Here is a 144,179-nt window from a genome sequence, read left to right as displayed (position 1 = left end):
ACTGACCAAGGTCATTGGACGTACCCAATTTGAGGATCCCTAGGTGCTGTGCTATCCTTTTTTTTTTTGGATAAAATGAAGACAACCAATATAACACATTGAGATGATCAGTCTTTCATTTGGACTGTGAAATGTTAAGATCCAAAGGCTGTGAAAAATGGATATTACAAGGATGATTGTTCCTCTAGCTTGAATGCTGGAGGAACAATTGTTGAGATGGAGAGATACACTTGAGATTTTACAAACCTCTTTGTAACATTTTAGACATCAATACAATTGAGGTGGCAACTATAGTAAGCTAGATGTAGAGTTTGTTGGCCAAGAAAGAGAGAGTAGTCAATGACTATGCTTTGAGCCATGCTCAAATGCAATGTGTGCTTTATCTGCAGGGGTGATTTTCTCTTTTAGCAATGGGGCTCATGTCATGTCTCTTTGTTCTTGATACTTCTGTTGCTTTTTCTGTGATGGCTCTTTGTGGGGTTGGTGGTCTTGTGGTAACTTGGACATTGAACGCTTTCGTACAAAGATTTGTATCATCCTACATCCACTTGACAACCCATGAGAGTACATGCAAGTCACATGCTTCAATCATAATGAGCAGGTTCAGCTCAAAAAGACATCACTTATCCGAATCCCATAGTGTTGACTTCAATGCGTATCACTTGCGCTTGATTATCATTGCTTGTGTGTGTGTGTGCTGACTTTGCCTTTTTTTTGTATTATCTATACACAGTCACAAAACACATTGTTTATTAATATACGCGTTTTTAAATCTATGTCACTTCGTAAGGATAAAAACCAATTGTAGAATTTAGGATTGTACTAGAGTGTGACATATCCATCTAGTACTTATGATAGCCTACTCAATAACAATAGATATTTTACAACATCGAGTAGCATGGTACCTTGTCCAAGTCTACTGGCAACATGTAGCTCCTCCTTAGTGAGAATTTTAACAATTAGAGAGTTCTTTTGGCTAGTTTCGGCTAAGTCCATACCCCGAAAGGCAATCAGTACTCGAAAAGAAGTTGGCGCCACATAGGTCGGGTCTCTTTGAGACCGCCATTTGGCCAATCTCTCCTCTAAGACTGTCATAATATTGCCTCCAAGTTTGGCCATTATAGCTCAATTTTCAAATCAAAATTTTTCAAATTGACTTGGACCCTCTTATTATTGCTTTAGTTGCTCTATCTCTAAGAGATTTGGTTAGTAAAGCGCTTCGTTGAATGTCACAGTTAAGCGTAGTTTGTTGGCCTCCTTGTCAAAGATGAGTTGCATGCATTCATGTAAGAGCTTATCATAGTGCTCATTAAGAAATTCTTGCTCTTCCCAGGATAGCGGATATGGCAAGTATTCCTCAAGCTATTCCCTAGGGAATGTGTCCATGTCTGCAAGGACATAAGCACATGCGAATAATTTGAGTTTAGTCTCCAACTCAGTTAAGCACTCTGTGACACTTCTATGTTCTATGAAGGCTTGCTCGATTGCTATCTCATGCAAGGTTCTGGGAGTTTCCCTAGGCTTTAGCTGTCAAGATTGTGAGAGAGAAGGAAGGAGTCTCACTTGTAGCTTTCTTGCTTGCACAATGGGGGAATACACACACAGGTGGAGGCTGAAAACAGTTTTCCTCTTCTTAGTTGTGTAAGCCAAAAGAACTCAAGTACATAGAAATAGAAGAACCCTATATATGGGTCTCAAACCAAACTCAACTAACTAAGGTGGCATACTAACTGAGCCACAAACTAGAGTAGATAAGGATAGCTGTCATGTAGCTATTATTCATGGGCGGTGTACCAACTGCATCTGCAACTGACAAGTCGGTGACATAAATGCACAACGGTCACCCTAGCATATCACGAGTGGAGCTCGATATCTCAACACTCCCCCTCGAGCTCAATCCCAATTCCTGCACACCAAGCAGGTCTCTGAACTTGCGCACCTTCTCTGTGCCCAATGCCTTCGTAAATATGTCAGCTACCTGATCCTCTATGCTGACATAAACTAGATCAATAAGACCTAGTAAAACCCTCTTCCGCACATAGTGATAATGCACCTCAATGTGCTTTGTTCTAGCATGATAGACTGGGTTATTTGCCAAGTGTATATTAGTCATAATGTCACAATAAATGACAACTGGCCCATCTGTAGGCTGATGCATATCATAAAGTAGCTTATGCAACCAAGCTACCTCACATGCAGCCATTGTTGCACCCCTGTACTCAGTCTCTATGCTCGACAAGGCAACTGTAGGTTGTTTCTTGCTGCTCCAAGTGATTGCAGCACTCCCAAAAGAGAACACATATCCACTGGTAGATCGTCTATCAGAAATACTACCAGCCCAATCAACATCAGTGTATCCATGCAACTGTATTTGAACCCCAGTCTCATAAAGTAGTTCATACTACAATGTGGACTTCACATACCTGAGTATACGTCTAGCCGCATCCAAATGCGGTTTCCTTGGAGCCTGCATAAACTGACTTACCAATCCAACAGCATAGCTCAAATTTGGCCTGGTAATAGTCATATAAATCAAGCTCCCTACTATGCATCTGTACATAGTAGGGTCTTCCAGAAGCTCACATGCATCTGCACTCAGCTTCACATTCTGCTCCAAAGGAACTGAAATAGGCTTACAACCTGTCATTCCATATTTGGACAACATGTCCAATCCATACTGCCTCTACAAGAGCTGTATCCCACTTGGTGATCTAATCACCTCAATGCCCAAGAAATAACGCAGCTCTCCCAAATCCTTCATCTCAAACTTCTGCTTCAATAGCATTTTCACATGAAGGATATCTTCATCACTGTCACCTGTCATAATCAAATCATCAACATAAATGACAAGTAGCATAATACTTTTCTCTATTTTTCTCACATAAAGTGAGAAATCTGCCTTGGAAATCTGAAAGCCAATAGTGACAAGATACTGTCCTATCTTGTCAGACCATACTCTAGGTGCTTGCTTCAAGCCATACAAGGCTTTCTTCAACATGCAAACAAACTCACGATGAACAGCATGCACATAACCTGGTGGCTGGTCCATATAGACCTCTTCTTGCAAATCACCATGCAAGAAGGCATTCTCTACATCCATCTGATGTAAAGACCATCCCTTTGATGTAGCCATAGCAATGACTGCTCTTACAGTTGCCATCCTTGCAACCGAACTGAATGTTTCTTCATAGTCAATACCATATGTTTGTGCATATCTCTTGACTACTAATCTTGCCTTGTATCTGTTCACAGAACCATCTGCATTGTGCTTCACCTTATAAACCCACTTACAGCCAATTGCATTCTTACCTTTAGGCAAAGGTACCAACTCCCATGTAGCATTTGCTTCCAAGGCATCCATTTCTTCATCCATGGCTTTCTCCCATTTTTCTTTTCCCATGGCTTGCTCAAAAGAAGTGGGTTCTGGTTCCTGTATCACTTTGACCATATATGCATAGTGAATGGTTGTAAATCCATCATATTTCAGCCTATCCACAGGATACCTAGCTCTTGTAGACCTACGCAAAATAGGTTCACTCCCAGGTGCTCTCAAAACATCCCTGGTCTTCCTTACTCCAGGTGTAACAATAGAAGGAATACCCAACTCATCATCAATGCTCTGTTCTGAGCCACTGGATTCACCATCCACATAAGAGTGACCTGCATTCACATCAAACATGGGCTGATCAACCTTCTCTTTTCCTTTTCGTGATACCTGCATACCACTATCTGCATTGCTTTGAGAAGATTCTCCTGATCTCAATCTGCTTGTCCATGGCAAAGAATGTGAACCACTGCTAGAGGACGCTCCAGGTCCACTAATATTTTCTGACTGCTGCTGTGAATTCTATGCAGCATTACCATTTTGTGCATCTACATCATCAATCACATTTACTAGTTTATACCAGCTACTCATCTCATCAAAAAGAACATCTCTACTCACTGTAAACTTACGAGTAAAAGGGTTATAGCATCTATACCCTTTTTGTTGCAGAGAGTAACCAATAAAGATGCACTTCTCAGCTTTTGGATCCAACTTGGATCTCAACTCATCTGGCACATATACATGGGCAATGCAACCAAAAATTTTCAAATGAGAAATATCTGGTTTCCTACCAGTATACCTCTCCTCTAGAGTCATCCCATGTATTGCTACAGTGGGAGTCCTATTCATTATATAGACTGCTGTAGCAACTCCTTCAGCCCAATAAAAATCTGGTAGGTCTTTTTCATTGAGCATGGCACGAGATACCTCTCCAATATGCCTGTTTTTCCTTTCTGCAATTCTATTTTGTTGTGGGGTATGACTGCATGAATATTGCTGCTTTATGCCATGCTCCTGCAGGAACCTTGCAAACTCATTTGAGAGGTACTCTCCCCCTCCATCTGACCTTAGGAATTTTATTTGCAAGCATGTTTCTTTTTCAACCATAGCTTTAAGAGTTTTGAAATGCCCAAACACTTAACTTTTCTTTTTCATAAAATACACCCAAACTTTTCTGCTATAGTCATCAATAAAACTGACAAAATAATGACAGCCTCCAAGAGATACAGCTTTAGTAGTCCACACATCAGAGTGGATTAATTCCAATGACTTCTTACTCTCTTGAACATGTCTAGGAAATGGTTTCCTTGCCTATTTTCCAAACTGACAGGCTTCACATACCTTATGCATTTCTGCAACCTTGAATTTTGGCAATCTTGCAACAATATTTTGGGCCTGCATTGATTTAAGTCGCTGTTCATTAACATGACCAATGCGTTTATGCCAAATATCAATATCTGCAACTACACCGGTCCCATGTGCAAACATTGCTGCACTCAATTCAAACATGTCTGCATCCAACGTAAACATTCTGCCCTTCTTCTTTTCTTTTGCTATCAAGTGACCTTTATTTTTCATATCCTCAACAAAGCATCCATGAGGATTAAATCTGACCTGCAAGCCCTGCTCAACCATTTGACCAACAGAAACCAAATTCTTGGTGATATTTGGGACATGAAATACATCGGATAGGTATTTATTTTTCCCATCCTGCATAGACAAAGGAATTTTTCCAATCTGCACAATAGGATGTGTAGTATCATCACCAGTCTCCACAAATCCTGGTTTTTTCATTTTCCTTGCATCCTCCATCCATTCTGCATGACATGTCATGTGGTTTGATGCACCTGAGTCAACATACCATACATTGTTGCTTTCTTCTGCACTTGTCACAGAATTGTTCATGTGCTGCACCATAAACAAATGCTCATTTCTGTCATCACCCTGTCTACTAGAAGATGCATAATTTCCTTGTTGCAATTTTCCATTCATGATATCATTCTGCTTTTTATAGCAGTCTTTAGCCATATGACCCATTTTACCACAATAGTAGCATTCAACATTGCTGTTTGCATTTTGGCCTCTTTGCCATCCACCACGACCTCTTTGGCTCCCCCTGCCTCTAGAGTTACCACGTCCTCCTCCATAGGACTGGTTTTCTTGAGTTTGCTGCATATTCTGATTTCTACCACGGCCTCCAAATCGGCCTCCTCTACCTCTGCCTCTGCCTCTTCCAGCATTTGAGTAGAAGACAGCTTCTTTTGAAGTTCCTCCTGAAGAAGATGCACCACCATTTCTCTGCTCCTTAGAAATTAGAAGAGCAATCAACTCCTCAAAATCAGGAAATCTTTCACGGATAGAAATGGATGTTCGGAACTGTGTATAATCCTTTTCTAGACCATTCAAGGTCACAGAAACTAAATCGTCATCTTCCACTGGCGACCCAATGGAAGCAAGTGCATCTGCAATCTTCTTCACCTTCATGTGGTAGTCATTGATGCTCATACTTTCTCTTTTCACATTATGCAACTCTTGCTTGAGTTGCATTTTCCTAGCTTGCGTAATTGTGCTATACATTTTTGACAAGGTATCCCATGCCTCCTTTGGCGTACTTGCATCCTGAATATGCACAATCATAGAGTCTGAAATGCTGATAGACAGCCAGTACATAACTTTCCTGGCTCTCTCATGCCATGCTTTAAATGCATGTATTTGCTGTTGATTGGGAACATCAGGAAGAACTGGTTCTTCTTCATTTCCTGCAACAAATTTCCAATATCATTTTCCCATAAGGAAATTCGTCATTCTAAACTTCCATGCTTGTAAGTTGTTCTTGTCAAGCTTTTTAGTGACAATATGTGAAAGAGAATCAGACGCCATTATAGAACACTGCAAAAAATTATGTCACTGCAAAGAACACAGCTTCAGCCTCACAAGGGCAAATCTGCAAAACTGGCGAAAGTGGTATTTGACCACACAGTCACTTCCTAGTGACGATTTTGCATATACAGGAACCAAGGATGATTCTGTAACTCCCAATGTCTCTGCATAGGAGCATACGATGCAATATCTGTGGTAACTTTTCACCGACCTGTAGAACAGTGGTCACACAGCATAAAACAGGGCTTTTTCCTGAGTGTGTGCAGAAAACTTCCGCCTCCAAAACAGGCCCCGAAATGGCCTCAAATCAAAAAAACAGGGTCGCCAAGGGCTAAAGCCCTTACCCGCAGCATATACTGCCCTCTTACTTCACCGCGAAGGGCGTCTCAACCTGAGACAATGCACTCTTGCAATTTTCGACTATGCTACCTGTAGAGATCTACTCCCAAAACAGAAAATGAAAGCAACACTGCTCCTCTTACCAGAACACCGCGAGCTTGGCTTGCTTTCTTGAGCTCCTTACCACGAACAAGGCTCTAATACCATGTTAAGATTGTGGGAGAGAAGGAAGGAGTCTCACTTGTAGCTTTGTTGCTTGCACAATGGGGGAATACACACACAGGTGGAGGCTGAAAACAGTTTTCCTCTTCTTAGTTGTGTAAGCCAAAAGAACTCAAGTACATAGAAATAGAAGAACCCTATATATGGGTCTCAAACCAAACTCAACTAACTAAGGTGGCATACTAACTAAGCCACGAACTAGAGTAGATAAGGATAGCTGCCATGTAGCTATTATTCATGGGCGGTGTACCAACTGCATCAACTGACAAGTCGATGACATAAATGCACAACGGTCACCCTGGCATATCACGAGTGGAGCTCGATATCTCAACATTAGCATACCTAGGGGCTCATGCCTGGATGAGCAAGATTGGTCAATGCTAGGATTGCTTATATCCTTGAGGTTTTCATGTTTCTCTTGAGGCTTTGCTACTCTTGTGTCATGGTTCACCTCAGATGTGAATGGTATAGTTTTGTCAACATGTTGTGATGGTGTTGTATCCACTCTAGATTGGTCAATATAAGTTTTGTTGTCAGTGGATTGAGTGTTGCAAGCAACTATTGATGGTAATGGATGCTTTGACTTATCAGAACACACGGATGTGTCTGAGGTTTCACTGCTCTTAGAAGAGATGATAGTGGGTTTATTTGTGGGTGGACTCGATGCTTTATTCATCAGCTCTTCGGCACTCTTGATCTTAATCTTCTTAGCGTCTATAGCCACTTGCAACTGCCATTGTTTTCTCCTCTTTTTCTTGGGCAATTGAGGTGTATCCTTTAAATACTTACGACCCTAAACTAGGTCAGCCGCCGTCGATGTGCTTAGTTGGGCCTCATCATTCTCTTTCTCTATTGTATCCTCATGGGAAATAGTTGTAGCCTGTTGAACAGCCTTGCTAGATTGTGAGGCTACAATTGCCTCTCTTTGTGGAGAGTCTAGCTCTTTAGCCAATTCTCTTTTGTTTAGCCCCTCATCCATTTGCACTGGCAATTACTCCTGGTTAGGTGTTTGCTCTAGACTCTTGTCCTTACCCATTGGAACATGCCTCCATTGCTTCTTATCAGTGTCGGTGTTGTGTTTAGAGTTGTTTTTCTCTTGCTCAGGAGGTTTGGGTGACTCTAGTGTAGAACCAAGAGATAGTTTAGGATTCTTGTCATGTAAGCTTGGACGAAACCAACTAAAGAAGTCAGGGTTGTATTGATGGGAAGCATAGAGATCTAGGATTGCAAGATCTTGAGTGAGGCAGAAGACATATGCGCTAACATCAAGTACCATGTTCTCTACTCCTAGCCTGTGCATGTAGATCTTCTTCTAGAAGTAGTTTATCGTACAAGGGATGTTTTTTACAGTGGCATAAAGCTGGACCTCATGGACCATTGCCAACACTTTTAATGAGGTCAGGGCAACATACGTGGGATTATGTGTTCATGTCAAAAGGGCTTTCCTTTGCTCAACAAGTATCATTAGTCGGTGGCCAATTTTGGCTCTGCTAAACTCTAGTTGGAGTACCATTTCTACACAAAGTTGCCTTGTCCTTTCCCTTTTCATTTGATTGCTTTGAGCTTTTCCTTGTTTGTCTCACATTGAGCAGTATAGAGTGAGGGTATCAAGTGCAATTCCCTAGATGTGGCTTTTGGGACATCCTTTATGACTTCTTCAGCAACAGCTACATCCACATGGATACATGCACGTGTGATGTCTATCAACTTTTGATCGAGCTTCATTATGCACTTCATCTTTGGTTTATTGGTCAGATGTGCCATCTCCTTGGCCAAATCTTCGAGATATTTCTCCTCAAGCCTAGGCTTTAAGTGCTTTAGAAGTGTTGGAGGTGTCAAGGATGTTGGTTATGACACCTCTTCCGCATGTGAATTGCTAAGGACACGTTCTGCCAAGGGGCATTGTCACGACCAAAGGCTGTGACTGCTATGATTCCAAATTGGAAGTAGTAGCAGCTATTTTAGTGGACTGTCTACATTGCCCTTTGAGCATTCACTTGTGAAGATCGAGCATCAGTTGAGCTAGCCATGGTGGATTGCACAGGAATATCCCTAGGTTGAGAATTAGGGGCATTGTCATGTCCCACATCTTGGACATTTGGAAGCTCAGATGGAGATAGAGATTGGAATTGAGAAGCTGTATTTGACAACTGTTATTGTGCTTCCTATGTTCATTTAGGGAAAGAGGGTGTAGGATATTTGGGACTCCTAGGTAGACTTGGCACTGGCTAGAAGATTTTCTTATGGTTGTTAGATGATTCTACCATTTGCTTTGTTGAGAAATCAACCTTATCCTAAGCAACATTGCAACTGTGGTGCTTATTATCCTCTTGGAAAGTCAAAGGCTCCTTGGAAACTAGTCGTCTTTGTGCACACTCGACGATTACATCTGATATCTGCTTGTTAAGCACGCTAGGCTAAGAATCTACCTTTCGAATAGTCTTATTTGGTTTCTTGATTTCAATTGTGAGGGGATCAATCACTCCAATATTGTTGACTTGAGACTTGGATTTTCTTTTAGATTTCCTCCTGTGCTTCTTTGGTTTTGATATGATCCAACCTTCCACTGATAAAGGTGGTTTAGCAAGGGATTTTGGTACCCAAATCAGTCGGTTACATGCGTAATATCCTTGAGCATGTAGCAATGCTTTGGATATCTATCGCAATGTTGTGCTGGCTCTCCATCGATACCTTTGTCTATAAGGCTTGGGCTTCTTTTATGGTCTTTTATTATATTTGTAAGTCCAAAGTCTATCCTTAGCATTGTCTCCTGACCTTCTTGTTTCAAGCATGGCCTCGCTCACTAGTTCTCTCTATTCAACATGCACTTGTATCAACTCTTTCAACAAGTCCTTGCTCTCGTTACTAGGCTTTCCTGGTATGTTAGAATGTTCCTTGTCTTTCCCTCAAGGTTTGATGAGGTCACCCTTACTAAAGGTTGTGATTATCCTCACACCCAATAGTGTTAAGTGTATCCTCTGTGTGCTACATAATCAGCCTCACGCTTCGTCGCCCTTTTGAAGGGTCGTCCTAGGAGGGTTTCCTTTTCACAATTAGTACTTTTTAGAGGAACATGGAATAGGATAGGCAAGCTTTCAGTTTCAATATTTACAAGGATTTTGCACTTCCCTATAAGTGCTTGTGGATGTCCACCGTAAGGATTAAGAGTTGCATGAGTTGGTGTGAGCTTTGGTTGGCCTAGTAGGGTCTATGCTTCATAGGTCAAGATATTAAAATTAGCTCCTTCATTGATAAGAGCATCGACATAGTGCTCTCCTTTTGCGGTGAGTTTGATCCTAAGATAAGCAGGCAATACTATATATTCATCTTTTGGGTCTTGGCTTATAAATTTAAGCCTTCTAATACATACCTTTGAGTCCCCAACTGCACAACCATATGTGGATTCTCCACTGATGTCTTGGGATGTCTATGCAGTGCCATTCAAGGTTCATCTATCATCAGGACTGTCATGTCTAGTCATCCTCGTAGTTGTAGCTTGATGTTGTTGCATTCTGGTTTGACTAGATGTAGTTCGAATGCAACCTATACATGCTTTTATGGTGTGGCCTTTTTGCCTTTTTTGGCTAGATTGGCCCATTGAGATTCTAGGGTCTCTGTTTATCCGGGTATGGGCTTTTGGTTGTCGTTTTGCAAGTGAGAATCTATGCTTGTGCAGAGCCATTACTACGGTAGGATCTAATTTGGAGGACTTGTCATGGCTTGTATTTTCTCTCTAGCCTACTTGGGGGAGGGCGGAGGGGGTAGAGCCCCTTGTGCGAGGGTCCGGGGGAGCATTCCCTCCCGACCTGCAGGGCCGTTATGCTAAAAACCATGCGCGATTTGAAGGACCGTTCGTATCCAAGTTTTGAACTACTTGCTCTAAATCTCACCTCGATGATAGATCTATGATGTGCTTGGTCTCTGGGTCAATTGTTTCAGGGCTTAGATGTGTCAAATCTGTATTCTATTCACCTATTTGATTTTGACAGTTTTCTATCTAATTCTCACAGGTCTGATTGTCAGGAATCCGATTATCAGAATCGAACGTCTGATTCTAGGTTGGTTCGATCGGCCAATCAGATGGTCTGAGTCGAGTGGTCCGATTCAAGTGGTCTAATTATGGGTTGGTTTGATTTTCATGTGTATGATTCTGGGAGTCCGCGTCCGATTCTAAGAATCAGATGTCCGATTTGACAGGTGCCCGATTTTGGAGTGTCCGATTCTAGATGGTCTGATTTTCGTACATCCAATTATGGAATGTCTAATTTTCGTGCATCCTAGTCTGATTTTCAAAATTGAACAAGGTATGTCCGAACACACAGGATGGGTTGGTCTGAGTCCAAAAATCAGACCTCCAATTCTAGGAATCAGACTATCCGTGTCCGATTCTGGGAATCCGACTTTGGTAACACTATCCGATTCTTGCGGACGAGTTTCTAATAATGACAAAATTTACTTGATTCTAATGATTTTGGTCATGAGGGATCACCCAAGCTTCAAGAATGTAAGAATAGACCCTAATGAAAGATTGTGTATACCTAGAATAGCAAATAAACTCCAAAGTACAAATCGGCAAGTAAATCAAACCTCTTGCTTTGTTATGACAGCAAAAACCCTAATGCCTATTTTTCTTTTTTTTTCTTTGTTTTTTCCTATCCTAATGCATCCAAATCACAAAGCAAACACCTACACTACTCCAACTTACCTTTCCAAATCCAAAAAACCAAAAATCTACTTACTAAGGAGATTGAATACCTCTTCAAACTCCTTTGCTTCCTACCTATTTACCTCAAGCATCGGTTCGGAAAAAACCCTACTTCAATGCTCGATTCGGAGCATGCAAGCACTCAAGGCTTGAATCCATTGATCCCGGCAATAGAAACAACTCATCAACTGCCAAGACCCATGGACCGCTTAATGTTCAAGCATTCCAAGCCGAGCACTAATGGCTACCTCTCACCTAGCCGACGCACTATCCATCTCTACGAGTGTAGTGAGCTTACCTCCATGCCCAATCGAGTTGCCTCCTCTCCCAAGCACTCCAGTAGCTCCACGATCCAAGTGCAAGCTTCAAGCAAGATCCATCCTCAAGCTCCACGCTCCAAGCTCCATTTCCACCATGAGCAAAACAAGAGAAGAGAAGAGAAGGGAAGAAGAGAGGAGAAGATGGAGACCTTCTCCACCGTGGTCCCTCACCCTCACACACTCACTCCCTCACACTCTCACACTCCCTCTCTCAAGCACAAGCTCAAGCAAGCAAGAACAAGAAGAAAAAGAAGAAGAAGAAGAAGAGGATAGCTACTTTTGGCCACACATAAGAATGAACACAATATTAGTGAGTTTGGGAATCTCCCAATTCCCATTTTTGGAATACTAAAAAGGTGGCTCCCAGATAACATATCCATAAGGTTCTCAAAAGCATATGATGTGACCTATCATTGGAAAGCGCTTAAAAAATGAAATATATTGAGCTATAGACTGCTCGATTTGGAGTTATAGTGTTCAAGGTTATGATAAATCCAAAGATTTAACCACGTATCCCAAACTTATGAAAAATTTCCATATTCCCTAATATGGTGTTAATGAGCTTCTCATTCACTTTTCAACTTTATATACAAAACCCTAAATCCCTTTTGGGCAGTCATCCCCTTATCCCCTTTTTTACATGGTCGGCTAGGCCCTTTTTCCCATTGTCCTCCTCCTATCTTTCTAGCTACCTTCCTACCGCCCATCTACCTTTACAATTTACATGAATGAGAGCCCAACACTCTTAAAATAAATCATAGTGCACCTTGCACTCTTTTACAAAAGAATTGACTTGCGTTTTTTCTTATGCGCCTTTCTGCTTGATTTAGGTTTTTTCTGCAATTCTTGTGTTTCCATATTTTTCTTGGTGCACCTTCATTTTCCATTTCACTTTTTCCTTGGCCTTGTCTTCTTCTTTAGATTTTTCAACTTTTCCACCTTGTTCATATGAGGGTTAACACAAGGGCACATCATGTAGCTAGAATTGATATGCATTTGATGTTGCATCCTTTGAGAAGAACTCTAAATAAAATAAGTATCATAGTAACATAATGTCACCATAGTGGACCATTTACTAGTAACTAAATGCAAGCCCATTTGTTTGAGAAAAACGACATGCTTCCCCTTGAAATAATGAGCCAACAATATCAATATAGTTCTAGGACTAATCCTACACCTACCAAAGAAAGAAAATAGAAATAACTTAACAAAAGATTGGCACAAAAATATGAAGTGTATATTAACAAGACAATAATGGAGGTACAAACACAAGAATCTACAAAGCATGTGTGTTTGCACATCAAAAAGCTTTTTTTATCCTAGCAATCATTAGTTTATGGAACTTTTACAACACCACTAATAATGACTTGTGGTACTAGGATTGGTCCTCTCATTGAATGGAATCAAAAATCATAAAATGAAAGCAATAGCCCCTTGATAGGCACTGATTACAAAGAAATCTCATGAAACACAAACAATGCATACTTGAGCTTTGACTTCATGATGGTGTGCTTGTTTTGGAGAGGTTTCGACATGGCATTGGCACGATAGAACTTGGGAGGCTTTTGTAAGATATGCTCAATGCCCCACCCTCGTAAGGTACTACCAATGATTCATGGTGCTCAAAGTTGCAAGGCCCCCATTGTGAGGAGAAGCCATGTGTGACTAGGGACATTGGGTGGGTCTTGACTTGTATATCAGATGAAGTCTATGTGATCGGATGGCAAAAAGGTGATCTTTGTGGATCTAGCCTTTGGATTAGATAGAGTACTTATGTTGATAGCAACTTGAGGCACAATACATCGAGTTGCGAGATGTGAGAGTTATCAAGGGCTCCTATTTTGGGATTTGAAGATCGTGGAAGTGACCCCCCTAGTCGGGGGGCCTCAGGGGGACCAACGGTCTCCTGCCTTGACAGGGATCCAAGGGGGCAACACCCCAACCCAACGATATTCCTAGAATATTCATTGGCCAACTAAGAAAGGTTCATAATATGGTCAGATATGCTAACTAGACTACCTTCCTATTCTATAGAAGGAAGACCCCTCAAAAGCCATCGTTAATCCATCTTTCACCCTGTCAGAGTTCTTCAAACTACCCTAAGCTCTTTACTTATCATTTGTCTAGATTGCCATTGAAGCTTCATAGTGGAAGTGCACATGTGGACAAAGCCATTATTTGTTTGTTTATTTGAAATTAAAGCAATCTCTACTCTTATTATATTTGCTATGTGTTCTCTACTTCTTACTTAGATTTTGTCCACTGTGCAGTGTAGTTTCTATATGGTATAAGAGCCCAATGGGCTTTGAGAAAATAGTATGTGAGAGGCAAGGGCTTCAACAGCGAAGAGGAGAAATATCATCTATTACATCAAGTAGTGGTGCTAGCACATCAAGTGGTGGTGCTACTATACCGACAATTCAAACACTGAGGATTTGTCCACCAACCTTCAACGAAGGCAAGTTAGATTATGATGGTACAAACTATACTTTGTGGAAGTTTTCCTTAATTCTTATGAGATTCTAGAGACGGTGCTAGAGACTGACCCAAAACCACAACCCACCCCCAACCCATCAAATTTGAGTGTTATGATTCCTCCAAATATAAATCTTCTACACACTTGGAAACAAAGGAATACAAATGCATTTTGTGTCTTAGTTACAAGCTATTTTGACAATGTTTTGACCTTGATTTAGCATAAAACCAAGGCATCAAAGGCTTGGAATGTATTGATAATTTAGTATGAAATGCGAAATCAAATAAGGATTCAAAACTTGGAGAATCAACTAGCAATAGAGAATTTTGTTGAAGGAGACATAATTGAAGCATTCATTACTCAAATCAAGAATCTACACAGCCAGATGGTTGGCATTGGGATATAAAAGAATAGTGAGAGGAGCTAGCTGGGAGGTGTCTTTGGATTTATTCACCAAAGTTTTATAGATTAGTAACTACCCTAAACTCTCAGGTGAGACCCCAAGATTTGACATTTGAGAAATTTTGTGCACTACTAATGGAGGAGGAGTTGAGGCTTAAAGCCCGAGAAGGTAGCAGTATTGGAGATGCTGCATTTTCCACCAATGCGAAAGGCAAAGGTGATTCCACTACCAATGGTGACAAAAAGAAGAAGGGTGGTAAGAAAAATTTTCAAGGAGATTGCTTCTATTGCAAGAAGAAATGACATGCAATTGTAGATTGTCATGTCAAGAAGGCAGATGAAAAGACTAGCACTGTGAAGAATAAAGGGAAGGAGACAACCAATACGGTTGAGGGGCAGAGTTGGAGTTATTCATGGTGACCATTGAGGAAGTGTGTTTCTCCGTACAAAAATATCTTAAACTAACTCATGGGTATTGGATAGGGGCGCCCCTCATCACATAACCAACAAGAAAGGTCTATATGGTTGTCACCTACTTGAGTAATCAAAATGAAGGAACCACGTGAAGCTTGTATGATGGGCAAGCAACAGAGAAAGGCATTTTCACAAGAAAGCAAGAATAGAGTGAAGGCTCCTCTAGAGTTGGTGCATGCTAACTTATGTGGTAAAATACCTACAAAATCCTTGGGAGGATTTTCTTATTTTATGTTTTCGATGACTAGAATAGGAAGTTATAGGTGTACTTACTTTGTGAAAAGGTGGCTCAAGCTTTTGGTAAGTTTAAACAATGGCTAAAAGTTGTTGAGAATGAAACATGGCAAAGTGTGAAGAAGTTTAGAACAGATGGTGGTGGTGAGTTCAACTCAAAGGATTTTGAAGACTTTTGCAAGAGCGAAGGGATTAAGCATTAATTAACGATGCCTCATACACCTCAGCAGAATGGTGTTGTTGAACATCAAAATTGTACCATTCCAGAAATGGCAAGGTACATGCTTAAGGACAAGGGATTGTCTAACCAATTTTGGGAAAAAACTTTAATATTGTAATCTATATTCTCAATCGGAGTTAAAACATATTAAGGGCAAAACTCCTCATGAGACCTATTCCAGTAGGAAACCATATGCCTCACATATTAGAACTCTTGGATGTGACTAATATACACATGTTCCAAAGGATAAGAGAAATAAGTTAAATCATCCCAAAAGCACAAAATGTATCTTCTTGGGTTATAGTGATGAGAAAAAGGCTTACAAATTGTATCACCAAGAGGAAAATCTGAAGATCATATAGCAAGATGTGATGTGGCATTCAAGATGCAGCCACATACAGTGGTGGATGAGGAGAATATGTTGGGAGACAAAGAGAAGAGTTGGAGCAACAGAGAGGAGTCGTATGCTCACACTCATTTTTTTCTTATTCCATAGCCCATATAACTAAAGTGAATATAACAATCTAAGGTTTGTAAGACCATTCACACACAACCATCTCTCTAATAAAATGGAAAGGATATATGCAACATGTTCATCAGTCTTCACATGCATAAGGTCTACTTTCCCTGCAAGAACCATCTCTCTAATAAAATGGTAGTGTACCTCGATGTGTTTAGTCCTAGCATGGTATACTTGATTCATTGCCATGAGTACACTACTGAGATTGTCACATAACAAGGTCACTGGAGCATCCACCTGTATTTCCAAATCAACCATAAGCTTGAATAGCCATGCAATCTCACAAGCTACCAATGTATCACCCCTATACTCTACCTCAGTAGTACTAGACAATGCAACTGTTGGTTGCTTCTTGCTGCTCCAGCTGATCATTCCACTTCCAAAGCCAAAATCATAACCACTCGTAGATCTATGATCATATGAGCATCTTTCCCAATCTGCATTTGTGTATCCAACTAGTGTCAAGGGCTTATCTTTCACATAGAACAGCCCATAATCTACAGTGGACTTAACATATCTCATAATCCACCTAACAACATCCAAATGTGGCTTTCTGGGCTTCTATATGAACTGACTTATAAGCCCAATAGCATAACTCAAGTCCTCGGCCTAGTGATAGTCAAGTAGATCAGACTACCTACCATCTCCCTGTACATAGTCACATCATCAATTTCAGCTCCAGTGCTAATGTCCAACTTGACATTCTGATTAAGAGGTGTACCCAATGGTTTACATTCAGCCATGCCATATTTCTTCAGCATTTCCATGGCATAGTGTTTTTGCATCATCCATAAACCATTTTCAGCTTTGATCATCTCAATACCCAAGAAATACTTTAGTTCACCTAAGTCTTTCATGTCAAATGCAGATTTCAGCATCTACATAACATGTATCCCCAAGTCATCATCACCTGTGATTATCAAGTCATCAACATAGATGACCAGCACTACCAGGATTTTGTCTATCTTTTTCGTAAACAGAATATGATCAACCCTACCAACAGTAAATCCCAAACTCTGCAAGTAATTACTAATCCTTGCATGCCAAGCTCTTGGAGCCTGCTTCAACCCATGCAATGCTTTTTCTGGTTTGCATACATATTACTGAAAATCAGGGTGTATATAACCTTCAGGCTAATCCATATAAACATTCTCTTACAAGTCACCATTGAGGAAAGCATTTTTCACGTCCATCTGCTACAATTTCTAGCCTTTAGCAGCAACCAATGCAATCATTTTTCTTACGGTTGCCATCTTGGCAACCATACAGGGTTGAATGTTTCCTCATAGTCTAACCCATATTGCTAAGCATATCCTTTAGCAACCATCCTGACTTTGTACCTCTTTGCACTACCATCCGACTGGCATTTAATCTTGTAGACCCATTTGAAGCCAATGGTCTTCTTTCCTTCTTGTAGTGGCACAAGATCCCAAGTACTATTTTTATCCAAAGCATCTATTTCCTCATCCATGGTTGTGCACCAATTATTATCCATCACTGCTTCAGCAAATGTAGTAGGCTCTTTGACCTTTTTCACCTTTGTCATATAAGAAAAATGCTTCACAGAAAAACCACTATAAGTCCGCCTATCCAGAGGGTACCTGACTCTCTGCAAGCATCTAAGCTATGGTGCACTACTCGATTCCCTTTCTCATGAGGCGGAATGTACCTGTTTTGCCTAGTGCCAAGCGTATACACTGTCGGAATACCAAGTTCACTCTCTAGACTGTAGCTAAGTCATAGCCTGAAGTCATCATGCCAGGTGTCATCATGCCAGATGCATCATCCAAAGCTTTTTCTTTCCCTTTGTTGTCCATCACATCATATCTCCTCCTCACTAAAATATTGGTGTCAACGGACGGTGAGCTAGAGCTCCGTAATCTCCCTATCCATGGAGATATAGTCGTACCACTAGGGCCTGTCAATGTAGTACTTTGCTGTTGCGAATCAACTATAGAAACATGTGTAGAAGGCATATCCGATGGCAATGCAGTTGATGATGCATATCAAGAGGCCATCTCATCAAAGATGACATCTCTGCTCACTAATGTATCCCAAGTAGAGGGATCATAGCATTTTTATGCCTTTTTCTCCTATGAATAGCCAATAAAGACATACTTATGTGCTTTCGGATCTAACGTCTTCCTCTTGTCATCAAGGATATGCACATAAGCAAGATAGCCAAATACCTTCATGTGATTGATATCAGGCTTGTAGCCATACAATTTCTCAAATGGTATCATCTCATGAATACCTACAGTGGGAGTCATGTTCAAGATATACATGGCTCTCATAATGGCCTCAACCCAATAATAGAGCGACATACTCTTATCATTCATCATTGCCTGAGCAGCTTCCATCAATACCCTATTCTTCTGTTCAGCAACCCCATTCTACTAAGGAGTGTAGTTGCATGTAAGCTGCCTACGTATGCCATTTTTAGCCAACAGACTCATTTGACACATACTCCCCACCACTGCCAGATCTCAAGCAAGAGATGTAACAATCAAATTCCTTTTCAACCTGCTTTTTAAATTTCTAAAAAACAGCAAACACCTTGTCCTTTGTTTTCAAGTTATAAACTCAAGTATAGCAATTGTAATCATCAATAAATGTCACGTAGTACCTAGAGCCTCCCATGGATGCATTATGGGTTGGTGGTTCCCCACACATCAAAGTGAACTAACTACAATGGTTGCGTACTATATCTTACATGCCTAACAAATGGCAACCTTGACTGTTTACCAAATTGATAAGCATTGCAGACATGACCACAATCCAAATATGACCATACAGGCACAAATCAGTGCATAACCACCAACAAGTACAAGTGTCAAAACTCATGTTCACAGATTTCAATCAACAAATACTCAACAAAGAAAAGTTTATCCAACTCCAAAATTTCTTCAAATCAGTTCATACATTTGCTTTAGTGTGTCAGGGGGGTCAATACATGACTATACATACATCCATAGACACTCTATCTTCAAAGAAGCAATATCATGGACTGCATTCCCTGCTTGTAACCAGCCAAGACACTTTAAATGCATTTGTTCCAACTTCAATCTTCGGCATTCAGTAGCCTCCAAAACTCTTCTTAATCCACCAGACATTCAGAAGACATATGCCAAGTTATACAAATGTCAAAAGCTTTCTAATGTCATGTATTGCTTCAGTAAAAGACAATGCTTGTTGTCCACTATAAATGACAGTTTTTGACCTATGAAAATTTTCCAAATCTGAGTATTTTAGCAAAAAAATCCAGCTCCAAGGCACAAAATCAAATCCATATGTCCTCCTTACATATTTCTATGCTCCAATGATGCTTCTGGGTATATTAGAGAGCTCCAAGCTCATGTCAATGATACATACATGCTGTATGTTGCCTATGTACAGTAGACACTCTTCAATTTCAAACTTGCAACCAGTTGTTCTAGTTCATATATCATCTTGAGACCAAGCATTTGCATGTCAGGACCTTTAAGTACCTTCCAAAGTGTGTATGAAAGCTGTAGATTACTTGAACAGTGATTGATTTATTGATTTGCAGCCACCCATGGGGAACTATTTGGGCAGCAGGCACAATCAGATGATGCAGCCTAGAGGTGTATTCAGCAAATCTCCAACCCAATGATGATCAATGCTCTCTCTACTATGGCCAATGAAGCCTCCAAATGCTCCATACATGACCTTGGCACACTCCAATAGCAAAGAGAAATGCAAATGACCTGATACTTACTTAGTATGAACAATGGCAGCCTACTCCTCTTCACAAAGATCCTATCTTTTCACTCTTCAGGTCTTCTTCACTTGTTGAGCTGCAAAGAGCCCATCCAAGATGGCTCTGATACCATGTTGAGAGACAGAGAGAAGAGTTGGAGCAATAGAGAGGAGCCGTATGCTCACACTCAATTTTTTCTTATTCCATAACCCATATAACTAATGTGAATACAACAGTGTAAGGTCTATAAGACCATTCACACACACAACCTACAGTCACTGACTTATTTAATATCCCACACTTGCTGATACAGCAGCTGGACACAGTTAAGACTCTGTGAGTCACACACATGAGCTCGAAGTCTCAACAGAATATAAGTTCTTCCACTTTATCATCAAGTGAAGAAGTAGTCCACTATGAACCTATCACAAGAGTTGTCCAAGGAGGAAGCATCATCTTCGTATGATGAGGAAAAAGTTCACCAATCTCTACAACTATGCCATCGAAAAAGGCATTACCGTGATGGGTAAAGCAACTCTATGATCACAACAATCCTATGCCTACCACAAATGAGGAAAAGGCAGATGGACCAAGGAGGTCACTGAGAATAGAGGAGCAAAGAAAGCTTTCTGCTCATATAGTCAATATGGCCTTCATGGTTGTGATTATGAGAAAAGTAAAGGAGCCAACAGACTTGGAAGAAACACTTCCCGATCCAGCATGGAGAGTAGTTATGCAAGTTGAATATGATAGCATCATGAAGAATGACACTTGGGAGCTAGTGGATCGGCTAGAAAAGATGAAGATTATTGGTAGCAAGTGGGTTTGGAAGGTAAAGTACAAGGCTGGTAGTGCAGCTTAGAAAAGTACAAAGCCAGATTAGTTGCAAAAGGACTTTTACTGGTTGAAGGATTTGATTTTCAAGAATCATTTGCTCTAACTACTAAAATGACCACCATTCGCATAGTACTTTTAGCAAGCTGCTAATAAGAAGTAGTTACTTTACCAAATGGATATCAAACCAGCATTCTTGAATGGTGACCTCAAGAAGGAGGTGTATATTGCTTAGCCATCAGGGTTTGAGGCCCCCCATTCTAAGAACAAAGTTTATAAGCTAATCTAGGTTTGAATTTCAAATGATGTGCCTCAGATACTAACTTGTATGTTTACAGGGATAGTGAAAATTTTGTCATTATTGTCCTATATGTGGATGGCCTTCTTATTATAAGTGACTATGAAGACATGATCCATTATACTCAAAAGGGTTTGAGCTTTGAGTTTGAAATGATAGACTTGGGCTTGTCGCACTATTGTTTGGGGATTCAAGTCTAGCAACAAAGTGCCCTAGCAAAATCTTTATTTCTAAAAAGAATTATGCATGGGAGATCTTAAAAGCATTTGGCATGACTGAGTGTAAGGAGATAGCAACACCTATGGAGATCAATATGAAGGTATCCATTCAAGATATGTTAGCACTAGTAGATATTGGGAGCTATAGGAGGTTAGTTGGTAGCCTCATCTACTTGTGTAACACTAGGCCAGATATCAGTTTTATTGTTGGTGTTTTGAGTAGCTTCTCAAACAAACCATGAGAAAGTCATTGGAAAGCTAGGATGCAGGTGCTACCTGAAGGGAACACTTGACTATGGTATCACATACAATTCCAGAAGTGCTCTTATGGGAAACTATGACTCAAATTGTGCAGGTGATAGTGATTCCAAGAAATTTGTTTCTAGATATTATTTCTCCTTCAGTTCAAGAATTTTCTCTTGGAACAATAAGAAGCAACCAACTATGGTATTGTCTTCTACCAAAGCAGAGTACAAGGCTACTTGTTTTTTGTTGCATGTGAAGTAGTATAGTTAAGGAGGATCCTATGGCCTATGGGAGTATAGGATGAAAATCCAATAGTGCTAAGATGTGACAATCAAAGTTGCATCACCATTGCCAAAAATCTAGTTTTTCATACACGCATCAAACACATTGAGATCCAGTATCACTATGTGCATGACTTGATTAAGGATGGGATAGTAGAGTTGGTCTATTGTCCAACAAAGGAGAATGCAGCAGATATCTTTGCCAAAGCTATTATGGAGGATCTTCTTTGAATTTATCTTCAGAGATTTGGCATTGGATCATCGAGAATGTAGTTCACCTATGGGTGGGCATTGATAGGGGGATGTTAGATATGCTCAATGCCCCACCCTCGTAAGGTACCACCAATGATCCATGGTACTCAAAGTTGTAAGGCTCCCATTATGAGGAGACGCCATATATGAGCATAGATATCGGGTGGGTCCTGACTTATATGTTGTTAGATAAGGTCTATGTGATCCGATCACAAAAAGGTGATCTTGAGTTATCAATGACCCTATTTTTGGGGTCTGGGGACTACGAAAGCAATCCCCAACTGGGGGGTCTCAAGGGGGCCAACGGCCCCCCTGATGAGGGTCTAGGGGTAGTTCCCATGGCCTGACGATAAAGGAAATATTCCCTAACTAACTAGGGAAGGTTCATAATATGGGTAGATCAGCTAACTAGACTACCTTCCTAGGCTATAAAAGGAAGACCCCCTCTAAATCCATTGTTAATCCATATTTTACCCAGTCAAAGTTCTTCCAACTACCCTAAGCTCTTTGCCTATCATTTGTCTAGATCACCATCTAAGATTCACAGTGGAAGCACATGGGTGGATAGAGCCATCTTTGTATCAATTTGTTTAAAATTAAAGCACTCTCTATTCTTCTTATATTTACTATATGTTCCTTGCTCGAATTCTATCCATTGTGCCGTATAATTTCTACAACTTCTCAGTGGAGGGAGTGTGATGGATGTTCTTATCATGGTGAGGGAAAGATCTGTCATTCTTATCTTTGATGGCCTAGAGGCCATGCTTGTGGTACATTTGGAGAGGAAGTATCGCCCGATGAGCCCCACATGAGTTGTTTATTGTGGAAGGCTTTGGGACCATGGATCTCTTCACCATCATTGGCGATGGTGAAGAGGTCCATCTTGTTGGTGATGGTGAAGATGTCCATCATTGTCTAGCAATGGTGGAGGCGTCCATCGCAGGAAGCCCTACTGGGAGCCATGGACATGGAACATGGATAGAATCTCTCTCTCTCTCTCTCTCTCTCTCTCTCTCTCTCTCTCTCTCTCTCTCTCTCTCTCTCTCTCTCTCTCTCTAGATTGATTCGCAGCAAGGCCTCAGTCCCACATGACATTGTGCGAGCAGAGCTTGCCACACTGCCCATGCTAGTCGAGGCATTATTTCAGACAGTCTGCTTCCTACACAGATTTCAGGATATGGACAGAGATCGCATTGCATACAAAGCATAAATGGCATCTCAGGAGATGTCTCGAGCGGGGGATACCACATCATGGTATGCACAGACTAGAGCTTGGTTTGACAGACATGGGCTGGACATTGATAGACTCCCACCTCTTCTATATGATACTCAGGCTCCCACTTACACCCTCTCTCTCTCTGAGAGGAACAGAGTCATCAAACAGGAGATATGGCATATTTATATACATAGGACATGGGTCAGCCCTGCACATCCACTGCCATCGAAGATGGCACATTATTATACACAGTTCTTGATCATATCAGAGCAGGGATTTATAGAGATTCCGAGATATATGCATATCTATATGCCACATCGATTGAGAGTTCTTATTGGACAGCTCAAGGTATCATCACATCAGCTTATGATTGAGAGTGGCAGAGCCAGTGGCATCCCATGGGAGGAGAGGATATGGCCCCTTTGCAGATCAGAGGTGGAGAGTGAGGAGCATTTTGTTCTCAGATGCCCGGCATACTCAGAGTTGAGATCTAGATACACATTGAGCAGCTCACTTCAGGGATGTATGACTGATATGGATCAGAGATCCTTTGGCCGTTTTCTGGGAGAGGCATGGCACATCAGAGAGCAGAGCACACAGTGGGTCCCAGTCAGAGAGGGGCCCACCCAGACAACTATTACACTATTCTTTCAGACAAACAGAGTGAGAGCTACTGTACTAGCCTCTAGCCAGACCTCCGGGCTCACACTACAGCAGACTGAGGACCAGCGTACCCGACGCCGCACGAGGATCCGTGGGTTTCGGACCCCACAGCCACACCGACAGGAGATCCGAAGGATTCTTGATCTACATCGACAGCAGACTGAGATCCAACGACACTCGACACATTGGATCTCAGATCTCCAGTTTGCTCTTTCTCCACCGCCGATGTACCACATCCTGTATCCAGGAGGGATCACCTGCTATTAGCGACTTCGACGACTGCTACTACATCCCAGGATAGTATATCTCCCTGCATCTGTAACATATACACATCGCACCACTTTATCACAGCCGACAGTTGTTCCCCTATCACAGCCGACATTTGTTCCCCCTTTGTAGCCATTATCTGGAGTACCAGAGCTACATATGCACATACACATACACGACACTTATCACACTCACAGCACCGTATTTTCAGTTTCCAGTTTTTAGCTTTTCATTCAACACTTTTATTTTGGATAGCTGGACCTCATCAATTGTATCACAGTTTGTCTCATAGGCTAGTTTTGGTCTTTAGAAGACGTTAATATAACTCTCTCTCTCTCTCTCTCTCTCTCTCTCTCTCTCTCTCTCTCTCTCTCTCTCTCTCTCTCTCTCTCTCTCTCTCTCTCTCTCTCTCTCTCTCTCTCTCTCTCTCTCTCTCTCTCTCTCTCTCTCTCTCTCTCTCTCTCTCTCTCTCTCTCTCTCTCTCTCTCTCTCTCTCTCTCTCTCTCTCTCTCCTACATCGAAGTTAGGGGCTCTCATCGCCCGCATGTTATGCTTTTGGGAGAACCACGTTGCATAGATCGTTCTTTCACCGTAGCTAACCCCTTTCCTACTATGGGCAAGGAGCATCATTGTATATCTGGAAAGGTCCCATGGGTCATAATTTGGCATTCCGTGGATGATAATAATCTCTCTCTCTCTCTCTCTCTCTCTCTCTCTCTCTCTCTCTCTCTCTCTCTCTCTCTCTCTCTCTCTCTCTCTCTCTCTCTCTCTCTCTCTCTCTCTCTCTCTCTCTCTCTCTCTCTCTCTCTCTCTCTCTCTCTCTCTCTCTCTCTCTCTCTCTCTCTCTCTCTCTCTCTCTCTCTGGCATGCAAAAGTGTGAAAAGGTGTGCAAAGTGGCACACTAGGGAGTGAGAAAGAGAGACTCTGGATAATAGAATTATGTCATTAAAATGTCACATATTCATTGTCGCCATCATATTGGAGTCAATTTTGTTGAACTCCTTAACCAAGTTATCATTTACCTATTCCTGCAAATAAGTTGATGAGTTCTATTAGACACTAGCAAGGAATGCCAAGACCATGCAAATGCAAATGAAATATATAAATATGGCCTTAAACTATGAACAAAAGAAGAGAGGGTTCCAGTGAAAAGGTCATGCAACAAAAGTAACAAAGTAATCATAACCTTAGTGTCCATTGAATTGCTCCACAACATTATGTTATCTTGTCTCTTCCCCTCTCCTTAGTCTTGAATTTTGTGAGCCTCTTAGAGGTCTAAGATTCTCTCTAGTGTTCATCTAGTTTTAACTTAGAAGGTCATTGATGCCTTTTACCAATTTGATAGGTTTTTCTTGTAACTTGGATTAACTCAATTGAAAAGTGATCAACCAATTTATCATAAGGTACCCATAAGAACAAGACTTGGTTCAATTAAGTGCATTGATAAGCTCTCAACTTATCAAGATAGAGGATTTCTTACTTGCTAATTTAGCTTTTAACAAAGATCTTTTAATATGAGCGAAGGACTTTAGAGACCTTCATGATGGATTTCACTTATCCTAGGATTTTGGTTAAGATCCTTTTTTAAGAATCCTCTCTAGGCCTTAGTGTTTCTAAAGGAAGATCTAATAGATGCCATGAGAGCGAGGAGTAGCACCTGTATCCCGAGTTGACCGTGGGCTCACTGCATCCATGTCTCCGCAGCATCCCCTAGAACCACTCCCTACGTCCTGCCCAAGTTTGGAGCATCAACCTCGTCTACTGGAAACTGAAGCATCAGAGCACACCGAAGTAGATCTAACAGAACGACCTGATGGTGTCTGAGACAACTCCTGGTCTACCATATTTCTAAATCGAGCCATCTGATCTGGAGATATACACGTGAAGATCTCTTATAGCTCCTCGTTGCTCATCCCTTGACTCATTGTGCTGATCTAAATATCCACAAAGGTCACATGCACAGACAACAATTGATGTTAGCATAATCAATATAAATCAAGAAAAGCATGGTAATATAAATCTTTTAAAAATGATCTTACTTAAAATGCATATCTTATGTACCCTTATAAGCGATTCGTCAATGAATTGAGTAGGTGGATGCTCCAAGTATGAAGTACCCTATGGTCCCATGTCAATCTCATAACACAACTTTGCATACACTAGAAGGTTGATAGACATGTCACCACAAAAGGATGAGTCCACCTTGTTCTCAAAGAATTCCTGGACTCTTGTATTTCCATCATTGTTACCCTATTATGGCTCCTCTACATGCTCCAAGCTTTCAATGGCCTCCACCCCTTGCAATATCGACCCCTCTATTTTCATATTGTCCTCATCTACACTTAGAACATCGCTTTGATCATATACTCTCGCACTTCAAGGAGCTGAAGGTATAACATATCACCATCGAGGTTGTCTGGGGTTTGGATAGAAAATTATATGTTCAAAATCATGTATAAGAGAGATTTAACTTTTGTGACATGTAGCATGTCGTAATAAAATTAAAAAAAACATGAGTTCATGCACCTGTTCACAATGGGCCGGCAACACAAACGTGTTGCACAAATCCATCCATCTTTTTTCAAAATCTATTTTGAGAAATCCAGATGGACCTCGTTGAACTATTTCTCCAACTCCTTCAAGTACCACTTTGAACCACTGTGTGTCGAATAGGATCATGGAGAAGCTACATTAATCCACCGTAATAATACTTTGCAAGCTCCCAAAATACTCAATCTCATCTATAATCGTGTTTGGATCCGTTGCTCGTCGTTGGCTCTCTTGCTCGATCTTTGCCATGATACCACAATCTGTTGTGGAGTCCGTTTTGTCGATACGCTCCATGTGGAAATGTCGTCCGCGCGACCATGCAGCACTATATATTTTGTAATGTACATTGAAACAATCAATTAGTTATCGCCACCCACCCAATAAATTAATGTATGTAAAGTCTCCACCCACCCACAACCCTAAGAGAGGGAACAATAGTAGGTACAGTCATAGGGTTAGCCACAGAAGCGGGTGGCTTAGTGGATACCTTAACTACTTTGCCCATAATAGTGGATAGGCTAGAGACATGCAATCTTTCTCTTCTTCTATGTTTTTTCACAAGTAACATAATATTAGTGAGTTTGGGAATCTCCCAATTTCCATTTTTTGAATACTAAAAAGGTGTCTACAACTTGGCCTCTTTGACTCTCCCTTCCTCAAAATTATCCTTCTCTATTTTGTTGTGCATCATAACTTTGATTACCACCATCATCTTGGTCTCTACCACGACCTCTACCTCTGCTAGTACAGTAAAGCACATGTTCAAGCTTATTCTTGCTTTGAAAAGAAGACAAATCCAAGCCAATGTTCTTCTCCTCAAGTATTAGCATAGAAATCAAGTCTGCAAAATTGGGAATATCATCCCTCATATACATAGATGACCTAAAGCTCATGTATTCATCTCCAAGTTCATCTAAGCATGCACACCCAACATCATCATCATCAACTACCACACTAACAAATCTAAAAGTTTCTGCAATAGTCTTGAACATCAACAGACAGGTTCCCTCTTTTCACTTGGTTTAGCTTTGACTTGAGCTATAGTTTTTTGGCCTTTGTGTTTACTTCAAATAGTCTTGTCCTCCATACAATAGTGGGAGTATCAAATTCCTACAAATAGTCCATCATGCTATTTGTAGCACTAACAAACAACAAATATATCCCTTTACTTTGTATATGCTCCCAATCTTTTCTAGCCTTTACATGTTGTGCAATAGCATTTTGTGCAACGGGTGCTGCTACCATATCTCTTTCAATATAATTCTAAACATATTTACCTTATAAGAAATTTATTATCTTGGACTTGCATGTAGGATAATTGTTCTTATCAAGCTTCTTGCTAATAAAATGGTTGAAGTTATTATGCATTTTAACAAAACAAACAACCTTGCAAAAAACTACAAATTGTAAGCAAGCTGATACCAAGTATATCACAACTAAACACATAGCCTTTTATATTGACTGCACACAATAATAACCACAATTTGGAATCTGTATGCATATGCCTTTTGTGTCTGCAACCTAGCAAACGCCTGAAACCTTACAGATTTGAAATCTATAACTTGTGCACCGGTAAATGGTTGATACAGTAGAAATTGTAGTATATCCAAAAACTACTATTGGACCACTTAGAGGCCCATAATAGAGGCCAAAATGACCTCACCAAGTTTCAATGCTCACCAAATTTCACTGCAAGAGTGTCCAAAAGTATGAAATTATTACCATTAACAATAGCTAGTATAATTTTTCCAACTTCTTTAATAGGATAAGAAGAGTCATTGATGCATGTCATATTACTACCCTTCAGGATGGTTTCAAGAGAGGTGAACAAATATTGCATAGAGAGATAATATGCTTTGTGACACCATTTAAAGTACCATACATCTAAATCCACAACAAGTATGCAAGAATCATGTAAAGAACAGGCATAACTACATAAGGCACTAGATGTATATTCTGCATTCTACACAATGTTTGTAGTTTTTGACTTGGAAGGAAGGACAGACATCTATAACAACCATACTAGCCTCTTTATTCTTAGCCTCTTTTCCAACCAATTTAGGACAATCCTTTATGACACAATCTTTTGCGTTACAATAGTACAAAACATCTTACACTGGCTTTTCTTCTCATCCTTATCAACCTTCCTTGTCGAAGCAACATTTGCATATTTCTACTTACTAGTAGAAAATGAATTTTTTCCTTTGCCTCTCTAACTGGCTACAAAAGCTTGGCATGTAATATACATAATTGACATGTTTTACCTGGATTTTTCTTATTGTAGCAAAATAGAAATCGACTCATCAAATGACAAATTTGGATTGCCTTTTACCATCAAACGAATAGTACTTGTTGCAAAACTTTGATAAGAATAAGGCAGACCATTGAGAATAGTTGACACAAGTGAGCCCTTTGACAAAATCTTATTTGCAGTTGTTATGGCCTCTCAAAACACCATAACAACCCACAACACACTTATCTACCTAAAATAACCCGAATACTGTAGGAAACTTCTTAAACAAGTTTACAGTCTTTTAAGCATATATTATTCAAAAAAGACACTCAAATATGAAACACATATCATATTCAACAACACGGAACTGCTATCCATAGAAATATCACACAGCTTATTATTATCATGACCATCCCTGATTGAATAACTTAAAAGAAAACAGCTTTATTACTCAGGAAACAAATATAGACCAATAAGATCAAACATCAACCACCACATTAGGGCGTTGTCCTGAATCATATTTCATCCATAGTCACATAACTTCTCATCAAATACAAATGCCTGACAGTTTTGACCTATACCTGACTTTCAGGTGAAACATCATGACATATAAAGTTGCTTTACACATGTTGATTCAAAAAGCCTACATGTAGAAAAGTATGAAGGGACGAAATAGAACTAAATAGACAATGGAAATTGAGCCCTAATAGCAATAAATCAACTACTCCTTAAGATCTTTTACCTTTGTCAAAAAGTTATCCATGTAGTCACCTTCACCTATATGTTCACTCTCTAACTTCTTACCCAAATTAGCTTGACAAATATGCAAGGGTATGTCAAGCATCCTTAGCTATCTTACATGAGCAAATATATGGGATCATGGTACGTTTAATAGATAATGCAATCATAGCATAAGCATCAACAGAGGGAAAAAAGTACATCGACAGTACTTAGTATGTTCACACATATCACTACCAAAATAAGGCAATAATGCCACAACCTATACCTAATAGACCATGAGAGCAAGTATCTATGGACTTTATAATTGACTTATCTCTTGTGTTCTCTTGCAATGATATGATATGGACTATAGTAGATAAATTAGTAAACAAGCATACTTTGTTCTTTGTAAAGTACATTAACCACACGTCCAACTAGAAAAGTATTTATTAAGACCATTTTGCTCCATCATGGATTTCTTAAAGTCATCCTTTTAGACCCCAATGGTAGGTTTTGAAATCACTTTTGTGTTGCATTTCAAAAGTCATCTCTTACTTTAACTTACGAGTATGTAGTCCGACCACAATCACATTAAGATTTGGGTCAAACACAGATTTGCGTCTTGAGGTAATGTTTGGAAAATCCATGGCTTCTTATTATCATAGTGGATATGTAAATTCATTGTATGAGGCAACACATATCGATCGCCTTTTGGCTTTTTCCTCATTGATTTAATGTGAATTCAATACATGATGCTCAACTAGTATGCGATTGATTAATATGCTCTTTACTTTGTTTTTAATCAATTGATCACAGTTACTTTGTAATCCCTAGATAATGATATGATATTTAGCTTATGGCAATAAAAAGTAGATGGTTTTATTTTTTGTATTTTTAATTATTATTCTATTTATTGAATAATAAAAATATATTATGCATATGTACACATAGCATTTGCCACATCGTGCCATACAAATGAGTTTAAAATTAATAAGTTATCTTTCTAGTGAGCATATTATTAATGTACTAAGTAATGCAAATGCAATGATTTTCACATTTACAAGAAGAGCATCTATGGTGTGAGAGTTTAGTTTGGATGATATTGCCAAATTTACTTGTGTGCTTATGCATAGGATTGTTTTTTCTTATTGTAACGATGATATTATGACTTGACAGTAAAAGTTTTTTTTTTGTAAGGTTAGATTTATTATTTACACTTTAGTAAAAATTAGATTCACCTCAAGAATTAGTATGCAAAAGCAGGTCATTCAAGAAAAGAAAGCAAAAAGCCCAAAGCCATGTTCTTCGTGATTTTTTAGTGCACAAAGTTTAAAAAAATACAAATCATCAAATATATGCATAGGAAAGGTACTCCAATCTCCCCATTCTCTTGTCATGCACTCGTGTCCACTTCTTTCTTGCTCTCTCGTGAATTCTTCAATTTGTATTTGATTTTTGGTAAATATAGTGAAGGCAGATAGCATATAGCAAACAAGATAAGAAACAACATCATAGAATATGCCCCCTAAAGGGTAACAACACAGTCCCCCAAATTGAGCACACCTTTTCTACACATTGATTGGTTGGAAAAGCTAGAGGGAAAATAGTGAAACAAAAGAGAGATCATTCTTGCTCTTTTTTTCTCATCATCTCCTTATTATTCAAGGTGAACCTCTACTCCTTTCATCTTTTGGTGAGCTCTCTTTATTGTGTTGAAGTTGTTCCTCCATATTTTGAGTCATGATCTACCTTGGAGATCAAAGGGGGTGAAGCTGCTGCATGACAATGGTTTACCCTTGCATTCAAATATTATACTCTCACCACTTCATAAGCAAATCTTATAACTCGCTGCCCTGAATTATGCTTTCCCTCACTCTTTTTCACAATTTACCATATTCTTCTTGATAGATGCAAGCTTAGTAAGTGGATTTCAGCCAATGGCCATGTATTGTTTCCTTCGAACGTGAAGCCACATCCAAAGATCTATCTTTTAAAAACTCTGGAGATGGCCTGAACTATCATTACTCGTACGGACTGATGATGTTTGAGGTGGGCGAAATACTAGCATGTGTCACGATCAACTCAGCAAACAAATAATCAGAGGGATTGATCTCCGCACAACACGAGAAAGTTTTCTACATTGATCATGAGATCAGACTTTTTCATATCATACTGATGCACAGCCTAACTACTACACTTGTCTTGCATGGGCCATGTACAGCTTTAAGACCATCAAACTGTTACCATCATACAATCTGCTGACTTCCCAAACCATATTCACATAGCATCAACAGTTCCACCAATTCTTGACATCGGCTGTACAAATTAATACTGATCTTTGAAAGAAATGTTCCTTCTCCAACAGGACCTGTTGATTCAATAAATCTTTTGTAATACAACCTTGCTTTTGTTGCAGTCAGCTGCACGTCTTCCCCAATTTTCTTATGCATGGCTTCAGATTCTCCCCCATGCCACGTTCTAGCAAAAACCCACCATGTATGTTCTGCGGACAACCTTTCAGCAGCTGTTCTGTATTGTCTCCAACTGCAACCCTAAAAACAACTTCAGAAGTTAATCCATACTTTGTACTCGCCAGCAGCTTTTAGCCAACTTGAAAAACACCAGCTTCAATTAAAACGTAGTTAACTAGCCAATAATTGATATGAAACATGCAGCAAGTTACAACGCAATGTGCGGAACAATACATCTACCATCAGTGTCAGCAATCTACTGGCCCTCTCTACACACTCCAGATGTCTCTCTGCAGTTGAGTACTTGATAGGAGAAAAGTCGATGCAAGGACAGCGTCCATAACGGTCAGATATTCCCATAGGTGAAGACAAGTCATCATAAGCAGGCAGATTTGCTGCAGCCTTTACTTATCCACATGACCATTCAAGGGCATCATCCAAGCCACAGCAGAAGACATCAAGAATGCACGTTGTGAACCAGTTACATGTCATTTACCTAGAACCATTATGCTGTATACAGATTACAAATTTCACTTACAAGAACTTCGGGACAAATTAGAGTTACATGTGTTGAGCGAGTAAAATTACAGCCCGGGCCCCATAATCACAAATAAGTTATGGCCGAATTTAACTCCACAAAAACCCCAAAAGAATTGCTTTTAAGAAAGATACCGCATTTGGTGGTAGGACAAATGCCCAAAATCTCCTATTTAAAAACATGTTGTGGGCAATGCTTCTCATCCCGCATTCCTCATGGGGCCAACTCTCCATCATCACCATCTTCTCTTTCCACCAGCTGCTGTCCTTCCACCTGGTTGCTATATGCCATCTCATGGGCTACACATTGATGCCCTTTGGTCCATCATCCAAGCTCCCTAGGCATTTAAACTCTCATCAAAAATAGTTGTTGCCCTAGTGTCCTAGACACTAAGTAACACCAGGGTTAGGGTTTTCTATGATGGTTAAGCCGTTTAGGGTTTCATTTTAGTGTAAGAAACTGTGTCATTAGCGCATCACACAATTACTTCACCCCTGGGCCAACAGTGGTATCATCGCGAGGTTACCTCCATCGCCATACACCACCAGCCATTGTCATTGGGCTCTTCCCAATCTGTCAGCTGCTCTATGAGCCAGTGCTGCCCCATCAGCTTCATTTGTCTTCATTGGAAATTATACACAGTGTGCCGCCACTTCCACCTGCTGCCTGCGCTCCATCCTTGGCTGCATGACCAGCCACTTACCCATAGAGTTCCAAGATCAATGCCTGCTCCTGGTCCACATGGCAGCAATTCAACCCATCCTGGGAACTGCCCAGCAACAGCTCAGAGCTGCACTGCTCAGCCAACGTCTCTCGACCCTGGCCTTCAATGGGTGCAGTTTACCTGTTCATGGTCAGGCTGCACCTGTCGTCATCCGGAGCACACCTGCCCTGGCCATGTTGCTGCTTCATCACGCCAATCAGCTGAACCTAGTTGCTGCCTAGCCAAGCATCAAGCAGCCGACCAACGGATGCTCCTAACCTGCTGCACGTGCCCATCACCAACCAATCACTGCCTTGATTTGACACATTGAACCTGCCATCCTGTCTCCATTTGGCTAACAAATCAAATTTCGCTTTTTAAAAATGGATAATTTGCATTTATTTGTATCCTTGACTTCACTCCAGCAAACAGGGCCCTATTCACACATCTACCCCTTTCCAAGTACAATTTGGGGCAAATTTGGGGATTTTCTTCAAAATCGCACGCTCTCTTGACATTGCGGGCATTGGTGATGTTAGGCTGCAGTATCCTTCTAGCAGCAGTTTTGTTATGCAGGATGTACATCATGTACCTGCTTTGACACGCAGTCTCATGTCAATTGGACAGCTTAATGACGTAGGTTATCATGTATCTTTTGGAGACTCTGCATGGAAGATCACTCATGGCAGACTTGTGATTGCAAGAGGTGCCAAGGCTGGCAACCTCTATCCCTTGATTGTATCCGCTTCTTCCCTTGATCATGTTTTGTCTGTGGGTTCTATCCCACATGTATCTCTTTGGCATGCCCGTTTGGGCCATATGTCTTTGAAGGGAATGAAAATGCTTACCGCCCCTTGATTATGCATATTTTGATTCATGTGAGCATTGTCTTTATGGCAGGCATACTAGGTCTACGTATAAGAAGTCTGGTAGGCCACGCATGAGTGAGCCCTTGGCATTGGTACATTCGGATGTCTGTGGGCCCATGCCTTGTCAGCCTATGGGTGGTACAAAGTATTTTGTTACGTTCATAGATGATTTTTCACGGAAAGTTTAGACTTATCCCATTAAGCTGAAATCCGATGTCTTGGCTGTGTTTTAGAGATGGCTTGCATTGGTTGAGAACCAGTCTGGATATCGGCTAAAATACCTAAGGACAGATCATGGGGGTGAGTATGTCTCACGTGCTTTTGAGCAGTTATGTGATGAGAGGGGTATTAAGCGTCAGTTGACCGCCCCCTACACCCCCCCCCCAGAATGGTTTGGCTGAGCGGATGAATAGAACCATCCAGGAGCGTGTACGCAGTATGCTTAGCCATGCAAGCCTACCACAGAGCTTTTGGGCTGAGGCAGTTAGTACAGCTGTGCATATCATAAACAGATCACCTTCTAGTGGTTTGGATTTCCAGGTTGCCAAGGAGGTATCGACTAAAAAACCTCCCTCTTATGCCCATCTCCGTGTCTTTGGATGTGAGGCACTTTGCCATGTGCCCGCGGACAAGAGAAGTAAGCTGAATCCTAAGAGTGTCAAATGCATTTTCCTTGGTTATGGGGATACACGTGAGATGGGTTACCGTCTCTGGGATCCGCAGGCGCGGAAAGTCATCCGCAGTCATGATGTAGTCTTCCATGAAGACAAGATGCATAGGCAGCCTGAGATAGTTATTGAGATCCGCAGGGTCATATTTCAGGAGGAGCCGAAAGCTCCCACACATCCAGTTGGACAGTCTACAGCTGCAGCAGATGCTCATGATCACAGTGTTAGACAGGCAGCTGGGCAGGCAGCAGAGCCTACCGTGAGACGGTCTACTAGAGACAGTCGTCCACCTAATAGATTTCAGCCCTCGATGCATTATGTCTTGGTTACAGATGCAGGAGAGCCTTTCACTTATGATGAGGCTATGCGCAGGGGTGACACTCACTCTTGGGACAGGGCTATGCAGTCTGAGATATGACTCCTTGCATAAGAATAAGACTTGGGATTTGGTTTTCTTGCCTGAGGGCAAGAAGGCTTTGCCATGCAAGTGGGTGTACAAGCTAAAAAGTACCCCTGGATACCCCAAGCTGGCATACAAGGCTAGACTGGTAGCAAAGGGTTTTAAGCAGGAGCATGGTGTGGACTTTGATGAGGTCTTTTCTCCTATGGTTAAGATGACCACCCTACACTTAGCCTTGGCTTTGGTTGCTCAACTTGACTTGGATTTATACCAGATGGATATCAAGATGGCTTTCTTACATGGGGACTTGCATGATGAGATTTATATGGAGCAGCCTAACGGCTTTGCACAACCTGACAGGAAGCACCTAGTGTGCAAATTGAAGAAAAGTCTTTATGGCTTGAAGCAAGCACCTAGGGAGTGGTATCATAAGTTTAATGCCTTTATACAGTCACAGGGCTACAAGAGGAGTACTATGGATCCGTGTCTTTACACGAAGAAAGCGCGTAATGGTTCTCTATTGATTTTGGTACTCTATGTGGATGATATGTTGATAGCAGGGAAAGCTCATGATGAGCTAGATGCTCTTAAGGCTCAGCTCAAGAAGAGCTTTGAGATGAAAGATCTGGGACAAGCCACTCACATACTTGGTATGCGCATTAGACACGATAGGCATCAGGAACTTCTCTACTTGTCACAGAGGAAGTACATCCATAAAGTCCTTGAGCACTTCCGCATGTAGGACGTAAAGTCTATTGGCTGTCCATTGCCTTCTTATGTGAAGGTATCACAGGCTGATTGTCCACAGACAGATGAGCAGAGGGCCGAGATAGCCAAGATTCCCTATGCATCCGTAGTGGGCAGTCTTATATATGCCATGATAGCCACTCGTCCAAATATTGCCTTTGCAGTTAGTGTTGTGGCACGCTATGTGGCTACACCTGGCAAGAAGCATTGGGATGCCGTGAAGGGTATCATGAGATACCTGAAGGGCACTACAAATATGTGCATATGCTATCGCAGCTAGGATACAAGAGTCGTGGGGTACACAGACTCTGATTATGCAAGACATGCAGATAGTAGGAAGTCCACTTCCGGCTATGTATTCACCTATGCTGGAGGTGCTGTTTCTTGGATGTCCAGGGTGCAGAAATGCACGACTCTTTCTACTACAGAGGCCGAGTATATTGCAGCCACTGAGACTTGCAAGGAGGCCATTTGGTTGGGTCGTTTGGTTGCTGACCTTGGTATTGATGCTATCCCTACACTGCATTCGGATTCTACGAGTGCTATTCAGTTAGCCAAGAATCCAGTCTTCCATACGAAGACGAAACACATTGAGGTGAGGTATCACTTCATACGTGGGGTCGTTGAGGACAAGTCTGTTGACCTTGTCAAGATCTCAACTGACCAGAATCCTGCAAATCTGCTCACGAAAAGCCTCTCTACAAAGCGCTTTGCCTTCCTCAGGAGGTTGATAGGCGTGGGATGAGATGACGTATTTCCTTATCCTGGTGTACATGTTGTACTGTCTTTTTTCATTTTCTTTTCACTCCTCACTAGGGCACGTTCGCCTTTAAGTGGAAGATTGTTGGGGGTAAAGGCGCCTCCGCCTAGCCGCCCGTGTATTACTACACTGACAATCACTGCCACTGTACACTACAGGTGGCAGATGCCCGTCACCGTCACTTTATTCTTTTAGTGACAGTTTGAATAAAGGAAGATCCGGTCACACATTGTGACTATTGGAGTTCCCATTTCTTGTCTCTCTCTTTCTTGCTCTTGCTCTCCCGCCATAGCTCTCGAGTGCAAGCTTCGATCCTTCTCACCTTTTACATTAACCAATTTTATACTTCTCAATATTTTGGGTCTACTTCCTCTTTTCAACAAGATTTAGGCGATTCTCATGAAGAAGGGAACGTGCAATCAAGATATCAATTCATTAGTCCTAAAGAATATAGACTTCTATTCATGAACTCAAATAAAGGAGAAGAGCACAAAAGATTAATTCAACCACATGTAAGTTTTTCCTCTTCTTTTCCTTCAATTTCTTTATCTCAAGGTCATTTTGAAGTAGTTTAATCATCTCTTTCATCATTTCAATTCAATGCATTTAATGGACAAAAGGAACCAAAAACATTTCCAACAACTGCATCCACAAATCCATTTAATCTCCCATCCATCCCTCCCATCATTGCACCTTCCTTTATGCATCCATCAAGTGCATCTCCCATGTCTTTATACACCACACTAGGGGTTTCTTCACCCTTAGGCACAACCTTTAGGACCTCATATTTTCCTTAGCAGAGCGGTATACCCATGCTAGAGACTCATCCTCCCATCCACACACATTTGGGATTATCATGGCCTAGGAATGCCACCAAGCCATTACCGAGCGTGGATCAGTTGGTATCACAGTTTGCCTCCATGGCATTACCTAATGGACCTTCTAGTCATTTTATTGTGCCCCAACTGACCTCCACCTCCACGGGCACCTATTCCACGGGCACCTATTCCAGTGCGTCCACCTCAATTGATGCCCATTAAATACTTTTCAACCTATTTCTGTCTACCCACCTCCCCCTCATCTAGTTTTACCACCTCTTCCTTATCCACATTATTCTTCTTTCTCTATCTATTCAACACCTCATGGTTCTTCCTTGTCAACCAAGCATGTCTTCGCAACAAGACTTGTTTTAGCCAATATAACTACACTAGTGGGTCTAATTTGATGAGACATATTATTGACTCACAAAACCTATGAGATATTGTGCAAGGTTGGAACCCCAAACTGATCCCGCACTTATTCCATATGAGATTGTCCACTTATGGAAGGCTAAGAATGCCTCCACTATTATCAAGCTAATGCAAGGCTTATTGCTAGAGTTTCATTCTCAACTTCAGCCTTTTGACTTAGGGTCAGAGCATTGGGTATACTTAGCTGACCATTGTGTAACTCAAGATAGGACCCATCGCATAAATCTTGACCATGAGCTCCAAAACTTTAACATCACTTACCAAGATGACTTGAAAGTCAAGTTGACTGAGTATCACTGACTTCTCGTCGAGTTCTCAACCATGAGGGTTCTTGAGTCCACTAATAATCAGGTCACATTGTTTCTTAACAAGCTGCCGTAGAAATACTTCCATTTCAATCAGTTTCATAGTATGACCTCAGAGAGGAGACTCTCATTGCTTCTTCTCAGAAGCAGCAACAAGGGAAGGGCAAGCAAAATCAATAATCCAATCAAAATCAGAAGAAAAATCAAAATCAAAACCAAGCTAGTGAGACCCAAGGAGACTCCCAATCCTCTTCTAAACCTGGGTGGCAAAATGTACCTAAGAATAATAGATATTGTTAACATTGTCAAAAGGCTAGTCACTTTGACCATGAGTGTCTCTCAAAGGCAAGAGGCACAACATCAAAAGCTAAAACTCAAACCCTACCCCTCAATCGGACAACCTTCAGTAGGAAACACAGGGTGGTAGCAACCCCCAGCAAGGGCGGTGGAGAGGCCAAAGCCACGCTGCCACCAGTCAACCATTACAATCTACGTCATTCTCAACGCCAAAGAGCATGTTTGACTGGTCTGCAAAGGCCCACATAGTCTCTAAAGTGAGCGATGCGCAATGGCGATGCAATGTCCAGTGATGAAAATGTCAGGTAGAGCAAAACGTGAGCAAGCATAGAGAGTCGGAGTCAGAGAGAGAGATGCACAATGTTCTTGGGTACAATCTTCGTGTGTGTACCTCTTTAGGTTTTAGATAGATATATATGAAAGTACAAATGTGCTAAGGGTGTGTTCACACCCATGCACATATATAAAGGGACGATAGTCCTTTATTACCAACAACCTCCCACCTAAAGGCAATATGCCTTAGGAGGAGAAAAGAATCAGCTAAGTCTAGATATGTACAAAGCTGAAATATATATATCTATCCAACTCCCATCATCTATCTGCAATGAGCAAACTGCTTTGCTGGAAGACCCTTAGTGCGAAGATCTACAAGATTATCATCTGTATGCACTTTGACAAGCTCAATGCTCTTGCTATCAATTAGATCTCTAATGAAATGATTCTTCAACTGTATGTGCTTCGTCTTTGCATGAAAGACGAGATTCCATGCTAGCATGATAGCACTCTGACTATCACAATGGAGAACATATAACTCTATAATGCCAAGCTCTCCCACCAGACGTAAAAGCCATAAAGACTCCTTGCATGCCTCAATGGCAGCCACATACTCTGCCTCTGTAGTAGACAATGCAACACACTTTTGTAGCCTGGAGATCCAAGAGACTACTCCTGTGAAGGTAAGCACACCCAAAAGTGGACTTTCTGCAATCCGCATGGCTAGAATAGTCTACATCCGTAAAGCCAACGACAGATGCCTTCTGCTTTCCAAAGCAAATGCACAAATCCTGTGTGCCTTTGAGATATCTCATAATACCTTTCACTGCTTCCCAATGCTTTTTAACAGGGTTTGCCATGTATCTACTAATTACTCCCACTGCAAAGGCAATGTCAGGACGTGTAGCAACCATAGCATACATAAAAGTGCCAACAGCTGAAGCATATGGTATCTTGGCCATTTCAGCCTTCTCATCATCAGATGTAGGGCTGTCCTTTGCACTAAATTTCACATATGGAGGCAATGGAACCCCAAAATTTTTCCCCCCCTTCCATATTGAAACGCTGCAAAACCTTGGAGATATACTCCTGCTAAGATAGATAGAGTAATCCTTTTGACCTATCTCTGAGTATTCGCATGCCAAGAATGTGATTTGCATCACCAAGATCCTTTATGTCAAAGCTGCCATGAAGAATTTGCTTCAGTGAGTCCAAAGCATGAGTATCCCTGTCAGCATTCAACATGTCATCAACATACAGAACCAAGATAATCAAGTTGCCATCTACTACCTTCTTGGTATACAAGTAGTGATCCACTTGACTTCTATGAAAACCTTGAGACTACATAAATGTATCAAACTTATGATACCATTCTCTTGGCGCTTGTTTCAGCTTATACAAACTCCTTTTGAGTTTACATACAATCTTCTCTTTCCCTTTTACCACAAACCCTTCAGACTGCTACATATATATGTCTTCATACATATCACCGTGTAAGAATGCAGTCTTTATATCCATCTGTATGAGCTCCATATCTTCAGCTGCAACCAAGCCCAAAATGGTTCTCAATGTAGTCATCTTGACTACAGGAGAGAAAATCTCATCAAAGTCAACTCCATGTTCTTGCTTGTACCCCTTCGCAACCAATCTTGCTTTGTACTTTGGCAAGGAACTAGAAGTGACCTTCATCTTGTAAACCCATTTGCATGGAAGGGTTTTCTACCCTTTAGGCAGCTGCACCAAGTCCCAAGTGCCATTTTTCTCAAGAGATTCCATCTCTAACAACATGGCTTTATACCATTTCTTGCTGTCATGTCTGTCCATCGCTTCCTTGAAGCAATACGGTTCACCACAGTCTGTCAACATGACATAATCAGCCACATTGTTTGCACCAGGGTCGAATCTATCAGGTTGTCTAGTAGCCCTAGACGATCTCTTAACCCAATGATCATTGTTTGCTAGCTGTTGAGCCTGCGAATTTCCATTTTCACCTTGTTGTCCTGGCATTTCAGCCTGCAAATCGGTATTAACAGCTTGTTGTCTTGGCTGTTCCTGCACATCCAGTGGCTCATCATTATCAGCAATGACTGACTGATCATTTCAAGCATTATTTTCTACATTTGCACGTTCATTTACAGCAGGTATTTGCTGCTATACAGCGGGCACATTTTATTGTCCAAAAGGTATTTCTTCTTGGAATACAACCCTATGAACCTCCTCAGTCTTTTCTGGTTGTTTATGCATGCGATCTTTCCAAAAGATAACATCATTGCTGGGTACTATTTTCCTTTTCTCGGGATCCCATAATCTATACCCCATTTCACCCTCATCACCATATCCTAGGAAAATGCATTTACAAGACTTTGGCTCAAGTTTGCTGTGTTCTTCTTTACGAATGTGCACAAAAGCCTCGCAGCCAAACACTTTCAGGTGAGCATATGAAGGTGGCTTGCCCGACCACACTTCCTGAGGGATTCCCTCCCTAAAGACATGTTCAGTGATTGATTAATCAAGTGAACAACTATCATAACAGCCTCTGCCCAAAAACCATGGGATAATGCAGCATGAGACAGCATACTACAGATTTTATCCTGTATGGTCCAATTCATACGCTCTGCAACTCCATTTTGGGGTGGATTATGAGGGGCAGTGAGCTCCCTCTTTATCCCTTTGCTGTCACAAAATGCCTGAAAGGCTTTGGACACATATTCCCCACCATTGTCAAAGTGAAGACACTTGAGTGTCTTATCAGTTTGATTTTCAACCAATGCTAAGAATTTTTTAAACTTGTCAAGCACTTCTTCCTTGCTACGAATAGGGTAAACCCAAACCTTCCGTATAGCAGCATCGACAAACGTGACAAAGTATTTATTTCCCCCTAAAGATAACCCTGGCATCTGACATACATTAGCATGTAATAACTCTAGAGAAGATTTCAACGAAAGAGACTTCTTATGAAACGTCTGTGCATATATACCATAAACACAATGATCACAATGCTCAAAATCAGCATAACAATGACAAGGCAAGTAACCCAAACGAGAAAGCACTTTCATTTAGTTTGACTCATGTGTCCCAACTGGCCATGCCACAAAGAAACACTTGGCTGCTCGGTCACAACAACAACATGGTCACGCACACTAGATACATGGAGAGGATACAAGGTACCACTTTTACAACCTCTCGCAATCACTCTAGATCCCTTACAGATCTTTCATTTCCCATCACCAAAGGTGATATGAAATCCATCGTCATCTAGCTGTCCTATGCTAATCAAGCTCTTCTTGAGCTGAGGCACATGCCGTACATGCTGAAGTGTGAAGACAGAACCATGCTGAAACTGCAACTACTCACTCCCAATACCTGCAACGTCACATGCATAGTTGTCCCCAAGATGGACAACACCATGTCGACCCCTGTATAGTCAAAAAACCACTCACGATGAGGGGTGACATGAAAGGAAGCCCCTGAATCTAGAATCCAAGTATGCATGTCATCATACGTATCTGCAAGTAAAGCATGTGTACTAAAGTGTGAGGAGACAAAGAGTACGTCATTCCCACTGTCACTATCATAAGTGACTACATTCACCTCTTCAATTTTGACACTGCTCTTCTTAGGTTGACTCTCTTTCTTGCTATCATCTATCTTCTTGCTCTTTCCTTTCTCTTTCTTCCATTTGTAGCAGTCACGTTTAAAGTGACCCTTCCAACCACAATGATGGCATTCAACATCCTTACCACGTGATTTACTGCGACCCTTGCTATCAAATTTTCCTTTCTACTGTGATCTATTCCTAGTATGCAAAGTACTAGAAGAATTACTGGATACATTGTTCTGCCAATTCATTTCTTCCATGAGTAGAGCACTCTCTATATCAGCATACAAAAGTATCTCATCAGAATTGCTCATAACAGTCCTGAATGTATCCCAACTCTATGGCAAATTGCAAAGCAAGAACGTAGCCTTAAATTCTTCATCAATCGTGACCTTCAAGGCAACTAGCTGGCTGAAAATAGAGTTAAACTCACTCAAGTGAGTAGACATTGATGTACCCTCTTTCATACACAAATCCATAAGCTTTTTCAGCCAATAAACTTTGCTTGCAGCACTCTTCTAGGCGTACAGTTTTTCCAGTGGAGTCCAAATAGCATAGGTAGAATCCAAACCTTCAATGTTAAACAGCAAGGCATCAAAAATCGATAGCTCGATGGTTGAGCGTGGAAGCTCATTTAACTCATCCCAGTCTTCCCATTCCATATCTACGGGCTTTGCCCGTTCGGGCTTAATCAGCCTTGCCTGCTTCTTCTGCAACAGGATATTATAGCACTGTTTTTGCAAGACTGCAAAGTTATGTGCTCCTTCACGCTCTTAATGTGCATGAGATGACTGTTGTCACTACTGCCAGCCATGATATTCAGCCCAAATGTGACCAAAAATTTCAGCAAATGCAGGCCCAAACTATCACACAAGTGACTAAGGTACAAACAAGTACCAACCAGCAATAAATAACCACATAAAAGCAGAAATTTCAGATCTGCAAATAAATTTTAAGAAGTTTTTTTAATTATGGATGATCATTTTAGATGCATGTGGATGTATCTTCTTAAGCATAAGTCCTACACATTTACATATTTTTCTGCTTGGGTATTGCTTATTCATAATCAAACTAGTCATCATGTAGGATGCATGAGGAGTGATAGTAGTGTTGAGTTTACCTCCCACAAGTTTTCCGAGTTTCTACATAACATGGCATCTCTTGCTAGCTTACCTCTATCAACTCCCCCTCTTAGAATGGAGTCGTAGAGCATAGGAACTGGGCTATCATAACATCCCTTATTCTCCTCACAAGGCACAAATTACTCAATAGGACAAAAACTTATTGAAAACCCTTACTTAAAGTTAAATCTATTCAAACCAATCAAAAGCCCTCCACCTACCCACCAAAAAAACTACTATGATTCTATCTGCCTTTGCAAGTCCTAGTAGGCCATTGGGCAATTGACAAACACCCTTTGTCTAATGCCTTGGCCTCTCTAAGATGATCACTTGGTCTACCTTGCTAAGATAATCATGGTCTCTATAGTCTTGGAAGGTCACTAGGCAATCAACGTGCATCCTTTGCCCAATGCCTTGGCTACTTTGGGATGGAACACCTTGGGGAAAATAAAATAAAATTTGGGCATGGGCTAGTACATGTAAACGCGAGGAAGAACATGAGAATGACAATTCTTTGAACTAACCAACTCAATCAATTTTCACTGTGCAAATTAGGAGAGAGAAAGAAAGAAAGAAAGAAAGAAAGAAAGTTATATTAACGTCTACAACAGGCCAAGTTGGCCTATGAGACCAAAATGTTGCATACAAATGTCTGGGAGATTTCAAAAGTCCCAGTGAAGCTAACATTTATGCTATGTTGAACTAAATTGAGTAGGTACAAAATGATATCTGGACTAGATACAATCTAGAGGTACTCCCAGTGCGGTGTGGAACTGCTCTTGGGGTGTTCATCCTAAGATGTCCCGCATGGGTCGGTCTAGCATGGAGAGGCTAAAGCGGCGGGGCGGGGCCCTCTGATGGCGGCGTAGTATCCCTTGTATCTTCGACCAGTGTCTTCTGCGGGAACGGGGGCCGGCAGGGCGTGGTCGCCGGGCTTTACCTCTCGTCGTGGCTATTTCTAAGGTGGTCCCCGAGGGCCGGGAGGCCGGTTGGGCTAGTGGGGCCTCGGTGGTGGGGAGGGTAGCTGGTATTTGGTAGAAGTCGTTGAGTGTGCGTTGGTTGGTGGCTCCTTGTCTTTGCTCGGTGGTTTGTAGGAGGTGGTCTCTGTGGCGTCGTATTTCCAGTAGAAAGAGCCCCATGCATCTCTCATCTTTGAATTCCATCACCTTGGAGAGTGGTCCGAATCCTTCGCTGAATAGACAGTGGAAGCGTCCCCGGATTTCGTAGTACACTGGGCATCTACAAATATAGTGTTACTCTGTCTCTGGCTCGAGATGGCAGAGCTGACAGATTCGCTCTTCTGGGGGGAGGGGGTTGGCCCCGTATCTGCCCGTTTCGACCCGTAGTTGGTGTGAGGACGTGTGGATCTGTCCGATGGCACTTTTGACCCCGTGAGACAAGTGTGTGTCCATGTAGCTTGGGCGGGTGATGAAGCCGTCTGGGGAGATATGCAGGAAGTGTTCTCAGTAGAAAGCCTTCTTGGTTCCTAGTTCCGATGTGGGGGTCACCCATGTCCTGGTGGTGTCTGTCTGGATGATATCCATTCTGGTGATGCGATTTACCTCCTCTCGGCTGAGCTCCAGGTGTGGGCAGTCTAGGCTGTATTGTAGTGGGGGGAGATGGTCCATGTGCAAGCCATGGAGCCATAGCCAGGTCTCTGTTCGGGCGTACCAGCACTCAGTGTCCCCTTGTGTTGCTAGCTGTTTGGATGACTTCAAAGCGAGTCTAGGGTACCGGTGCTAAGGCAGGTCCCATATTCGGCGCAAGGTCACGGTCTAGAAGAGGGCCTCAGCCACGAGGGGCAGTGCCCCCAGCTCTGCGCGGATGATCTCGTGTGGTACGGAGGGCTTGCTTCGGATCATCCGTGAGATCATAAGTACTAGGGGTCTCTCCATCTCGTCCCATCCCTCATAGGTGGCCTCCTCCTCAGGCAGTGGTGGCTGATCCTGTGGGGCCCTCCGCGTGTGGTAGAGATTGGATCCCCATATGGGAGCCCCGTACAGGAGGGTTGGTGTGACCAAGGTGTCAAAAAGCCAGAGTTTTGTCCGGGGTTCCTGGAACTGTATGCGGGCACATTGGTTCTCCATTGACCCAAGGGCTACATAGCCTCGGGTTAGTCTATCTTCCGCGGCTTTTCTCAAGGTAAATCTCGATCCAGAGAATGTAATCCCCAGATAGACGTATCTTTGGACCACGTCCACGGTTTCTCCACCGTATGTGAAGGGGGGTACCGACCGACGGAGCCATTGGGTTGACGTGTTGAACACCATGACCTTGGTTTTCCCCAGGTTCACAGTTAGGTCTTTGTCTTGGCAAAAGGCCTGTAGTGCGTCCAGTTGGCACTGCAGCCCTTTGGGTGTGCTGGCGATGAGGACTATGTCGTCCGCATATAGTAAGGTAGGTATCAGTGTCCCTCCCAGGCTCAATTCCACCTCGCCCAATTTATCTATGTACTCTGAGATCTCATCAATGTAGAGGCCAAATAGAGTGGGTGAGAGTGGGCATCCCTGCTTGACTCCGATGGTGCTGGTGATCTCCTTTGACAGCCCTCGCGGTGCCCGAACTCGGCCCGTTACCGATTCGTATAGTGCCAATATCCCCCATCGTATTTCGGTTGGTACCTCCAGTTCCTATAGTCTCTGTGTGAGCCTCGCTCGTGGGACTATGTCAAAGGCCTTGTGGAAGTCCACGAAGCAGCAGTACACCCGTCTTCCATGCGCTCTACCCTCCTCTATGATGGCTCTCAGTGTGAGGATATGGTCAAGGGTGCAGAACCCCCTCCTAAACCCTGCTTGTCCTGCTGCTCAGTGTTGGTGTTGCTCTGCCCACTTGCTCAGCTCGTGTTCCAGTATGGATCCATAGAGCTTGGCTAGTATATGGCCAACCATGACTGTTCAGTAGTTCGTGGGAACCATGGGGTCTCCGGCCTTCAGGATAGGTATTATGGTGTTGGCTGACCAACTGGCTGGAAAGCCTTCGCATAGGGCTCTGTTGAACATGTGTGCTAGGAGAGGTGCCAGTATGTCTCTAGCATGGGTCAAATGCTCTGCTACCAAGCCTTCGTGGTCTTGGACACGGCCATTTTGGAGTCTGTCAATGGCGTCCCGAACCCGCCCCGTGTTGAAGAATGTGGATGATCCGGGTCTGCTCCCTGGGGGCCGAGGTAGCTGGGGTTGCTTGGGTACTTGGTATAGTGAGGTTGCATATGCATGCCAAGTGTCCGCGGAGGTGATGGGCATCTAGGCTCGGGGTTCCTGAAACGCCTTCCATGCCTCTTTGCTGTCCTGTCCTAAGAATAGCTGGTAGAATTCGTGTTCCACTTTGGAGAGGTAGGCTCGTTTCTTCCGTCGCACTAGGCGACGGAAGATCAAGCGTGCCTATTTATGCATGTGTACTCCCCGTGCTTCGTCCTGTTGAAGACGGAGCCGGGTTTCCCTGCACTCTGCGTCGTACCAGCTATTCTGTGGGACATTCTTGTTCGGAGGGGTGGGGTGGGGGGAGGGGGATGTGTGGAGGAAGTATTCGGCAGCTGAGGTGTGTAGTGTGCCCGCCAACTGTGCTGTGACCTCCTCCAGGGGTGCGTGGGGGTTCATTTCTTGCAGCCTCCAATAGAGATGGTCGGAGTATGCGCTCACAGTTAGCCTGGTAAAGTGGTACCTGGGGAATCTTGGGGGGTTGCTTGCTGGGTGGGTTAGGTCATACCTGCAGGTTATGTCAAATTGTAGGTATGCATGGTCGGCACTGCAAGTGGGCGAGGTGATATTTTAAGGGACTGGACGTCGGGGATAAGTGATAGAGGGCCGAGGATATAGTCCCCTGTGCTTGCTCCCAGTTTCTGTGTGGGTGCTCCATGTGCCCCCCGTCCGCTGCAATTGGCCGCGTACCAGTGTGGGAAGCATGTGAGGGCATCCGACCCGGGCCATCTGTCGAGGCCGTTGAGGATGGCCAGTCCGTGTGCCCCCCCAACGCCAGTAGGTATTCGCCATATTCGGTGCACTCAGCTGTGTCCTGTGACGCCCGGTTGAGTCCTATCTCCTCCGGTGCAATCTCTTTGTACATGTGGTCTTTGCTCTCAAAGAAGGGGGTCTGCCTTTGTGTTGTGCGTGCGTTGAAGTCTCCAGCCAACATGACATCCCCCAGGCTGGAGTAGTGCATGATATCTTAGTACAGTGGTAGGTATGGTGACTCGCCCTTCTGTGGTGCGTATGGGAGTGTGCTGGTGGGAAATAGCACACCGCCATGTATGTCTCAGGGGCGATCTGTGTGTATCCGGATCCACATGAATCGGGCTTCCTCATCTTTCCGCATGACCTACACCATGGGCTGTAGCTCCTCCTTGTACAACACAGCCACCCCTCCGGACCCTCGGGTCCCTCCTTTTGTTCGGGCTCTAGAGCGGTATGCCATCTCCCATCTATATCCCCTCACTCCTGGTAAGTAGGTGCCTGGGCTTTAGTGGGTTTCTGTGTAAAGGACGATGTCCTTGCCGGTGAAGGTCTCCTGGAATAATCCTGCATCTGTCTTCATAGCTCCGTTGCAGTTCCACACTGCAAAACTCAGGTGGGTCTCATAGGCCGCGCCCCGTCATTGGCGCTTATCTGTGATGATGACCCAACCATCTCTGTATACTGCCCATTTTCCCACTTTGCAAGCCTCCAGGATCTGTGGCATGCATTCTTTACGGTGTGCCACCTGTGCGGGTGTAAGATCATCCTCCAAGTAGACTTTTTCCCCTTTTAGAGCTGTCCTTTTAGAGAGGAAGGCTCGTCTGGATTCTAAGTTGGCAAATTTGAGGATAAGAGGCCTTCCCTTGGTGAGGTCTTTCCCTACACGCCATGCATTCTCCACTATTTGAGGGTCCTCTACTCCCAGCTTTCCACATATCTGTTGGGCATTTGCCAGGGGGCTATCCCCTTCCTTCCATCCGACCACCCTGATGTGGAGCGCTCTAAGCTTTCTCTTTTTCTCCTCCTCCAGTGCTGCATTCACAAACTCCTCCTTTGTTGGCGATTTCTTGGCTACCTCAATCCATTTGGAGTTCTCAGCCACTTCGGCTTGTGCTTGTTTCACTATATTTACCCACGTGTTGAGCTCCTTTGTTACTTGTGTCTTCAGCTCGTTGATCTCGGATTGCACCTTGGTGGGCGTTGTTTTGGTGATTTCTCCTTCCTCCTTCTTGAGTAGGTCCAGCTGGTTTCTATATTCATCGAGATCATGCCTCAGTTCTTCGATCACCCTGTTTCTCTCCTGGAGGGACGTTTCAATGTCCACCTTCCAGGAGGTGAAGTGTGATGTGATCTCGGCGTAGATTTCGTTCTTCCATTCTTGCACTTTCATGCTTATTTCCTCGCTGATTTGGTGTGCAGTTTCCGCGCACATTGCTGCCATGATTTCCTTGATGTTGCTGATGTCTTGGTCATGCGCCTTGCATACATCTCGGAGGGCCTCCATGCCTTTCCTTGTGTGGTAGTCTGTCACCTTGTCAATGCGGCTCCAAATCGCTGAGTATTTCTCATTCTTCTCCCCCCTCGTGCGGCTGCTTGGTGACGGGGATGTCTTGTTCGAGCCCATCCCTTCCTTACGGTTCCAGGGCTTGCTCAGGGGGTGTGGGCATCCGGCCTCATTGTGGTTGTGGATGCGTGATGGGCGGTGGTGGAAAAGTCGGGTATGGGCAGGGCTAGTGGCGGTGGCAGTGTCCGAGTCGGACGAGAGGGCGTCCGATTTTCAATGGACTCGGACGGGATTGTGGCGGGGGGGGGGGGGGGGGGGGGGGGGGGGGGTACTCGGACAAGAGACGTGGGGGGAGCTTCGGATGAGATTGGGGGGGGGGGCAGGGGCGGCGGGAAACTCGGACGAGGGCGGGCGCTAATCTCGGAAGAGAGAGAGAGAGAGAGAAAGAGAGAGAGAATTGACATTATGTTGAGAGAGGAACCGGCCCCTCCCCCTTTACAAGAATTTGTTGAGACAAATCACAAACACTAAGTACCTAAATGTCAGAGTGCAGCGATGTGGAAGCATAGGACAAAGACTGTGAGAGAGTGAACACAGAGAGAAGAGAGAGAGAGAGAGAGAGAAAAGGAGACAGTGTAAACACAGAAAATCTACGGTGTAGTATGCTGTATAAGAGTGCAGAAATACACAAGGGGGCAGAGGAAATATCTGTGTATCTCTCCGACTTGATGACCTCGATCTCCATCAGCCCAAGCACAATCTGTCTCATCCAACAGATCTTCAAGATCAAAATCTGAAATCATTGAAGAATGAATAATCAAGTGTGCCACAAGAACCGGCTACAAATAGCCAAGAAATAATAAATAACAGCATTAGGTCGCCTGCTGACAGCAGAAAACTGGCCGACTATGCAATCCGACTGGACTACTGACGTGGCACTGATGACGTGGCACCTCCTCTGCCGTACTGTGCTGACGTGGCACTGACTGTCCAGGAAATGACTGGCTAACACCCCCTCTCAGATCCTGGACGGGTGAAAAGACTGAGGGATCTAGAATGCTACCAAAGAAGAGCCCGGGGAAGAGCCTTCGTAAACAAATCTACGAGATTATCCTCCGTCTTGCAATACTCCACATCAATGGTCCCATCCAGAAGTTTCTCCCGAAATGAAGTGATATTGGATCTCAATGTGCTTCATCCCCGCATGGAATACGGGATTCTGTACCAAGGCAATGTAACTCTCATTGTCGCACCGCAAAAAAGTAGGACGAGTCTGGGGGCAGCCAAGCTCTTCCAACAATCTCCAAAGCCACACAACCTCACATGTGGTGGAAGACGCAGCCCGATACTCCGCCTCAATAGAAGAAAGAGCTACCGTGGGCTACTTCTTGCTACTCCAAGAGATAACACATGTACCCAAGATAAAATAGTAGCCCGTAGTAGACCGTCCGTGATCCACATTGCTAGCCCAATCCGAGTCACTCCAACCTGCAAGAACCAGATCGGAAACATCTGTACCTGCGGATAAGAAATCCCTAAGGCAGAGGTTCCCCTCAAATACCAAAGAATCCTCAGGGCAGCCTGCCAATGCACCTGTTTGGGTTCCGTCATGAACCCTGCCAAAAGACCCACAGCAAAACAAAGATCAACACGAGTGTTGAGAAGCCAAATGAAGGATCCAATCAACTGACGATAGCGTGAAGCATCCATCACGAGAGAATCTGAGTGTGAAGTGGACTTCCAATTCGGATCCATAGGAGTGATAATGGGCCGACAAGGCTCCATCTCAAAAGTCACCAAGATCTCTTGAATGTACCTCTGCTGAGAGATGAAAATCCCCCTCTGAGACTGATAAATCTCGTGACCCAAGAAGAAATGAAGAAGCCCCAAATCCGTCATCTCGAATGCCTGATGTAAAGCTGTCTTGGTCTCTCGGACCTTCTGGCATGATCCCCTGTCAAAATCAAATCATCAACATACAACACAAACAACACACAACAAACCTCGAAAGTGTGCACATAAAGCTGCGGATCAGCCTTGGAGCGCCAATATCCCAACTTCGACTGAAGAAACGAGTCAATCTTCTCATTCCATGCACATGGAGCCTGCTTGAGGCCATGCAAGGCCTTCTTCAACCTGTAAACTTTCCCATCCGAGAATCCAAAGCCAATAGGCTGCTTAACATAGATCTCCTCCTGAAGTCACCATTCAGAAAGGCCGACTTCACATCCAACTGATAAACAGTCCATCTTCTATGGCCAGCCAAAGCAAGAACAGCTCGAATAGTCGCCATACGAGCAGTGGGGGCAAAAATATCATGGAAATCAATGCCTGAGCACTCAGCAAAACCTTTAGCAACAAGGCGAGCCTTGTACTTGTCCAAAGAGCCATCGCTAAGGTACTTGGTCTTGAAGACCCACTTGACACCAATCACCTTCTTGTGAAAGGGACGAGGCATAAGAGACCAAGTGCCATTCCTCTCAATAGCCTCCAACTCGGCTTCCATGGCCTTCCGCCAATGATCAGATTGCAAAGCCTCCTTCACTAAAGTGAGCTCTTGATCTTGCATAACTCAGGTCAGCAAACAATAGTTGGAGCAAACAAGCTCCGAAGAATGTGTCTGGTTCCTTCGTGACCTTCCGGTCCATCCTACAGTTCCCACTCCTCAGAGACCCTCTCGATCCCTGAATCTGAATCTCGGAGGGTATCACAGGCCCAACGAGGAGGACGAACCTCTCTTCGGTGCTCTCCATTTGCTGAAGACTCACGAACATCCACCGGCGGAAGCTCCTCGGGTGTGGCCGGTGGAAGAGAAGACTCTGAATCTGAAGAAGAATCTCCATCGAGAGGCTCTGGCTCCAAAGAAACTGTCTCGGGAGCCCAAATCTCCCCTCGATCTCCAAGGACGGGGTGCTCCTCAACCCCCTCTGTGGCCAGTACTTCCACGAACCACACATCTCGGCTCGTGTAGACATCCCGCTTAACAGGATCAAACAAACGATAACCTTGGGATTGGGAGCTATAGCCAACAAAAACCTGTCGTCGGGAAGCCGCCTCGAACTTATCACGCTGCGTCTTCAGAATGTGCACATAAGCGTCACACCCAAAGATCCTGAAATAAGAGACATCAGGCTTAGTCTCGAAGTAAGCCTCAAAAGGTGTCATCCTGTCAACAGCCGAAGTGGGAGATCGATTAAGGATGTGAATTGCGGTAGCCACTACCTCGGCCCACAGAAACTGAGGTATCTGTCGGTGCTCCATCATGGTGCGTGCCATCTCGATCACACTTCGGTTCTTCCGCTCCAAAACGCCATTCTCTTGGGGAGTGTTGATGTTAGCAAACTCATGGTGAATGCCCCTATCTGCATAAAAACAAGCAAACTCATTAGACATAAATTCACCTCCCTTGTCTGAACACAAGGTCTTCAGTGGCCGGCCAGAACGGTTCTCCAAAAAAAGAAGCCAATCCTTAAAATGAGAGAAAGCCTCCGACTTCAAAGTCAAGAATAGGCCCAAGTCATCCTGCTATAGTCATCTATGATCAACATGAAGTACAAGCTCCCCTTCAGGGACTCGATCCTCATCGGGCCACAAAGATCCGTAGATACAAGCTCCATGGGTGAAGTAGACCGCCTAGAAACTTTGTTGGGAATCGCATCCCGATGTGGTTTCCCACGAATGCAGGAGACACATGGCTAATGGCTCACCACTATGTCCAGCAAGCCTCGGACAAAGGACCCTCGCGACACCTTCCAAAGGTACTCGTAATTCAGGTGGCCAAATTGAGCATACCATAGCTCAAACTGTGTCTGTGAAGTAAGAAGAAGAGAAGTAAGAGCTGCAGAAGACTTCAATTTGTAGACTCCATTCTCCTCATACCGTGTAGAGAGAACCTTCCTCGATCCACAATCAAGGACTCGAACAGTATCACTGTCAAACTCCACCAAGAGACCAAGAGCACAAATCTTATGAACCAAAAGTAAATGATACCCCAATCCTGGCACATGCAACACCTCAGAGGTATGGGTACCACCACGTCCATCTAGAATAAGCTACATCTCACCCCGCACAGCAATAGACATAGAAGAGCTGTCTCCAATGAGAATCTTCACACGCGAAGGTCGCAAATGGACAACACCAACAGAAGGAGTCATGTGCCGTGAGGCACCACTGTCCACAATCCACTCTCGAGCCTTGGGAGCTGTTATCGCAGCATCAAAAGTTGTCGGTGTAGAGTCCTCAATGACTGCTAAGTGTAGAAAAGCAGTTGATGAGGGTGCAGCCACCGCTCCAGAGTCCTTCGTATCCTTCTTGGTATCCTTCTTGTCTTTGTCGAGGCAATCGTTCTTTCAATGACCGGTCTTTCCACAAATATGGCAAGTTGATTCCTTCTCCTTGTCCTTCTTGGATTTGTTGTCCTCCTTTTTCTTTTGGTCCTTCCCTTTTTTCTGAGAGGCTTGACCAACCAATGCCTCCAATTTGGAAGCATTCTGTCCCTTCAATTGTTCCTCCTGGTACGAGACCATAGGAACCAACTCTTCCCACCAAAGAGTCAACTCCTGCCCTGAAGCAATAAGAGCGGAATAAAAAGTACCGAATCGTGGCGGCAACTGGGATAGTTGAAGGAATCGATTAGGCACGGAGATAGAGGTAGACAAACCTTACGCTCAGTGAGAGAGACACAGAGTGCGAGTAAGCATAGTAGAGAGTGAACACGTTTTTCGGTACAATGACGAGTGTACCACTTTAGGTTTTAGATAGATATATGTATGAAAGTACAATGTGCTAAGGGTGTGTTCACACCCATGCACATATAAAAGGCACGATGGCCCTTTATTCCCAACAACCTCCCACCTAAAGGCAATGTGCCTTAAGAGGAGAAAAGAATCAGCTAAGTCTAAGTATATACAAAGCTGAAATAAATATATCTATCCAACTCCCATTATCTATCGGCAATGAGCAAACTGCTCTGCTAGAAGACCCTTTGTGAGAAGGTCTGCAAGGTTACCATTTGTATGCACTTTGACAAGCTCAATGCTCTTGCTGTCAAGTACATCTCTAATGAAGTGATACTTCACCTGTATGTGCTTTGTCTTTGCATGAAAGACAGGATTCCGGGCTAGCATGATAGCACTCTGACTATCACAATGGAGAACATATAACTCTGTGATACCAAGCTCTCCTACCAGACATGAAAGCCATAAAGCCTCCTTGCATGCCTCAGTGGCAGCTACATACTCTGCCTCTGTAGTAGACAATGCAACACACTTTTATAGTCTGGAGATCCAAGAAACCACTCCTCCTATGAAAGTAAACACATACCCAGAAGTGGACTTCCTGCAGTCCGCATGACCAGCATAGTCTGCATCCGTAAAGCCAACAACACATGCCTTTTGCTTTCCAAAGCAGATCACAACTCCTTTGTGCCTTTGAGGTATCTCATAATACCTTTCACTGCATCCCAATACTTCTTGCCAAGGGTTGCCGTGTATCTGCTCACCACTCCCACTGCAAAAGTAATGTCAAGATATGTAGCAACCATAGCATACATCAAATTGCCAACAGCTGAAGCATATGGTAACTTGGCCATTTCAGCCTTCTCATCATCAGATATAGGGTTGTCCTCTGCACTGAGTTTCACATATAAAGGCAATGGAGCCCCAATTTTTTTCCCCCCCTCCATATTGAAACGTTGCAAAACTTTGGAGATATACTCCTACTGAGATAGATAGAGTACACCTTGAGATCTATCTCTGAGTATTCGCATGCCAAGAATGTGATTTGCATCACCCAGATCCTTCATGTCAAAGCTGCCATGAAGACTTTGCTTCAATGAAACCAAGACATGAGTATCCCTGCAAGCAATGAGCATGTCATCAACATACAAAACCAAAATAATCAGACTGCCATCTACTGCCTTCTTGGTGTACAAGCAGTGATCCACTTGACTTCTATGAAAGCCTTGGGACTACATGAATGTATCAAACTTATGATACCATTCTCTTGGTGCTTGTTTCAGCCCATACAAAGTCCTTTTGAGTTTACATACCATTTGTTCTTTCCCTTGTTCAACAAACCCTTCAGGCTGCTGCATATATATGTCTTCATGCAGATCACCATGTAAAAATGCAGTCTTTACATCCATTTGTATGAGCTCCATATCCTCAACTACAACCAAGCCCAATATGGTTCTCAATGTAGTCATCTTGACTACAGGAGAGAAAATCTCATCAAAATCAATTCCATGCTCCTACTTGTATCCCTTTGCAACCAATCTTGCTTCGTACTTTGGTGAGGAACCAGAAGTGACCTTCATTTTGTAAACCCATTTGCATGGAAGGGTTTTCTGCCCTTTAGGCAACTGCACCAAGTCCCAAGTGCCATTTTTTTCAAGAGATTCCATCTCTGACAGCATGGCTTTATACCATTTCTTGCTGTCTTGTCTGTCCATTGCTTCCTTGAAGCAAGATGGTTCACCACAATCTGTCAACATGACATACTCAGCCACATTAATTGCACCAGGAACAAATCTGTCAGGTTGTCTAGTAGCCCTAGACGATCTCCTAACCCAATGGTCATTGTTTGCTCACTATTCCTGCAAAATTTCCATTTTCAGCATGTTGTCCTGGCATTTCAGCCTGCAAATCAGCATTAACAGCTTGTTGTCCTGGCTATTCCTGTATATGTAATGCCTCATTTTCATGCGCAATAGCTGGCTGATCATTTCCTGCATTTACAAGTTCATTTACAGCAGGTATTTGCTGCTGTACAGCGGGCACATTTTGCTGTCCAAAAGGTATTTCTTCCCGGAATACAACCCTACGAACCTCCTCAGTCTTTTCGGGTTGTTAGTGCATGCGATCTTCCCAGAAGATAACGTCATTGCTGCGTACTATTTTCCTTTTCTCGGGATCCCACAATTTATATCCCATTTCACCCTCGTTACCATATCCTAGGAAAATGCATTTACAGGACTTTGGCTCAAGTTTGCTGCGTTTTTCTTTGTGAATGTGCACAAAAGCCTCGCAGCCAAACACTTTTAGATGAGCATATGAAGGTGGCTTGCCCAACCACGCTTCTTGGGGAACTCCCCCCTCCAAAGACCTGTTTGGTAACCGATTAATCAAGTGAACGGCTGTTATAACAGCCTCTACACAAAACCCATAGGATAATGCAGCATGAGACAGCATCGTACGAACCTTATCCTGTATGGTCCGATTCATACACTCTACAACTCCATTTTAGGGTGGATTATGATGGGCAATGAGCTCCCTCTTTATCCCTTTGCTGTCACAAAATGCCTGAAAGGCTTTGGACACATATTTCCCACCATTGTCAGAGCGAAGACACTTAAGTGTCTTATCTGTCTGATTTTCAGCCAATGCCAAGATTTTTTTAAACTTGTCAAGCACTTCATCCTTGCTACGAATAGGGTAAACCCATACTTTCTGTGTAGCATCATCGACAAAGGTGACAAAATATTTCTTTTCCCCTAAAGATAATCCTAGCATTTAACATACATCTGAATGTACTAACTCTAGAGGAGAAGATTTCAAAGAAAGAGACTTTTTGTGAGAAGTCTATGCATGTTTGCCATAAATACAATGATCGCAATACTCAAAATCAACATAACGAAAACAAGGCAAGTAACCCAAACGAGAAAGCACTTTCATTCTTGTTTGACTCGTGTGTCCCAACCGACCATGCCACAAAGAAACACTTGGCTGCTCGGTCACAGCAACAACATGGTCACACACACTAGATACATGAAGTGGATACAACGTATCGCTTTTGCAACCTCTAGCAATAACCCTAGATCCCTTACAGATATTCCATTTTCCATCACCAAAGGTGGTATGAAAACCATCAGCATCTAGGTGCCCTGTGCTGATCACGCTCTTCTTGAGCTGAGATACATACCGTGCGTGCTGAAGTGTAAAGATAGAGCCATGCTGAAACTGTAACTGCACACTGCCAATACCTGCAATCTCACATGCATAGTTGTCCCCAAGATGGACAACACCATGTCGACCCCCCTGTATATGCGGAAAACCACTCACGATGAGGAGTGACATGAAAGGAAGCACCTGAATCAAGAATCCAGGTATGCATGTCATCATCTGTATCTACAAGTAAAGCATGTGCACCAAAATGTGAAGAGACAAAGAGTATATCACTCCCACTTTCACTGTCATGAGTGACTACATTCACCTCTTCAATTTTTACACTACTCTTCTTAGGCTGACTGTCCTTTTTCTCTTCCTTGCAATCATCTGTCTTCTTGCCTTTTCCTTTCTCCTTCTTCCATTTGTAGCAGTCACGTTTAAAGTGACCCTTCTTGCCACAATAATGGCATTCAACATCTTTGCCATTAGCGTACAAAAGGATCACATTAGAATTGCTCATAGCAATCCTGAATGTATCCCAACTCTCTGGTAGAGTGCAAAGCAAGAAAGTAGCCTTACATTCCTCATCAATCATGAACTTCAAGGCAACCAATTGGCTGAAAATGGAGTTAAACTCACTCAAGTGAGTAGACATTGCTGTACCTTCTTTCATACGCAAATCCATAAGCTTTTTCAGCCAATACACTTTACTTGCAGCACTCTTCTGTGCATACCAGTCTAGTCCATATAGCATATGCAAAATCCAAACCTTCAATGTTGAAGAGCAAGGCATCAGAAATCGATAGCTCTATGGTTGAGCGTGCAAGCTCATTCAACTCATCCCAATCGTCTTGATCCATGTCCGTAGGGTTTGCCCCTTTAGTTTTGATCGGCTTTGCTTGCTTCTTTTGTAACAGGATATTGTGGCACTGTTTTTGCCACACTGCAAAATTATGCATCAAATTACTGCTGTCATTGCTGCCAGCCATGGTTTTCAGCTCAAAAGTGACCAAAAAACCAGTAAATGCAAGCCCATATTGTCACCCAAGTGACCAAGGTACAAACAAGTACCAATCAGCAATAAATGACCACGCAGAAGTACAGATTACAGATCTGTAATTCAGTTTTCAGAAGTACCAAACCAAGTGCTACAGCATTATCCAACTGATTACAGCTATTCCAAAGGGGATGTGCATCACATTACATGAGAAATCCCAAAATTTCAGCTGCAATTTCTGTTGTACGTGTACCCAAGGGCATAAAATTTGACACAAACGGTCAAAAGCCCCAAAATTTTGTGCTCAAAAGCGTCAAATGCATATCTGCATTTCCTCTGTCATGCATAGGACTGTCCAATTTTGCCAAAATAAAGCAATTTCAGCAAAACCCCCAAATTTCACCAAGTGTTGATGTCCAAATTGTGCGGAATTCAACTTGCATGTACATAAAATGACCAAATGCTGCACAAATTTTGCCCAAATTGCAAGGGGTCCAATGTGCCTCAATGTCGAGAAAATTGGGTTTTTTTCAGCCCGATTTGTCCATGTACATGAAAAGCCCCAAATGTCAGGGACAAAATGTCACAAATTCCTGCAATTTCTGAGATAAATTTGCTTGTTCTGCATCAAATTTCCCAAATCAGGAAAAAGCCCAAATTTCTGGGCTAAATGTTGAGAAATTTCACTCAGATGAGTAAAATTTCAACAATTTTGGCGAAATAACCAATTCAAATGCGCACAATGTCTACAATTCCGGCGCAGATGCCTCAATTTTTCACGAACAATGCTCAGTCTGGCAAAGCCCCAACTTTCGAGGCCAAAATTGCACAAATTTGATGTTTTCTGCTTGCACGCACGAACCCCAGTTAGGGAAGGAGTTTGAGAAAAAGATTTTTTTGTTTTTTGAAAAAAAATGTTTCAAATGACGGGTCTATTGACCCGTCAGGCCTCCTTGTCGTGCACTCATCAAACCTGTCCTTGCCCGCTGGCGTGGCGCGCCCCGTCAGGCCCGTCGTTGCCCGCTACTGGTTCCGTCACGCGTTGTATACTACCCACTACCCATCACGTCACGCTGCGATACTGCAGACCTACTCGACCGGTTGTCGCCTGTCACTCTACGCTAGGGCCACACGGCTATAGTTCCCACCGCTCCACGCTGGAGGCCAAGTGCACACTCTCCACGGCCTATCCGTTTTCTGCAGCTCACGACTGCCTCAGCCTGACTGACGATCATGCTCAGCACACTCAACACCTTATGCTCTGATACCAGTTTGAAGGAATCGATTAGGCACGGAGATAGAGGTAGACAAACCTTACGCTCAGTGAGAAAGACAGAGAGTGCGAGTAAGTAGAGTAAAGAGTGAACACGTTTTTCGGTACAATGACGAGTGTACCACTTTAGGTTTTAGATAGATATATGTATGAAAGTACAATGTGCTAAGGGTGTGTTCACACCCGTGCACATATAAAAGGCACGATGGCCCTTTATTCCCAACAATAGTAAAGTGATCGCCATGTCTTCAGAGAAAATAGGCTTCCTCGCATTTTGAATCTGCATCTGAAGCTACCAAAGCTTGTTGATGTGTTTGTTGAGATATCGAGCTCCACTCGTGATATGCCAGGGTGACCGTTGTGCATTTATGTCACCGACGTGTCAGTTGTTGCAGATGCGGTTGGTACACTGCCCATGAATAATAGCTACATGACAGCTATCCTTATCTACTCTAGTTCGTGGCTCAGTTAGTATGCCACCTTAGTTAGTTGAGTTTGGTTTGAGACCCATATATAGGGTTCTTCTATTTCTTTGTATGAGAGTTCTTTTGGCTTACACAACTAAGAAGAGAAAAACTGTTTTCAACCTCCACCTCTATGTGTATTCCCCCATTGTGCAAGCAAGAAAGCTACAAGTGAGACTCTTTCCTTCTCCCCCACAATCTTGACATGGTATCAGAGCCTTGTTCATGGTAAGGAGCTCAAGAAAGCAAGCCAAGCTCGCGGTGTTCTGGTAAGAGGAGCAGCGTTACTTTCATTTTTTCTGTTTTAGGAGCAGATCTCTACAGGTAGCACAGCCGGAAATTGCAAGAGTGCATTGTCTCAAGTTGAGACCTTGTTTTTTTTATTTGAGGCCATTTCGGGGCCTGTTTTGGAGGCGGAAGTTTTCTGCACGCACTCAGGAAAAGACCCTATTTTATGCTGTGCGACCACTGTTCTACAGGTCGGTGAAAAGTTACTGTAAAAATTGCATCCTATGCCTGTGCGCAGAGACATTGGGAGTTACAGAATCATCCTTGTTGCCTGTTGATGCAAAATCGTCACTAGGAAGTGACTGTGTGGTCAAATACCACTTTCGTCAGTTTTGCAGATTTGCCCTTGTGAGACTGAAGCTGTGTTCTTTGCAGTGACAGAATTTTTTTGCAGTGTTCTGTAATGGCGTCTGATTCTCTTTCACATATTATCACTGAAAAGCTTGACAAGAACAACTTCCAAGCATGGAAGTTTATAATGACGAATTTCCTTATGGGAAATGGATATTGGGAATTTGTTGCAAGAAATGAAGAAGAACCAGTTCTTCCTGATGTTCCCAATCAACAGCAAATGCAGGCATTTAAAGCATGGCATGAGAGAGCCAAGAAAGTTATGTACTGGCTGTCTATCAATATTTCAGACTCTATGATTGTGCATATTCAAGATGCAAATACGCCAAAGGAGGCATGGGATACTTTGTCAAAAATGTATAGCACAAATACGCAAGCCAAGAAAATACAACTCAAGCAAGAGTTGCATAATGTGCAAAGAGAAAGTATGAGCATCAATGACTACCACATGAAGGTAAAGAATATTGTAGATGCACTTGCTTCCATTAGGTCGCCAGTGGAAAATGATGATTTAGTTTCTGTGACCTTGAATGGTCTAGGAAAGGATTATGCACAGTTCCGAACATCCATTTCCGTCTGTGAAAGATTTCCTGATTTTGAGGAGTTGATTGCTCTTCTCATTTCTGAGGAGCAAAAAAATGGTGGTACATCTTCTTCAGGAGGAACTTCAAAAGAAACTGTCTTCTACTCAAATGCAGGAAGAGGTAGAGGCAGAGGTAGAGGAGGCCGATCTGGAGGCCGTGGTAGAAACCAGAATATGCAACAAACTCAAGAAAACGACTCCTATGGAGGAGGACGTGGTAACTCTAGGGGCAGGGGGAGCCAAAAAGGTCGTGGTGGATGGCAAAGAGGCCAAAATGCAAACAGCAATGTTGAATGCTACTACTGTGGCAAAATGGGTCATATGGCTAAGGACTGCTATAAAAAGCAGAATGACATCATGAATGGAAAATTGCAACAAGGAAATTATGCATCTTCTAGTAGACAAGGTGATTATAGAAATGAGCATTTGTTTATGGTACAGCACATGAACAATTCTGTGACAAGTGCAGAAAAAAGCAATGATGTATGGTATGTTACTCAGGTGCATCAAACCACATGACAGGTCATGCAGAATGGATGAAAGATGCAAGGAAAATGAAAAAACCAAGATTTGTGAAGACTGGTGATAATACTACACATCATATTGTGCAGATTGAAAAAATTCCTTTGTCTATGCAGGATGGGAAGAAGAAATACATGTCCGATGTATTTCATGTCCCGAATATCACCAAGAATCTGGTCTCTGTTGATCAAATGGTTGAGCAGGGCTTGCAGGTCAGATTTAATCCTCATGGATGCTTTGTTGAGGATATGAAAAATAAAGGTCGCTTGATAGCAAAAGGAAAAAAGAAGGACTGAATGTTTACGTTGGATGCAGACATGTCTGAATTGAGTGCAGCAATGTTTGCACATGGGACCGGTGTAGTTGCAGATATTGATATCTGGCATAAACCCATTGGTCATGTTAATGTACAGCGACTTAAATCAATGCAGGCCCAAAATATTGTTGCAGGATTGCCTAAATTTAAGGTTGCAGAAATGCATAAGGTATGTGAAGCCTACCAATTTGAAAAACAGGCAAGGAAACCATTTCCCACACATGTTCAAGAGAGTAAGAAGCCATTGGAATTAATCCACTCTGATGTGTGGACTACTAAAGCTGCATCTCTTGGAGGCTGTCATTATTTTGTCACTTTTATTGATGACTATAGCAGAAAAGTTTGGGTGTATTTTATGAAAAAGAAAAATGAAGTTTTTGGGCATTTTAAAACTCTTAAAGCTATGGTTAAAAAAGAAACAGGCCTGCAAATAAAATGCCTAAGGTCAGATAGAGGGGGAGAGTGCCTCTCAAATGAGTTTACAAGGTTCCTGCAAGAGCATGGCATAAAGCAGCAATATTCATGCAATCATACCCCACAACAAAATGGAATTGCAGAAAGGAAAAACAAGCATATTGGAGAGGTATCTCGTGCCATGCTCAATGAAAAAGACTTGCCAGATTTTTACTGGGCTGAAGCAATTGCTACAGCAGTCTACATAATGAACAGAACTCCCACTGCAGCAATACATGGGATGACTCCAGAGGAGAGGTATACTGGTAAGAAACCAGATATTTCTTATTTGAAGATTTTTTGTTGCATTGCCTATGTTCATGTGCCAAATGAGTTGAGATCCAAGTTGGATCCAAAAGCTGAGAAGTGCATCTTTGTTGGTTACTCTCTACAGCAGAAAGGGTATAGATGCTATAACCCTTCTACTCGTAAGTTTACAATGAGCAGAGATGTTTTTTATGAGATGAGTAGCTGGTATAAATCAGTAAATGTGATTGATAATGTAGATGCACAAAATGGTAATGCTGAACAGAATTCACAGCAGCAGTCACAAGATATTAGTGGGCCTGGAGCGTCCTCTAACAATGGTTCACATTCTTCGCCATTGACAGGTAGATTGAGATTAGGAGAATCTTCTCAAAGCAATGCAGATAGTGGTATTCAAGTATCACGAAAAGCAAAAGAGAAGGTAGATCAGCCCATGTTTGATGTGAATGCAAGTCACTCTTATGTGGATGGTGAATCCAGTGGCTCAGAACAGAGCATTGATGATGAGTTGGGTATTCCTTCTATTGTTACACCTGGAGTAAGGAAGACCAGGGATGTTTTGAGAGCACCTGGGAGTGAACCTACTTTGCGCAGGTCTACTAGAGCTAGGTATCCTGTGGATAGGCTGAAATATGATGGATTTACAGCCATTCACTATGCATATATGCTCAAAGTGATACAAGAACCAGAACCCACTTCTTTTGAGCAAGCCATGGGAAAAGAAAAATGGGAGAAAGCCATGGATGAAGAAATGGATACCTTAGAAGCAAATGCTACATGGAAATTGGTACCTTTGCCTAAAGATAAGAATGCAATTGGTTGTAAGTGGGTTTATAAGGTGAAGCACAATGCAGATGGTTCTGTGAACAGATACAAGGCAAGATTAGTAGTCAAGGGGTATGCACAAACATATGGCACTGACTATGAAGAAACATTCAGTCCGGTTGCAAGGATGGCAACCGTAAGAGCAGTCATTGCTATGGCTACATCAAAGGAATGGCTTTTACATCAGATGGATGTAAAGAATGCCTTCTTGCATGGTGATTTGCAAGAAGAGGTCTATATGGAGCAGCCACCAGGTTATGTGCATGCTGTTCATCCTGAGTTTATTTGCAGGTTGAAGAAAGCATTGTATGGCTTGAAGCAAGCACCTAGAGCATGGTCTGACAAGATAGGACAATATCTTGTCACTATTGGCTTTCAGATTTCCAGGGCAGACTTCTCACTTTATGTGAGAAAAACAGAGAAAGGTATTATGCTACTTGTCATTTATGTTGATGATTTGATTATAACAGGTAACAGTGATGAAGATATCATTCATGTGAAAATGCTATTGAAGCAGAAGTTTGAGATGAAGGATTTGAGAGAGCTGCGTTATTTCTTGGGCATTGAGGTGATTAGATCACCAAGTGGGATACAGCTCTTACAGAGGCAGTATGGATTGGACATGCTGTCCAAATATGAGATGACAGGCTGTAAGCCTATTTCAGTTCCTTTGGAGCAGAAAGTGAAACTGAGCGCAGATGTAGGTGAGCTTCTGGAAGACCCTACTATATACAGACGCATAGTAGGAAGCTTGATTTATATGACTATTACCAAGCCAGATTTAAGCTATGCTGTTGGACTAGTAAGTCAGTTTATGCAGGCTCCAAGGAAACCGCATTTGGATGCGGCTAGACGCATACTCAGGTATGTGAAGTCCACATTGCAGTATGGACTACTTTATGAGACTGGGATTCAGATACAGTTGCATGGATACACTGATGCTGATTGGGCTGGTAGTATTTCTGATAGACGATCTACCAGTGGATATGTGTTCTCTTTTGGGAGTGCTGCAGTCACTTGGAGCAGCAAGAAACAGTCTACAGTTGCCTTGTCGAGCACAGAGGCTGAGTACAGGGGCACAGCAATGGCTGCATGTGAGATAGCTTGGTTGCATAAGCTACTTTATGATATGCATCAGCCTACAGATGGGCCAGTTGTCATTTATTGTGACAACATGAGTAATATACACTTGGCAAATAACCCAATCTATCATGCTAGAACAAAGCACATTGAGGTGCATTATCACTATGTGTGGAAGAGGGTTTTACTAGGTCTTATTGATCTAGTTTATATCAACACAGAGGATCAGGTAGCTGACATATTCACGAAGGCATTGGGGGCAGAAAAGCTGCGCAAGTTCAAAGACCTGCTTGGTGTGCAGGAATTGGGATTGAGCTTGAGGGGAAGTGTTGAGATATCGAGCTCCACTCGTGATATGCCAGGATGACCGTTGTACATTTATGTCACCGACGTGTCAGTTGTTGCAGATGTAGTTGGTACACCGCCCATGAATAATAGCTACATGACAACTATCCTTGTCTACTCTAGTTCGTGGCTCAGTTAGTATGCCACCTTAGTTAGTTGAGTTTGGTTTGAGACCCATATATAGGGTTCTTCTATTTCTTTGTATGAGAGTTCTTTTGGCTTACACAACTAAGAAGAGGAAAACTGTTTTCAGCCTCCACCTCTGTGTGTATTCTCCCATTGTGCAAGTAAGAAAGCTACAAGTGAGACTCCTTCCTTCTCTCCCATAATCTTGACAGTGTTCCTGAAGCGAAGAAGACTTATTCACGGACAAAGTCCGCATCTACACCTCCAAAGAAACCCTCTTCATCAGGGTCATCCAGTTGTACATCTGATCGAGCTCCAGCCATATCTTACGAGCCACCGTCAAGTGCTCGATGTAAGCTATCACGGCTGTGGTGCAAGACAGAAACAGAAAAGATTGAATCCTGGCATTCAGTTTGTCCCAATGAGACTGGGCCTTGGTCAACTCCGCACGAGCATTGGAAGAGAGTTTGGACTCATGCCTCACCGAGGGCCTATTAATCTCCTCCATGACCAGTTCCGCCAAATCATAAGACTCTAAAATGGCAAACATCATCACTCGCCAGATACGGTAATTGTCACCATCAAGCTTTTGATCTGTTGGAAGAGCCGGTAGGACAGGTACCTTCCTGTCCATGATCATCTCGAACTCGAAATCAGTCTTTGTAGACATATTAACCTGCAATACCTGCACAAATGCAAAAAAAGCAGCCCCCTTTGACTGTGAAAACGCAACCTTCTAGGACTGATTCCTTCACTGCCCAAACCTTCTTCACCCGCCGGAGGTGATGAAAAGGTAAAATCTGCAATAGAAGGCCTCAAACGCAGCCTTCCTCCCCTTCGAACAGCAATAACCTGCAGCAAATTCACCGATTAGACTCCTTTCCCGCACGCCTACGCTCGCTTCAGCCTTGATCCGATGCGCAGCCCTCCCACTTACCCTCGAAACTTGGAAATACAACCTTGTGTCGCGCTGAAATCTCCTCTTCAGATAGGTTCAGCCCTCAGTCAGTCCATCTTCACCGCTCTAATACCATGTCAGAGTGCAGCGATGCGAAAGCGTAGGACAAAGACTGAGATAGAGTAAACACAGAAAGAAGAGAGAGAGAGAAAGAGAGAGAGAGGAGACAGTGTAAACGCAGAAAATCTACAGTGTAGTATACTGTATAAGAGTGCAGAAATACACAAGGGGGCAGAGAAAATATCTGCATATGTCTCCGACTTAATGACCTCAATCTCCGTCAGCCCAAGCACAGTCTATCTCAGCCAACAGATCTTCAAGATCAAAATCTGAAATCACTGAAGAATGAATAATCAAGTGTGCCACAAGAACCGGCTCTAAATAGCCAAGAAATAATCAATAACAGCATCAGGTTGACTGCATTAAATGCAGTCGACAGCAGAAAACTGACCGACTATGCAGTCCGACTGCACTGTTGATGTGGCACTCATGACGTGGCACCTCCTCTGCCGTACTGTGCTAACGTGGCACCGACTATCTAGGAAATGATTGGTTAACACTGAAACATATACAAAAGGGTTGATTTGTTGCAATTCTAAAAGTTAGGGTTTTTAAATCCTAATTTTTGCAAACTCCAAGCAACAAGCTGATTTTCTTCTATAGTGCTTGGATTAGATCAAACTAAATAGAAAGTGCTTCTTGGATGAGAGATAGATAAAAGAGTACAAAGTATGTGGCTGATATTTCAGCATGAGAACTTATATCCAAATGAAGAGAGAGACCTTCAATATATAGGTGTGGGACTTGCGTGCTCAAAAGTATAAGTAGAGACTACAAATGACAAGTATTTGCTGAAAATGACAAGTGTAAGGACACTTGTCTCTTTACAATGACACGCGTCCTCTTTTGAATGTCACATGTCACTTTCTAGAAAAAGAAGCTTTTAAACGTTCTACTCTAAAAATCTCTCAAATGGTTAAAAATTTGAGATAGTTGTTGAAGATAAAATTGTTCCTTGTGAAATTCCAAAGTCCTTGACGTAAACAAAATTTCCATTTGAGTAACTTTCAAGAATATTAACCTTCTAAATTTTAAGTGTCGCCAAATTTAGCTTCTAGAGAGCTTCATTATCACCAATTCATGGTTTATTTCTTCCATCATGAGCATTTAATTTCACTTTCTAAAACCACTCATTATTGGATTTCTAGTCAATGTGACTAAGTGTAAAAGTCTTAGTCATCTCAACTTTTTGGTCAATCTGACTACTCGACTAAACTTTTAATTTCTCTTGAGCATCTCGTCAATGACGACCCAAGTATAATTATAGTGTTTTAATCCTTAAATAAAAAATAAACATTTAATCATATTTTGAAATACTCATGTAATATAAATCACCTTTCAAAGTGCACGAGCATCAAATTAATTTGAAATCATTGAGCCAACATGTCTTGGTAACAATTAATATACAAAATGTTTGTTACAATACATCTCTTGCTTTGTTCTAGTGTTGAATCTAAGATGGGATATTGAGCTAAAAATGCATTAACTTTATTAAAACAATCTTTTTTACTAAAAATAAATGTATTCCTAGAGAGTATTTGATCCTCAAGAGTAACAATGCCCAATGGCCTTGGTCAGCCTACTCCTATATTGATTCCCTAGCATGCTTCCCCACATGTGACGTAGGATATATCAAATTTCCTTTCTAGCAGGAGAGATATCTTCCTTAGACTTGCATACACCTCCCTAGTCACCACATCTTGCACCTCAAATATTGACTCATAGGACACCATGGAATTGGCCCTTAAATAGTAAGGGGATAATGTTCACCACAAGAGCAATATAGACAAGTGCGAGTAAAAGACAAAGATGATGGGAAGCATATCAATAGAAATAAAGTTAAAGAAAATTGATTAAAAATTCCTGCATGGATTTCTAAATCACTATACATTGTGATTTACTCAAAAATATATGGAATGCATAAATGATAGAGAGACACAAAAAAGATAAGTAGTCAATTTACTTGTAAGCATAAGTAGCATCTAGGGTGGTAGGGCGCCTAATTATACATAAAGCACTAAAAACGTAGTTGTTTTGGCTCTCAAACCTTACATATTATTTTTTGAAGAATGTGACTCCAAGGTACATTCATACTTGTCATCTGTTAATCAAGGAGATATTGATGAGTAAGGAAGTGTGGGTGAGAATTGAGCAAAAGGCATTGTAGATTTCAAAAGGGATGAGGAAGGACAGTGATATTGATGCTTGCATTTGCTGCAGCACGTTGCTCGAGGAGCTGCATATTGCCCAGTGCTCCTATTGCCATCAGCTGGTGTCATCCACCAGCTTGTGTTTTCAGCATCATGCTACCACCTATGTCGTTTTCTCACTCCTAAAGCCATGCCTTGTTGTGTGGGACCCTTTGCTGCTGCCAGACACATAAGGAGGCTGCCTTGTTGCATTTCGAGATCCATCAAGAGTACGACACACTTTCCAGCTCATACACTCTGCCCAAGTCCTTGAGACACAGGAGTTCAAGGGTTAGTATTCTTCACTACATAGTGTGTTTACTGCATTGAGCATTGTATTCTATTCAATATTCATTCATTACTTTTTATTGTGTTCATTGGCCCTACATTACCCCAACTCTAACTATGTTCTTTATCAATCTATGTGTTTGTTATACAATTGTTTTTGTGTTTTATATGTTAGAGTATTTCTTTATAGGTAGGTATTACACCCTTGGCCAAGGAACAACAATTATCACCTATGTGGTTGGGTTCCTAGTAGAACAGTGTAATACGTGCTCATTTTGAGCAAGTGTTGCCCAACAGGTTTTTATTTAGGCGGTTTCTTACCACTCCCATTTCCCTCTAGTGAGCTATGCAATGCAGTCCTTAATTTTGGTGGCTGAAAACCACCTCTTTGTGAGAGTGCACAATGGAAGAGAATCACAAACACAAAGAGAGAAGGGAAGATAGAGACAAGAAAGAGCAAAAAGAATGAAGGAGTAGGACCGAACTGATCTGCAAATTAATGTTGAATACAAGGTTGACCTGATCAATCCCTACACACAACTGATATGCATTAGTGAGGGTGCTAGATGTAATATTTTCACGCAATAAAAGTTAGTTGGGCAATTAACAAGTTAGTAAGATTACTAACTAAAGACTAACTAAGATAAAAACTAACATTAATAACTAATCATTTTTATTTAATTAAAAATATATTTTAAAATAAACTGAGAGTCGTAATCCGACATTTTTCTCGGATTGACAAGGATCGTAACCACCCTTCATGGAAGTTATAGCATGAACGAGACTTATGAGCCATATTAATCACTAGTATTAATGTGTATAGTGTGGATGGTCCAAAAATATTAGATTTTTGGACAAAAAAACTAGTATATTTTAGATATTATCCTAAAAAGATAAAATTGAAAGTCATTTAAAAGAAAAGACAAGTGATGTTTTAGTTAATTTTGGAGATTTTATAAAAAGAAAAATAAAGAAAAGTGACTGGCAAAATTGCGCGTGCCACGATCGCAATCTACAAGCAGTAGACAGCATTTCGAACAAAGAAAAGAACGAGTGAACTGTCAGATTTATGATCTGAGCATCAAATCACTGAGTCTTCCAAGAGCCCCTCTACTCTTGTTCTCAGCCTTATCCCCTCCTCTCTAATTCATTATGAATATGAGGCATGGGGAGGCACAAGGGAGCATAAGGAGACCTCGAGAGGCTACGAGAGAGAGGTAGAGAGAAGAATACCTCTCCAAGAGATTGTGAGAGAGAGCGAGAGAGAGAGAGAGAGAAGAGTTACCCCGAGAGGCTGCATAATTCTCTCTATCTCGATCCTCAACTTAACCATCTTCTCTTACGCTCTCCCATCTCAAATCTATTCTGCCTTCTTAATCTCTTAAGTCTACTTGCGGACGATGGCCTCCAAGCGAAGAATGTCGCATGCGGATAGCAATCCTACAACTAGCAACAAAGCTTCGGGCGAAGGCATCACTGTCAATCCAACTACGGTTCCAGTCGTAAGTAATGTATTTCTAAATTGATAGATGCTTGCTTTGATTCTCACATGAGATACGTTAGGCTCCGTACTTTGTTGTGCTAAAATAGATCATTGAAAATGATAAATCACATCTCAAATATTCAAATATGAAGTTTATGAAGTGCTTGTATCAAGGGGAGTTAAATTGCACCTAGTTGCTATGTGATGAATCCATACATAGCATAAGAAGCATATGGGGCTCTAAAGTATTGAGCATTGATGAGTCTTGATTAATATTTACCGAGGACAATATTGTTTTAGGTTCGCAAATACATATAGACGGTACATACATGGGAGAGATTATGTGAACTTTACATCGATGACATGTGACTCCTTGCCTTAGGAGAAAGGAAGATAAAGCCAAGATAAAATGCTGCAAAATAGGGTAAGGCTAAAAGATAAATGTCACTTAGAGAAGAGACATAAATGCTCTCGCTAGATTAATTAATTCGCATTGAAATGATTGGACTTACGTTGTGTATAGTATTTGAACCTTTAGTATATGCCTTAGTCAAAAGGAGAAAATGTTAGGTAGATTTTACTCTTTGGTCCCAAGGGAAAGAGCGAATATATGATAAAATTGTTATCACGTCTATTCTTATATTATTTGGAAAAAATCCAATTAGTTTTTTTGGTTGATTAAACAACACCCTAAATGTTTTCTTTCAATCAATTGACTGTTGCATTGTGATTTGGATAAATATTCCAAGGCTTGTGTTGATAGAAAATGCATGGCAGGGATCTGTAATGATAAGTTGCCATGGGAATAAATGAATGTTTTCCTAGAAGATGATATTAGGACTGATTGCCTTGATTATGCTTGATTCTTAATTGGTTAATTAAGGAATGATATTTGCACGGGTGGATCATCTCCAAGATCGCACCGTGGATTACTCCAAGAGGACACTGCTCGATTCACGGGCCGAAGGTCAAGTGGTAAAAAGGCCAACCACGGAAAGTGTATCTCATTCCTAGGTCGCTTGGGGTCAGCGGAGCTCTGGACACCCCTTGCTGAGTCCAAAACGGAATTATAGACTATCGTAAACCTAACATCTGGAGGTATTGGAAGATCCTATTCTAAATAAAGGATGGAAATTTTAGTACCATGTGATTTGGACCAGGTACTTCTATTGGACAGAAGAGATACATAACTCTCCTGTATGGGCAAGAGACAAAGATTAACTTAAAGATAAGTTAAGAAACTTGTTTGTCAAAAGGACTGTGTTGTAAATTACGCGAACGAACCCTATGCCCTAAAAGGCTTAATTAATGAAGCTCATTTTAAATGTCGCACATAAATGTGGTAAGACCTAATTAGAAAACTAAAGCTATCAAGGGAAGCGAGTGGATGGAATCCCGACGGGTCCGTCCTACGGCAGGGTGGTCCCAGAGAACTGGTAGGCTTCTCATAAGGATTTATCGCCGAGTTAACTTTAGGTATTTTTAAGTTAGAGCTCGATTCATGCTGCTTTAGGGAACCGGAATGGGACTATGTCCTTTGGGCAGAGAGGTTGAGCGGCGCCTCTCTCATTTCCCATTCTCTTTGAACTAAGTGCAGTATGGATCTACTTCGGATTGGGTATCTCTGCACAAAGTAAGATGTCCAAAACCCGACGCTAGAATGCTATTAGGAGACCTTGACAATTAGAAACCCAGATTTCAAGTTGATCCTAGTGGGTTCGGGCGCAAACGTTCCGTTGTGAGGCGGACTCGAGAAACCCTAGGGCGACAAACCCTGGAACATTCCATAGGAGTGCCGGGCGGCAATGCTTAGATTCGTTTCTCAATGGACTACTAAAATGTACCTGGACAGCCGATGGGCCGGGCACGTTACACTAGAATGGACAGACGGAGGAAGAACACAAGGCTGATAGAAGTGGCAGCTCTATATAGCTGGAGAGTACAAAACAAGACACCCAGCAATCAAGGAAAGGCAAAAGTACAGGTCAACCTGCTGTTGGCCACAAAAACTGGCCGACCATGCTGCCATAAATGCCACCCAGCCTGCCGCGCGCCAGAATTTAAATGCACTCAGCCACAAAGGTGTAAACACAGCTACAAACTAACTGGCAAAGCTGGAAACATAGGCATCATGACAGTCAATCATGTCTAAAATCCAGCTCCCAAATCGTGCCCTGCAGTAGACTGAGATACTCGGGCAGCAACATGGCTCCCTTCAAAACACCTAGTATCTTCAATACATCCTTGTACATGAGATTTACAATTTATAATAGTCAGATTCTCAACACTAATAAATTGTGTACTCTGCAAAAAGGTTGAATGTAAACAGGTCAGAATAGAAACAATCCTTTGAATCTTAAAACTTGAGCACACCTCAAACATCATCTTTCGCATGCATGACAGTCTCAAGCTGGAATAAATGGTGGAGTTTCCTATCCTCCATGCGCTTCTGTAATATTATACATTGTCACATAGCTCATGGTTAATGGCAAAGCTTAAAAAGTATGCATGACAGGTCTTCATAAAAGTGACAGAAGAGACTAGAAGACCAGAACTTGAAACTCATACTGCAGAAAAATTTAAACTCCTGTGAAACAAAAGAAAAGCACAAATCCACTACACCTTCTGATATAAATATTTACCAGGACACAAGTGTGATAAGCTTCCCATTCATGCATACATTCTTCCTTCTCCCACTGCCCTTTCAAAAACTTCTCTGCATACCATCTAAGACACACAAGCAAGCAAAAGATTCACATTTAGAACATGTCAAAAGCTTAAACTTATTCACAGTAGAGGACCTGTGAAAAGGGAACCCCAACGTTACAACATGTGCAAAACAATATAGAATATAGAAATTGTTGAGAAGACTCATTACATCACAAAACATCTCTTAGTACAATCTAATAACTAGGAGCATGGATGTGGAAAGAAATAATTGTGTCCCCTATCAAACGGATTTGAACTTGGATCAGAGAAGGCTGCCTACAAATTGGCAAATAAATGGAGGAATCACTTTACCATTCATAATTTCATTTGGACCTTTTCTTATGTACGGTATTATTGTAGGTATTTTCAACAAAGGTAAATATTTTTCTCATTGCATTCCCATGTTCACTATCAAAGGAATTTGACACATCAAAAAAAAAAGTAGATTGTTAGCCGCAAAACAATATGATGCCCAAACAGACAAGTGATTGCCTGATGGTGCCTCTTCGAACCTTGAATTCTGAAAGGTTATTGTCTCCCCTTGTATCTAGATGCTGGCTGCACACAGATGATGATTGTAACTATCCATAATTTTATGGTATTATGACAAAACGCAATCTGCACAGTAATGATTCCAAGTCTACAGTGTATTCCTTTCTTTTTGTTCAATGGTGTCTTTAAGTATTTCCGAATGTCTCTTCTACCTTTCCAACAACATTGTCTTTCGGTCATCCAAAGCGTGGGGCCAATCATGGTATGTTTGGCCATACACATGGTTAAGTGTCCTTTGCCAAGACCTCTATCTCAAGTCCTAAGACTCCCATCCCAATGATCCGGATTTAACTCATATCAACAATGGTGTTATTTCTTTACCTTGTTCACACCAATGATGACATGGAGAGAGGGTCCAGGAGAGGGCTGCTCCAATCTGTGTGACTTTTCAGAAGAGGGTTCCCATTTAGAATAGAGCTGGGACCTCCAATCTTCACGTTGATCATGCCACCTTTCAAAGGAGTGACAAGATAACTCCTTGTCAAAGTCATCAAAGCCATTGAACCAATGATAAGACATCTTCAACACCTACAAAAGCCCACAAAAATCTGCATTTTGCTGTAAATGGTTCCAAACAGTGGAAATCAACTACACCTCTGTGATAGGACTATAGATGGTCCGCCTATGTCATATGCATCAGCAAAACACAGAAAATCTGTGTCTTCAGCAATGGGAAAATGGCTGAAAATCTGTGTTTTCAGACCAGGGGGTCTCCTCTTGAAGGGGTAACTCCGTCTACTCACTTCAGTGATGATACCTTGTGAGCTGCGCAACGGAAGAGAACCACCAACACGGAGGGGGGCCAGAGCGAGAAAGAGACATATAGAGAGAGAGAGAGAGAGAGAGAGAGAGAGAGAGAAATCTGCACTGAATGAAAAGAATGCTGAATACAAAGGAGAGGACTGCTGCACACAGCCCGAGGCATCAATGAGGGCACCAAACTAAGCTGATAATGACAGCAGCACCGGTGATGATAGAGATGGTGATGGTGAAAGAGATGTTGACGGAGATGGAGAATATCTAGCCTCCTATCCACGCAGGACACAGAGAAGGCTGCAACAACCAACGGAGCACCTGCCAAGGAATAGAAGATGATGAGAGTGCCAAGTGAGGAGGATCCGCTATAAATAGCTGAATGCCTCCAAATCTGGCCAATGTGCCATAAATGGCTCTAAATCTGGCCAACCTGCTGAATAATATCTTGGAGCTGCAACAAATGCAGGCCGACTACACAAAAAAACTGGCAAATAGTGACATGGCATCCTTGGCAGTCCAAAGGCAAGCAGGCACTGGCGAGGGCTGGAAACTAACTGGAAATGCAAGAGATGCACACAAAACTCAACTAGAAGAAAAAATGCAAGCTCTAGAATGAGCTGCCTCATCCGTCAAAGCACATTACAGACATGTCAAAGCTCCTAGTGTCCCTTTTTGACTTAGACTGAGGCTCACAAGGAGCTGATGACCAAGCATGACAAACCTAACTAATAATACACTCCAAGCCATGCTGGTGATGGCTTGATCACCCACTACTTGGGTATCCAATGGTTTTATTTTAGTGGTCTTTGTTGTATAGCCTATAATGAGTCATTATCATTGTATCATTGTATTGTATTAGATCACCCATGATCTAAGAGAGTGTTAGCAGTCTAGTCAGCTCACGTGTGAGTCTGGTATGTGTTTCAATGGGTTGGACATTTTAGGCATTTTTAGTGTTCATTGTGGTGCTTATTTTGGCATTTTATGCTGGCCAATTTGATGCCATAAATGGCATCAGTCCTATATATGTTGGCTCCCTCCACATCCAATTATCATTCGTTCACTTACAGACCCACTGCATGCCCCATAGAGAGAGGAAGTCAATGCCAATGCCAACTCAACCCACCAGTGACTCAATATTATACACAACTTTCTCGGGTTTGGTATATGGATTCCATTTTCCGAGCACATCTCTGAGCTCTTCTTTGCAATGTCCTTGTGTTTTCTCTTTCCTTTCTCTACTATCATGTATTCAGCATTCTTTCATGCTTCCATTGCTACATCCACTTTTGACAAACTATAGCCTACTTCTTGCTACTTCAAGAATCGCAATTGTACCTAGAAGAAAGTAATTGAAATCAACCTTCCTTCTTGGAGAGGGTGGTAATTTATTGATCAAGCACTTAATTACAGCAATCAGTAAATAAACATAAACTAAAATGCACACTTTACCTTAGTACCCTTGGATAGTAGACACCCTATTGGCCCCAAAAATGGTGCCCCCTTTCAATATTTATTTAGCTTTATTGACTAATAGATTGGGTACAAGCCGAAATTCCACAATCTCCTTGGCTAATCCAAAAGCCCCTTGCTGTAGATGCAATTGGCAGACAAATTGGACCAATTGCCCTGCCCCTTGAATTTCACCCAAGACTTGCTCTAATTGGATCCCAAATGGCCAAATGCTACCCCAAATTTACAATGAATGGGCCGGCATCTAAATTTCTTGATAATTCCACAAATTTCAAGTGTTGAATTTAGTGTACAATGTCTTCTATTGTTGGCACGGGTCTCAAGGTGGTTGCTAAATCCTAATTTCTGCAAAAATTTAGGGTTTACAACAAGAATTCCATCCACTATCCATCAAATCTAGCTAAGATCTGCTCCAAATGGTTGAGATAAGCTTAGATCTTCTCAAAATGGCTAGACTAGAAGAAATAATGCCAAAGAGAGAAAATTCAGAGATTTCTTGTGGAGAAACCCTCCACTCTGCCCGTTACTTGTTTCAATCAACAAGAGAAGCAGATGCCTGCAGCCTGGGAGTACCGAATTGCTACGCCAGCCCTAATAAGCCTTTTCCTGATGTGGACTGCTTGTTGATAGCTCTAAACAGCTATCGCCTGCTGTAATTTGTTGTTATCTCCTCAAAAAATGGACTAACAGCCTTCTCTCTCTCCTCCTCCAATTGAAAACTCATTTGAATAGTTGAGACCAAGCCCAAAAACGTTTTCACTATTTGCATGGGTATTTTCACCAAGAGACAACCTTCTAAACCCAATTTTCAACATTATCCAACTATTAAATTAATTTGATATAATTCTAAACCCAATAATTTTGAAAATTAACTTCACCCTTTTTTACCCTACCCAAAATTAAATGTACTCATCTATAATTAAATTAGCTAGGCCATTTACAACTTGGAATGGTCCCCAACCCCTATTGACCCTTAGATTGGCATTAATTAATTAATTAATGCTAGTCCCTAATATCACCATTGATACTTATTGGCCAAATAACTATCCTAGGGTCAACTCTAACACCAACTATCTCGTCCTCTTTGATGCCTAGATGGGTTTCCATGTCTACAGAGATGAAGTTAGCTCATGCACCATTATCAAAGAATATCAATGCATACTGATTCCTAATTCTGCCCCATCCTCTGCACAACTCAAAAGTATCATCATTGGGCTGATCATTAACAACATCAAGCACCAATCCCACTGATATTTTGGGCTTCTTTTCCTTGGGATCTCCCTGATTTTCTAATTTTCTAGCTTGCTGTCTATTGGGACAATCCCTTGTAATGTGACCTATCTATTCACAAATAAAGCATTTATATGCAGCCATCAATTCCCTATGCTGTGTCAATCTTTTCGAGCCCTTTCTTTGCTGTTTTGGAATCTTTTCAAGCTGGTTTCAGATCTGTACCTTTTCTCAGCCTTAAAAAACTTTTTATTCGACTTCTCCCCACTCTCTAGAAAGCCAAAATCCTTCCCACGCAACAAAGCATCGGTTGTAGTGGCAATCTCTATGAGTTGAGACATGCTAGACACATTGGATTTTATGCAAAAATCCCTAATTCCTTTGGACAGCCCACAAACATATTTTTCCACTTGCTCATGAAGGGGCACGGGGCAGTACGAAGTGACGGGCAACAATGCATCCCAAAACTTCTTATTGTATTCGTCCAAATTCTTGCATTCCTTAGCATCCAGCTTGTTCCAAGCTGTCACGATGCCCACCTCAAAGGTAGTTGTCAACCAATTCAATGCAAACATTTGCTTAAAATGTACCCATGTTGACAGTACTCTACCTTGCATCAAGAGCATGGACCACTAATGCAATGCATTCCCCTTCAAGAAAGTGGTTGTCTTTCGAATCTTCAAAGACTAAAGTTTCCCCTAAATAAGCTGCATCAAATTGCTAAATGAAAATCAAAGCTCTAAGCCTATCTTGTGCACCACTGAAGGACTCAAACTTCACTACCTTTCCATCCTCATCACAGTTTTTTGTTGCCCCTTTGAGTATCAAGTTGTCATATATTGGCTGCTGCAAAAAGGGTACATTTGCTGAATTTACATCAAAACCAACACCAAACCGAGCATTTGTATGACTAGCACTCATTCCTTGAGCCCCATAAACATTCAGGGGTGCAGATGCATTAGCAAACATGCTACTTTGTGCCCCATACATCAGGCGAATGCTGCCATACATAGGGTTTTGTATATTTCCAGCCATTCCCAAATACATTGGGCCTTGCACACCATGCATTGGCTACCACATACCATAGGAATTTGTGCCATGCATTCCCGTGTGCGGTCCATGGCCAACCATAGCATGAAAAATTATGCTACCATATCCTAGCTGCCTCATCATAGCATGCATGCCCGGCTATCCAAAATCCATTTGATTGGCACTTCCATGATGGCCTTGCATTTACATTTCTTGCCCCATAGATACCAACCGGTTTGCTTCATTAGTATCTTTGGGAGCTTCAAGTGAAGGCTTTGACATTACCTTCGGTGCACCTTGTTGTCCCGAAGGTATAGAAGATGACTTCTTCTTCTTGCCCTCGTTGTCCTTCTTCACAGCATTCAAAAATCGGGTGAACTAAGGACGCTTTGCCAATTCAACAAAGAGATTTGTTGTTGTCCTCGTCCAATTCTTGAAGTGGTCATCAAATTCCTCTTCACTTTGCTCATCATCAACCTCATTATGCCTTGAAGGCCCTATATCTTGCCCAACAGCAACATTTTCAGCTTACTGTCCATGATCTAAGACTTGTCCAAGATTGGGCATTTCATTTCCTTCTTTCCCATGTGAGTGTCCATACTAAGAGGCATCATCGCTACTTAATTCCATCTCACTGTATAAAGACATTGCTGTAATTTGTCAGCTGTGAGCAGAAATCAACACTAGCACAAAGCTTTGGCTTGCAATTAGGTGCCTCGAGCCCACCAAATCAAGGGATTGAGTGGTATCCTAGCAATGGAACCATGAAACCAATCTTCCTTCTTGGATAGCGTGGTAAAACATGGTCAAGCACTTAATTACAGCAATTAATAATTGAGCATAAACTGAAATGCAAATATTATCTTAACAATCTTAGACAATAGACACCCCATTGGCCCCAAAATTGGCACCCCTTTGGATATTTCTTTAACTTCAATTGCCAATGGATCAATTACAAGCCAAGGTTCTCCAATCTCCTTGGCTAATCCAAAAGCCCCTTGCTGTATAAAAAATCAGCAAGTAATTTGGACCAATTGCTCCTTGATTTTTACCCAAGACTTGTCAAGATTGTGGGAGAGAAGGAAGGAGTCTCGCTTGAAGCTTTCTTGCTTGCACAATGGGGAAAGACACACAAGGGTGGAGGCTGAAAAACAGTTTTCCTCTTCTTAGTTGTGTAAGCCGAAAGAACTCTAGTACAAGGAAATAGAAGAACCCTATATATGGGTCTCAAACCAAACTCAACTAACTAAGGTGGCATACTAACTGAGCCACGATCTAGAGTAGATAAGGATAGCTATCATGTAGCTATTATTCATGGGCGGTGTACCAACCGCGTCTGCAACTGACAAGTCGGTGACATAAATACACAACGGTCACCCTGGTGTATCAGGAGTGGAGCTCGATATCTCAACACTCCCCCTCGAGCTCAATCCCAATTCCTGCACACCAAGCAGGTCTCTGAACTTGCGCAGCTTCTCTGCACCCAATGCCTTCGTGAATATGTCAGCTACCTGATCCTTTGTGCTGACATAAACTAGATCAATAAGACCTAGTAAAACCCTCTCTCGCACATAGTGATAATGCACCTCAATGTGATTTGTTCTAGCATGATAGACTGGGTTATTTGCCAAGTGTATACTACTCATGTTGTCACAATAAATGACAACTGGCCCATCTGTAGACTGATACATATCATACAGTAGCTTATGCAACCAAGCTACCTCACATGCAGCCATTGCTACACCCCTGTACTCAGCCTCTGTGCTCGACAAGGCAACTATAGGCTGTTTCTTGCTGCTCCAAGTGACTGCAGCACTCCCAAAAGAGAACACATATCCACTGGTAGATCGTCTATCAGAAATACTACCAGCCCAATCAGCATCAGTGTATCCATGCAACTGTATCTGAACCCCAGTCTCATAAAATAGTCCATACTACAATGTGGACTTCACATACCTGAGTATGCGTCTAGCCGCATCCAAATGTGGTTTCCTTGGAGCCTGCATAAACTGACTTACCAATCCAACAGCATAGCTCAAATCTGGCCTTGTAATAGTCATATAAATCAAACTTCCTACTATGCGTCTGTACATAGTAGGGTCTTCTAGAAGCTCACCTGCATCTGTGCTCAGCTTCTCATTTTGCTCCAAAGGAACTGAAATAGGCTTACAGCCTGTCATCCCATATTTGGACAGCATGTCCAATCCATACTGCCTCTGCAAGAGCTGTATCCCACTTGGTGATCTAATCACCTCAATGCCCAAGAAATAACGCAGCTCTCCCAAATCCTTCATCTCAAACTTCTGCTTCAATAGCATTTTCACATGAAGGATATCTTCAACACTGTCACCTGTCATAATCAAATCATCAACATAAATGACAAGTAGCATAATACCTTTCTCTGTTTTTCTCACATAAAGTGAGAAATCTGCCTTGGAAATCTGAAAGTCAATAGTGACAAGATACTGTCCTATCTTGTCAGACCATGCTCTAGGTGCTTGCTTCAAGCCATACAAGGCTTTCTTCAACTTGCAAACAAACTCAGGATGAACAGCATGCACATAACCTGGTGCCTGCTCCATATAGACCTCTTCTTGCAAATCACCATGCAAGAAGGCATTCTTTACATCCATCTGATGTAAAGACCATCCCTTTGATGCAGCCATAGCAATGACTGCTCTTACAGTTGCCATCCTTGCAACTGGACTGAATGTTTCTTCATAGTCAATGCCATATGTTTGTGCATACCCCTTGACTACTAATCTTGCCTTGTATCTGTTCACAGAACCATCTGCATTGTGCTTCACCTTATAAACCCACTTACAGCCAATTGCATTCTTACCTTTAGGCAAAGGTACTAACTCCCATGTAGCATTTTCTTCCAAGGCATCCATTTCTTCATCCATGGCTTTCTCCCATTTTTCTTTTCCCATGGCTTGCTCAAAAGATGTGGGTTCTGGTTCCTGTATCACTTTGACCATATATGCATAGTGAATGGCTGTAAATCCATCATATTTCAGCCTATCCACAGGATACCTAGCTCTCGTAGACCTGCGCAAAGTAGGTTCACTCCCAGGTGCTCTCAAAACATCCCTGGTCTTCCTTACTCCAGGTGTAACAATAGAAGGAATACCCAACTCATCATCAATGCTCTGTTCTGAGCCACTGGATTCACCATCCACATAAGAGTGACCTGCATTCACATCAAACATGGGCTGATCAACCTTCTCTTTTCCTTTTCGTCATACCTGCATACCACTATCTGCATTGCTTTGAGAAGATTCTCCTGATCTCAATCTGCCTATCCATGGCGAAGAATGTGAACCACTGCTAGAGGACGCTCCAGGTCCACTAATATTTTGTGACTGCTGCTGTGAATTCTGTGTAGCATTACCATTTTGTGCATCTTCATCATCAATCACATTTACTGGTTTATACCAGCTACTCATCTCATCAAAAACAACATCTCTGCTCACTGTAAACTTACGAGTAGAAGGGTTATAGCATCTATACCCTTTTTGCTGCAGAGAGTAACCAATAAAGATGCACTTCTCAGCTTTTGGATCCAGCTTGGATCTCAACTCATCTGGCACATGTACATAGGCAATGCACCAAAAATTTTCAAATGAGAAATATCTGGTTTCCTACCAGTATACCTCTCCTCTGGAGTCATCCCATGTATTGCTGCAGTGGGAGTCCTGTTCATTATATAGACTGCTGTAGCAACTGCTTCAGCCCAATAAAAATCTGGCAAGTCTTTTTCATTGAGCATGGCACGAGATACCTCTCCAATATGCATGTTTTTCCTTTCTGCAATTCCATTTTGTTGTGGGGTATAACTGTATGAATATTGTTGCTTTATGCCATGCTCCTGCAAAAACTTTGCAAACTCATTTGAGAGGTACTCTCCCCCTCCATCTGACCTTAGGCATTTTATCTGCAGACCTGTTTCTTTTTCAGCCATAGCTTTAAGGGTTTTGAAATGCCCAAAAACTTCACTTTTCTTTTTCATAAAATACACCCAAACTTTTCTGCTATAGTCATCAATAAAGGTGACAAAATAATGACAGCCTCCAAGAGATGCAGCTTTAGTAGTCCACACATCAGAGTGGATTAATTCCAATGGCTTCTCACTCTCTTGAACATGTCTAGGAAATGGTTTCCTTGCCTGTTTTCCAAACTGACAGGCTTCACATACCTTATGCATTTCTGCAACCTTGAATTTCGGCAAACCTGCAATAATATTTTGGGCCTGCATTGATTTAAGTCGCTGTACATTAACATGACCAATGCGTTTATGCCAGATATCAATATCTGCAACTACACCGGTCCCATGTGCAAACATTGCTGCACTCAATTCAGACATGTCTGCATCCAATGTAAACATTATTCCCTTCTTCTTTCCTTTTGCTATCAAGCGACCTTTATTTTTCATATCCTCAACAAAGCATCCATGAGGATTAAATCTGACCTGCAAGCCCTGTTCAACCATTTGACCAACAGAAACCAGATTCTTGGTGATATTCGGGACATGAAATACATCGGACAAGTATTTCTTTTTCCCATCCTGCATAGACAAGGGAATTTTTCCAATCTGCACAATAGGATGTGCAGTATCATCACCAGTCTCCACAAATCCTAGTTTTTCCATTTTCCTTGCATCCTCCATCCATTCTGCATGACCTGTCATGTGGTTTGATGCACCTGAGTCAACATACCATACATCATTGCTTTCTTCTGCACTTGTCACAGAATTGTTCATGTGCTGCACCATGAACAAATGCTCATTTCTGTCATCACCCTGTCTGCTAGAAGATGCATAATTCCCTTGTTGCAGTTTTCCATTCATGATGTCATTCTGCTTTTTATAGCAGTCTTTAGCCATATGACCCATTTTACCACAGTAGTAGCATTCAACATTACTGTTTGCATTTTGACCTCTTTGCCATCCACCACGACCTCTTTGACTCCCCCTGCCTCTAGAGTTACCACGTCCTCCTCCATAGGACTGGTTTTCTTGAGTTTGCTGCATATTCTGATTTCTACCACGGCCTCCAAATCGGCCTCCTCTACCTCTGCCTCTACCTCTTCCAGCATTTGAGTAGAAGACAGCTTCTTTTGAAGTTCCTCCTGAAGAAGATGCACCACCATTTCTCTGCTCCTCAGAAATTAGAAGAGCAATCAACTCCTCAAAATCAGGAAATCTTTCACGAACTCAAATGGATGTCCGAAACTGTGCATAATCCTTTCCTAGACCATTCAAGGTCACGGAAACTAAATCATCATCTTCCACTGGCGACCCAATGGAAGCAAGTGCATCTGCAATCTTCTTCACCTTCATGTGGTAGTCGTTGATGCTCATATTTTCTCTTTGCACATTGTGCAACTCTTGCTTGAGCTGCATTTTCCTGGCTTGCGTATTTGTGCTATACATTTTTGACAAAGTATCCCATGCCTCCTTTGGCGTACTTGCATCCTGAATATGCACAATCATAGAGTCTGAAATGTTGATAGACAGCCAATACATAACTTTCCTGGCTCTCTCATGCCATGTTTTAAATGCCTGCATTTGTTGTTGATTGGGAACATCAGGAAGAACTGGTTCTTCTTCATTTCCTGCAACAAATTCCCAATATCCTTTTTCCATAAGAAAATTCGTCATTCTAAACTTCCATGCCTGGAAGTTGTTTTTGTCAAGCTTTTCAGTGACAATCTGTGAAAGAGAATCAGACGCCATTACAGAATACTGCAAGAAATTCTGTCACTGCAAAAAACACAGCTTGACCCTCACAAGGGCAAATCTGCAAAACTAGCGAAAGTGGTATTTGACCACACAGTCACTTCCTAGTGACGATTTTGCATAAACAGGAACCAAGGATGATTCTGAAACTCCCAATGTCTCTGCGCACAAGCATACGATGCAATTTCTACAGTAACTTTTCACCGACCTGTAGAACAGTGGTCGCACAGCATAAAACTGAGCCTTTTCCTGAGTGCGTGCAGAAAACTTCCGTCTGCAAAACACGCCCCGAAATGGCCTCAAATCAAAAAAACAGCATATACTGCCCTCTTGCTTCACCGCGAAGGGCGTCTCAACCTGAGACAATGCACTCCTGCACTTTCCGGCTGTGCTACCTGCTGAGATCTGCTCCCAAAACAAAAAATGAAAGCAACACTGCTCCTCTTACCAGAACACCGCGAGCTTGGCTTGCTTTCTTGAGCTCCTTACCACGAACAAGGCTCTGATACCATGTCAAGATTGTGGGAGAGAAGGAAGGAGTCTCGCTTGAAGCTTTCTTGCTTGCACAATGGGGAAAGACACACAAGGGTGGAGGCTAAAAACAGTTTTCCTCTTCTTAGTTGTGTAAGCCGAAAGAACTCTAGTACAAGGAAATAGAAGAACCCTATATACGGGTCTCAAACCAAACTCAACTAACTAAGGTGGCATACTAACTGAGCCACGATCTAGAGTAGATAAGGATAGCTATCATGTAGCTATTATTCATGGGCGGTGTACCAACCGCATCTGCAACTGACAAGTCGGTGACATAAATACACAACGGTCACCCTGGTGTATCACGAGTGGAGCTCGATATCTCAACAAGACTTGCACAAATGGAACCACCAATTGGCCAAATGCTACCCCAATTCACAATCGATAACCTTGCATCTAAAGTCCTTGTCAATACAACAAATTGCAGGTGCTTATTTCAGTGTATGATGCCTTATCCTGCTGGCACGGATCTCGAGTGGCTAATTAACTCTCAAAATTTATGGTTTATAACAAAAATCATCCTACTATCCACCAAATCTGGCAAAGATCTATTGAGAATGGCTGAGAAATGCTGAGATCTTTTGAGAATTGATTGGAGAAGGTGAGAGAAAGCCAAGATGAGAGAGAAATCTGATTTTCTTCACGAGGAAACCCTAAAATCTACTTGCTGCCTACACCAACCTGCATTTAAGATAATCACCTACTGACAAGCACCTCCAAAATGCCAGCAATGCTGTTGCCAGCCCTGGAAGGTGTCTCCCTACTATCCCTTCCTTCTGAGGTCCCCAAATGGCTGTCTTCTACAGCAAATTATTGTTCTTTAATCAAAAAATGAACCAGCAACTCCCTCTCTCTCTCCAAGCTGCAAACTAATTGAATGGCTCAAACCCCACTCCCAAAAACGTTTTCTCAATTTACATGGGCATATTTGCCAAGTAGCAACCTTCTAAAACCACGTTTCAGCATTGTCTATCCACTTAATTAATTTTCAAAATTAAATCATCTTGAAATTTAATTTCAAGCCTTATGACCCTACCCAAAATTAAATGTGCCCATCCATAATTAAATTGGCTAAGCCATTTGCAACCTAGAGTGGTCCCCAACCTCTATTGACCCTTAGACTAGCATTAATTAATTAATTAATACTAATTCCTAGTGTCACCATTGACACTTATCGGTCAAACAACTGTCCTAGATCAAAACTGATACCAACTGGCCCCCAATGCCCAGCTGGCATAACTTATCCTAACTTTTGCCTTTGACACCCACTACACCCTCAAGGTCCTTGGTCTATTTCTATGAAATAATTGCCATATGCATCACATGTACTAAACCACCTTGCACATGTAATTAATAACTTAATCAAATGTTATCGAACAGATTAAAGCATCTCAAAATTTCACATCTCCATGATAGACAAGTGTACTTTCCGTCTCCTCTTGACCAGATATCTGTGTTTACAATAGCCAACCCTCTTTGCCCAACATTGTGTATTTTTTTCAGTATCGAATACTCCCCGTCTATATTGCCTGCATCAATCTTCTTTTGTATAGTGGCCTGACGAACCCCGATTACTTCAAGGACACCTCTTCTTGGTTCCTTTCCATCCCAGTGGCATCTTCCTTGTTTTCTTGCACATACTTACTTAAAGGACACCTATGGCTGACGTGTATGCTATGGGGAATTGTGTGGTTCACAACATTACAGACAAACCGCCATCCTATCCCCCTTTCCCTCTATATTCTTCCGGGGCTTCCAATCCCCAATTGGCATTGATAGCATCTCCTGAGCATGTGCCAATTTTTGTTTTTTGTTTTTTGAGCCGGATGCCTAATGAGGCTCAAAGGTGGAACCCTGTGCCAGTAGCTTATAATTTCCCTACTTCCTTCTGGAACATGTTCCTTGGAAGACTCTACTTACCACCCAAATGACAAAGCATAGGTAGGCACCTAGCACCCCGGTTCTTCAGAGGTCTAGGTGTAGTGTTGGACTCTCACCAACTAAAACTGCCAATCCCGACGAATTCCCTTGAAGTGATGCCATACCCCAAGGTTGGGTGTTAGCTCAAAGAGCATATGTCAATCCTACCCTCTCTTTCCACATCCAAAAAGTTGGTTGGGACAAACTACCCTCTATGGTCGTACCGCATGGGGTGTCTCCTCAATACCTTTAACCTTTGAAATTTTGTTATAGTCTCTATAACCCAACTTATCATGGATTCCCATGATGGTGTGACTTCAGATTCAGCAATTTTATGGATTGGTTGAATGCAAAAACCCGCTCTTTTCTTTTTTGAGTTGTGTAGATTCTGTGCTCGTGCATGTGAGTCATATCCACACCATTACAAAGGTTTGATAGAGATTAGCATATTTTTACCAAATCCAGACATTTGGGCATTGATTACCTCTCGAGTCAACACTACGACAGCTTTCTATTGCCAATTCCCCTACAATGAGGGATAACATCCACAAGATGGAGAACATAGTCACAAGTGACGAGCGGGATGGACCCTTGGGACACTGGGATGCCATCCTCGTAATGAATGAATGATGGGACACATCACTTAGAAAAGTAATGTCACATTAACATTTGTCACAAAGTGATGGAACAAGGACGTGAAATGTGACGGGATGCTTGTTTGTGACAAATCAGAGAGAGCATTTGTGACAGACCTATCATCATCTTCTTCCCCCTTCTCACTTTTGTGATCATCTTCATAATCCTTATCCTCTTCCTCATTGTCCTACTCTTCTTCAATAGTCCCTCCCATGGTGACTGATCTCTTTCAAGACTAGTAAGGCCTTGTCTATTGAGGATCAAGATTGTTTTAGACCTATTTAAGGGGCAAACTAGGGCCTTGAAACATGATCCTTTCCATGGTCTCTCTCAAGGCTGGCAAGGCCTTGTGTATTGAGATTGTTTCAGAATTGTTTGAGTGTTGCACCCTTGTCTATTGAGATTGTTTCAAGCCCCTCAAAGTTCAAACTGCTAGGCCTTTGTCTATGGAGACTGTTTCAAGGCCCTTTGAGAGTTGATGCTCTTTCAATGGCTTTTGAGTATTATGGCCTAGTCCACTAGTTCTTCAACATAATTCTTTGCATATTGCAAGTGTTAGAGATCAGATCGCTGTGCAGCAGTCGGACTGCACAGTCGGACTGCCACGTGGCAGTCCGACCTGTACAGTCAGTCGGTTGCATTTAATGCAGCCGACAGGGTATTTTCTGGAGCCCCAGTTCACGCAGTTTTTCGACTATTTATAGTCGATTTTTCCAGCAGTCTGGTCACTCTTCTCTGTCGCAGATTACAGACCGGTGCCGTGCAGATTTCTGTCTCTGTTCACAGATTTCAGACAGCAGACAGTGCAGACTGCAGCAGACTTCGAGGTGGACAGCAGGTCGCATCGTCGAGGTGGAGACACGCAATCCAGCGCACTGCGCCCGTGTATATCTTTGTATTCAGCATTCTATATACAGCAGATCTTCATCGTCCACTGTCTCTTTCTCTCCCTTCTCTCTCTGCGTTCTCTCTCTCTCAGTCCTACGCTTCCGCACCGCTGCACTCTGACATGGTATCAGAGCAGTGTTTGAGAGCTGACTGAGCGCAGAATCAACCTGAAGAGGAGTTTCCATCGCGACACAAATTTGCGTTTTTTTTGCGTTTAAGGGCAGACAGGAGGGCTGCGCCTTGGAACAAGGCTGAAACGAGTGTGGGCGCACAGGAAAGGAGTACAGGTGGTGGATTTGCTGCTGTTTACTGCTGTTTGACGCGGAGGAAGTTTGAGTTTTCAACCTAAAAGTGCAGGTTTTGCTTTTTCATCACCTCCGGCGGGTGAAGAAGCTTCGGGACGCGGAAGAGCCTTAGCAGGCTGAGTTTACCCAGTCAGAGGGGACTGCTTTTGCGTTTGAGAAGGCATTGCAGGTGAAGATGTCTACAGAGATGGACTTGGAGTTCCAGGCAATTGTGGACCGGAAGGTGCCCGTCTTACCGGCTCTTCCTTCAGATCAGAAGCTCGACGGCGACAACTACCGCATTTGGCGCGTTATGATGTTGGCCATCCTTGAGTCCTATGATTTGGCGGAGTTGGTACAGGAGGATATTGACCGGCCTTCGGTAAGAGATGAGTCCAAACTCTCTTCCGATGCTCGTACGGAGTTGGCCAGGGCCCAGTCTCATTGGGACAAACTGAATGCCAGGATTCGATCCTTTCTCTTTCTATCATGCACTACAGCCGTGATCGCTCACATCGAGCACTTGACGGTGGCTCGTGAGCTATGGCTGGAGCTTGATCAAATGTACAATCGGATGACCCTGATGAAGAGGGTTTCTTTGGAGGTACAAATGACCTTGTCCGTAAATAAGTCTTCTTCGCTAAGGGAACACATTAACAAGCTAAGGCAGCTACAGATGCAAGTTCAGAATGCGAGGAAGCCGATTTCCTCCGAAGACATGGCGATCACACTATTGTCCCAGTTGCCGCCACGATTCGGTACATTTTACTCTGCCCTTATTGCTTCGAGGCGAGAGTCTACTCTTCGCTGGGAAGAGTTGGTTCCTATGGTCTTGGACCAAGAGGAACAGTTAAAGGGACAGAATGCTTCCAAGACGGAGGCGTTGACAGGTCAAGCCTCTCAGAAGAAGGGGAAGGACCAAAAGAAGAAGAAGGGGGATAACAAGTCCAAGAAGGACAAGGAGAAGGACAAGGACAAAGACTCCACATGTCACATTTGTGGAAAGACTGGCCATTGGAAGAAGGATTGCCCTGACAAAGACACGAAGGACACCAAGAAGAAGGATACCAAGGATTCTGGAGCGGTGGCTGCACCCTCATCAGCTGCATTTCTACATTTAGTTGTCATTGAGGACGCTTTACCGAATGCTTCTGATGCTGCGATGACGGCTCCCCAAGCTCGAGAGTGGATTGTTGATAGTGGTGCCTCATGGCACATGACTCCTTCATCAGATGGTGTTGCCCAGCTGCGACCTTCGCGTGGGCAGGTTCTCATTGGGGACAGCTCTTCAGTTTCTATCGCAGGTCGGAGTAAGATGCAGCTTATTCCGGATGGACGAGGTGGCACCCATACCTCAGAGGTTTTGCATGTACCAGGATTAGGGTACCATCTCCTTTCAGTTCATAAGATTTGCTCCCTTGGTCTTTTGGTGGAGTTTGACAGTTCTATTGTGCGAGTCCTTGATCGTGAATCGAGGAAGGTTCTATCATCTGGATATGAGGAGAACGGCATTTACAAACTGAAGTCTTCCACTGCCCTCTCTACTCTTCTTCTTACCTCACAGTCACAGTCTGAGTTATGGCATGCTCGGTTTGGTCACCTGAACTATGACTATCTTCGGAGGGTGTCACGTGGACAGCTTGTTCGAGGGTTGCCGGATATAGTGGTGAGCCAGCAGCCATGTGTCTCCTGCATACGGGGGAAGCAACATAGGGATGCCATGTCCCACACAGCTTCGCGGCGGTCTACTTCACTGATGGAGCTAGTATCTACGGATCTATGTGGCCCTATGAGGAATGAGTCCCTGCGTGGAAGCTCGTACTTCATGCTGATCGTGGATGACTATAGCAGGATGACATGGGCCTATTTTTTGGCACTAAAGTCAGAAGCTTTCTCGCACTTCAAGGATCGGCTTCTCTTTGAGGAAAACCGATCAGGCCGGAAGTTGAAGACCTTGCGATCCGACAAGGGAGGTGAATTTGTGTCTAATGAATTTGCTCGGTTTTGTGCAGATAGAAAAATTCACCAGGAGTTTGCCAATACCAATACTCCTCAAGAAAATGGTATTCTAGAACGGAAGAACCGTAGTGTGATCGAGATGGCGCGCACCATGATGGAGCACCGACAGACCCCTCAGGTTCTGTGGGCCGAGGCTGTGGCTACTGCAATCCACATTCTTAATCAATCCCCTACTTCGGCCGTGGAAGGGATGACTCCATTTGAGGCTTATTTTGGGACGAAGCCAGATGTTTCTTACTTTCGAGTCTTTGGGTGTGATGCCTATGTTCACATTCCCAAGGCTCACCGTGATAAATTTGAAGTGGCTTCTCGAAAACAGGTATTTGTTGGCTACAGCTCCCAGTCCCAAGGCTACCGACTGTATGATCCCGTCAAGCGGGATGTGTACACTAGCCGTGATGTGCGGTTTGTGGAGGTTCCGGCTTCTTCAACGGGTGAGGAGCACCCCGTTCTTGGAGATCCAGGGGAGAGTTGAGCTCCTTCTACAGTTCCACTGGAGCCCGTGCCTTTTGATTATGATTCTGTTTCTGACACAGAGTCTACTGTTCCACCGGACCCTTCTGAGGAGTTACCCCCGGTGGACATTCCAGAGTCTTCTGCTAATGGAGAACGCCGAGGGGAGGTTCGGCCTCCTCCTCGCTGGGCCCGTGACACACTCCGTGATTCAGGGATCGAGGGGGTTCCTGAGGAGTGGGGACCGCAGGATGGTCCGCGGCGGTCACGGAGGCACCAGGCGCATTCTTCGGAGCTTGTTTGCTCCAATTATTGTTTGATGTCCCGTGTTATGCAGGACCGAGAGCCCATCTCCGTGAAGGAGGCTTTACAGTCCGCCCCATGGAAGAAAGCTATGGAAGCTGAGTTGGAGGCTATTGAGAGGAATGGCACTTGGTCACTTGTGCCACGCCCCCCGAACAAGAAGGTGATTGGAGTCAAGTGGGTCTTCAAGACCAAATATCTCAGTGATGATACTTTGGATAAGCACAAGGCTCGCCTTGTTGCTAAGGGTTTTGCCCAGCGCCCAGGGATTGACTGTCATGACACCTTTGCCCCCACAGCTCGTATGGCAACCATTAGAGCTGTTCTTGCTTTGGCTGGCCATAGGAGATGGCCTGTTTATCAGTTGGATGTGAAGTCGGCCTTCCTGAATGGTGATTTGAAGGAGGAGATCTACGTTGAGCAGCCTCCTGGCTTTGGTTCTTCAGATGGGAAAGTCTACAGGTTGAAGAAGGCCCTGTATGGCCTCAAGCAAGCCCCGCGAGCTTGGAACGAGAAGATTGATTCGTTCCTCCAGTCTCAGTTGGGATATCGGCGGTGCAAGGCCGATCCGCAACTGTATGTTCACACTTTCGAGGATGGTTGTGTGCTGTTTGTCTTATATGTTGATGATTTGATTGTCACAGGTGATGATGCACAGCAGGTCCAGGAGACAAAGTCAGCTTTACATCGGACGTTCGAGATGACGGATTTGGGGCTACTCCATTTCTTTTTAGGCCATGAGATTTATCAGTCTTAGAGGGGGATTTTTCTCTCCCAACAAAGATATGTACAGGAGCTCTTGGTGTCTTTTGAGATGGAAGATTGTCGGGCCCTCTCTACTCCTATGGATCCGAACTGGAAGGCCACTTCCCATTCAGCTTCTCCTTTGGCGGATGCGTCCCGCTATCGACAGTTGATAGGGTCCTTTATTTGGCTTCTCAACACCAGGGTTGATCTATGTTTTGCTATTGGGCTCTTGGCAGGGTTCATGAGTGAACCTAAGACGGTGCATTGGCAGGCTGCTCAGAGAATACTTCGGTATCTAAGGGGGACGTCTGATTTGGGGATTCATTACCCCGCAGGGACAGATGGGTCAAATCTTGTACTTGCAGGTTGGAGCGACTCGGATTGGGCCGGTGACGTGGACCACAGACGGTCTACAACAGGTTACTGCTTTACTTTGGGTGCAGGTGTTATTTCATGGAGTAGCAAGAAGCAGCCCACGGTAGCCCTTTCGTCTACTGAGGCGGAGTATCGGGCCGCGTCTTCCACCACATGCGAGGTTGTGTGGCTTCGGAGATTGTTGGAGGAGCTTGGGTCCCCCCAGACTCGTCCTACATTGCTGCGATGTGACAATGAGAGTTGCATTGCCTTGGCAAGGAACCCTGTTTTTCATGCCCGGACGAAGCACATTGGGATCCAGTACCACTTCATCCGAGAAAAGCTTCTGGATGAGACCATCACTGTGGAGTATTGCAAGACGGAGGACAATCTTGCGGATTTGTTTACGAAGGCGCTTCCTCAGGCTCTACTTCGGCAACATTCCAGATCCCTCAGGCTTCTGCCCTGCCCAGGCTCTGAGAGGGGGTGTTAGAGATCAGATCGCTGTGCAGCAGTCGGACTGCACAGTCGGACTGCCACGTGGCAGTCCGACCTGTACAGTCAGTCGGCTGCATTTAATGCAGCCGACAGGGTATTTTCTGGCGCCCCAGTTCAGGCAGTTTTTCAACTATTTATAGTCGATTTTTCCAGCAGTCTGGTCACTCTTCTCTGTCGCAGATTACAGACCGGTGCCGTGCAGATTTCTGTCTCTGTTCACAGATTTCAGACAGCAGACAGTGCAGACTGCAGCAGACTTCGAGGTGGACAGCAGGTCGCATCGTCGAGGTGGAGACACGCAATCCAGCGCACTGCGCCCGTGTATATCTTTGTATTCAGCATTCTATATACAGCAGATCTTCATCGTCCACTGTCTCTTTCTCTCCCTTCTCTCTCTGCGTTCTCTCTCTCTCAATCCTACGCTTCCGCACCGCTGCACTCTGACAGCAAGCAACTGATTCAAAGCTTGGCTACAGTTGTTAAAGTTATGCCTTTGTATGTTACTTTGATTGTGCACATTCTAATTTTCAAAGTTAAGGCAAAAAAGTTGTTATTTTTTTAATATATTTTGAACTTTTTAATGCCCTCCTGATTCCCCATCCCGATTCCCTTATTTTTGGTTGTCCTCGTTACGTCCCTATCCCCATCACCGTCCCCATCCCTTGTCACTTGTGACCATGATGGAGGAGCTTCTGGATGAGCTTGCATCCCTTGGTACGAACATTTCTTTTAGAGGACCCAGCTGTGACACTTCTCTCACATCTTCTATCATCGATATATAATGTATTCTACACCATTCTTCTCACTTCTCGTAGCCAAGAGACTCTCACTTGGGAGGAGCTAATATCAATGATGCAACTGTGGATTTACTAGCCCTTCATGTTTCATAAGGGGCTTCCCAAGATCATGAGGAGTTTCTTTAGGGATTCCACTCTCCCCTGGGTTTTTCTTTCATGCGGCAATCTTTTTTCTTCGTCATCAAGCCACCATCACTTGCCACTTGGCCCTTGGTCCTTGTTGTTTCTATGTAACTTATGGTGCCTTTGATAGTTCCTCGTTATCATCTCATAATTGGGTCAAAGGCTTGGCTCACCCATCCCCAGCTACAAGTATCAGGAGTAATTCATTCAAGGCCTCTCCATTTCCATTGGCCTTGGTGGCCTTTCATTTGAGCAATTTTTTATCTAGAGAGGGGGGTATTGCTCCTTGGCTGGCATTCTTCGTTGACAAACTTCATTGGCATTGGCACTCTTCCTACCACCCTTGGATCTGCATCTCTTTTGGCCTTCCGCCACATCTAGGATCTAAGAGGGGGTGTTGAAGGGGAGAGTGCGCAATGAAAGTGCAAGACAAAAGTACGAGCAACAACGTTGAGAGTAAGAGAGAGAGAATGCAGAGATAGGTATACCAAATTGTGATGGTACACAAAGAATAAAGAATGTATTTATATGTTAGGGTACAATAAGGGTGTGTTCACACCCATATAACTTTATACACGCAGACGAAAGGACTTTACACCCAATAACCTCCCACTTAAAGGCCCAAAGTGGTACCTTTAAGCTAACCAACTCCCACTAATCGAATGCAATGCTCATGCTGAGCCTTTGCAAGACTTTTAGTGAGAATATCTACAGGGTTATCTTGGGTTTTGATCTCAATCAATGTGACAAGCCCATCATCCAAGACCTATCGAATGAAGTGGTACTAAACATATGTGTTTAGTATGTGCATGGACCATGGCATTCTTAGCCAGACATACTGCACTCTAGCTATCACATCCAAGCACTCGAGCATGTGAAGAAAGACCAAAATCCTTGACCAAATTGCCAAGCCAAATAGCTTCCTTAGAAGCTTAGCCCACCAACCAAAGTAAAGACATACCCACTGGTAGATTTCCTAGTGTCAAGATCTCCTACCATGTCTGAATCACAGAATCCCTGCAACTCTAGTGTACCCTTTCCATAGCATATACACTTCTATTGCGTACCTTTTAAATATCCGAAGATACATTTCACTGCTTCCCAATGTGGCTTGCTAAGGTTAGACATGAATCTACTAACAACTCCTACTACATGAGCAATGTCAGGGCGAGTTGCAACCATAGCATACATCAAAGATCCACGAGTTGATACATAAGGTATGCCCTTCATAGCACTGGCAACTGCATCATCCTTTGGGCAAACAATTTTCCTAAGCTTTGTGCATGGCCGTAAAGGCACATCAAGAGGCTTAGCATCAGCCATATTAAACCTGTGAAGTACTTTGCTAATGTACTTGTCCTATGAGAGAAACAACAAACACTGCCCTCTATCTCTTTTAATGCGCATGCCCAAAATGTGTTCAACTGCCCCCAAATCTTTCATTGAGAAGGCTGAACTCAGCTGCCTTTTAAGAGCATTCAAAGTACTCTTATGCTTTCTTGCAACCAGCATGTCATCCACATATAAGACGCAATAGGGCTTCCATCATCAGGCTTTTTAGTGTATAAGTTGTGATCTGCATGATTACATTTAAATCCATGGCTGAGCATAAAGGTATCAACATTTTTGTACAACTATCTAGGGGCTTGTTTCAGTCCATATAAGCTGCGTTTCAGCTTACAAACCAAATGCTCTTTCCCTAGAATAGTAAAACCTTTTGACTATTTCATGTACAGCTCTTCATCTAGGTCACGACTCACCATGAAGAAAAGCAATCTTCATATCCATCTGATCCAACTCTAAATCCAAGGATGCAGTGAGAGCAAACAAAACACAGAGCATAGTCATCTTCACCACTCGTGAAAAGACCTCCTGGAAGTCCATGCCTTCCTTCTGTGTATAGCCCTTAGTAACCAATCATGCCTTGTACTTGGACTCCCCATCAATACATTTCATCTTGTAAACCCATTTCTTAGGAATAGCTTTCCTATCCTTGGGCAAAGGTGCAAGCTCCCATGTGTTATTTGCATGCAAATACTTCATCTCTTCCTTCATAGCAAGTTCCCACTTACTGTTATTTTCACACAACCGTGCCTTTGTCAAAGCTCACCCTCATCAATCAACAAAATGCAATCCAAAGACAGGTGAAACCTCTGTGGCTGCCTTTTGACACATGTCGACCTTCTTACCTAATGATCTGTATTGTCAAGCAATGGGTCTACATCCTCAAGTGTGTGCACACCATCTCCAAGTGGTTGATTTTCAGCATTTCCTTGTTGCTATAATCTGTTTTCAACATGTTCTTCTTGTTATCTTATTCCATCCTGTGCATCTATTTGTTGTCCATTATCTACCTACCAAACTTCGGTTGGTGCATCAAGAATATCCCTCTCTGGTGTGAGAGTGCGCAACGGAAGAACACGAACATAGAGGAGGAAAGCGAGAGAGCAGAAAATGAAGGAAGAAAATCTGCACTGACTGAAATGAATGCTGAATACACAACTGTGGACTGATCAGCCCCTACACGCAGCCCGAAGCGTCGGCGAGGGCACCAGATCAGGCTGATGATGACGGCAGCACCGAAGACGGAGGAAGATGACGGAGTCGGAGTGTGCACCTGCCAAAGATGGAGGGAAGATGATAATACAACTGACTGCCAAGTGGGAAATGGCTATAAATAGCCAAAAAACCCAAAAAACTGGCCGACCTGAAATTTGAGGCCATAAATATGTCCGACCAGCATTTAATGCTGGTAAAAATGCGAGGAATGCTCAGAAAAATCCCGGAAAGGGTGGACAATGTCCGGCAGGTGAGGCAGGCTGAAGAATGCAGAAACTGCCCCGGCGCACATAAAATCCCGACTCGAGGAGAAAATGCACTGAAATGCAATAAACTAAGTGCTCTAGAATGAGCTACCTCCTCCGTCAAAACAAGTGATAGACACGTCAGAGCTCCTAAAGTCCTCGTCTGACTCAAACTGAGGCTCACAGGCAGGAGATGACAAGGCATGACAAACATGACTGCTAACACCCCCTCTCAGATCCTAGATGTGGCTGAAGGCCGAGGGAGAAACGGATCCTGGGGTGGCAAGAGGAATGCCAAGGTCGATGAAGTCCGTCGATGAAGATTGACGATGAAGAAACTCCTCGCGATCCTGGGAAGCCCCCTCTAAAACAGTAGGGGCCAAGAAATCCACAGCTGCATCACTAAGATCGTCCCCCTCTGAAAGGGATGGGAGGTACGAGGGAACCACCGGAGGAGAGGGTGGGGGATGGGAAGGAACCTGTGGAATAGAAGATGCACAAGCGGGAACGGGTGTAGCAATAGACTGCCTCAGAGGACCCTGCATCAAAGAAGGGGAATGGAGCCTGTAAAGCCCACTCTCCTGCCAACCTGTAGATAAGACAGCTCCTGTAAGAGAATCCTCAATAACAACGGCATGCTCGGTGAAGATCACTCGTGTGCCAAGCCTCGTAAGGCCATAAACTGAGAGGAGGGGAAGGCCCAAATCCAAAACATGTAGGGCCTATGAAAAGGAGCTCGAAGATCGGTCGGTAAACAAAGGCAATGTGCCAACACCACTATTAGGCACCGATAAAATGTCACCAACAGTGACTGAACCCTCTGATGGACGGAGATCCTGTAACAAATCACCTCGGGGAGTCATATGACTCGAAGCACCACTGTCCACTAACCAAGGCTGCACACAAGACACTGCAGCCACGGAAGAAGGATCCTCCTCCAAAGCATGGATATGAAGGAACACTGACTAATGGGTAACAACTGGTGTAGAGGTAGAAGAAGGCTCCGATGTAGATCCGCCCTTCGCTCCCGGACGAAGGTGAGGGTACTTCTTCCAGCATTTCTCCTCAGGATGAGTCCCTTTCCCACAGTGTGGGCACTTCGGTCTCGCTGAATCTGAGTCAGAGCCTGAAGAACTGTCCTGCTTCTTAGCCTTTGACTTCGTCGTCTTCTTCGTCTGTCCTCCCGAACCTGCAACAAAGGCTCTAGTGGAGTCGGATCCACTAGCACTGACCTCTCTGAGTCGCTCGTCATGCTCCAAGACAAGCGGGGATGGCTCCTCCCATAGAAGCTTCTCACGAGTCCTCGATGTAAGAAGGTTGGTGTAGAAGACATCAAACCGAGGCGATGGCAACTGAGTCAAAAGAATCATAGCCATGTCTTCAGAAGATATCGTCTGACCGAGGGATCCAAGCTCATCCCTCATATCCTGTAATCTGTTGATGTGGTCCTTCATGGAAGGACTATCATCAATAGCGAGCATCCGCAACTTCTTTTCGAGAGATATCCGGTGGGCAAACGTCTTCTGTTGATAGAGAGACGCGAGCTTTCTCCACACATCTGCTGTTTGCAGTCTTCAACCTGTGAACATGAACAAGGACAGAATCCTGCAAACTCAGAAAGAGGAAAGATCTGGCTCTAGAATTAAGCCGATCCCATAAGGCTGCACGATCCATAGATATCCCATCTGCGGGATCCACTTTAGGCCGGGGAATAGGAACAGAAACAAGCTCCCAAAGATCGAAGGAGTCCAAGATACACTCCACCTTGCAGGACCATAGAGAAATGTTGGAGCCATCCAACCGGTCCTCTTTGGGCAGTTGAGGAAGTACGGGTACCTGTACAGGGGGTACCAAAGACTGCATCTTCGACCCACTGGAAGGGGCTCACCGAGATACATGAATAGAAGGGGAACGAGAAAGAGGAATAGACTCCGGACGACGGTCCTCGTGATAAAAATCACGCCTCCGTTCAGATGAGTATCGAGACAAAAGCTCATCATTTGAGTCATCAAAGCCCGTAAACTAATAAGAAGACATCTTCCAATCTGCAAAACACCAAACACCAAAGAAAACTTTGCCGCTCGCCGAAGTAGGACCAGCAGTCTGGTCACCAACCACCAAGACACAGGCTGTGATAGCCTACAAACACCTGGAGCTGCAAAACACAAGGGTAGCTGATGAAGATCACCAGAACAAAAGCCGCCAGCACCAAAACGCAGCCTGGGAGAGGGTCGCCAGCAGGAGATGAGCCGCCAAGAGTGGAAACGACCACCAGATCTGCAAAATGCAACCTGATGATGTGTCGCCCAGCTGAAAGAGGGGCCGCCTGATGGAAAACGCAAGCAAGAGGGGTCGTTTGATGACATGGCAGCCTCGGGAGTAGTCATCTGCAGCAAACGCAAGAAGAATGGCCACCTGGAGGGGCCGCCTGGGCAGTTGGAGATGAGGCGATAGCAGCAGAAGAGGGGTGAGGTATCTCTCCACAAGGTTAGGTCCTCTGTGCTCTCAGTCAGGCTCTGATACCATGTGAGAGTGCGCAACGGAAGAACACGAACACAGAGGAGGAGAGAGAGAGAGAGCAGAAAATGAAGGAAGAAAATCTGCACTGACTGAAATGAATGCTGAATACACAACTGTGGACTGATCAGCCCCTGCACGCAGCCCGAAGTGTCAACGAGGGCACCAAATCAGGCTGATGATGACGGCAGCACTGAAGACGGAGGAAGATGACGGAGTCGCAGTGTGCACCTGCCAAAGAAGGAGGGAAGATGATAATACAACTGACTGCCAAGTGGGAAATGGCTATAAATAGCCAAAAAACCCAAAAACTGGCCGACCTGAAATTTGAGGCCATAAATATGTCCGACCAGCATTTAATGCTGGTAAAAATGCGAGGAATGCTCAGAAAAATCCCAGAAAGGGTGGACAATGTCCGGCAGGTGAGGCAGGCTGAAGAATGCAGAAACTGCCCAAGTGCACATAAAATCCCGACTGGAGGAGAAAATGCACTAAAATGCAATATACTGAGTGCTCTAGAATGGGCTACCTCCTGCGTCAAAACAAGTGATAGACACGTCAGAGCTCCTAAAGTCCTCGTCTGACTCAGATTGAGGCTCACAGGCAGGAGATGACAAGGCATGACAAACATGACTGCTAACATCTGGAACCTATGCACTTGTATGCATGTGTAGATGAGGCGCGACTGCCCCATCTCACCACCCTCTCACTCCCGCTCTGGTACCGGAGAGTTATGAGGGATGACCGCATCACCTGGACTAAAAAGCAGCAAAGAAAGGGACAATCAAATGTAGGGACCAATTAGGCACCAAGATCGAGAGAGACTGTCGCTGCGCGCAATGAGACAGAGTGAGAGAGAGCAGAGTAGAGAGTGAGCATGTTTTTGGTACAATGGCATGAGTGTACCTTTAGGTTTTTAGATAGATATATATGTGTAAGTACAAGTGCTAAGGGTGTGTTCACACCCGAGCACATTTAAAGGCACGAGACCTTTATTCCCAACAACCTTCCACTTAAAGGCAATGTGCCTGAAGAGGAGAAAAGAATCAACTAAGTCTAAGTATATACAAAGCTGAAATACATATATCTATCCAACTCCCATAATTTGTCAGCAATGAGCAAACCGCTTTGCTGGAAGACCCTTCATGAGAAGGTCTACAAGGTTATCGTCTGTATGCACTTTGACAAGCTCAATGCTCTTGCTGTCAAGTACATCTCTAATGAAGTGGTACTTCACATGTATGTGCTTTGTCTTTGCACGAAAGACAAGATTCTGTGCTAGCATGATAGCACTCTGACTATCACAATGAAAAACAGGTAACTCTGTGATTCCAAGCTCTCCCACCAGACGTGAAAGCCATAAAGAAAGAGACTTTTTGTGAGACGTTTGTGCATGTTTGCCATAAATACAATGATCACAATGCTTAAAATCAACATAACGAAGACAAGGCAAGTAACCCAACCGAGAAAGCACTTTCATTCTTGTTTGACTCATGTGTCCCAACCGGCCATGCCACAAAGAAATGCTTGGCTGCTTGGTCACGGCAACAACATGGTCACGCACACTAGATACATGAAGTGGATACAAAGTATCACTCTTGCAACCTCTGGCAATCACTCTTGATCCCTTACAGATCTTTCATTTTCCATCACCAAAGGTGGTATGAAAACCATCGTCATCTAGCTGCCCTGTGCTAATCAAGCTCTTCTTGAGTTGAGGTACATGCCGTACATGCTGAAGTGTAAAGACAAAGCAATGCTGAAACTGTAACTGCACACTGCCAATACCTGCAATCTCACATGCATAGTTGTCTCCAAGATGGACAACGCCATGTCGACCCCCTATATAGACGGAGAACCACTCACGATGAGGGGTGATATGAAAGGAAGCACCTGCATCGAGAATCCAGGTATGTATGTCATCATCTGTATCTGCAAGTAAAGCATGTGCACCAAAGTGTGAAGAGACAAAGAGTACGTCACTCCCACTGTCACTGTCATGAGTGACTAAATTCACCTCTTCAATTTTTACACTACTCTTCTTAGGCTGACTATCCTTCTTCTCTTCCTTGCTATCATCTTTCTTGCCTTTTCCTTTCTCTTTCTTCCATTTGTAGCAGTCACGTTTAAAGTGACCCTTCTTGCCACAATGATGGCATTCAACATCTTTGCCACGTGATTTATTGCGTCCCTTGCCATCATATTTGTCCTCTTGCTGTGATCTGCCCCTAGTATGCAAAAGCACTGGAAGACTTACTAGATGCATTGTTCTGCCGATTCATCTCTTCCATAAGTAGAGCACTCTCTACATCAGCATACAAAAGGATCACATTAGAATTGCTCATAGCAGTCCTGAATGTATCCCAACTCTCTAGTAGAGTGCAAAGCAAGAAAGTAGCCTTAAATTCCTCATCAATCATGAACTTCAAGGCAACCAACTGGCTGAAAATTGAGTTAAACTCACTCAAGTGAGTAGACATTGCTGTACCCTCTTTCATACACAAATCCATAAGCTTTTTCAACCAATACACTTTGCTTGCACAACTCTTTTGTGCATACAATTCTTCCAGTCTAGTCCATATAGCATATGCAGAATCCAAACCTTCAATGTTGAAGAGCAAGGCATCAGAAATCAATAGCTCTATAATTGAGCATGCAAGCTCATTTGACTCATCCCAATCGTCCTGATCCATGTCCGCGGGCTTTGCCCCTTTGGTTTTGATCGGCTTTGCATGCTTCTTTTGTAACAGGATATTGTAGCACTGCTTTTGCCAAACTACAAAATTATGTACACCTTCAAGCTTCTTTATGTGCATCAGATTACTGCTCTCATTGCTGCCAGCCATGATTTTCAGCCCAAATGTGACCAAAAAGCCAGCAAATGTGGGCCCAAATTGTCACCCAAGTGACCAAAGTACAAACAAGTACCAATCAGCAATAAATAACCACGTAAAAGCACAGATTTCAGATCTGTAATTAAATTTTCAGAAGTACCAAACCATGTGCTACAGCATTATCCAACTGATTACAGCTGTTCCAAGGGCATATGCATCACATTACATAAAAAATCCCAAAATTTCAGCTGCAATTTCTGTTGTACATATACCCACATGCATAAAATTTGATAGGAACAGTCAAAAGCCCCAAAATTTTGTGCTCAAAGCATCAACCACACATCTGTCCAATATGGCCAAAATACAGCAATTTCAGCAAAACCCCCAAATTTTACGAAGTGTTGATGTCCAAATTGCATGGAATTCAACTTGCATATACATAAAATGACCAAATGCTACACAAATTTTGCCCAAACTGCAAAAGCCCCAAATTGCACGGTATCCAATGTGCATCAATGTCAAGAAATTGGGTAAATTTCAGCCCAATTTGCACATGTACATTAAAAGCCCCAAATGTTGGGGACAAAATGTCACAAATTCCTGCAATTTCTGAGACAGGTATCACTATTGCATCTTGCTCGCACCAAATATGAACAAATCCCCAAATTTTCCAAGTCTTGCGTGCACTAATTTCAATGAAATTGAAAGAATTTCACTAAAATGTGAAAAGCCCCAAAATTCCCGGGCAAATGTGCACCGACTTTGCAATTCCTGAGTCAGATTGTCCAATTCTGTGTTGAGATCCCCGAATTCGGGAAAAGCCCCGAATTTCTGGGTCAATTTTGCACAGATCTGCACAATGTGCTTGTGCGCGCGAACACCCAGAGGAGAGGAGGCAAAAGTAATCTCAAATATTTTTGGAAAAACAAGAGGAGAAAAAATTGCGGGTCAACAAGCCGTTCAAGTCCGTGACCTGTCGCGCTTGCCAAATTGCTGCCCGTTGGTCGCCCACTGAAGTCGTCCGGTCCGCTGTAGTCGCCATCAGCCGGTTGCCCGTCAGTTGCTACCTGTCACGCTATTCATCAATCCTGTTCGCTACGATGCTGCAGGCCTTCTCCCTGCTCGACTGATTATCGCCCCTATCAAGCCATTGCCTACTCGCCCAGCCTATCACACGCCTACTGTCACCATGGTCCATGCTGGACCTTCTATAGCTCACGACTTGCTCTCTTGTCGTGTTCGAACTTTGAGAGGTACAAACGCCTCAACCGCAACTCTGATACCAGTTTGTAGGGACCGGTTATGCACGGAGATCGAGAGAGACTATCGCTGCGCACAGTGAGAGACAGAGAAAGTGAGAGAGCAGAGTAGAGAGAGCACGTTTTTGGTACAATGACGAGAGTGTACCTTTAGGTTTTTAGATAGATATATATGTATAAGTACAAGTGCTAAGGGTGTGTTCACAGCCGAGCACATTTAAAGGCACGAGGCCTTCATTCCCAACATCAAACCCTTCTCGCAATCCGAAGAAGTGGATCCCTTCTGTGCCGTGGACTTCTTGGCCGGAGGATCAAAGTCGGAGTTTAAGAGGGTGATGCGTCGGAGGAGTCCGTATCCCACTTCTTTTGTGAGGCTGCTAACTCCTTGCAATCATTCCACAAGTGACCCTTCTTACCACAATGATAACACTAGACCTTTGACTTCTTCTAAGCTGTAAAGGCCTCATTGGATCCGCTATAATGAGATGAGAGCCAGCCCTGTAAACGCAAAGATGTCTCATACTCAAGCAGCATTGAGGACATGTGTAAAGCTCACAGGTGTAGAAGATGTCTACACCCTCAAAGCATTCACCACTCCATCAAACTCCGAAGGGAGCTTGTAGAGTACTGTACCCATGAGATGTGCCTCTAGAAGGGCAGACTGCAAGTGTCAAAGCTAGTCATGTACATGTGTAACACAAAGCAAAAATGATTGAATTATGTCCTTGGACTCAAACTTCATCTGTTGAAGCTATCCATAAAGGGTCACAGCAGCACACATGGGAAAAGGTGCCTCATATAATAACTAAAGCTTCAACCATCACTCTAGTAATGTCCTACAGGAGAGAACCGGCCGGTAGAACTTCTTTAGAAATACACAAAAGCAGCACAAAATACGCACGGACATCGTCCGAATCCCATGTAAGCACAACTTTCTCATGGTTGTTCTCATCAAAATCTTCAGGAAGAGGAAAAGGACGTTGAGACCGAGGAATAGCTCCACATACAATGTACCAAAGCCGCTTCTGTGCAAACCAAGCTTTCATCACAGCATTCCATGTAAGATAGTCAAGTCAATGTAACTTATCATCTGTAGAAAAGCATGGAGGACCCATCTGAAGAGGAGAAGAAGAGAAGATAGAGGATAGAGGGTATACAAAGAAGAAATACAGCCAAACCAACAACAAAAGACTTCACAAAATGAGAGTTCACATGCAATGTAACCAAAAATCTGATCAAAAACAAAGGCCAACTACTGCAAAATGAAGAAAAACCAGTCAAAAACTGCCAAAAACAGCAAAAACGGCCTGTACAAACAGTCACCCAGTCATGGTTAGGGGCAAAAAACCAAAGACACAAGCTAGTGGAGCATTGAATGCAGCAAACTGACAATTGCAGGCTGAAATCTAGGCGCAGGCTGAAAACGCAGATTGCTGGCCTTAAAAACGCAGGTCTGATCAACAAGGGAAAGAAAAACCGGTAATCAGCAGAAAAATCGCATCACGAACCGAGATCCTGCAATTTGATGCCATGTTTGCAACAATGGAAGCAAAGACAGGTGCTGAAATAAACTGTTGAACACAAGACAAAAGAAAAAGAACAAAATATCAAAAGAATAAACGAACACTGCAAAGGAAGAGAACTCAAAGATGTGCTCAGGAAATGGAATCCATATACCAAACACAAGAATGACACGTACAACAGTGAGTCACTGGCTATGTGGGCACCGACATTGGCTCCTCTCTCCAACAGGAAGACCACCTGAAGAATGATGATGATTGAATGAGAGGAGGAGGAGCCACTGAATAAATAGGCCCAAAATATGCCAAATATGGCAACTAGTCGGCCAACAATAAATGCCTAAATAATTATAATATGACCACTATAAAATGCCTAAATTACAAGTAATATTAGGCATAGCCCACACTCACAATGAGCTAATTAGACTGCTAACAGCTTTTACTCCTATTTTTGCCTTTTGCTACATTACCCCTCTTCTTTGACCTACCTCTCGGATGATATACTGAACCGCTACTTTCTACACCAAATTTCGAGCATAAATCTGCACAAATCTCTGAACTGTGCTTATACGTGAGAACCCTTGTCAATAAGTGAGGGGCCTACTCATAGAAAAATATTCAAAATTTGACGAATCTACCCAAAAACGTGACAAAAACAATCATTGACCTATCACCTAGTCTGCTTGCGTCAAATCTACCTGTGCGTGACATGCATTGCCTACGCCAGACCTACATGACCTGCGCTAACCTGTCGTTGCTTACACCTCACCTTCCTGACTTGTCGATTGTAGAAAAACAGTTGTCTAACCTATCGTCTACTTGGGAAGGTGTCACCTGCACTCATGCTGACCTAGGCACTGTCGACTAACAAGGATGAGTGTCTACGTGACCAGTAGAGGTGACAACCTAATGCTCCTTCACACAGACCAATTGAAGCTAACCCGCATGGACTTCAAGAGCCACAGCACTTATCACGAGGACGTGAAAATTTGATGCTTTGCTTATGTTTAATTGATATTTGATTAAAGGATTAATCAAATGTGCAATTAAAAGATACACATGTGTTGCACATGTGAAGTGCAAGCTACTTTTTCACAATTGAAGGCCAAAGGACCCTGTGAAAAAGATAGGTGTCAAAGGCAAAAGTTGTAACAAGTTACACTTGTTAGATTCTAGGTGAATTTTGGTGTCAGTTTGCTCCTAGGACCATTAATTGGCCATTAAGTGTCAGTGGTGACACTAGGGACTAGGCATTAATTAATGGATTAATGCTTGTCCAAGGGTCAATTAATGCATGGGACCACTTTGGGTTGCAAATGGCCTAGCCAATTAATTTTGGGATGGGCAAGGCCAATTTTTTGGGCATGGATTAAGAGCTGAATTAATTTTCAGAATTAATTAATTCTAAAAATTAATTAAATGGCTGGAAATTGCTGAAAATGGATTAAGAAAGTTGCCACTTGGCAAAACTTTCCCATGCAAGTGGGGGAAAGGCTAAATACAACTGAAGGGAGAGGGAAATCTCGTTTTTTCATTTTGGGGCTGGCGGAATGAGGTGTTGGACTGTTGCTGCCAGCTTTTGGTGCCATTTCCCAGCCATTGGAAACCATTTTGGTAATGGAGATTGCACATTCTTGACCTTGGGAAGCTGACAATTGCTATTGATGCACTTTCTCTTGAAGATCACAGTCTCTGATGCTCTTATTGTTGTTGGTGCATCCGTTTGGGGCTGGTAAACAGGGCAGCAATTGATTTTGATCAGTTCTTTGCGACAAATCTCAGAATTCTCTCTCTCTACAGCATTCTCTCGTCTCCTTCAGCCTATGCTCAGCCATTCTCGGCAATTCTTAGCCATTCACAGGAGACCTCAGCCATTTTTGGTGGGCTGATCTATCATTTCTACAGTAAAACCTAATTTACAACAAAAAATTAGGGTTTAGCAACCACCTTGGGATCCGTGCCAGAGATTAAAAGCTCAAGGGACTGAAATCAACAGCTAATAATTGAAGATTATCAAGGGATTTCAAGAGCCAGTTCATCCCGAATTGATTTGGGGCAGCATTTGACCAGCCAAGGGTCAAATTGGAGAAGAAGTCCTGGGTGAATCAAGGGGCAAATGACCCAAAAGGCTTGCTGGTCATTTATGACAGCAAGAGCAATTGGTTAGCAAGAGGAGATTAAAGAATCTCAAGTTGTACTCCTTCCAATTGAATGAAAGCTAAAGAAATACCGCAAGGGGCGTCAATTTTGGGGCCAACATGGTCTCTACTGTCCAAGAATGTTATGGTAAAGTGTGTATTTCATTTTATGTGCATTTATTTATTGATGTAATTAACTCTTAAAACAGGTTATCACCACCCATTCCAAGAAGGAAGGCTGGTTTCAGCTCTAATACCACTTTGAAGGGGAGAGAGCGCAACGAAAGTGTGAGCAACAGCATTGAGAGTGAGAGAGAGTGAATCCAAGCATAGGTGTATCAGATTGTGACAAAGAATAAAGAAGGTATTTATATATTAGGTACAAAAAGGGTGTGTTCACACCCATATAACTTTATACACGGAGGCAAAGGGACTTTACACCCAATAGGTGTTAGCAATCGTGTGTCTTGTGTGGCCATTTCTTGTCTGTGAGTTATCAACCTAAATTAGACAAGGATATTAGGAGCTCTAACATTGTATTTGTTTATCATTTTATGTGCTTCAAACACTTTAGATGGAGGACACATTAGTGCATTCCTTTTTGGGCACATTTGGCTATCTTGGGCACCCACATTTTGGGCTTGACCACCTTATTACCACTTGTGGCCTCGGTTTGTCTATATATAGGCAGCCTACCCTCCCACTCTTATTATCCATCATTGGTCCTTCATGATCAGCCAGCCCTCCTTATTCTCTCATCCCCCTACTACCCTCTAGCACCCACATTGATGCATAGAGCTACATGTTGGGGCTAATTATTGCAGCCTTGTATCTTCAGTCATTGAGGTCACAATATTCCTTCTCTCACATGTGTTCTCTCTTTGTCTCCTCTCCGTGTTCACTTTCCTTTCCATTGCATACTCTCATAGATTTACCATATTTTGAAACAAGTCAGTATTTCTACACGATCACCAATAGCTAGGGCACGTTTCCATGCAAGTCAGGTAGTTTAGACTGGGAGGGCAGTTTTTACCATGTGGCAGGCAATTTTTCCATGCATTTTCTGTATCATTTTATTATTTATTTTCTTGTCAGCCAGTTCTTTTTTAAACTGGTCAAGCTGATCAGCTTGATGCCTTTATTAGTGCCTATTCCAACTACTAGCATATATTTAGACTTCTTTTTAACCAAGCTTTAAACACTTCCCGGATCATCAAATAAGCGTTACTTGTAAATTTGGGAACTCTATTTCACACAATCTCAAAAGGCATACCATGTAATTTGAAAATATTCTAAATGAAAAGCCGTGCAACTTCTAACAAAGTCAGCACTTGATGATAAGGAATTAAAAGCCTATAAATGATGATCCAAATTGTATCGTGAGCTTGACAAAACCTAAGATGAAATCAATCAACAACTGACTTCAAAGACCAAAGGATTGTTTGGTATTGGCAAAGATTACAACAAATTAGGAGTATTGGGATTTGTAACGTGCTCAACAAGTAGTCAATCAAGCTATGTGGATCTCTACATAGTGTTGGCCAATAAAAGAAGCTCTGAATGGAACTGAACTCACATGGCTACAAAATCAGCAATTTATAAATAGGCTTCAAGTCTTCACGATAAGCTACCATGATCGTTGAGGCTCAAGCTGCCCTATGAAGTATATATGTGTTTCTTGCATAGATGTCTTTTAAGTTTTGAAAAATTCCAAGCTTGGCGATAAGTTATTGTGTTAGAACAACAGGCTGTATCCTAGATATGGTACCAGTGACCACATTAGCAAAGAGAGATCCTTCAAGGAACCTGACTTTGATTTTGTATGTAGCATCATGGAATCGTCACATCAACAATGATGATCCTTAGTTCAACAGAGACAATGTGAATCCTTAAATACCAAGGTCGATGCATGCATCTCAAAGAAGGTTTTAGGCTACTTGATTTTTTGCTCGCATAAGGAGACGGTTTTTTCCTTGGAGTGCTCTGAACCAAACCGACAGCAGTCAGATTTTCATGCAGCAGCCAAAAAGAGACTCGGCAAGATGAAACCTGTCAAGAGCTGAATCTGACACGTTTTTTATGGCATCCTAATCGCCAGTCTTGGACTCTGTGATGTTTGGCATTCCCTTGTGCCCTCTCCCATATTCAAGGTTTTTTAGAACCAAACAATCATCTTTTCCATAGCAAATCGATTGCTGATAGAAACTATGCCTACTCTGCTAAATCGTCTTATCTCTGCCGGATTGATCGTTAACCGTGATCGAGGTCTTGGATTAGGTTGTAGCTTTAATTGAAAGCACACCCATGCAATACGAATTCTGGTAAACAAAGCTGTATTCCAGCACCTACACTTCCTAAATACTGCAGCAGACTGATGAAATCCAAGCATTCTAGTTCGTCATTCTTATCGGAGGCCTATCGATTAGAAACGCAAAACGCTTACTTGTTGAAACACTCGTTATATGCTGTCCTGAGGGCTGAGCAGGGGGAGCTGCTCTTCTCCTTCATCGCAGAGTCGTCAGATACCTCGATGAAATTCGCTTCAGACGGTCACTCCATCTCTCCGTCCATGGCTTCCGTCTCAAGTATCTAGCTGTACTGAAGTAGTGATACGGAAATGACTGCACCCCAGCCAGGCGGTCATTTGAAAGTGAATGTCAAAATACCTGAAATCACGTATTCAGGGGAGATATATGTTTGTGTAAACAAATACTAGGAGCTCCTGAGTCCTCCCCCAACGAACTCTGAAGCAACGTTATTACTATTCCTTAACACATTACACATTTCTCCTAGTGCTTTGTGCCAATGTTTTACCTATGTGTCGAGAATATTCATCTCACTGCATACATTGCCAAACAATGGCAATTGACAATTGTTATTATTTACTTTCAAGCTCCAACATCGAAAATAGACTTGAGTAAATTATTCATCTTACGATGCATTGTAATCAAAACAAAGATTGACTTAAACCACCCTCAAAAAGATTAATAATGTGCTTGTTGACTACATGTTAGAAACTCCTCTCTACCAAATCCTATAGAACACATAACACATACATAGTCTTCCTCTTTTGTTCTACACAAAATATTTAACTACCTTGAATCTCTTAAATAATCATACATAAGTCATCATTCCTGCACACATATTATAAACTCAATCATGCATAGAACTCAATGTATCACAACCTACTTTTGGTTGAATGATTGAAAAACAATATATTGGACTCTTGAGTTAGATATACGAAACATACTCACATAGATGATAAGTTTTTAAGGGGAGATGCAACCCTATGACACATTACCAACTTTGGGGCAATGTGTGTGCAAGCTTGCATGAAATTTATGCTTTGAGAAAGCAACATGTGGACCATCCTACAATTGGAGTTATGCTATTGATAGTAGATCCACTACGCGAAATAAAGATATACTATGGGAAAATTTCTTTGTTGTCAACAGCGGAAATTTCTTTATCTTCTTTATAATTCTTTGGCATCCTTTGCTTTTCTTGATCTTCTGGGGGTCTTTGATCTTCTTGGACTCCTTGGTCTTTATGCTCTTCATCTTTGACTGGTTCTTCATTATCTTGCGCTCTAGTCTTCTTTGTGAGGTCCTTTTGGTCTTCTTTCTCTGTGAGTTTGAGATGAGTAAAGTGCTGTAACTTGACATGACTTGTTGAACTATTACATAAATCTTGGGGTACATAGCTTTTGGGATTGACTCATGGCTTGACATTACTTTGGATTTTCTTCTGAGATCATACAACATCTTGTCCTTTATTTTGCTTCCTTTGTCACTCTTTACTTTTCTTACAGCTTCTTTGACCTTGACTTTGCTCTTCTTATCCCCCTCAAGTAAAGGTACCACCAACTTTGAGTTTTGTATGATGGCCGAGGCAGCTGGAATGTCTTCAAACACTTCAAATAAATTCATTGATTTCTGTTCAAAATAAGTAAATCCAACCATCCTTGCAAGTAGAATAAACAAGTCTTCTATGTAGTTGAAATGAGCAACAAGAGTAATGCCACTCTTCATGAGAAAACCTTTCATGCTCTGCATTCTCATTACTGAGAATCAACCTCAAATCTCTTATTTTGCATCAAAAGAGTTAAAAGATTTTGTGTCAAGAACACAAGTGCAAGGTAGTGTGAAGACACACTCTGTAGTATCAAGAGATACTGTGTCTAAACTTGAGCTTGAAGTACTTGATGTCAAGCTTGATGATGCTTGATGTTAGGTGGGCTATTTGATCTTCAAGATTACTTCAAATCTTCTTCTTGAGGTTTGCACTTGCTGGAACCCAATCAGATTTGAGTGTAAGTGTGAAAAAGGGAATGGGATCACTTGGTTTTTTGCAACCACTCTACAACCTTGTACCATCCAACAATGTAGGCATTGAGCTCCCATCCATGGATGTATTGTCTACTATAAGCCAAGTCTAGAGACATTTTGGCATGTGTGTCATTTGGACAAAATCAATAGTGATGTCTCTTCTTAGTGATTCCGTGAGACGATTTTGGATAATCCAATGATTGATCATTGTGGAGATCTGATCTCAATGACGCAATCCTTTAATTTCAGTCAACAAGATTTATTGGCTTGTTGTGGAAGCTCAAAGTTTGCAACAACAAAGATGGTGAAAGCAAGCCCATTTTTGTCCCTTGAGCAAGCCATCAAAGCATCGTGCAACATTTGGTGGAATCAGGTTCTCCCATTCATAAATCTATTGTATTCATTGTAACACTTCAAATATTTTCTTTAGGTAGGGAGCTTTGACAAGGTACTTAGCTACTTTGACAGGTTTTGGTGCCCCTTTGATGTATCGCCAAAATGCAAGAGAAAAGATTACCATTTCATTCTTCAATCTAGTGCTCCCTCTCGAGTACCCTCTAATAGTGACAACCCGCTAGTTGATTGAGAGAGAGAGAGAGAGAGAGAGAGAGAGAGAGAGAGAGAGAGAGAGAGAGAGAGAGAGAGAGAGAGAGAGAGAGAGAGAGAGAGAGAGAGAGAGAGAGATGGGGGGATGTCTTGAGAGGGGAGGGACATTAAGAGAGAGAGAGACAAAGACAAAGAAAGGGGTGTGTGTACTTTATTCATCCACGTTCCTGCTATGTGAAAACCCTGAGAGAGAGAGAGAGAGAGAGAGAGAGAGAGAGAGAGAGAGTAGCCCTCATTCTGTGGGCCTAGTATGCTCAGACAGAGGGAGGTGTGCAAGTCGAGGGTCATGGCTACGCGAATTGATGAGATGATGGAAGATGCAATTTGAGCCATGGGCTCAAATCGGCTAGGCAAATGCCTTTGAATCTACACAGGAACCGATGGCCTAGAATCCATGTGTGGTTGATGGTGCAAATTGCATGGGTAGTTGAGTGATATTTGCATAGGTGATCAGCGGGCCAACTCGTGTGCTATTCATACAGCCAGGGTGTGGTCAAGTGCAAATTGCATGGGTGTGCGGGATACTGATGCATGGCACCCCCACTTTTGAGATAATAGGGGGCACCGAGGGCTGTGTCACGTGGCACCCACCCCCCACCCATGTTAACTAATAGTAAAGATGTGCATTGCTTCTTTTGGACATATTTATGAATATACATATACTAGCATTCCTTGTGCGGGAAATACTAGGGCACTTCACAGCAAGTTCACATATATAAAGTCTCTTGTGAGAGAAATGAGTTGTCAACTTCGTTACTCTCTCTCTCTCTCTCTCTCTCTCTCTCTCTCTCTCTCTCTCTCTCTCTCTCTCTCTCTCTCTCTCTCTCTCTCTCTCTCTCTCTCTCTCTCTCTCTCTCTCTCTCTGTGTTTACCGTAGCATAAAGGAGCGGGAAAATGGAGCAGAGGAGCGAGCAAATGGAAAAAGGAGATAACCGAAAGGGCACAAGATAAAGGAATGAAAAGGCGCCCCGGATGGAAGTTAGACCCTAAAAATTTTGAATGATGACCTCTCTAGAAGGCCTCAATGTCGCCTCAAGAAAAGAAAAGAGTAAAAGCGCACCATTAATTGTGAAAGCGCTCCCGAATCCTTGTAAAAGAGTGCCAAGCTCATTCCTATGCAAATTGTATGCACTAGTTGGGAATGGGATAAGTTAAAATGGTGGGAAATATGAAAAGAGGGCCTAGGCTAATGACCGGCCATGTAAAAAGTGGGGATGACCGCCCAAAAAGTAGGGCATGTATATAAGGTTCAAAAGTGAATGAGAAGATCATTCTTGTGTGTGGCCAAAGCTTCTTCTTCTTCTTCTCTTGTTTCTTGCCTTCTTGCTTGTGCTTGAGTGAGGGATTGAGGGAGTGTGAGGGAGTGAGTGTGTGAGAGTGAGGGATCATGGAGAAGAAGCTCCCCATCTTCTCTTCTTCTCTTCTCTTCTCTTTTCTCGCGCGGCTATGGAGGATGGAGCTTGACGGAGAGGGCTTGAGGTTGCCGTAAGGATCGTGGAGCTACCAGAGTGCAAGAGAGAGGAGGGAACTCGATCGAGCATCAAGGTAAGCTCACTACACTCGTAAGGTAGGCATTGTGCGTCAGCTATGTGAGAGGTAGCCATGGCCACTCGACTTGAAACGCTTGATCAATAAGCGGTGCATATGTCTTGGGGTAGAGCTCCGTAGCTCTCCTTCATTTTGGTTCTGTTGCCAGGACCGACGGAATCAAGCCTCGAGCGCCGCGCGCATCGAATCGAGCACAGAAGTAGGTTTTGCAGCCCGAACTGGTGCTCAAGATAGTTAGGAGATTTATGAGGTTTTAATCCTTGGAGCAAGTAAGTATTTTGATTTGTTGTTGAATATTAGAGTAGGACCATCGATCTCCATCTATGTTTTTTATTTTTGTTGCATTAGGTTAAGATTAGGATAGGAAAAAGAAGGAAAACAGAAAGGGTTCTGCTGTTGCTGGAAACAGGGAAATAGGGGTACAAATTCAAATTTCTGGTTGGAAGAGTGTGAGGGATTAGCTTCTAAGGTTACAACAGGTTGGGATGGGGCAATAAGAGGCCCAGGGAACCAGGAAAGACCACATTTGACATTCTGCTTTGTGAGAGAGAGTGAGCTTGAGAGCCAGGGAGGAAGAGGAGAGAGAGAGAGAGAGAGAGAGAGAGAGAGAGAGAGAGCTACAGGGAGATCCTTGGAGTGCCGTTCGATGCGAGCACCATAGTGATTCCAGGTATGTCTAGCATTTCCTTGTAGTGTTTTGCACCTATCTGGAAGGCATTGGATGATTCCATGGAGTAGGCGCTGAGCTTGAGTCATCGCGCGCAACCCACGGGCTGTCGTCTGCGCAGTCCGACCAAGTTGCCTAGGTCCGATTCCCAGAATCAGACCACTCGATTTTTGGAGTCGAACCGTCTGACTGCGAGAATCAGACCACCCCGTTCGATCTGATTCCAGCAGTCGGACCCAGTGCCAAAATCGGACCACGTGTTCTAGTCTCAAAATCAAACCAACTGCAAGGATCGAACCACTTTTCCTAGTGTGAGAATCGAACCATTGGTCCTAGCACCACAATCGGACCACTTGTCCTATCTCAGGAGTCGAACCCCCCTGTCTGACTAGGAAAATCGGACCAAAGTAGAAAGTGGACTGTCCGATTTTCACAATCGGACCACCCTATCCAAGTCTCAAAATCAGACTAGCCTGTCTGATTCCTAGAATCAAGACCACTTCACCAGAACTTATAATAGAGGGTTTTTTAACTTGCCTGGCAGTCCTGGCCACCCTGTTCACATCTCTGACCCCCCCTGGAAACCCAATTTAGCCCTTAGAAGCCAGAGACCAGACAGGATAACCGAGGATTCACCCCAAACAGCTAGACACTGAGCAGACTGAATTTAGAACTTGACTTGACTTTCGGTAACCAACCAACCAACCCTGAAGCAAAATAGAGAACGCAACATGGACTTTCAGTAAGACCTTAAATCAGCCAGAACCTACGCTTAGAGCCATATCACGCTACGAACGTGAGGGGAAGAGTGGAGTTTGCATTGAGCATTTCCTGCATCTGCACCTCACTTTTGATTTTATCACCAAAGGTGCACTACAAGAAAAGAAAAATCCTATTTTCGCACTGAGTACTAGAAAGCACGAAGCACAACTTGTGAATAAGATTGACAACTGCTTTCAATAGCAAGGAACTCATCAAGAGATATAATAACATTAAGGAACCCACTATTAGGAGAAGATCCCAAAACATAGTTGGGTGCCTGAGAGCCCCATCAGTAGGACCTTAAGAGGACACGAAGATCCAGAAGGCGACAACATAGAGGATCGAACACTACCGGAGCTACTCAAATTGATTGACGACCTTGTGGAGCTGGAAGTGGGAGCAATGTCAGGATCACGAGGCAGACAAGGAGAGGACCGATTGGACTTGGGAGAATTCCCAGTCTTAGTGCAGGAGTTAGTCAATGAGTACGACTTGTTGACTAGGATGGTAGTTCAGGGCAAACCAGTAGAGGAAGTGGTAGCAAGCCTAGAAGAGGAAATAAAGGCGATTAGAAAGGTGCTAGAGGGCATAATTACCTATAACCACGAGTAGAAGGCTAGGAAACTCCAACAAGATGGAGACATGTATGAGGCCCGTGTGCTAGCCTTGGCTGGTGTAGCCAAAGCAGGGTCAAATGCAGAGAGAGAATGAGAAGCAAAGGCTGACTTATCATTGAGTGAACTCATAGCCAAGCGGCTCATGGACAATATGTCGACTGAGCAGAGCGCAATGGCCTTAGCCACCTCATTACTCTCAGGATTAGGGGTCACGCAAGGGGCAAAGGGGCAATCTAGAATCCCTATTGTAGCAAAGCAGCTAGACAAGTATGAACCTAGTAATGACCCATATAGCTTTGTGGAGCAATTTGAACAAGTTTGCGAAGCAAACGGTCTCACGGACCTTGCACAACGCTCTCAAGCTTTTGGTCTGTGATTAGGTGATAAGGGGAGAATTTGGTACACTAGTTTAGATGTAGCTGAGCGCACGAACTTTGCCCATCTTAAGGACCTCTTTATCAAGAGATTCTCTGAGGCAGGGTACTCTGACAATCTCATCGTCCGATTGATAAATGTCAGTCAGAGGGAAAAGGAAGACGTAAGGGACTATGTCACTCGTGTGTGTAGCCTCTTCAAGAGGATCCCTGCAAATGAATGACCTAACGAGAAGGCTGTGTCTACCATATTTATAAATGGAATTCAAAGCGAGGAGCTCTACAAGGCTTTGGCTAGTAACTCCACTCTACACCGAGATGTGTTAGCTAGAGTCTTTGAAGAGGCAATAAGGGTGGACGATCAGCTAAGGGAGTGAAGCATGAGGAACACCAGTCGAGATAGTACAAGTTAGAGAGCTCCAGAGCGGTCAACAGTTTTAGGAGAGAGAGAGAACTCTAGCATACAAGATAAGGGAAAGAGTGTTGACCAAGGCCAGGAGCTGGCTAAGGTGAGAATGGAGCTTGCACGATTGCAAGACCAAATGAGGAAACCTGTGCGGTCGCATGTGCAGTGTATACACTGTGGCGGTAACCACCTCCCAACCGAGTGCCAAGATCCTAGATCTAGGCCGCGCTCGAACTGTGGTAGGTTTGGTCATGACACATTACATTGCAGACTGCCAAGGAGATTCCCATATGCACAGCAATACAACCCTCCATACTTAGGTAACAGGCCACCTAACCTCTTTGGCAGGGGAGCCCAGTTGGGGCTTCCAGCACCGAATGACACAAGACCGGTCATTCCTAGGCTAGAGATGAACCCAACATGCATACCCAGACCACCAGGGCCCTATGTAACCCATCCACGAGTGACGCTCCTGTTCACTATGTGGAAGAACCTAGTGAAGAAGAGACCTACGTGAACCCATACATATCCTATGATGAGGAAGGCAATCCCGTCTTGATGGACTACTGACCGGTATCGGTGATGGTGCTAGGTAGAGGAAGAGGCAGAGGCTTTGGAGGACCAAGCCAAGATCCAATCTCATGCTGGACTTGCGATCATCTAGCCCATATTTCATCATGCTGCCTGGAAAGGGAACATGCAAACAAGGACAAAGCTAACCTTCGATGCATCGAGTGTGGAATCACACACCTATTTCCTGAGTGTCCTAGACGGAAGCCATCAACTAGTTCTGCCAATGTGCCCTCAGTACCCTTGGGGCTGTTCGGTGTGGAGACCTTTGACAATGAGGGTACGCCCATCCCACTACATGTCATGACGCGAGCACATACAAAACAGGCATGCATCTCATTGCCTAGGCCAAGTAACCTGGATGTAGCCTCATTGGGAAAGAAAAGCCAGAGGAGAAGGAGAAAGAGAACAGACGCAAAGATTACCCTTAAGACTGAGGAAGCTACAACGCTAGTGACAGGAAAGAGAGTCACTGATGCAGAGGCAAAGACCTCAGCTCCTATGACAGCAAAACTAGGGAGTGCCAAGGTAGGGGAATACCCCCACCCCAAACGGCAACTTGAGGCTATAGCCAAATTCAAAGAGTGGATCAAGGATGCCTAGGAACACCTTAAGGACGTAGAGCCCATACTGGAAGACCAAATTGAAGATCTCTCTAGTGTGAGTACACCCGTTTCACCATCGTGACCTCAATCGGGGAACACACCCACACCACATGAGATGCCACAGAGGCAAGACTAGGAAGAAGCATGTCAGCAAGCTAACCAAGACATATGACCAAGAGTGTTGACCAAGGAGGAAGGAAACCACCCAAGACATATGACCAAAGAGTGCTAACCAAGGAGGAAGGCAACCATCCAAGACATATGGCCAAAGAGTGCTAACCAAGACATATGGCCAAAGAGTGTTGACCAAGGAGGAAGGCAACCACCCAGCAACCTCCTAACCACTTTAGTAACCACGCCAGTAACCTTGAGCCTAGGAGATCTACTTCGACAGCACCCTTCCTTATGGCAAGAATTAAAGCATTGGGTGGAGGGAAAAGAGGAGCACACTGCCGCTGACTTGCAAGAGCAAGACGCATTCACGCAGATTCCAAGCCTAATGCTACACTCAGTTCCAAGGTCACTGCACGTCAATGCTTTCTGGGAAGGCACTGAGATGCATGCAGTCTTACCTATCTTATCCTTGGGTGATGTAACATGAAAAGGAATTGTAGAGACAGGCGCCGGTGTCAGTGTCTTGAGCCGCATAGTTCTACAAGCCTAGGGAAACCCACCCATGGAAATGGCTAGGTTCAATGTCACATTGGCCAATGAAATGAAGGTCAAACTATTCGGGGTCCTAAAGAACTGGCCAATGAAGGTCACAGGGGTGCAATTTTTCGTGAACTTCATTGTCATGAAGGGAGTGGACTACGACATACTGCTAGGCCGACCTTGGATGAGGAACGCTTGAGTTATTGAAGATTGGGGTAACAATCTCATCTTCTTGGGGAATAGAACAGAAGTGGTAAGGGTTGAGATGGATACCTAGAAGACTACCCCAGCCGACCTTGATGCTATCTCAACCATGCTAAAAGGTGATGCACATGCAAGCAAACCCTATGGGTCATTGACCAAGTACATCCCTTGCCTTGAGGATGAGCAGGATTGGATGCACGTCTTGGCAACCATTGACCTACCGTTCTCAGATGAGGAAGAGCTATATAGGCAAGCTGCTAAATCCCCAAGCATGCCAGCAAGGGAGCCCATCGTGCCACTCAGCATGATGGCAGGAAGCTCACGTAACCCAGGGAAACCTGTCTCATTCCATATCCCCACCAACAAGCTCGAGCTTCAGGAAATCATAGAGTACCTGATCAATAAACTGAAGGGCAACATGGCTGCCAATCTAAAACCCCTAAGCGATCTTTTGGTTAAGCCTAAGTGGAAATTGACTAAAATTCACGATCTAAACCTATTATACAATTGGGCTTTAGTCATTGACGAAAAGGAGATTGGAGAGAAAATCCTGGGGGATGATGAGCAGTCAGAGGGGCAAGACTCTGATGATGAGGAGTACGAGGACTGCCACTCTATTGGAGACGAGAGTGAAGAAGAGTTAGACACGATAGAATATGACATTGAAGGGAGAATGATCAAACAGATCAAGGCAGACTCTAGGCCTAGAAGGGAAAGGGCAGGCTGGAATGAAAGAGGAGTCATGTGGATGGAGTGCGATAGATCCTGGTTGGAGCACATAGGAGTCATGGATCACAAGCAGGTAGGAGTGGCGCAACCATTGGTAGTTCTAGTGCTTAAGACGAATACACCTACTGAATTATGATCCCCTGGCGAAACTCCTTCCTCAAGCAAGGGATGTGAGTTTAACTCGGAGTTAGGAGTCAATACGGAGAGTGATCCTGAAATACCCCAACCCTCTAAGGTCAGACGCACCAAAGGGGACTTGCCAATCCACCTAAGGCGCATATGGCTAAAGGAGGAGGCTAGGAAGCGAACTAAGGACTCAGAAGCAGAAAGGCAAAAGAAGCCGTAGAATCTCCCCAAACGCTTCACAAAGTTTAAGAAGGGTGATAGAGTGGTGATTCTGCTAGGAGCAAAGAGACAAGGGCAAACCTATGAGCCAATTGAGGGACCAACCAAGGTCAAGGAAGTCAACTTGGCAAGGGAAGGCGAGAAGACTCAACCTGTGTTCATTGTTGACGACTTGACCAAGGATGAGGAGACTAAACTTGTTGCTCTCCTACGAGAGTATGTCGACGTGTTTGCCTGGTCCATGGAGGAACTTAAAGGAGTCGATCCTAGGGTTGTGACACATAATATCCCAATGGTTCCAGATGCGGTGCCAACAAAGCAACGACCTTACCCTATGAATCCCAAACCCGCCTATGCAGTGAAGGAGGAAATCGATAAGCTCATGAAGGCTGGATTTATATATGAGATTGAGCACACGGATTGGGTATCACCTATAGTGATCGTTATGAAAAAGAATGGCAAAATTCGAGTGTGCATGAATTACAAGAAAGTTAATGACGATGCTACGAAGAGGGACAACTATCCCTTATCGTATACCGAGCACATGCTAGAGAGGGTAGCAAGCAAAGAAGCCTACAGCTTCCTAGATGGCTTCTCTAGCTATAATCAAGTGCAAGTGCACCCTGATGATAGGCACAAGACTCCCTTTGCCACGGAGTGGGGTGTATTTGCCTACATCGTTATGCCCTTTGGGATAATGAATGCGCCTGTGATCTTTCAACGATTAATATGCACCATATTCAAGGATATGCTTAGACGCGAGCTAAAGATGTTTGTAGACGACTTACGCGTACACTCTAGTTGGGCCGAACACTTAAAAAAGTTAAGAGCTGTCAGCTGTCTTTGAATAGTGTCAGTTATACAACCTCTCATTGAACCCCTTAAAGTGCCAGTTCTGGGTGAAGCACGGATGTATCCTAGGGCACATAGTGTCAAGGAACGGCATTGCCACTGACTTCTCAAAAGTCAGGGTCATTGTCGACCTACCACCACCCATTAACTACAAGGGCATTCAGTGTTTCTTAGGCCATATAGGCCATATGGGATACTATCGACGCTTTGTATTGAATTATGCACTGATTGCTAGACCATTGTACAAGATGCTAATCATATTCGAGTGGACTGAGGAATGCCAGCGTGCATATGAAGAGTTGAAGAAGGCTCTCACCACTGCACCAATCTTATGAGCCCCAGACTGGATCATAACGTTTCATGTACACATAGATGCCTCTAAGTTTGCTATTGGAGCTGTTCTATGCGAGCCTGGTGAGCATAACCTAGATTACCCCGTGAGTTTTGCCAGCAGGCAACTCACTGAAACGGAGATAAACTATTCCACTACAGAAAGGGAAGGGTTAGCCATGGTGTTTACTGTAAAGAAATTTAGGCATTATCTATTGGCCACACCCTTCATCTTTTTCGTTGACCATCAAGCCTTGCTTTATCTCGTGAACAAGCCGTGCGCTATAGGTTGCATAGCTAGATGGTTACTTCTCTTGTTGGAATTCGATTTCTCTGTGGTTGTACGTAAGGGAAAGTAGCACTACATGGCTGATCACATGTCCCGCATACCCACAAGAGAAGCTGTTGGACAAGGCATACTTGACAACCTACCGGACGCTCATCTCTTTGGCCTATCTAGTGAAAGAGACTTATTTAGAGCTGATCTGACATCATATTAGGCCGATGATGTAGTTAAGTGTTAGAGAATGGTCTATTTGAGAGACCTATTGAGAAATCCAGGCTAAGGAGACTTATCTTAAAGATACATCCATACCAAGTGATCGCCGACCAACTCTATAGGCTAGGACAAGATAGTTTGTTGCATAGATGTGTGTGTGAGCACGAGATGCACAATCTATTGAGAGAAGCGCATGGTGGAATAGTTGGAGGACACTTTAGCGGGGATACAACAGCCCGTAAGGTGCTACAATCCCAACTATGGTGGCCCACCCTATTCCATGATGCTACTAAATTTTTAAAACACTACGATGAGTGCCAAAGGACTAAGGTGCCTGTGCGCAAGGATAAGATGGACTTGACCCCCGTAACAGCATGACAGTCGTTCGAAAAATGGGGCATTGACTTCATTGGACCTATTAGTCCTATGGCACAGTACTCCCAGGCACTCTACATCATTGTGGCACAATTGATTACCTGACGAAGTGGGCAGAGGCAAGAGCCACTAGGAAGAACGACGTTAGAATCACTGCGAAGTTCTTGTGGGAGTAGGTCCTTTCATGTTTTGGTTGTCCAATTGAACTAGTAAGTGATCTGGGCACGCACTTCATTAATGAAGTGATATCCCACCTGCTCTCGACCTTCCTAATCATTCATAGAAGATCCTCACCCTACTACCCTCAAGCAAATGGCCAAGCAGAATCCACGAATAAAATCCTAGTCAACATGCTTACGAAGGTGGTATCCACATCACGAAGTGACTGGGATAACAAATTAATGGCAGCCTTGTGGGCCTATCGTACAGCTTATAAGACGGCTGTAGGACAGACGCCCTTTAGGCTGACTTATGGAACGGAGGCCATTCTACCCTTAGAGTTCTTTGTCCCTAGCTTAAGGATAGCAGCCTAGGAGCGTTGGGAGGGAAGAGAGGCTTGGACCAACCGCTTAGTGGAGTTAGAGCGTCTCACAGAGACTCGACTCTTAGCCACCCACGCTCTGATTTGCGAGAAGGCACGAAGAAAGATGTGGTTTGAAAAGCATGTCAAACAATGCAACTTTGATCAGGGGGACCTCGTTCTACTATACTCTGTGAAGGGTCACAAACAGAAAATGAAATTTCGAGGACTAGGACCTTTCTGAGTACGTATAATTAGTAGAACATGCAATGTTGAATTGGAGACGCTCGAAGGTGAAGGAATAGGCTTTTTCAATGGCAGTCCCATGAAAAAGTACTATCCTCCTTCCCATCCGTTGCACGAGCCACCTATGCTTGAAGCCCCTGTCAACGTCTACGTGGCCACTATTACCGAACTGACAAATCAAGATGAAGAAGTAGTGGCACCTGCCTACCTACGAATCACGGTCACTACAGAACAGACGTATTCTTTTGATGCCTTGATCGATGAAGGTGCCGACTATAGTATCTTGACGCATGACCATTGGACACGCATTGGTCAACCTAAATTACAGCCCACAAATGCTAAACTCAACCCATTTGAGGGAAACACTTACTCACTCTTAGGAAAATGCAAAGTGGTTGTCTCTGTCGAGTCTGAAAGTATACTAGTTTTCTTTTATGTGTTGCCAAACACTAATGGGGCCGGTAATAAGTCACTACTAGGTCGCACTTTTAAAAAGCAAACGAACTGCAATGTGGACTATAGCCTAGATCGCATCCATCTTGCTATAGGCAATGTGTGCATAGTGACTACTTTTAGTAAGGGTTATCTTGATCCTTCTACAATTGTAAAGCCACTGATAGAGACCCCTACGACCATGCCTATGACCAAGCCTAGGGAGAAGGGCTGTGATATCTCACCCCACACTCAAACTGCTAGAACCAAGCCCACCAAGGCCATTCACAAAGCCAAGGAGTCCACACTCATATGGGTGCCAAAATGACAAGGGCCACCTCCTTGTAAACCACAAAAACGTGCTTCTAAACGCAAAAACTATCAGTCACAGCCTAAGAGGCAGCTCAGATGCTATCGACGTAGGTGCATGACCATGCCACGATGGATCCCCAAAGATCTCTTGCGAGGACAAGGATACTGTGAGGGCAACCCCTGGATATGGGTGCCTAAGAGTGGACATTCAAGAGGCTCAACTCTAGCAACCTCACTCTAGCTAGAGAGTCTTGCACATACGGAGCCCATGCTGCAAAGCAAGATGGACTAGCACCGGTTGTGATTAATGAATCCCAACTCATTTATCGTCCAAATCTAGATGCCCCAGAATTATCCAAGTCAGAGGAGTTGAGCACCCCCATGCCGGCTCAGATAGAATGTAGCACACCTCCTATGCCACTGGAGTCCCCTGTAGCATCTCAAAGTGTTTCTGAGTGAAAAGTCCCATTTGTGACGCCATCAATGGAGTCACCACTGTCCAGCCCAATTGCACCATCACCACCATAGGTCTTAGGCCTTCGTATGAAAGATGATCTTTCCTTTCAGTGGCCAAGGATCCTGCTGAGACCTCGGGAGATGACGTAGTGACATGCATCAAGGTGTTAGATAACACCTTCACCACATTCGCTAGGAGCTATGAGAGGCTTGACCTAGGATTTCTCGATGAACCTCTTGCTTTTGATGTTTGTGCATTGCCATGCACTTGGGAAGACTACAAATTTATGACCGTCAAATTCCCCAAAATTGCCACCGAATTAATCGCTAATGGAGAAATCTCAAAGGAGCAAGGCATTTCTCAGAAGACTAATTACCTCGTACCGCAAGCCTACTCGCTCTGCCACCTGAACAAGAATTGGAGGAGCTTATGTAGCTTGCTAGCTCTGATTCTTCATTCTTACAACTGTGGTATGCCTTGCGACTCCAATGGGAGAAAAAAGGTTGCCGCATCATGACCAATGCCGAGCAAAGAAGGGCAATCAAAACAATTGAACACGACCCTACTTATGTGGCACCTCTTTCATATAGGGTTTTGGCCATTACACGCAACATACACTTAGATGACCATGTGTTAGCCCACCCTTGCATTGACCAATTCCTTACGGAAGAGGAACTGCACATTGCTAACCGCCTCAACTCTAGGGACATCTTTCATGATGTCTTGACCTATATCACCCAAGCTTCCATATGACCATGTGAACTTGATCGTCATGCCTAGCTTGAATATAACTCTAATCTCTATACTTGACTGTTGGCCAAGTAACTTGCCCCACAAAGTCCATGTGAGTCCTCCTTCCCTTGCTAATCCTAGGAAGGATTCCTTTAAAACTTAAGGAAGGGGGGAGGGGGGGAGCAAAGTGAGAGCCAAGTGATGTAACAAGGTGTAGTGAAAGATGAAAATGATCAGCTGAATTTAAATAGGAAAGAATGCAAGGAGAAAATAGATGTTGCTTTTGAATTATTTTCAAGTTTCATACCTCTGAAGCAGCACGGCAAATTGTCACACGCATTCTTTCTTGGGTTTTTGTTAGTGATGAGTCAATTCATAACACTAATATTGGCATGGTGTAATGACAGACACCTACCATGGCAGGACAAGAAAAGGGGGGTAAGCTTCCATTCACTGAAGAGAGGAGCTGACAAAGTATGGGATTAGTGTTGAGACACGTGGATTTAGCCAGTTCACGTTCAAACATACCCTGAATTTAGACGATGCCATCCTAGAAGAGCCGGCAGTGAAGGAGTTGGTGGATAAATGCAACCCCCGAAAGTATGTGGAAAAGGTCAGACAAGCTGTAGATTACAGCATGTGCGTTGACTTTTTAAGGAGCTTTGATGAAGGTAGGAGCTGTGGCACGGTGACAGTAAGGACTAGTGACTAGGAAAGAAGCGTGCAAGTGCTCCTTAATGCAGCTATCATCGAGAAAGCCATGGGGCTTGTGTCCAAGAAGGAGAGGCGCCCAAGAAGAGATGTATATACCATGATGGGAGTCAAAAAAGATGATGTGCACACAGTGGATGGAATCAGTTTGGCCGATATTCCAGACCTTGCAATAAAGATGCAAGCTAAAATGGTCCATGCCCTTTTCCCAAGACAAAGATACAATGCTTTAATGAATAGAATCGGGGTGCCATTACTAGAGAGCATCACTGCAGGAGTTCCATAGGAGGTGGATTGGAACGGTTTTGTGCAGAAAACTATCAAGAATTCAGTTGCGCTCCTGGCTCCAACTACAGCACCAGTTGGTGGGGAGTCTCTTTCTTCTATTGCACGATCCGCAAGGAAAAAGCCTGCCTCGAAAGCCTCCACAATCAGATATGGCGGTGTCTTGACGGCAATCATCCATGAGGCTATTAAGGATGTTGGTGTAGGTGAAGAGAAAGCTATGTATCAAAGCTCACCTCACCACGAGGAAGAAGGCTCGAGTGAAAGGACAATAAGCGACAAAGGAGAGCCGGAGGTACCACCTACTCAAGTGGCTAAACCACAAGAGAAAAAGAAGAGTGACAAGAGCCAGAAGGAGAAGAAAGAAAGACTAAGCAAAGAAAAGCAAGCCGAGATGAAGAGGGCTCAAAGAGAGTCAAGAAGGGTGAAGGAGGAACAAAGGAAAAAAGAAGAGAAAGAACTCAAAAAAATTAGAGAAGAATCAAAGAGGGCAGAAGAAGAGAGGCAAAGAAGGGCAAAGGAGGAAGCCGAAGAACTAAGAATGAAAGAACTTTCTGAGTTGGCAGAGGCCACTCATAGATCTATCGAAGAAACCCATGGGGGAGGAGAGATCAATCCTTTGAGTCCCCGCCATGAAGCTGAAGCAAGTGGCAGTGTGGAAACGGCCCCAGTAGTTGTAGGCAAGGGCAAGTCCCTGTTGCACCCCCTACCTTCCTCCTTTGTGCTAGTACCAACTGGCACCACAACCACAACCACAACCACCCTGCAACCCATGCCCTCTCTAGACATGGCCCAATTGATGAACATGATGTAGCTACTTGTTAGTAAAGTGGCTGAAATTGTACCAAAAGCCAGAGCAAAAAGGCATGCTGCTGCAAATGCCGAGTCTAGGCAAGATCCAAAACAACAGAAGCTAGAGGCATCAACCACTACAGCCCCTACTCCCATGACATCTGGTGTCGACTATGACACTTATGTGGCTAAGCTTCTAGCACAATTGGACAAGGCAAAAGAAGAAAAGAAGATAGCCTTGGTGGAGTTAGAGAAAGAAAAAGGAAACTTCGGCAGCCTTAAGGCTAGAAGTTTCAAAGCAAGGAGCCGACTGAAGAAGGGAAGTGAAAACTCTACAAGATCAGCTGGAAGCAAAGACTAAGGAAGCCCAGGACAATGAGAGTCACCTAAGACAAAGGCTGGAAGATGAAGAGCAAAACCTAGTGGAAAAACAACGGAGCTTAAAGTTACTAGTGCATCAGTATGCTGACTTGCAACAGAGAACTGTCGAACTGGAAAGGTATAGACAGATAGAAGCTCAGGAGGACGAGCCAAGTGAGCAACAAGAAGATGCCATAGCTTTCCAGCTATGGTATGAACTTGAAGAACAAGACAGATTGGAGAGGGAAATAGAGTTCCTAGAACAGGAAAGGCTGGGAGTTCCCGTAGCAGAAGCACAAACACTGCAGAATGAGGCACAACGACTGCAAGATGCATTGGAAATTACCAAGGGAGACATAGAGGCCCTCATGGCCATGGCCTTCACCCAAAGAAGATTGCACTTTATAGAGATCCAAAGTCACGAGCAACTTGTGCAAGAAAAGTCAGAGCTATTTGCTGAGGCAGAAAAAAGATTCAACATTGCAAATCAGGCAAAAGAAATTGCTGAAGAACAGCTGGGTTGAAAATCTAGGGAAAGGAACCAACTCTAGTTCTTAACGAATGAGCAGTAGTAGATTGTGACAACCTTGGCAAGTGAGCTGGAGGAGGGAAGAAAGAAGATGGACGAGAGAGCTAGTGAATGGGAAATAAACAAATTTGAAAGAGTTAGGGATTTAATAGAATGCTTGGCGGTGGCTAAGTGTGAGAGAGTGCTTACGGAGTCCAGGGCAGAAGTTGCTGATGTATGTGCCAACACACAAAGGCAAGCCTTCCTCAGCATAGTACTACATGTCACCCAGGTAGAAGGCAATGATTCAGTGGAGAAGGTAAGAAGGAAGCTAGAACTGACCACCCGAGCACTAAAGTATGGCCTTCAAGAAGGGAGCTTCCAACATGCACATGAATCATAAAAGAGCAGCAATTTCACTACCTACGCCATGCCGACCTCTCCATTGTTGAGCTTAAGAAACTTGGGTTTGAAGAGCATGAGCAGCCACCACCACCACCACAAGCGGTTCCATCAGTTGTCGAGTAGAATGTCGAAGAGGGTTCGGATTTTGAGCAGGATGCTGAAGAAGAGCAATAAAGAATGCCCAGTCCGCCTCTACTAGACCTCCCGCCTGAAGAGCCCGAAGATGCCCACATGCTCAAGTGCATTGTGGCAGCCCCAGAAGAAGAAGACAAGAACTAGAAGAGGAAGACCAATGCAGAGCACGATCATTGCCAAGACAATTCCCTGAAGAGCCTGTTTCACTATGGGGGGATCCCCATCCTATCAATTGGCCTTAGGAATTGGTCATATGGCGTCAATAGGAGTTCTAGACAAGGCCGTTTGAACTTTCATTTGCTTATCCACCCTCTCTAGACTGTGCTTTGCCTCTAGGTATTCTAGCCAACATCAAGGATCTGGCTAATGATCTTGCAAACAGGTGGATAGAGGAAAGAAGCCTCATAATAACCAGATGGAGGCAAGAGCCTAAAGACTACTGGCAAGACAAGGTAAACAGGGTTCCCAAAACCGTCCAAGGATATGACGCACAGCCGAAGTGGCGGAGGAGGATTTGGGATACTAATTTTGATGCCTGAAATGCCTTCTACAGCTCGCTCCCTGAAGAATGCAATGCATTATCCTTAGGCATTTACTTCTAATTCTCTTGCTAACATTGTACCTTTTCTCTTCTATAAATGGATAGAGTGGTAGTGCATCTCAATGTGTTTTGTCCTAGCATGGAACATTGGATTCCTAGCTAGCTGTATGCTGCTCATGTTGTCACAATGAATGACAACTGGACCATCTCCCTGCACGTCCAAATCACCTAATAACTTTTGCAACCATACCACCTTACATGCTGCCATAGCAGCACCTCTAACTCAGCCTCTATACTCGATAAAGCAATTGTAGGTTGCTTTTTGCTTCTCCATGTAACTGTTGCACTACCAAGGGAAAACATGAATCCACTTGTAGATCTTCTCTCTGACATGCTTCCAGCCCAATCTGCATTTGTGTATCCAAAGACCTGTACATCCTTACCTGCCTCATAAAAAAGTCCATAATGTAAAGTCAACTTCACGTACCTCAATATACGTCTAACTGCATCCAAATGAGGCTTTCTAGGCATCTCCATAAACTGACTGACAAGGCCAACAACATAGCTCAAGTTTGGCCTTGTGATAGTCATGTAAATCAAACTCCCTACTATCCTCGTGAGCATAGTAGGTCTTCTATCTCATCCCCAACATCAGCACTCAGCTTCACATTTTGCTCCAATGGTACTGAAAGAGGCTTACATGCTGTCATACCATACTTTGATAACATATCCAAGCCATACTGTCTTTGGGATAGCCATATACCATCATCACATATGATCACCTGAATACCAAGGAAGTATCTCACCTCACCCAAATCTTTCATCTCAAACTTCTTCTTCAAGAAGTCCTTAACTTCAGCAATCCCATTGTCACTGTCACCTGTAATAATCAAGTCATCCACACAGATGACTATGATGACCAAACCTGTATCTCCCTTCTCACATAAAGTGAGTGATCAGCATAAAAAATACGAAATTTACAAGATACTCTCCAATCTTGTTAGACCATGCTCTAGGTGCTTGCTTGAGCCGATAGAGTGCCTTCTTTAACCTACACACATATGTGGGATGCTCTAAATCCTCGTAACCTATTGGCTGCTCCATATACACTTATTCTTGCAATTCACCATGCAATAAGGTATTCTTAGCATCCATTTGTTGCAAACTCCAACCTTTGGTTGCTGCCAAGGCAATCACACACCTAACAGTTTTCATCCTAGCAACTGGATTGAATGTCTCTTCATAATCTATGCCATATGTTTGAGTATAGCCTTTTGCAACTAGCCTAGCCTTATACCTGCTAACTAAACCATCTGAATTATGCTTGACTTTGTAAACCCACTTACAACTAATAGCTTTCTTACCCTTAGGTAAGGGTACCAAATCCCAAGTCTTATTGGCTTCTAATGCGGCCATCTCCTCATCCATTGATGCAACCCAATCAGCATGACCAACAGCATCCTCAAAACAAGTGGGCTCAACATTCTCAGCTAGTTTCACCATATAAGCATAATGGGGAGCTGCATAACCTTCAAAACCAAATCTTTTAACAGGGTATTTGACCGTGCTAGATCTACGTACCACCGGATCACTCAATGGAGCCTTTACATTTCTATGCAAATGACTGGTAGATGCATCATTACCATCCAGCACTTTCTTCTTTCCTTTGTCCTTCCCTGTAGCACTTCTAGATCCACCTGAACATGTGGGGCTACTCCTTAGTCTCCCAGACCAAGGGCTCACTGTAGGTGTAGTACCAGATGATGTTTCTGGTCCACTAAGACTCTGTGATTCTTGTTTATCTTTCTGCACATAGCTGTCCTGATCATTATCATCATCCAAAACATCACTAGCAAATGTATACCAACTTCCCATCTCATCAAAGATAGCATGCTTACTCACTCTGAACTCACCTGTGACAGGGTTATAATAGCGATACCCTTTGTGCTCTAAAGAGTATCCAATAAAAACACATTTTTCTACCTTTGGATCAAGCTTCTTCCATATCTCATTCGGCACATGAATGTATGCAACACATGTAAATACCTTCAAGTGCGATACATCAGGCTTCTTGCCAGTAAAGCATTCTTCAGGATTCATCCCATGAACTGCAGTTGTGGGAGTTCTGTTCATAATGTAGACAGTAGTATGGATAGCCTCAGACAAAAAATGTTTGGGCATATTCTTTTTAGTCATTAATGCCCGTGCAACTTCTGCAATATGCCTGTTTTTTCTTTTTGTAATACCATTTTACTATGGGGTATACTTGCAAGTAAATTGCCTCTTTATCCCATGAGTGCTCAAGAAGCCACTGAACTCATTAGAGAGGTACTCTCCCCCTCCATCTGATCTCAAGCACTTTACTTTTAAGCCTGTTTCTGATTCAACAGCTGCCTTAAAAGATTTGAAGTGCTCAAACATATCATTTTTTTCCTTCATAAATTATACCCATAACTTCCTTGAACAGTCATCAATAAATGTGACAAAGTATTTGCTGCCACCAAGAGATACATTCTGTGTAGGTCCCCAAACATCAATATGCACTACATCAAGTATTTTTCTACTCACTTCTCTGTCATGTGAGAAGGGTTGTCTTGCCAGCTTACCAAATTGGCATGCTTCATAGACTTTATGCAATTTTGCAAGTGTAAAAGAAGGCAACCCTGTAACCAATCCTCTGGACTGCATTAAGTTCAGACTTTGCACATTTGTATGTCCAATAGGTTTATGCCATATTTCAATATCTACAACTACTTCTTTTCCTTTAGCATACATAGTAGCATCCATTGCAGGAATTCTAGCATCTAAGGTGAACATTCGACCAACTCTACTATCTTTTGCGATCAATCTGCACTTATAATTAAAGTCTTCTACAAAACAACCTTTTGCATTGAATCGGACCTGCAATCCCTGCTCTACCATTTGGCCAACAGATACTAGATTCTTTGTAATCGATGGCACATGTAATACATCTGTCAGACTCTTTGTCTAGCCATCATACAAGGACAAGGGAACCTTTCCAATGTGTGAAATTGGGTGGCATGAATCATCACCCATAACTTGGGTTTTGTAAGTCTTGCATCTCTCCAAACCATTCAACATGACTGGTCATATGATTAGATACACCTGAATCAACATACCATACATCATCATGTGTCCCCTTTCCTGTAACTACATTCATCATATGCTGCATAACAAACATGCGCTCATTTTTGTCTTCATTTTGTCGTGAAGACAATGCATAGTTTCTTTGCTCCAATTTACCACTGTGAATATCATCCTTCTTTGCATAGCAATGGGCTGCAATATGGCCTATTTTTCCACAATAATGGCAAACAATAGTAGGATCTCCAAAGCCTCTATTCTGCCATCCACCTCTTCTTCTAGAGCTCCCTCTGCCTCTAAAGTTTCCTTGGCCTCTTGAAACTTGGATTTCACCAAACTGTTGATTGAACCTGTTTTGCTGGTTATCACCAGCACGTCCCATACCAGGGCCTCTCGAAGAGGATCTTCCACGTCCCCTTCCTGAACTTGAGTAAAATGCTTGGACCTGTTTATCATTTCTTTCAGACAAATCACCTTGCATATTGATCTCTTCAGTAATCATGAGAGAGATCAGCTCATCAAAATCTGGAAATGGCTTCCGTACATATACTAAAGTAATAAATGATTTCCATGCCTTCTCATTGTTAAGGCCACTCAGAGTGGATGAAACCAAATCATCATCATTCGTCATTGCATCAATCACTGCTGAGGCATCTGCAATGCTCCTCACCTTCAACACATACTCATTGACAAACATTTTTCCTTTTTTCAAGGCATTCAACTCTTGCTTGAGTTGAATCTTTCGTGCCTTTGTATTTATTAAAAACATGCTCTCAAAAATTGTCCAAGCTGCATGTGAAGTTTTTGCATTCCTGATATGTCCCAACATAGTATTATCAATAACTGTAGATAGCCAGTACATCACCTTTTTGTCTTTCGCATTCCACTCTTTCCATGCTTTTAACTCAGCTGCAGTCTGAGGGATACCCAGCTCTGACTCCTTTTCTTCACCTGAGATAAACTTATAAAGGCCCTTTCCAATGAGGAAGTTCGTCACACGGAACTTCCATGAAGGGTAGTTGTTCTTGTCGAGCTTCTCAATAATGGGATTTCCATTGTTCTCTACCATTATTACAAACAAGGGTACAACATAGCAAGCTAGTCTTCTACAGTCTTTCACAACATGTGCATAGCACTATGCTAAGCAACCTTTTTCACTGATTACTCAATAGTACATATAATCTACAACTTGTTTGCAGATAAACCTTATGTTTGCTTCTTGCAAACACGTCAAAAATTATAGATTCGCAATCTGAAAAACTTACCAAACGTTTCTCATATTACATTAATATGCCCAGTACCGCTTTTAGCCAAGTGACCTAATCACTCAACTCCTTTACCAATACTTATAGCCATGACAATAGTGATAAAAATCTTTATTCATACATGAGGGCATAGCCCTTTTGAGTACATTTATTTTGGGGAAGTAGAACAAGCTGATTGGCACATCAATTTGGGGAAAATAGGATTGTGTTACATTCGGCTACGGGGACTAAGTAATAATATGGAGAGGGGTCGTGGATATTCAAGAATCGATAGGTCATAGGAAGCTTGGGGTATCCCTTCCTTTGATACCCATTCTTCTCATAATGTCCCAGCACCTTGATTCTGCCGGCAGGGATCACTCGAGTCACTTCTTCATACACATACTTATTCTACTTGACTTTTCGACCGTTGACATATAGGATTGTGTTTGTGTGAGCCTCGACAAAGACGAATAACTTCACGATCTTTAAATCCTCCATCCACTTGATTCTCTTCAAGTTGGTCTGAAGGTACGCAAGTCGGTGGGCTGCTATGTAATATATTCCTGATTCACCCGTCCATCTCCGTTCCACGTATAGGGGAGAAGGATTGTAGATGCGATCTAGAATATTCATCATAAGTAGCCTCTGTTGGTAATCTAAAGCACGCATTGCAGTCATAAACATAACTTGGAACACCAAGAATTTGTTCCATGCTTCGTGACTCTGTAGCCCAGCATCCATTAGTAAGTAAGGAAATGTTATTAACGGCAACTTTATTCTACTTTCCCCCCATTAAGTTCCCTTGTAAATGTTAGATCCCATTGGTTCGCTCTGATACCATCGCTTTGATACCAACTGTAACGTGTCCCCGTGTCCACTTGTAGGACATGACTTAGCAGCCCATTGGGAAGAGAGTCTAGAAAGCGCCGCCTAGCACTCACAAGGAATGTCACGGGGTTTACGATCAAGGTCTTCCCGAGTCTTCCACGAAGCGAAAACATCTGGCCATTCCCACTTAGGACCTAATCAGGATTTTCCTAATAGTCAAGTTTCTAGGAAGTAGCTAGCGTCGAGCCCTAGATAAACCACTTTGCGCAGAAACATCAGGGTCGAAGTGGATTTATACTGCACTTGGTTCAAGGAGAATGAGAAATGAGAGGGATGCGAAGCTCGACCTCTCTGCCTTAAGGCATAGTCCAATTTCATTCCCCTAAAACAACATAAATCATGACTCTAACTCTATTGATTCTAGGTCATCGCTACTTCGCTATCAATTCCTTCAAGAAAAGTTCCCAACTAACCGGGACCATCCTTTCATAGGACGGACCCAGAGTCACGTCCACCGTACTTTCCTCGGGTTGCTTAGTTATCTAATTACCTACCACATTAAGTTTGACATGCAAAAATAGCTTCCTTAATTAACCAATTAAACACTGGTTCCTTCACGTAACTTAGGCATTGACATAGAAAAACAATGTCAAGCAAGTTCCTTTTCAACATTTGATCTATATTTATCATAGTCTTTGGAATGCTCGAAGGCTATCCCAGCAATCCTCAGGGATTGCTACTCCAAGTTCCACCCGTTGACTAGTATACGGGCCTCGAGATCCCATCTCGAGTCACGTCGGCCTCTTGTGCAAGATCCGGAGGTAAGGAATTTATGGCCAAAGCCTCCCCTGGCACCCAAGCGTCCTCCTGCTCCAAGAAGCACCCACAGAGAGACCTCTCGCAACGGGTTCGGTCCACGTACCTGGGGCGGCTAGCAACCCCCTTAGATAGGGTCAGGCAGACAGTCGAAGGTAACTAGAACTGCCTTGCCCTCCAGGCTTTTAACCTGAAGCATTAATAATTTTTCTTGAATTAGTTCATTGAGCAAAGAAGTACAAATAGTGCACCTAAGTGTACAATCAGGAGCATTCTAGTGGTCGTTCGTATGGCCAATTGTCAAGGTGTGCTTTTCCTCGAATACTCCCATCATTCAATCCTCGATCATTCGCAACTTGGCAAGATCCCAAAGGTTTAGCAAACTAGCTTGCTTGTTTACCCTTTTTCCTTGGGTTAGGGTTTATACCCTGTTGACCCCAAATTGTCACTACCTTAGGTTTCCTTATATTATAGTTGAATAGATCCTAGATAACCTTGTCGTCCTAACTTGGTTGGTCAATTTTCTTCTTGGAAATTCACCACTGCCCTAAGCTTGACAAATTAGCTCCCAAGAGGGAGTGTGTAGTAGGGCAACTACTTAATGCTTAGAGAAACTAATTTGTAATTATGACTCACCAACCTCAGTCTAAGGTGTAGCAATACTAACTTGTGATTTAGACGCAAGAGTATATGACCTCGCATGCTTGTTGCATGAGATAGGTGTCAGTACCTAACTTGAGGGATTATATCTCTCATCATACGGTATTTCTTGATCAGGAATACCTTTGATCAAGATATAGGGTTTGGGAGTCCCACTGACCCCAAACATAAACCCTAATTCTACTAGGCTGATAAAATGTTTTGGCCCTAGGGTCCCTAAATTCCTTGAAAAAGTCCAACATTTGGTCATCTGATCCTTAGAGTGAGAACCCTAGATCATTCTTACATGGGCATTTAGATAATCCTAACATTTCGTGAATGTGGGTAGAAATTTTAAGATCAAAAATATTAAATCGGCATCCTAAGTGCGATACTAAGCAGAATTTTATCATAACTTAACCAAACCTAGCACATTGAGGTGATTGTCGTATGCTAACTATTCATGCCTTTATGAATCTCATGCGAGTTACTCAATTACATGCGATTTACTTAATTGAACTAACTATCTTACGAATAAAATGATCCTTCCTTTAGAGATGCAAATACTTCCCTCTAAAAATTTCAAGTACCTTCCTTAAAAGATGAAAGTAACTGTAAGATGTATGTGATGTATTATTCCATGCGAATATGCAATTTCAAGACCATAAGCCTTTCGCCTTTATGCAACTATAGGATCTACAATGATCTTTCTTTTCCTTGCCCTATACGATATTGATTGACATTTAAAACTATTTCTTAAAAACCCTACGTTTATGCATCGAATTCAAAGCTTTAGTATTTTAATGAAGATGCATCCTTTCCCAATTGCGCACTTTGATAAAAGAACTCCATGCATGGATGCACCATTCCCTCATGACCAGATGCCAATGAATATGCCATTGATTTAATCCTTCCTTTATCACTTAACTCAACCCTAAATGTAGCTATCATTGCATACGAATTGCGTACTATATGTTTTTTTTGTCAAAGATCATAAACCTTTTCCTTTCATTGCAACTATTTAGTTGACATCTAATGACCTTCCACAATTATCCTATATACGAGTCATAGCTAGTAATCTATTTCATAAGTGCATCATGTGTTATATGCCCCATCCTTTGCGTGGTGCAACAAGGACGCCTTTGCATAATTGCATCTTTTAACTTGTGCATCATATGTTCAAAACTGCGACTACCCTTGACCATAGAAGTGCAAGCCATGCAAGTACCTTGTCACGCAACTGAACTTTTTACATCGAAGCAAAAAATATATATTTTCTAATGCATTTAAGTTTTTCTATGTGAATTGAAACATGCTTTATGCATCCTTTCCATGTGAAGATACTTTTCAGAACCTGAGCATTTAATATTGGGGCATTGTCCACTCTCGTACTTTGGGTGGAAGCTCCCGTGTGCGCTCCTCTCGACTTTTGCTTAGGAGCCATTGATGAAGTAAATTTTGACTTAGCAAACTCTCCCTTGGCTCCCTTACAAGTTCCGAAGTTACTATTGCTCAAGATCTCCCTCGCAGCACAGGAAATAGGCCTTGTAGGACACGGACTAAAAATCTCGGAAGCCACGGGTGAACTTGGTCTAGAGGGGCTTCAATAGAAGCTTCTCAAGCTTTTGGTTGATCAGAGATGACGTGGGGATGATGATGACGAATGGGGTGATGATGGTGAGGATGATGATGATGAATCGTGTGAGGAAGATGAGGACGATGGTGATGGCGATGGCAGGAGCCTGACGGCGTGGTATAGTTTGGCGGTGCAGGCAATTTGACGGCGGCGACAGCTCCAGATGATGCCCCCCCTTTGAAGTTTGGGAGGGGGGTTCATATAAGGTGGAGGTGGGGGGGAGTTCCTATAGTGGTTTGCGGTTTTGGGAGCCACAGTTTCATATGCACAACGTGGGGGATGTTATTGTTAATACACGAGGATGGAGCACTTGGGCCAGAGTTTCTTGTTACGGGAGATTACTTCGAATTACTTTTGCGTGGGATCTAGGGTCTTTAATATTTTGTTGTAGAAATATTACAGATTTACGTGCTTTTTCCCTATGCTTCTTCTTTTACTTCTCTAGGGCTAGTTATATTGGGTCTTGTTTTATTAAATTGAGACTATAAAAAACCTATGGTGCCTCTCTCAAGAATCTTTTATCTCGTGAGTCTCAATAGCTCAAGTTCATCAGAACCTAAGTTAATATATAATTACATGGAATTGATGGGATGAGCAATCATTGAAAGTAAAGGTTATGCATGGGAATAAAATAAAGAAAATTGTGCATGGACTTGCATGATAAAGTGTTGAATCATTGAGGGAAAAGCTCATGATGTAAACAAAAGACTCAAGATGTATTATTTCAATGTGTGATTGGCATACACCACTTTTTTATTACACTTTAAAGGAACAATAAGTTGTTGTAGATTACATCTTCTTTTGGAAATATTCAAAGAACATTGTTTTGGTTTGTTGGATTTGTATTTTAAAGAAAACATTGATTGTTTTGGGAAGAAAATTGTCTCTCTAGCAAAGATAAGTTGGTTGACACTTATGGATATTCAAGTGATTGCTTGGTCGATGTTATGGAAAAGGGATGTTTTCCTAGTTGTTGATGATAAGGAAATTGCTTGATTGTGTATTTATACAAAGGTCTTGTGCCCTGATGGGTAGATTTTTGGTTATGCACTAAACTTCCCCCAAGATTACTAAAGGGAGTCCTTTATACAAAGATAAGTTGGTTGTGCCCTCATGGGTAGATTTTTGGTTATGCACTAAACCTCCCCCAAGATTACTAAAGGGAGTCCTTTATACAAAGATAAGTTGGTTGACACTTATGGATATTCAAGTGATTGCTTGGTTGATGTTATGGAAAAGGGATGTTTTCCTAGTTGTTGATGATAAGGAAATTGCTTGATTGTGTATTTATACAAAGGTCTTGTGCCCTCATGGGTAGATTTTTGGTTATGCACTAAACCTCCCCCAAGATTACTAAAGGGAGTCCTTTATTAAGGGGATAGTTTGACCATAATGGAGGCTAGGATCAGCCCCAGATGCAAGAGGTCTCTCCATAGGAGGACGTTAGGACTAGGAGGCAACAAAGATGCTAGAGGGGCTCTGTTTGTAAATCCTTTGGGTTTGTTGATGATTGTCTTAATCCCTATGAGCCCAGAATGGACTTCTTGGAAGGCCACAATACTAGATAAGGGTGTATTGGTGGATCATGTGCCATGACATTTGGACACAAGTGTTGAGATGACAAGCTCAACACATGTGGACATTGATGATGGACCGCCTGGTTAGATGGGTCCACACGTCTACACTTAGCACGTCGGTGGTCATTATGACTCTCACATGGCCACTAACTCATTACTTATTATATTCAGATTGTTACACCTATTTACAGCTGGCATAATTATAGCGCCAATCGACTAATGTAGTCGATTATGCATTGTTTGACTTAGTAGGCCACTTTCCTTTTATCTTGTATCTTATCTATACTTTGTGTACATTGTGAAGTGTGTGGAAGAAGAAGAAGAAATCAACAAGAAAACGTTTTGGCCTCCATCTCTCTTCTTGTCTCTTGAGTGAGCTTCTCCTTGTGCATTCTGTGTGTGTTCGGCGCAGCATCTTGAGCAATCCCCTCCACCACGCGATTCTCGACATGGTATCAGAGCCGCACCATTGAGAGAGGCTGATTTCGAAGGTTGAAGCAAAGGGAAAGAAGCAAGGTTCGAGCAAGCAAGCCACGGGTAAGAAGCTCTCCCATCCTTCCACTCTTTCTCTTGGATAGTGCCTGTGGAGGCACCGGAAGCAGGGCAGAGCAAAAATCTCAGATTGCAGTGAGATTTGGTGTGCGCGAAGAGCACTGTATATTCTGTAGATATGCCCTTTGGGGCTTTCCGCAGTTATTTTGGGCATTTGAGGCCGTTTCAGGGCCCATTTTAGAGCCGCAAGTTGCGGACAACAGTTTCAGGGTACGCTGTGACTTCAACTGTATCGACCGACAGTGGGTGCATAGGTTACAGATTTCAGATCTGTAAGATTAAAGGTGTTTACCAGTGAGTAAACACGAGGTTTATCTGCAAACAGGTTGCAGATTGCATGTATTGTTGAGCAGACAGTGAAAAAGGCTGTCTAGTGTATTGCTATGCACTACAAGTCGAGGATTGCAAAAGATTTGCTTGCTGTTTGGTATTATTCTTATGATAATGGCAGAGAACAGTGGAAGCCCCATCATTGAGAAGCTTGACAAGAACAACTACCCTTCATGGAAGTTCCGTGTCACGAACTTTCTTATTGGAAAAGGCCTCTACGAGTTTGTTTCAGGTGAAGAAAAGGAGCCGGAGGTGAGTGATCCTCCAACTGCAGAAGAGATAAAGGCACGAAAGGAATGGAATGCAAAAGACAAGAAGGTCATGTATTGGTTGTCTACAGTAATTGACAATAATATGTTGGGACACATTAGAAATGCAGAGAATGCATATGCAGCTTGGACCATACTTGAAAGTATGTTTTTTGTAAATACAAAGGCACGAAAGATTCAACTCAAGCAAGAGTTGAATACATTGAAGAAAGGGAAGATGTCTATCAATGAGTATGCATTGAAGGTAAGGAGCATTGCAGATGCATTGGCAGCGATTGATGCAATGCCCGATGATGATGATTTGGTGTCATCTACCTTGGGTGGACTTAACAATGAAAAGGCTTGGAAGTCTTTTGTAACTTCCGTATATGTCAGAAAGCCATTTCCAGATTTTGATGAGTTGGCCTCTCTAATGATCACTGAAGAAATCAACATGCAGAGTGAGACATCTGAAAGAAGTGGTGAACAGGTCCAGGCTTTCTACCCCAGTTCAGGAAGGGGACGTGGTAGGTTCTCTTCAAGAGGCTGTGGTACAGGACATGGTAGTGATAACCAGCAAAATAGATTGAATCAGCAATTTGGCGATATGCAGGTTTCAGGAGGTCATGGTAACTTTAGAGGCAGGGGGAGCTTTAGAGGAAGAGGTGGATGGCAGAACAGAGGTTCTAACAACTCTGGTATTGTGTGCCACTACTGTGGCAAAACAGGTCATATTGCAGCCCAATGTTATGCCAAGAAAAATGATATTCAGAATGGTAAGTTGCAGCAAGGAAACTATGCATCGTCTTCATGACAGAATGAAGACAAAAATGAACGTTTGTTTGTTATGCAGTATATGTTGAATGCTGTTACAGGAAAGGGAACACATGAATATGTTTGGTATGTCGATTCAGGTGCATCCAATCATATGACCAGCCATGCAGAATGGTTTGGAGAGATGCAGGATTTGCAGAATGCAGGTTATGTGCAGACGGGTGATGACTCATGCCACCCAATTTTACACATTGGAAAAGTTTCCTTGTCCTTGTATGATGGTAAGACAAAGAGTCTTTCAGATGTATTACATGTGCCATCTATTACAAAGAATTTGGTGTCAGTCGGTCAAATGGTAGAGCAAGGGCTGCAAGTCAGATTTAATGCAAAGGGCTGCTTTGTAGAAGACTTCAATGACAAGTGCAGGTTGGTAGCAAAGGGAAGTAGAGTTGGACGTATGTTCACTCTAGATGCCGGAATCCCTACTATGAATGCTGCTATGTATACCAAAGGAAAAGGTGTTGTTGCAGACATTGAAATTTGGCACAAACGCATTGGACATGCAAATGTACAAAGGCTGAAACTAATGCAGTCCAAAGGGTTGGTTACAGGTTTGCCTACATTTAGAGTTGCAGAATTTCAGAAGGTATGTGAAGCATGTCAGTTTGGTAAGTAGCCAAGGCAACCTTTTTCACATGATAGAGATGTAAGCAGAAATATTCTTGATGTTGTACATACAGACATTTGGGGGCCTACACAAAATATATCTCTTGGAGGCAGTTCATACTTTGTCACATTCATTGATGATTGTTCTAGAAAGCTGTGGGTATATTTTATGAAGGAAAAGAGTGAAGCGTTTGAGCACTTTAGAACTTTCAAGGCTGCAGTTGAAAGAGAAACATGCTTGAAAGTAAAGTGCCTGAGGTCAGATGGAGGGGGAGAGTACCTCTCAATTGAGTTCAGTGATTTTCTGAAGTCTCATCGGATAAAGAGACAATTCACATGCAGGTATACCCCACAGCAAAATGGGGTTGCAGAAAGGAAAAACAGGCATATTGCAGAAGTTGCACGCGCCTTGATGGCTGAAAAGAATATGCCTAAGCATTTTTGGTTTGAGGCTATTCATACTGCTGTTTATATTATGAACAGAACTCCCACAGCTGCAGTTCATGGTATGATCCCCGAAGAATGTTTTACAGGTAAGAAGCCTGATGTTTCACACTTGAAAGTATTTGGCTGCATTGTGTATGTTCATGTGCCAGATGAGTTGCGGAAGAAACTGGATCCAAAGGCTGAAAAGTGTGTCTTTATTGGATACTCTTTAGAGCAGAAAGGGTATCGTTGTTACAACCCTGTCACATGTAAGTTCAGAGTGAGCAGGGATGTCATCTTTGATGAAATGAGCAGCTGGTATGCATCTAGTGGTGATGCATTGGATGTTGATGATGATCATGACACTCATGTGCAGGCTGAAAAGCAAGAATCACGGACTCTTAGTGGACCAGAGACATCATCTAGTAGTCCTTGGTCTGGGAGACTAAGGAGTACCTCTACATCTTCAGGTGCATCTAGTAGCACTACAGGTAAAGACAAAGGAAAGAATAAAGTGTCAGAAGGCATTGATGCAGTACTTGATGGAGACTCCAATGGCTCAGAGAGCTTAGATGATGAGCTTGGCATTCCTTCAGTGAGAACTCCAGGTGTGCAGAGAGCACGGGCTGATGCAAAGACTCCATTGAGTGATCGAGTGGTACGCAGGTCTAGCAGGGTGAGATACCCTGTTAAAAGATTTGGTTTTGAAGGTTATGCAGCTGACCATTATGCTTATATGGTGAAACTAGTTGAGGATGTTGAGCCTACATGTTTTGAGGAGGCTGTTGGTCATGCTCATTGGGATGCAGCAATGGATGAGGAGATGGCTGCATTAGAGGCTAATAAGACTTGGGATCTAGTATCATTGCCGAAGGGAAAGAAAGCTATTGGATGTAAGTGGGTTTATAAGATTAAGCACAATGCAGATGGTTCTATTAGCAGGTACAAAGCTAGGCTGGTTGCAAAAGGCTATGCCCAAACATATGGCATAGATTATGATGAAACCTTCAGTCCAGTTGCTAGGATGGCAACTGTCAGATGTGTGATTGCTTTGGCAGCAGCCAAAGGTTGGAGGTTGCAGCAAATGGATGTAAAGAATGCCTTCTTGCATGGTGATTTGCAGGAAGAAGTGTATATGGATCAGCCAGCAGGTTATGAAGATTTAGAGCATCCCACGTATGTGTGCATATTGAAGAAGGCACTCTATGGGCTCAAGCAAGCACCTAGAGCATGGTCTGACAAGATTAGAGAGTATCTTGTCAATATTGGTTTTTATGTTTCTGATGCTGATCACTCACTTTATGTGAGAAAAGGGGATGCAGGTTTGGTCATCATAGTCATCTATGTGGATGACTTGATTATTACAGGTGATAGTGATAGTGGGATTGCTGAAGTCAAGGGTTGTTTGAAGATGAAGTTTGAGATGAAGGATCTAGGTGAGCTAAGGTACTTCCTTGGCATTGAGGTGGTCAGATGTGATGATGGTATATGGTTGTCCCAAAGACAGTATGGCTTGGATATGTTGTCCAAGTATCGTATGACAGCATGCAAACCACTTTCAGTCCCGTTGGAGCAGAATGTAAAGCTGAGTGCTGATGTTGGGGATGAGATAGAAGACCCTACTATGTTCAGGAGGATAGTGGGGAGTTTGATTTACATGACTATTACAAGGCCAGACTTGAGCTACGCTGATGGTCTTGTGAGTCAATTTATGCAAGTACCTAGAAAACCACACTTGGATGCAGTGAGATGCATATTGAGATATGCCAAGTCCACATTACATTATGGAATTTTCTATGAGGCAGGTACAGACGTACGTGTGTTTGGATACACAGATGCAGATTGGGCTGGTAGTATGTCGGATAGAAGATCTACCAGCGGATACATGTTCTCTCTTGGTAGTGCAGCAGTTGCTTGGAGCAGCAAAAAGCAATCTACAGTTGCTTTGTCGAGTACAGAGGCTGAGTATAGAGGTGCTGCTATTGCAGCATGTGAGGTAGTATGGCTGCAAAAGTTATTGGCTAATTTGGATGTGCAGGTGGAAGGTCCAGTTGTCATTTATTGTGACAACATGAGCAGTATACAGTTGGCTAGGAACCCTGTGTTCCATGCCAGGACAAAACATATTGAGGTACACTACCACTTTGTGAGAGAGAAGGTACTAGCAGGTGAGATTGACTTGGTGTATGTCAGCACACAGGATCAGATAGCTGACATCTTCACGAAGGCATTGGGTATAGAGAAGCTTCAAAAGTTTCGAAGCTTACTTGGAGTTGCAAAGATGCAGTTGAGCTTGAGGGGGAGTGTTGAGATGACAAGCTCAACACATGTGGACATTGATGATGGACCGCCTGGTTAGATGGGTCCACACGTCTACACTTAGCACGTCGCTGGTCATTATGACTCTCACATGGCCACTGACTCATTACTTATTATATTCAGATTGTTACACCTATTTACAGCTGGCATAGTTATAGCGCCAGTCGACTTGTGTAGTCGGTTATGCATTGTTTGACTTAGTAGGCCACTTTCCTTTTATCTTGTATCTTATCTATACTTTGTGTACATTGTGAAGTGTGTGGAAGAAGAAGAAGAAATCAGCAAGAAAACGTTTTGGCCTCCATCTCTCTTCTTGTCTCTTGAGTGAGCTTCTCCTTGTGCATTCTGTGTGTGTTCGGAGCAGCATCTTGAGCAATCCCCTCCACCACGTGATTCTTGACAACAAGTCTCAAATTAAGAGAGGAATGCAAGGGTGACATTGCATCTTGGAGAAGGTGCATGATAAATACATTGTTTCGTAGCTACTTTCAAAGGATAGTTTGACATTGTCTTTGTATTTGTGATGATAATAAATTACATGAAAGAATAAGTGTTTAATGGTTAATTAAGGAAGCTATCTGTGCATGTCAAACATAAATGTGTTAGGATAATAAGATAACTAAAACACACCGTCAATGAAAGCCGAGGTCCAAGATCCCCGATGGGTCTATCCTATAGATAGGTGGCCTCCTGTGAGCCAAGAGCTTTCCTTCAAGGCACTAGACATAGAAAAGGACCGATTGCATGATTTCTTGGTGTGTTTTTTAGATACTGATCAATGCCATTTTAAGGGACTAAAATTGAGACTATATCCTACAAGTAGAGGGGTGGACATGTATCATTTCCCTTGTTATTTCTTGCTCATTATAAACTAAGTGCAGCATTGATCTTCTTTAGTTTGACTTCACTTGCAAATGCCATGGCTTAGAGACCACGATGCTAGTTAAGCTATTAGGTAACCTTAGCATCAAAATTGGAAACTTGGATTTAGGTCGACGATCCTTATGGGTTATGGTTAGAATCTTCTATTGTGAAGTGGACTCGAGAGAGCCTAAGAAACAATCCCCATGTTATTCTCATACAATGTACCCAACTGGGGATGCCTTAGTGGCATGATTTAGTGGCCCATCAAGAGACTTTTCCTAAGAGATACTACATGGTACTCGTTAGAATAACATAGGGCTTGTCACCTAGGCTCTCTCCAGTCCACTCCATAATAAGATGTTTTGGCATTAACCCATAAGGATTGATCTAAATTTAGATTCGTAATTCGATATTAAGGTCACTTAACAGCTTGTCAAGTATTGGTCTTGAGCCACTGTGTTTGCAAGTCAACTTAAACCAAAGTTGGCCATCGTTGCACTTATTTCATATAGTGTGTAAGAAATGAGAGGGAGTGATACACATCGACCACTACAGGTACCCCTCTACTCATAGTGTATAGTCTCAACTCTGGACCCCTAAAATGGCATTGATTGGGATCTTAGATGATATGTTAGGGAGTTAAGTACTCGGCCCTTTCCTAATTATATTACCTTGAAGAAAAACTTGACTTATCGAGACCACCCTCCATAGTATAGTGGACTTGTTGGGAATCTCACCCTCCTGCTTTCCTCAAGGGTGCATTTTAATTATCTAATTATGCTAACATGTTTATGTTTGATATGTAAAGACTACTTTCTTAACTATCAAACACTATTTCTTGAATCACGTAAATTATGTTAACATGTTTATGTTTGATATGTAAAGACTACTTTCTTAACTATCAAACACTATTTCTTGAATCACGTAAATTATGGTCATAGACACAAAGATAATGTCAAACAAGTAATCCTTTGAAGGTAGTTGCAAAACAATATATTTATCCAATTCCTTCTTTAAGGTGCAATGCCAACCTGGCATTTCGTCCCTTAATCAAGGACTCATCCCAAATCTTAGATACATGATCCACCACTATGCCCTTATCTAGCATCAAAGCCTTCTAGGAAGTCTTGGGCTCGTCTTGGGCTCGTAGGGTCTAGGCCATTCCTCAATAGAGCCAATGGATTTATGGCTAGAGTCCTCCTAGCATCTTTGTCGCCTCCTAGCCTAATGTTCTCCCTATAGAGACACCTCTCGCATCTTGGGATGGGGTCCTAGCCTCCAGCGTGGTTAAACTAGCCCCTTGGTGA

At 43.1% G+C, this 144,179-nt stretch overlaps 1 protein-coding gene across 3 annotated transcripts; it reads right to left on the bottom strand.

The window, feature by feature from the left end:
- Positions 1-31,736: 31,736 nt before the first annotated feature.
- On the bottom strand, positions 31,737-108,680 carry LOC148036954 (protein phosphatase). 3 transcript variants are annotated; one of them, XM_087675882.1, is made up of 4 exons: positions 108,382-108,680; positions 72,464-72,548; positions 72,195-72,270; positions 32,025-32,160 (listed from the first exon to the last, which is right to left on the bottom strand). In XM_087675882.1, exons 1-3 carry the CDS (start codon positions 108,444-108,446, stop codon positions 72,196-72,198), a joined length of 225 nt encoding a protein of 74 aa, XP_087532008.1. In that variant the 5' UTR covers positions 108,447-108,680; the 3' UTR covers positions 32,025-32,160; position 72,195. The 3 variants fall into 3 exon arrangements, with proteins under 3 accessions (XP_087532006.1, XP_087532008.1, XP_087532007.1); XM_087675881.1 differs by having other exon boundaries at positions 32,033-32,168; positions 108,382-108,673; XM_087675880.1 differs by lacking the exon at positions 72,195-72,270 and having other exon boundaries at positions 31,737-32,168.
- Between the last annotated feature and the right edge of the window lie 35,499 nt (positions 108,681-144,179).

The sequence above is a fragment of the Lygodium microphyllum genome, chromosome 4 (genome assembly GCF_053477565.2).
Source record: "Lygodium microphyllum isolate KBCC chromosome 4, Lygodium_microphyllum_v1.1.10, whole genome shotgun sequence".
In the NCBI taxonomy this organism is placed as follows: Eukaryota; Viridiplantae; Streptophyta; class Polypodiopsida; order Schizaeales; family Lygodiaceae; genus Lygodium; species Lygodium microphyllum.
This window is presented reverse-complemented; position numbering and strand designations above follow the sequence as displayed.

What these genes read in the sequence shown, in the direction of transcription:
- LOC148036954 (XM_087675880.1), bottom strand. Translation starts at nt 108,446, where the DNA reads ATGAAGGAGAAGAGCAGCTCCCCCTGCTCAGCCCTCAGGACAGCATAT. An exon ending in TATAACGAGTGTTTCAACAA is followed by an intron (nt 72,549 to 108,381) that starts GTAAGCGTTTTG and finishes TGTGTGTCTTAG; the next exon opens with ATGGTATGCAGAGAAGTTTT. An exon ending in CTTATCACACTTGTGTCCTG is followed by an intron (nt 32,169 to 72,463) that starts GTAAATATTTAT and finishes AGTTGTTTTTAG; the next exon opens with GGTTGCAGTTGGAGACAATA.